We start from the raw sequence: 121,988 nt of genomic DNA, 5'->3' as shown, positions 1-121,988 counted from the left end.
TAAACAATGTAAGAAGAAGCTATGAAGAGTCAAAGTTTGACCACAAGTTAGTCTGGATATTGTCTTATTCAACTTTTTTTTTTACAAGGAGGAAAAAAGAGGTCAAAGTTTGCCTAAAGATGACACAAATACAGACTATATCAACCTAGATTATTAAATACTAATAATCCACTGATTCCATATTTAAAAAAAAAAACTACAATAGTCCCTCCCCTCTTACCCTCAGTGGATACATTCCAAGAATCTGAATGGATAGTACCAAACTCCATAAAGGTTATGTTTTTTCCTATACATCCATTCTTAAGTTTAATTTATAAATTAAACACAGTAAGGAAATAGCTGAATTGCCATCACTGCTCTTGTGCTTTGGGGCCATTTTTAGTAAAATAAAGGTTACTTGAGCACAAGCACTGCTGTACCCTGACAGTTGATCTGATAACCCAGGTGGCTACTAAGCGATTAACCAGCAGAATACCCTGGGAAAGGGGATGATTGACACCTGGGAGGGTGGAGTGGGCTGTGCAAGAATTCATTGCACCACTAAGAATGGCTGCAATTTAAAACATATGAATTATTTCCAGAATTTTCCATTTAATATATTAGGATGAAGGTTGAACACAGAAAATGAAACCTTAATAAGGCTGTGTGTGTGTGTGTGTTAGTCACTTAATTGTGTCCAACTCTTTGCAACCCCATGGACTGTATAGTCCAGTAGGCTCCTCCGTCCATGGAATTCTCCAGGCAAGAATACTGGAGTGGGTTGCCATTCCCTTCTCCAGGGGATCTTCCTAACCCAGGGATGGAACCTGGGTCTTCTGAATTGGGGGCAGATTTTTTAATGTCTGAGCCACCAGGGAAGCCCTTGGAAAGGGGCTGTATATTTACATCTCACAATTTAAATGAGAGTCTTGTGCCAAGTTAGCTTCAGTGAATATCTGAAAGGGAAAATCAGAGTGTGCCTCCCAGCCCTTCTGGCAGACAAGGGTGTCTTGAAGACCAGGAAGTCATGGGAATCACTAAGGATCTGATAGGTGAAGAAAGAGGGGTGAATGCCGGCATCCTGACGAAGAGAAAAGGGCAGGCACTCTCTTCCCCTGCTGGAGGGAAGGCGCTCTTAGCAGCTTGCAGCCGCCTCCTCTATGTGGCAGACCTGGACAATGCTGATTCCCTCCCTAAACCAAAAGCCCAGTACAGATAAAGAAGCCAACCCTCCTCTGGGGTGCTCTGGTCCCATTTAATCCCAAGAGATTATAAACTAACAATTTATTCTGAGTTTTGGGTGGTACAAATTTTTTTTTAATTAAAAAAAAAAAATTATCTAATTTTTGGCTGTACCGAGTCTTCATTGCTGCCGGCAGGCTTTCTCTAATTTCGGCGAGGGGGGGCTACTCTAGTTGCAGTATCCAGGCTTCTCATTGCAGTGGCTTCTCGTTGCAGAGCACAGACTCTAGGGTGTGCAGGCTCAGTAGTTGCAACACACAGCCTGAGTTGTCCCACAGCTTGTGAAATCCTCCTGGAGCAGGATTTTGCTGCACTGGCAGGCGGATTCGTAACCACCAGACCACCGGGGAAGTCTGATGGTACCAACTGAAATAAGCTTTGGCCGTATCAGTTGAAGGTATGAGCAATCTGAACACCTAAGCTTCAGGATGAATTTTAGTTGCTGTGGTGGCTCAAGACTGTAAAGAATTCATTGGCAGTGCAGGAGCCACAGGAGACGTGGGTTTGATCCCTGGGTTGGGAAGATCCCCTGGAGCAAGGAATGGCAATCCACTCCAGTATTTTTGCCTGGGAAATCCCATGGACAGCCCTGGCAGGCTACAGTCCATGGGGTTGCAAAGAGTCAGACAGGATTGAGTAACTGACACTTCCTCCACACTCTAGCCCTTATTAACACCACTGGGTCTATTACTTTTCCTACTCTTGGAGAAAATAAATGATTCATTCAACAGATGTTGCTAAAAAATAGATTTGTAGGAACTGTAGGATTTTATTTTACCATAGGAAATATGGCCTTAATGGGAAGAAAGCATTCCATTAAAATGTATTTATCAATTATCCTTCAATTAAGCTGAGAAATAAATTAACAAGGTAGCTTGGATAATAACAGAAAAATGGAGTCTAGGGTGGACCTCAAGCCTTGTTAAAGTCACAGAACCAGTCACTATTCTTGTTTGTTAACTTTACCTTGCCAGAAACGGAAGGGCTGAGACGTCCAAAATGAATGCTTCAGTTTCAAAATGTCAGACCTCAGTCACACATTTCAGGGAAAATACCAAATTGCTGTGTTTAAAGAGATAAAAGCGCTTAGAAGGATAGTTGCAGAGGATGGTATGTACATGGTACCTCGTGAAATTTGGCTGGGAATTGTGATGGGGGAGGGGAAGCCCTCTCTTACTAATCCACTAGGAATTAATTTTAAGATAAAGTATGAGAACAGGGAGTACCGTTTCTCGTAATGCAATTTAACTTGTTCTTCAGGTTGACTGCATTTTTATGACAATCTTGGCTTTATTCCTCCATTTTGGTCCAGAACAAGTTATTGCTATACATCGCTTGCAGGTAAGGAAGATGTAGGCCTAGAAATCTTTAAGCAGATAAAAAAATTATTGAGCTTGAGATACTGATTGATGAAACTTCCTCTTCTAGAACTAGCTCCCAAAACACAATTGGAAGACTATCACTCAACTGTTAACTCTCTAAATAAAACTGTTAGCTCTCTAAATAAAATAAAAGTTAAACCGAGAATCTATAGTATCAAAAAACAAAAAAAAAAATGGACCAGGGTAAAATGATGTTCTATGATTTCATTCTCCTCAGACAAATCAAAATGTTTTTAACATAAAAAGTAGCTATGAATTTTTGACTCAAACTTGTGCTAGTCTGGAAAATAGTCAAACCTGCCCTGCCTAAATTCCCTGATTGTTGGGAAGATCGCTCCTCATGGAGAAGGCATTACATACTGAACGGCTGAGCATGCGGAGGCAAGATCCTGTATTGGTTGTCCGGGTGCTCCAGGTTGAAAGTAACTCCTCCCAGCCGTCCTGTCAGACACACGTGCTGTGTTGCCAGTTAAAGAAATTGAGGCCCAAAGAAGTTAACCAACTTTTCTGAGGTTGCCCAGTCAGGATTCAAAACCCCCTGTAGCTCAACTCTTACCTTCCCAAATGTGCAAACATTTTCATGGACTAGAATCGACTGGATGGGGCGGGTGTTGTCAGGAGAGGGGTGGGTATCTGGAAGGGAAAACTTTTTCACCTGTTAACCTATTCATGCGGCTATTGAGGAGATGAACTTAAATCTGATTTATTGCCTTTACCACAGTGCTTCTAAAACTTCAGCACATCAGAATCTTCTGGAGGGCTTCATAAAACAGACTGTAGAGTATCTGATGTTGAAGCTCCAACACTTTGGCTACCCTATGTGAAGAGCCGACTCATGGGAAAAGACTGATGCTGGGAAAGATCGAAGGCAAAAGGAGAAGGGAGCAGAAGAGGATGAGATGATTAGATAGCATCACCTGCTCAGTGGACATGAATTTGAGCAGACTTGGGGAGATAGTGGAGGACAGAGGAGCCTGGCTGCAGTCCACGGGGTTGCAAAGAGTCGGACACGACTTAGCGACGGAAAATCAGCAACAACAAAGAGTGTTTGATTCAGTTGGTTCAGAGTAGGGCCCAAGAATGTAAACGTTGAACAGGTTCCCAAAAGAGGATGATGGTGATGACGCTAGTAGCAAAATTTGGAGAACCCCACAGGAGGAGACGGGGACGACCGAGGATGCGCTGGATGGGTGGCATTCAGTGGACATGAGTTTGAGCAAATTCCAGAAGATAGGGAAGGACAGGGAAGCTTGGCATGCTGCAGCCCATGGGGTCGCAAAGAGTCGGACACAGCTGAGCGCCTAAGCACAGCACAGGATTAATCTAGGCACGCTACAGTCATGGGGTTGCAGAGTCGGACACAACTTAGCAACTGCACAAGATTTGTTCTAAACCTCTCTGTTCTCATTCTGAATGCCTCTATAATCTCTGAGCACAGAAAAGAATGCAGTCAAAGTAATTAAACCCCTTAACTAGTTTTTTGAGGAGGCCACCTAGACAATCTTCCTTACTCTAAGAGAAGCAAAGATCTGGATGGGGAAACAAATGGTGGTCATTACAGAGTCCAGGTCTCCCCATCCAGGGCCTTTCTGCTACCATCTATCTGCCTAGGAGACCCTTCCTTGCTGTTAGCCATTTAAATTTATTTCTATAATTTTTTTTTTTATTAGCAGAAGACAAAAGAATCCTTTTATCTTTCCATTTAGATGAAGATGCCCGGAAACAGACAAAGGTCTGAAGGTAGTCAGCCAGAAAGAACTGGGCGCCAGGAGGATGCACGGTCTAGGGAGCGCTGGGAGAGACCTTGCTGGCTTGGCCTCCTTCCAGCCAGAGCCCCTCCCCCAAAGTGCATGCCCCCCACACCTCCACCCTAGGGAGAGGTGCTAGCAGACCGCAAAACTGAGAAAGCAAGAGGGAGAGGAGGAAAGATAAGAAATGCAGATGATGCACAAAAAGAACATGTCTGAAAAAGATGTTTATGGTATTAATATTTCAGAAACCGCAAAGTCATTGTTCTGAATCTATCAAAATACAACTCTCCTCAGGTTGCTTATGGAGGGCAGTTTTATTAAAACTTCTAATTACTGATGTTAATGTACTATGGTGCATTTTGCTTTCTAGTTTATCAAGCACCTTGCGAAGCACCCAGTCATACATTTGGAAACTGCTGAGAAAGGGTAAACCTCATCTTTCTTTGCCACCAAAGTCTGTGCATGAGATTTTTAAGCAATGTCGTAGGTCATTTTCTCCCCTCTGTTCCTTCCAGGGCATAGAGAGGATAGAAGAGCCGTTTGATGTCTGTCTTTTTCTAAGACCCATATATCCAGCTACTGATCCTGCATTTTCCCCTGGGAAGCTCATAGGACTCTCAAATTGAATGTTTTCCAAATGAATATCATTGCCCACCTCTATGTCATGTCTGACTCTTTGAGACCCCATGGACTGTAGCTCACCAGGCTCCTCTGTCCACGGGATCTTCCAGGCAAGAATACTGGACTGGGTTGCCATTTCCTTCTCCAGGGAATCTTCCGGACCCAGGGATCTCCCGTATCGTAGGCAGATTCTTTACCATTTGAGCCACCAGCTCATGTACCCATGTCGGTTCCTGACTCCACATCAGGTTGGCAATGCAGAAACTTCTTTTTGTTTTTTTTCAAGGCTTGTCATTTTATTTGGGGAAGGGATTGAAGGGTTTCTGTTTTTGTGTGGGTTTTTTGTTGTTGTTGTTTGGTTTTGGTTTTTAGTCATGCTGCACAACTTGCAGGATCTTAGTTCCCCAATCAGGGACTGAACCTCAGCCACCGCAGTGAAAGCGCCAAGTCCTAACCACTGGACCCCAGGGAATTCCCCAGAAAACTTCATTCTTCACGCCATGCTATTCCCACAACAGTTAATCAGGTATCGTGTCCTGTTAAGTCCATCTCTTAACCATCTCTTGATTTCCCCCATACCTCTCCAAGCCAAAGTGTCATTATTTTAATATATGCCCATAATGGAACCCACTCCAGTATTCTTGCCTGGGAAATCCCACGGACAGAGGAGCCTGATGTGCTGCAGTCCATGGGTTCATAAAGAGCCGGACACAACTTACTGACTAAACAACAATTATCTCTTGCTCGCTGGTGATGATGGTGGTGGTGATGATAGCTATTACTATAGTAACATGTTAGCTAGTCCCCTCCTAACCTCTGGTCTTTAATTCTCCAGTAGCAATTCTTTAAAAGCATTGGTATTTTAGGTGGAAACTTCCTTGTTTAAGAAGGGCTGTCCTGGGCCTTGCAGGATCACAAGTATCTTTGGTCCCAATTCATTAACACCTTAACCATTAACCACACCCCTATGACCCTAACCAAAACTCGACAGGGGAGTGGGGCAGAATCCCAACACTGCCTTGGGAATCATAGGAGAGCATCTCTTCTCTGTTAAACTGGTAACATTTTAGTTTAAATCCCACTCTTTAAAATGGTCCACTGGCCAACACCGCCGTACCCTTTCCATAAAGCCTTTACAAGGAACCCTGTGTCCAGGTTTCAAGTCCTAAAGACAACCCCATCTGCTTTTCCCGGATTTAGGAGAGCTTCTGAGGCTAACAAGTGTAATTAGGATCAAACACAACGTGGTTTTTAAGTTAGCCTAATGTAAAGTATTCTCCTTGTGCTTGTTAATTATACCAGGTTATTTGGGAGTTTTAGAACAAAGAAGAAAAAGCAGAGGGGTGAGTTAGTGCTAGGACTTAGCAAACCATATCCTGTTGTTGGAAAATAACATACTGAGTCCTAATTTCGTCACTTAGGAAATATTATTCCAACTCTGGTCTCGAAATATGACTACTATCTATAGGCAAGTTTCTCTTAAGGTTGGATGTAATACTACTCTTGTGTTTAAATTTTTCATGTCAACAAGAAATAGGAGAATATGCAAAAAGTCACGAGATTGCTTTGGATACTGTACAGATGGGGGCTTCCCTGGTAGCTCAGCGGGTAAAGAATCCACCTGCAGGAGACTCAGGTTTGATCCCTGGGTTGGGAAGATCCCCTGGAGGAGGGCATGGCAACCCACTCCTGTATTCTTGCCGGAGAATCCCATGGACAGAGGAGCCTGGCGGGCTATGGTCCATGCGGTTGCAAAGAGTCAAACATGACTGAATCAACTTGGTATGCACTGTACAGATGCCTGCAACATTTAAACATCAAAAAGGGGGGGAGTTTATTTCTAAGCTGTGACAGCAGTTTAAAAAGTCATGATTATATTATTTTCACTACAATGCCATCTCTAAGTCCTGGTCACCTTAGCTACAATCTGTGTTATCACATAAGGACTGGTGATCTATATCTCAATTTTCTAATTTATAAAAAGAGAGACAAGTCATTTACCTAATTCCAGTGATATACCATAGGTTGGAGATGGTAAGGAACTTGGTGGTGAGGAGGAACTTGCATTTGTACCAAAATTGTGCCAGGCTGCCCAGCAGATTCGTCTCTAGAATCACATTAGAAGTACAGTCATGTGACACTGGTCACGTTCAGGTGCCAACCTCTTATTTCCTGGGAATCCTTGCACTGTACCCATTTCCTTTCTTGCTGTCGGATAAGGGTTTTCTTTTTTTTTTTTTTTTGGATGAGGGTTTTCTAACTCTGGTTCTGGTTCCTGGTTGGGATTTCAGAGTGTGGCTATCCAAAAACTGCATAAAACTGTGCTCATTTGTGGAGTTGGAGGTCAGCCAGAGGCTTAAGGAGAGTCTAATCAAAGGGGTCCCTAACCCGAAAAGCTTAAAGAATCACCGAAGAGATTTCTGTGCACTCATACAGTCCCAGGAAGCTTTGTGGACAGTGTCGCAAGGGATGATTAAGTATAGTTAAAAGTAGAAGTGAAACGTGTGATGAATCTCATGATGGTAAAGAGCAATCAAAATTGAATTAAGGTGAAATTACAGAAAGAAAATCCATGGTATTTAATTAGGTTGCATTTTATTTAGATAAATGAAAAATCTGCATCCCCCCCAAACAGAAGTAAGAATCAAATATTGTCTCAGATTAAAGGAAAACTGCTAAGCTTGAAGCTTACAACTGAGAGCTAAAATTTCCAGCCCTTCAATATCTCAAAGGAAAATATCGGAACAAAGTTATCTGTGTGGCAGAGAGAGGCAACTCGGGTGTACCATTAGCAAAAGAACCTGAGGGGGAACATTTTATATTCCTCAATTATAAGAAATGGCAAGAGTGTACAAGTCTTGCATTCCTTTCTATTGTACATGGCTCCATAGTAATGCAAAAATTAGCAAAGTTTAGGCACTTGCTCCAACTTCTGCAGTTTGCATTTGATGCTTAAGGACCTCACAACAGCAGCTTTAAACTTATAAAATTATAATACAGAATTGTATGTCATGCTACTGTTAATGGCATTGCTCCTGTTAATACAACAATGATGCTTAATGGACACAGGTACAGAGCTTGAACGGGAGTAACCCAGGGCACATCAAAAGAGCACAGTCACCAAGCAACTGCCACTGAAAAACCAACTCTGATGGCTAGAATGACCCGGCCAAGGCCAAACACCAGTAGGATGAAGTGGCAGGATGGAATTTCAATCCCCCAAAAATGACTACCATAAACTACACAAATCTTAAACCTGTTCAAGACAGGACAAACCTTCTTCCTGCCATAGAAAGGAAGCCAGTCACTAATTAGAAGTCAAATGAACTCCTTAAAAACTGCTGTCATCTCCAAATTTCAGTTGATCTTCAGAAATTGACACCAGCGTTTCAGCGTGTTTTTAAGTCTCAAGTTGGCAAAAGAAAGATCTTTAGATCAGAGGGTGTTTTTTAATTTGGAGATTTTAAAGTTTAGTAATTAAGCACAAGTGGCTATTAAATGTGCAAATAACTCCTAAAAGGATATTAATGTTCTCCAAGTGCAAGGCCATACATATGCTCTTAGCATGAGGAGTATTTCTAATATGGCCAATTTTTTTTTTTTTATTGTAATCAGATTTGTTGGTTTATGAGAAACTACTTTCCAGTTTTAACAGCCAACTGTCTTTTGGCTAAAAAAAAAAAAGACTATTCTAGTTTTGCTTAAGTGTTATGCTTTAAAATAATTTAATCGGCAGTTGAAATTTAAGTTCTCAAACTGGAGTACTGAGTTTAAGTAAAATTTAATTAGTGTATACATCAGACCGGTTCTCTACCCATGAAAAAGTGGAAACTCTCCAGTAGATAGCAGACGGTTGTGTGTGTGTGGCAATTGTCTGACAGAATCTTGTATATTAGCATGAAGTGGAAATCATTTTGACACTTTAAGAATTTTTTTCCAAGATCACCTGTTAGGCAAGGCATTCGTACTGCTAAGCCTTCTTAAAATGTCTTTCTAGAGGCATTTGTCATTAACACGTATTAACAAAGAGAATTAACTTTTCAGGAAGCACCACCAGATGGTAGCATTGTTTCAGGACCTTCCACCTGAAAAGCTCCCAGTTTATTTCAGTGGAGGCCTCTCTGACCTTGACTTGCCCTAATCTGAAACTGACGTAAAGCAGTGACCGGGTAGTGACTACCTTAGAAAGTTCTAGCTTCTCTGCTTTTCGGATGCAATAAACATAGGACCCAGGCTTCCTATGATCTAAGAAATCCAGCAAATCTAAGTGAAGCAAATGTTTTATTGAAATCAGTTGTCAAATCACAATTTATCCAAATGAACATAATGCTACATTGTTCTTAAAAGAGTGGGCACAAATATGGCACAGATTAACAATCCAGCATCTATCAAAATACCATTTGTAAAGAACCTGACTTATTTCGTGCTGTGTGTGAATGGGGGTCCAGCATGTAAGGTCGACTCAAAAACAGTCAATTCTTTTCTTGATAACGTGAAAACATTTCACTACTTTGCCTCAAAATGAAAGCACACGCACCCGTCCAAACAACCGTAACAATCAGGAGAAAAGACTCCAACTTAATCTGCTCCTGAAAAAAACTTCCTTCTAACCTCCACCCGGGGGCTAGGAAGAAAAATTTCCCAGTAACAATGGGACATTCTGTATGTCTCCCCCCTACCCCCGCCAAAAAAAAAAAAAAAAAGCCTTTTATTTTTAGCATACTATGCATAATAGGAAAGTGACCTATTTTAGAGTGATATTGAACAGGGAATCTAATCCTTAGTGAATTTTAAAAGAGGTGGAGCTTCTGATCAGGAATGTTATTTCTAGAGAGCTGTTTTTCAAAGGCTGTAACTGAGGCAGCAGAAAGCTTCCCGAGACTTCACCGTGGCCGCATGCCCCGTCGTATAATGTGTGATACAAAAGGAATTGCACTATGCTGTAATTTCCTTAGACATTAAGAAAAAAAATATATACAATAGATACAGAAGGAGGGTTACTTGAAACATACATATAAATACATAAAGAATGATACTCCAGTTTGAGAAGCAGAACCAAGAATTGCCAACTCCAGTTCTGGGCTAAGAATTGAGGACCGTGAATCAGAAACATTATATGGTACCGAGGGAAAATGTCAGTGTGGTCTTGACAAGAGGAAATGTTATCCGGCTATAGCTCCCGATGAAGCCTCAGGATTGTCAGGGGTTCTCGGGAAATGAGAGCAGTTGACATGTCTGTTCTTCGGTTTCCAAAGTTCTGAAAGACTGGTCTCGTCAGCAGCATTCAATTTCTTCCCCTACTGGTCTTCACATTCTGGTCTTGCAAGTACACAAGTGTAACTGTGGAAGGAAGTCAGAATCAAAAGTAAATGAAACCTGCTTTTCCTCTCTCATCTCTGCAGTAGCACTAAGAGTTGTAAGAGGGAGATGCGGCCAATGGGAACCCTAGTGAGAACCATAGGTTGAACCCCGTAAGAAAGAAACATGGTGAGGGGGTCCATAATAGAATGTCCTTTGTTACTGAGTGGGCCAAAAAGTTTGTTTGGATTTTTTCCTAAGATGTTCCAGAAAAACCCAAACGAACTTTCTGGCCAACCCATATTCAAACAGAATAGTTAGGCTCTCATATACACTGTAAATGTTCTTAGAAAGCAGTCATACTAGGGGGTAAAATGAAGTCACTACTCTTAGGACACCAGTAAGACTGACGAGTATGTCAATGAGAAAAAGGAAACTAACCTGGGTCTCCTAGTCTGACTGATGGTTATTTCCCCAGATGTAGGTTCGGGGTAAAATCCTAATTATTTGAACTCATAACAAATCGGCCACCTGAATGTGGGGGGTGGGGGGGGGAGCGGGTGAAGGGGGAAATTATTTTTTTTAAAAAATGAAGTTACTTACCTGATGTTTTAAGATTCCGTGGGTTCAGGTTTCGCCAGATCTCTCTCTTGGCTCTGCGTCTCCTCCTGTGTTTGTGTTTTCATCTCTTTTTCCAACTCGCTCTGCACTTCTCCCTCCTGGCTGTCTCCCTTCTCTTTCAGTTTGGGTCCATTTGTATCTGGGGACTCTTTGGTCGAGCCTCCCGAGGCCTCAGCATCCTCCGGGGTTGAGGTTTGGTTTCCAGGGTCACCAGCAGCATCACCTTTTTCATCTTCTCGGGATTCAAATGGTGACTTCTTTCTTTCTCCAAACCCGGCACTGCCGTCATCTTGCAGCACAGACTCTGTTTCAGGGATTTCTCTCTTTTTCTGGGATGGGAGAGCTACCTCTTCAAGCTGCTGGTCGTTTACCCTGGAACCTTCTATGCTAGTGGCCGCCACCTCCTCTGAAGCTTCATTCGCATCTTTGGAAATGCTGAGATGCGCATGTTCCCCGGTGCTCAGTGGGGGCTCCTCTTTGGCTTCTATGGCTTGTGTTTCATCCACCGGGCAGGCCTGAGGTTCGCTTTCTTCTTTCTCTGTTTTCTGCCCAGCTTCCTGGCTGTCGGCTTCTGCCAGTTGAGCCTGCGTCTGGACATCGGTGGCCGTTTCTTCCGTACTCCCCAAACGGTCAACGGCTGTCTGAATCACGCTCTGTACAAGTCTGCAGCTCTCCTTCTGAAGTTTCGAAATCTCACTTTCCACCTTGCCGTCTTCCTCTCCTGTGATGCTCTCTCTGCCTTCCTGACCATCAGCCTGCTCACCGTCTCCACCCAACTCCCGTTTCTGTGATGTGGTTTCATCTCCTTCCAGGTCAGCGCTGATGCCTTTTCCAGGCGTAATAGATACTATCGCTGGTATTGATTCTGCTTGAGACTCAGTCCCTGTGGATGCCGCATCTTCTTCCCCAGGCTGGGCAGGAAAATCTTTGTCTTTTTCTGAGGACTCTTCTTCTGGTACTAGATGTGCTTCTGCAGATTTCAAAGCTTCAGCTGTTTCCACAATCTTGATCGCTTCTCCTAAGACCTTCTCCTCCACGGCTGCAGCTATCAGAGCTAACGCTGCCTCAGAGCTTTGAACTGGGATTTCTGTGCATGCCTCTTCCTCAGAAGCCAGCAGGGGAGAACTTCCTTCAAAACTGATGACCTCCTTTTCCCCGTCGATGATGGTGACATTCACTGTCTGAACCAGTTGCTTACTGAGCTCTTCACAAACGGCCACAGCTGGTTCGTGCTCAAGTTTCTCTTCATTCCCTTCGGTTGCCTCCACTTCCACTGTCTCCCTTTTCCCTTCAACTACCATCTCTTTCTCTGCTGGGGTTGGAAGAGACTTAGCAGGACTGTGGAGTTCTAGATTACCATTCTCTTGAAATTCACCTTTCTTAGTAACGTCCTCCTCAAGGACAACTTCAGTTATTTTTTTCTCAGTTATTTCTGTATCGGTAGACACAGCAAGTCCTTCCACGGATGGTTCTTCTTTGGCTTCCTCGTCAGAGCACTGGCCAGTCTCTTGAATCACCTCAGTCTTTGAAACGATGGCTACAGTCTCCACTGTTCCTTCCTCTTCATCCGTGTGTTCTAGACCCTCTGCCATCTTTGAAGACCTTTCGTCCTGCAACTGAAAATCAGAAGATGCTGCAGGCAGCTCTTTCAGTGCAGGAAGTGCCTCACCTTCGGGGACCTGGGACTGAGTGCCGGCTGGAACCTCACCATCTTCACGGTCATCCATGCTCTTGTCTGGCTGGCTTAGAGTTGAAGCATCAAGATCTGCTACTGGGGTGCTTCCATTGGTCTCACTGTCTGTGAGGGTTTCCGCTGAGTCAGGAGCAACAGCCAGCTCTGGGGCAGTCTCTCCTACCCCAGTTCCGGTTTCAGCCAGACAAGTGCTCACCAACTCCCTGGCCTCTGCACTCTCTGTGCCTGGAGGAACTTCTTCCAAGCTTTCCACGGTGGCCTCAGCAACCACCTTCTCCTGTGTCAAAGTCTCAGTTTCAGTATCTTGGACAAGCCCTTTGGATGCTTCGTCCATCACTTCCTTCAGATCGAGGGCCTGAGAACCCTCCTCAGCCTCTTCCACTTTCTCCAGTATTTTGGTGTGTCCTTTCTGGGTTGTCTGGATGGCGTCGTCTGGCAGCTGTGACTTTTCTCTAACTTTTTCTGCAACGGCCTGCAGCACCTCCTGGGTCCTCCTCGCCCGGTCCTCCGCGTCAGGCACGCCGCCCTCCACCTCTTGCACTGGTGTCGCTTCCTCGGTGGTGTCTGGAGAGTCGGTTAACTGAGAGACAGCCGAAACCATGTCGGCGGTCTCCTCCGCACCAGAGGCCTCTGTGGTTTCGGCGGCTGTCACGGCTTCCGAGGTTAATTCCACCTCGCCGGCCATCGTGTCATCACCAGCTTCCTGGCCCTCTGGCAGCTCTTTGGTAACGATGGGGGTTTCCTCCGCGATGATTTCTCTTTCAAGCACCTCCTCGCTTGGTGGTGTGGCTTCGTCTTCGGCTTGTTCCAGAGGTTCCGTCACCAACGCTGAGATCCAGGAGGGCGCCCTTTCTTCAATGTTGGTAATGGCCCTTGTCCCGTCCACGACAGCCACCGACACGGTGTGAACCAGACTCTTGCTGAGCTCCTCTGACACATCGACATCCACCTGCTTCTGCTCGGGCCCCTCCTGGCTCTTGGGGGCTTGCTGGGCTTCGGTTTTCTCTCTTTCCACCGCATCATATTCAGAGAGAGGGACCACGGCTGGGATGTCCGCATCTTCCTCGTTGGCCTCCGCTGGCCCCGCCTCTTCGACGGCGGCTGGTTCCTGCTTCCCATCTGGCCGTTTCTTCCTTCGCCCGGGAATAAACTTCCGGATGGAAACCCAGGACTCTTCTTTCCCCGGCTCAGCCTCTGAGGCTGCATGTTCTGCGCCAGGCCCAGCTACAGAGTCTTCGCTTCTCTCTTCCAGTTTTGACTTTGATTTTTTTCTTGAGGTAACCAGTCTTTTAAAGGTTTCCCAAGTGGAGACGCCCTCCCCTTCGGACGGGCTGCCAGCCGGCTCGGGTGAGGAGCTTCCTGGCGGTTGCTCGTGGTCCTGGGAACTGGCAGCGGCCGCCTCTGGGCCCGGCTCCTTGTCCCTCCCAGCTTCCTCTGCTCTCTGGCTTTCCCCTCCGAGGGGTCTTGGTCCCCCTTCGTCGTCGGAAGAGGATGCTTTCCTGGCTCTCTTCTTGGATGACCCCACGCAAATCAGGGCTTCCCAGGACACGGAGGTGTCGACCTTGCGCTTGGGCTCCTCGGGCTTCGGCTCCTCTCCGTTCCCTTTGGCCTCTTCCTGAACTTCGGAGGCCGCGCTCTCCGTGGAGGACAGGGTGGCGCTTTTGACTTTGTCCGCCTCGTCCTCCTTATCGCTTTCAGAGAGCCTTCGCACGCGTTTCTTGGGCGTCACCATCTTTTTGAAAGATGCCCAGGGGGTAACACCACCTTCCCTCTTCTTCTCCCCGTCGGAAGTGATCCCTTCCTCCGCCTCCCCATCCTGGCCCGGGGCCTCGGCCACCCCTTTCTCCAGACAGGTGATCTCCTCGGGCTCTTCTGGAGATGAAGCTGAGCTCTCGCCGCCCTTCGGTTCGTCTGGACTGTCGGGAGAATCCACGGAGGCTGGGGGCTGCTCCCCGGACTCCTCGTCGCCGCCTCGTTTTCCTTTCTGCTTCTTTCCAGACAGCTTTTTCAAGCCGGAGCTCGTGAACAGTTTCTTTAAAGGGCTCCCCTGCACCTTAATTCTCTCCTGCGAGGACAGCATTTCGGCCTCCCTCACGGTGCCCTCGGGGGGCGTGGACGGCGATTTTGCGTCCCCGCTAAGCTCGGTTGCCTGGGAGTGGTCCCCGCTCAGGGCGCCCGCGTCTTCCTCCGTCTTCAGCATCTCGGCCGACTCGGCTTCCGGAAGGTCGGCGCTCGTCTCGGTCGACTTTTCCGGTGGCGAGAGCGCCGCTGTTTCTTCCGCTTCTGCTTCCGGCTCTTCCTGGTCCTTCTCCACAGTGCTAACGTGGACTTCGGCGACAATCTCTACCTTTTCGTCAAACACCTCGGTTGCTAACGGAGCTGGTCTCTCTTCGGGAGGTGCCTGCGCTTGGTCTTCAGGGGGCAGCTCCACTTTTTCATACTCGGCCGACAGCCTGGCCTCCTGGGTGCTCTCGGGGGCCTCCTGGGCGGGCGGCTGCTCGCCGGGCTCTTCGGTCTTTTCGTTTTCTTCAGCTTTTTCGGGCTCCTGTTCTTTTTTCTTCTCCGAAGCCTCCAGCTCCTCCTCCCTGGGCTTCCTGAAGCTGGTCTTTTTGCGCCAGCCGGCCCAGCCTTGAGTGAAGAATTTTCTGAAGGGCGAGGCAGTTTCGCTGGCCACGGGACTAGTCGGGGAATCTGCAGGTTTGGGGGGTTCTTTCTCTTGTTTCTCTTCTCCTTCATCTTTGCCTTCCTCAGCTGCTTGACCAGACTCGGCCTGAAGGGAGATTTCCGTGCAGCTCTGCTCGCGTCCGGGGGCCTCCTCGGGTTTCTCGGTGGACTGTTTCAGTTCACCGTCTTTGGGTGTCGCGCCCCCAGTCTCGCGGTTGGGCTCTGGGTGGTCACCAGCCCCGTCAGACTCTCCTGCCCCTTCACCTTCATCCTTTTTGACGGTGAGGAGCTGCACGCTGTCAGACTTCTCGGTCTTATCCTTTTTCACGGTGAATTTGAAGCCGACAAACTTGAACACCTTCTTAAATCCCACGTCGTTACCCTGGGGCTCAGGGGATTGCATCAGCTCATCCACGCTGCTTTCCGAGGCAGGGATGGGTTCCATCATCTCAGGCATTTCCTCCTTCCCCTCCTTCGTGATGTCTTGAACCACCGCTGAGTTAGCAGCCATCTCTTTGTCTGAGTCCCTTTCACTCACATCTTCAGACTCTCTTTGTCCAACTGTTAACAGAAAGAGGGGGTGGTGGGGAAGAAAAAGACAGACATGATTATAATTCAAAAAAATTAAATATTTAAAAACCATGACCAGTGCATACTGTAACAGTCGAGCAATTCCAAGATTCAGGATCGGGTAATGGTCTTACCAGCATCTGTAAATTTCAACAGATTATGCAGCTTTCAAATGATCTTTAAAAAATTCAGGTTCAAAGGTACTACTCTGCTGTTTCTGTTCCTTTTAGAGAGAAAGTTAACATTCAACTAGCAAAAAAAAAATTAGTTATAGGTAAGTGGCCACAGCATCACTGAGGGTCCTGAGCTGCAACAAAAGATGGTGCATGACCTAAAGAAGACCTTGCATGCTGCAACTAAGACCCAGCACAGTCAAATAAATAACTAAAGAATGTTTTTTTAAAAAGACAAGAGTTGGGGGGAACATTTTTACAGACGAAGTTTGAAACCAAAGCAAGGAAATTATTTGATTGGCTATAGCTTAAGTGGTTGCCTTATTTGGGAATGCCCAGTTGGCTGTTTGTCAACAGACTTAGGAAAAAAATCACATTTACTAACACTATTCTAATAACTCATTCAGTCAAGGATCAAAAGGTGCTAAAATTTTGGGGTGAAAGGTTGTCAGCACACCTGCAGTTTTAGAGTATCAACACACAGGTGACTTCATTTCAAAAGGAACAACTTCCTTTACAATGGAGAAATCTTCCAGCCACTGCCGTAACTACGCCATCAGAATTAACATCCCCAATAACAGGACAAAACTGTCATCATGCTTCCCAATATGAGACACTGAGAAGACCAGTAAATCACCCACATAATACTGACAGAAATGTTTAACAGAACTGAATCGTGTGGAAGCAGTCAGACAACAGCCCACGATGAAGAACATCCTATAAAATAACCAGCCTGGACTGAAACATCAATGTTGCAAAAGATAAAAATCAAACATAAATACAAATGGATTGCCTACAAATCACTTTCAAATAGTTTAAGGAGAGAGAATGAGGGGGTACGGAGAAGAGGAGAGAGAGAAGTAAAGAGCATGAGATAAAACATCAGTGAATGGTGAACTAGGTCACGTGTACAGAGGTGCTTATTCTATTTTTTCTGTAGGTTTATATTTTAAAACTTGTTGTGGGTTAAAGAAGCTAGTCGATGCGATTTAATAAAGGGTAGGATGTGCTAAATCTAAAAAATTAAGAAACCTAACAACCAGAGATGCCAGGCGTGGACCTCAGTTGGATATTTGTTAGAGCAAGTCAGCTCAGTGACATTTTTGGATCTTCTTGGGAGAATGATTTGAGATTAGAGGCGACCCATTTTTACCAAAATGAAAGGGTAGAAATTTTGACTGAAAAGAAAAACAGGCTACCAAATGTCTATATACCACGATCTCGTTTTGGTTTAAAAACTCTATCCATCTCTCTCTCACACACACACACACCATCCACATATGACTTCTGGATGATGAGAATGTAATATACTTTAGCTTTACCTGTCTGAATTTGTAAAATTTTCTACTTAGTATTGCTTTCTGTTTGCTTTTCTACTTAGTATTACTTTATTTGGGGGGTGGGGTGGAGCTCTAAAACCACTGCAGATGGTGACTGCAGCCATGAAATTAAAAGACGCTTACTCCTTGGAAGAAAAGCTATGACCAACCTAGACAGCATATTAAAAAGCAGAGACATTACTTTGCCAACAAAAGTCTGTCTAGTCAAAGCTATGGTTTTTCCAGTAGTCATGTATGGATGTGAGAATTGGACTATAAAGAAAGCCGAGCACCGAAGAACTGATGCTTTTGAACTGTGGTGTTGGAGAAGACTCTTGAGAGGCCTTTGGACTGCAAGGAGATCCAACCAGTGCATCCTAAAGGAAATCAGTCCTGAATATTCATTGGAAGGACTGATGCTAAAGCTGCAGCTCCAATACTTGAGCCACCTGAGGCAAAGTTTTCCAATGAGTCAGTTAAATCATTGGAAAAGACCCTGATACTGGGAAAGATTGAAGGCAGGAGGAGATGGTTGGGTGGCATCACCAACTCGATGGACATCAGTTTGAGCAAGCACCAGGAGTTGGTGATGGACGGGGAGGCCTGGAGTGCTGCAGTCCGTGGGGTCGCAGAGTCAGACACGACTGAGTGACTGAACTGGACTGAACTGATTGCTTTATGTAGTAAATAAAAAGGTCAGTTAAAATTGACACACAGAAAGGTCCCAATAATGTTGTAACAAAATACATGGCCAGTTTAGATACCAGTGTTTAGAACATAGCAGTAAGTATTTGAAATATAGAAATTCTTTGGAAATACAGAAACTATCTGCATCTCCAAATTCCTCATCAAATTTACATCATCTTATTTCTCCAGGAAAATAATTTTATTCTTTGTGTGAAATATTACAAGCCTATGTCTACAAATTTCCATCGGACTATTATTGGGTTTGATTTTGAAAGTGAAGCCAAGAAAGTTCAGTGGAAAACTGTCCAAAGAACCACCCAAGTAAAGACCAGAGTCCTGTTTGAACACGCTTTATACTGTGCTATACGTGCTATATACACCCTAGCAGCTTCCTGAGTTGCTCAGCTGGTGAAGAATCTGCCTGCAGTGCAGGAGACCTGGGTTTGATCCCTGGGTTGGGAAGATCCCCTGGGAAGAAAGTGCCAACCCACTCTAGTATTCTTGCCTGGAAAATTCCATAGACAGAGGAGCCTGGTGGGCTACAGTCCATGGGGTTGCAAAGAGTGGGACAGGACTTTGTGACTAAGCACACATACCCGCACACACCTTACCCTAAAGTTCTTTTCCCCTTGCTTTTTCTTTTCTAACATGACCAGGTTTTTTGGATAGTCGCAGATAAAACCCGTGATCATCTGGGCTGCTGCTTCTTCTGAGAGGAAGGAGAGATACCGAGGAGGTGCTCTAGCCCTAACCACGCACGACAGGGGTGGGTGGGGCCTTGTGACAGTCCCTCGGTTGTCTGTAAGAGTTTTGAGAATCAGGCAATTCTCATTTTTTCTAATTGATATCAGTCAGCATCTAAAGTAGCATTATAAAATAAAAATAAAACCAAACTGAACATCTTATCAATTAAAATAATTTTTTTTTTTCTTTTTTTGCTGCACCACGCAGGCAGGATCTCAGTTCCCCAACCAGGTACTGAACCTAGGCCAAGGCAATGAAAGCCTGGATCCCAACCTCTAGGCCACCAGGGAACTCCCCAAACTGAACATTTTAGATAGACATTTTAGGAAGACAAAGGAATTTGATTAATTTCAAGTGCTCTTCTTAAAGGGTACTTTTTCCTTTTAAGAAACAAATCCTAAAAAAAAAAAAAGAAACAAATCCTAAACTCTAGTTAATGACATGCATGCTTGAAGTGTTTAGGAGTGAAGCATACTGGTGCCTGCAACTTACTTTGAAATGCATAAAAAAGAAGATGCGGGTTTCCCTGGGGCTCAGGGGTAAAGAATCCGCAGGCCAGTGCAGGAGACACAGGTTTGATCCCTGGTTTGGGAACAGCCCACAGGCCACGGAGCAACCAAGCCCGTGTGCCTAAACTATTGAGTCTGTGCTCTAGAGCCTGGGAACTGCAACTGTGGAGCCCTGGAACCTCAACAACTGAAGCTGGTGCCCTGGAGCCCATACTCCATAACAAAAGAAGCCGCCACAACGAGATGCCCATGCACCGCAACTAGAGAGTAGCCCCACTTGCTGCAACTAAAGAAAAGCCCATGCATCAAAGACCCAAAAAATAAATAAATAAAATTATTAAAAACAAAAAGTAGGATGGATTCATGAATGGATGGAGGGATGGATAGTTGGAGAACTGTGTCATTAGGCAAGAAGAGAAATGTTAATTATAGACACTAAATAAATATACATATGTAATAGTCACATTTCTTTCAACTCTTTCAATACCTTAAAATTTTTTCGTAAATAAATTTGGGGGGGAAGCTCCCTGGGTGATAAAAAATCACTTTGAAATACACATTTGTGACCAACTCTAGAATTTATAAACTATAAAAGAAAAATTACAGCCCACATTAAACATTGAGGCAAATATCCCAAGAGAGAGAAAAATCCAGACATATGTGACAGATTGTCCAGCATACCCAACCCTGACATTCTTTTAAGTCAGAATCTTCTGGGAACACTCTCTCCCCATTATTTTTTTAAAAGTATGTATAATTTTCTGAAATAAGAAGAAAATGCTCTTAAGTTTTCATTTGTTCCTGTTGTAAACCAGCTGTTAAGTCTAAAAATTCTTGACATTAAGTGGATTTCCATGAACTACTATACAAATTTTCCCAATTATAAAAGCATACTCACGAGAACTTTCTGCAAACGCTTTGAATGCAACACAAGAGATGTGACCTTCTTTTTTTAAAAGGTGGATGATATCACTGGGAATATACTGGAGGAAAAAGTCAAACCCCAATAATAAACTCCATTCTACCATAATTTTACTAGTAACACACGCACATATAACTTTCCTGCCAGCAAGAGTGAGGTAAAAATACTTATTAAGTAACCTCTCCAGAAACCATTAAAAAATGCAGAGACACTCTGCTAACAAAGGGGGAGATAGCAGGTGTTATACATATCATTTCTGCCCTACTTCCCTATTCCGTGCTTCTAATCTGCATTTCAATTTGAAACACCTCTTATAAAACTCTTGGATGACTGGAATGTTTACAGTCAAAACTTGGGGAGACAAATAATAATAGCGGCCAACTGGCAGAACAAAATCGCTACTGAAGGTTCTGTTATAGCCTAGCAATATTCACATGTTCTTGTTAGAGTGATATATGGCTGAACCCATTAAAAAAGAAGAGTATTTAGGATCACAGGAAAACTTTTAAAAACCCTAACTGGTCTGCAGTCTCTTTTGACCTAAGTGATCCTAGGAACTACTATTGTCAGAACAATCTTCCAGATTGGGCAGGACCCCTGCGGACCCAGATGGCACCTCTGTGCTTTGTGCAGGAGGCTGGACAAACCCAACTGCACTTGTCTTCCTCACCAGCCGGACCTGTATAGTCCTTACAGAGAGGCCCCTTCCCGAAACTACCCCTTCTTTGATCACATCAGGCAGGTAAGGTTTCAAAATTCCCTAAGGACTCCAGGACCTATAGGATAATCTTAACTACCCAGCCTGCCAGCCAAGTCTGCTTCAATTATGTTCTAATACATAAACCAACTTAAAAAAATTTTTATTGGATACATGTATGTATATAACTGCTTTGCTTTACTGTACATCTGAAACTAACACAACATTGTAAATCAACTATATTCCAGTAAAAAATAAGCCAACTTTGATCTCAAGCTTGCCATTCAGAGGTCTGGAACCAGACGCAAACCATGTGCAACCACGTGGCTGCCCACTCAACTGGGAGTGAAACCTAGATCCATTTTCACAAGCTCCCTTGGTATTTCGTGGCCATCACTCCACGTGCGACAGCCCAAGTGGCAAGGCCCCCTCCGTCCTGTTCAGCAACCCCAGGTTTGCTCAGCTGCCTCCGGGCTCTCCAGTGGAGGCAACTTGTGATATTTTTTTTGGGGGGGGGAGGCCTGTATCATCAGAGAAGGCAATGGCACCCCACTCCAGTACTCTTGCCTGGAAAATCCCATGGATGGAGGAGCCTGGTAGGCTGCAGTCCATGGGGTCACTAAGAGTTGGACTGAGCGACTTCACTTTCACTTTTCACTTTCATGCATTGGAGAAGGAAATGGCAACCCACTCCAGCGTTCTTGCCTGGAGAATCCCAGGGACAGGGGAGCCTGGTGGGCTGCCGTCTATGGGGTCGCACAGAGTCGGTCACAACCGAAGCGACTTAGCAGCAGCAGCAGCCTGTATCCTATTCTACCTCGCCTCCCGCCCACCTCCAGGACAAAGACCTTTCCAGGGGACCCCACGCCGCACAATCTTTACCCCAACCTTGACCACCATTTCTTCTGTCTTTGTCTTCCCGGAGGTGCCCCTTTCTGGCAAGAAGCCACCTGCATGCAGCCTGGGGCCTCCCTCACGCTGCGGGTGTTTTTCACTCTCCAATTTAGATGCTGGCTGTGGGTTTGGGCGCCTGTTCCACAGGCCCCAAGGGAAGCCCTGCCCCTCGGGGGCCTCGGCAAACCCAATGGAGCGGAGAAGACGGTTCTGCAGCCCTGAGCATGCAGGCATCCTGGGGTGTCCCTTCCTCACACCACCCCCTCCACCACCACCACTGCGCGCTCCAACCAACACGTCGCCGGGCGCTCCACGCGATCCCGCCTGCCCGACGCCGGGAGAACCGCCACTGGGGACGGGGGGCGCGCGCTACTCACAGCAGAGGCTGCTCCACCAGGGCATGGCGCGCCGCCGGCCGGCAGGGACAGCCCGACAGAGGCCCCGGAGGCCCAGCCGTCTGCCCCCGGCTGCCCCATCGCTGGATGGAGACTGGCGGCCGACCCCGGGCCGCGCCGCTGACGAGGGCGCCCCCTGGGGGCCGCCTCGCGCGTCACAGAGGGCGCAGCCTCCTCGCAAGCCTGCGAGGGGCCCTGACCATCAATCACCCACACCCGGGGTCCCTCCTCCAAGCAAAGAACACTCAAAACAAACTCAAGCACACACACCGAAAATCCGACAGATCTCCCCGGCCAGAGGCGCCCAAACCTCACTGCTGCTGCACTCCTGAACCGCCCCTCTCTCTTATCCATACTATATGCCTTCCAGTAGTTGATACAAAACCCACACTGCCTAACAGAGGCCCGGGGCGTGGCAGACATCCCTGCATGGGTTGGTTTGGTGGTTCAGTTCAGTCACTCAATCGTGTCCGACTCTTCGCAGCCCCATGGACCACAGCATGCCAGGCCTCCCTGTCCATCACCAACTCCCGGACTTTACTCAAACTCATGTCCATTGAGTCGGTGATGCCATCCAGCCATCTCATCCTCTGTCGTCCCCTTCTCCTCCTGCCCCCAATTCCTCCCAGCATCAGGGTCTTTTCCAACGAGTCAGCTCTTCGTATCAGGTGGCCAAAGGATTGGAGTTTCAGCTGCAGCATCAATCCTTCCAATGAACACCCAGGACTGATCTTTAGGATGGACTGGTTGGATCTCCTTGCAGTCCAAGGGACTCTCAAGAGTCTTCTCCAACACCACAGTTCAAAAGCATCAATTCTTTGGCGCTCAGCTTTCTTTATAGTCCAACTCTCACATCCATACATGACTACTGGAAAAAGCATAGCCTTGACCAGATGGACCTTTGTTGGCAAAGTAATGTCTCTGCTTTGGTGCTAAGTGCTTTAATTTCCTGAGTATTAAAATAAAAAATGAGGACTTCGCACAGGTTCCCATTACCAAGCTATCATTTCCAATCATAGAGCCTTAGAGCTGAAAGGTAGAGGTCACCTGGTCCCTCCAACTGGTTTTGTTTGTTCAGTGGCTAAGCTGTGTCCAACTCAGTGACCCCATGGACTACAGCACGCCAGGCTTCCCTGTCCTTCACTATCTCCCCGAGTTTGCTCAAATTCATGTCCACTGAGTTGGTGATGCTATCTAACCATCTCATCCTCTCTGCCCCCTTCTCCTCCTGCCCTCAATCCTTCCCATGCTTTGGCCACCTGATGTGAAGAGCTGACTCACTGGAAAAGACCAGCTGGTTTACAGGGGAATAAACTGACTTCAAAAATGGTTGTGGGAAATGCAAAATGGTACAGCCACTTTGGAAGACAGTGGGACAATGTCTTGCAAAATTAAACATGCTCTTACCATTTGATCCAGCAATCCTGCTTCTTGGTTTTTAGCCAAATATCCTTGGTATGTACTCATACCCACATTTGGTATGAGTTGCAACCATGTTCATACAAGAACCTGCTGGTGGGCGTTTCGAGCAGCTTTATTCCTAACTGCAAAAACTTGGAAGCAACCAAGATGTTCTTCATTAAGTAAATGGATAAATAAGCTGGTATATCCAGGCAGTAAAATATTATTCAGCATTAACGATGAGCTAGCAAATGAAGACATGGAGGAAACTTAATAAGTGCATATGACTAAGTGAAAGAAGCCAATCTGAAAAGGCTACACACTGTATAATTCCAACTCTATGACATTCTGGGAGAGGCCGATTTGTGGAGACAAGAAAAAGATCGGTGCTGCCAGAGGTGGGGAGGAGGGAGGGGTGAACAGGCAGAGCACAAAGGACTTTTTTAGGACAGCAAAACTATTCTGCATGATACTCCAATGGTCGGTCAGTCAGTTCAGTTCAGTTCAGTCGCTCAGTCGTGACCGACTCTTTGTGACCCCATGAATCACAGCACGCCAGGCCTCCCTGTCCATCACCAACTCCCGGAGTTTACTCAAACTCATGCCCATTGAGTCGGTGATGCCATCCAGCCATCTCATCCTCTGTCGTCCCCTTCTCCTCCTGCCCCCAATCCCTCCCAGCATCAGGGTCTTTTCCAATGAGTCAACTCTTTGCATGAGGTGGCCAAAGTATTGGAGTTTCAGCTTCAGCATCAGTCCTTCCAATGGTAGATGCATTTTATTATATATTTGTTCAAACCCACAGAATGGACACACCAAGAGAGAACCCTAATGTAAACAAAGGACCCTGGGTGGTGATGATGCCAAGCAGGCCAAGGATGGTAACAAATGTCCCACTCTGGTGAGGGACGTTGATAACGGGAGAGACTGCCTGGATGGGGGATGAGAAGTGTATAGATACTCTCTGTACTTTCCACTTATCACTGCTGTGAACCTAAAACTGCTCTAAGAAATAAAGTCCATTTCTTACAAAGTATTAAATAAAGTTTGTCTCTCTCTCTTTTTTTTTTTTTTTTCAGTTTTGGCATGAAAACTCAGTTTCAGCATGTGGGATCGAGTTCCCTGACCAAGGATCAAACCCCGGTCCCCAGCATTGGGAACATGGAGTCTTAGCCACTGGACCACTAGGGAGGTCCCCAGAGTTTGTATTTTTATTTATTTATTTAGTCTTTTCAAAAGAAAAATAAACCCCATGAACTTTCAAAGCATTAAAATTCTTATTCTCCATATGTCATTTGTAAGTGTTATAATTTATAGATGCCACTTATGATAAGAAAAAGTATTTAGACATGCCAACATCTAAAGAAACTACTGCTGTATGTCTGACGTGGACAGCAGTTCAAATTCTATTTCAGAATAATAAGCAGTTTTTTTCATGGTTATGGTCATGGTTTAAAAAAGAAAGAACACATATATCCTACTGACTCTTCTAACATAGATAATGGTTCAAAAGTTCACCTGAGCACACCTATAACTTATGTCATCTTGTACATCAACTCTACTTAAAAAAAAAAAAAATTTAAAGATCACCTAACCATCATTTTGTCACTTTGTCAAGGTAAAGACCAGATAAAGGAAGAATCAGTGGGTGCTAAATGGAGGGGTGGGGTGGGGAGAGTTAGACAGGATATTTGGATAATAGCTGGAAGGGTGGAGAAATCGGACAACTTAACATCAACCTATGAGGGACAGGTGGACACTGTCTACAAACCCTGAGGGCAACACAATGTCACCTGTGGCGAAGGATGCACAACCTAAATGCAGGTAAGATAAAACAAACACAAAATGAGGAGGGTGGTAGAAACGGGAGGAGAACTACATGCTTCAAACATGTCAATATCCAAAAGACAAAGGTTACACAAATGTTCCAGATTAAAAGAGGCTAAAGAGATTATGACATAATACCTGAGGCTGGATCTTGTAATGTAAGAGGAGAATGCCAAAGGGGACATTATTAAATAACTGACAAGATTGGAAAAGAATGGCAGACTACATAAAAGTCTTGTGACAATGCAAATATCTTGATAACAGTATTATGCTTACTACAGGAAATATCTCTATTCTTAGGAAATACACACTGAAGCATTTAGGAGTGAATGATCCTGATGTGTGTAACTTACCCTCAGATGGTTCAGAAAGCTTCACATCTCATGCCTACATAAGACATGACAGGAACCTGGATGCTGCTTTTTAAAAAATATTTATCTGGCTGCTCTGGGTCTTAGTTGCAGCATGTGGGATCCTTAGTTGTGGCATGTGGGATCTAGTTCCCTGACTAGGGATCGAACCTGGGTCACCTGCATTGGGAGCTAGGAGTCTTAACCACTGGAATACCAGGTAAGTCCTTGTATGCTGTTTTTTTTGTTTGTTTGTTTGCTAGGTCTTCATTGCTGCAAAAACCTTTCTCTAGTTGCTGTGAGGGCTTCTCTCTGTGGTTCTCTTGTTTCAGAGCACAGGCTCTAGGGCGTGCAAACTTCAGGAGTTGTGGCTCCCAGGCCCTAGAGCACAGGCTCAATAGTTATGGCTTGCAGCCTGAGTTGCTCCAAGGCAGGTGAGATCCTCCTGGATCAGGGATCGAACTCTGTCTCCTACATTCGCAGGTGGATTCTTTACCATTGAGCCAGGGAAGCAGCTGTATGCATTTTTTTTTTTTTTAAATTTTGTTTTCCAACATAGACCAACAGAGTCAATAATGAAGCAAATGAGACAAAATGTTAAGGGGTAAATTTAGGTAAAAGGTACATGATGTGCCCTGAGCTATTTTTAATTTTGTTACTTTCTCTAAGTTTAAAGTTGTTTTAAACCATCAGAAGAACAAACAAGTGCAGATGACCAATAAAAATAGAACAACAAAAATGGAGAGGGTAATGATTCACACTCTGGCTCCTTGCCTCACACGATATACCATAATACAAATTTTTATCAATGACTAAGTAACAGCCAAATTCTTCTCCCATCCCTCAAAGAAGAGACAGAATTCAGGTACAAAGGATGGAGAGCAAAGACCAGAAGTTCTGGAGACAGACTGGTGTTTGCATTTCAGCTGCACTGGATCCTTGGGCACAATTCTTGAAGTTTCTCTTCTGTGTCCTCACCTATAACATGGGTGCCCTCAGCCATTCCCTTCAAAGGCTAGTTAGGAGGGTAAAACACTCAGTTGGCTGTCTATAATAAAAACAAAACAAAAACCATTAGAATGGCTTTTTTTTTTTCTGCTTGACTGTTTCCCTCAGAAGTTTTAATTACTTTTTACCAATTCCAACAGTCATCTATATAAATTGTTGAAGATGTAAAAATACAGAAAATTGGGAATACATCCATAAAGACAATGTCCAGCAGTTAAGTGTTTAAAGTGTTAGTCGCTCAGTCTTTGCAACACCACAGACTGAAGCCCGCCAGGCTCCCGAGTCCATGGAATTCTCCAGGTGGGAATACTGGAGTGGGTTGCCATTCCCTTCTCCAGGGAATCTTCCTGACCAGGGATCGAACCCGGGTCTTCCACATTGCAGACAGATTCTTTACCACCAGGGAATGATGGCTCATTATCTGAGCTACGAGGGAATGTCCAGTGATAATCGCTATTAATATCTGTATCTTCTGGATAAATTATTTAATAGTCTTCAAATGGTTGCATAATTTATTTTTACGTCTCCTTGTTTTTAGACAATTTCCGTTGGTTCCATTTTTCCTTACTGCACTCATGTGTATAAAATCATTGTCCAACCCCAGGAAGGAGCTTTTGAACAGAAGAGGGCAGTCGTGAGCAGCAGAACCGGTAGCCTTGAGACACTCCTAGACTTTCAGGACCACAAGATGCTATGGAAATATGTAAAGTTTAGCTGCTCTTTCAAGTTCTGCGAAGTCGAATGCCACATCACATCTGTTTTTATCTCTTTGACTTCCGACACAAAGACTTCGAGGGGGAAAACGGGCATTCTGAGTTAACTCCCTACCTGTTCTTTTTATTTGCACCATGAAAAGATCTAGATCCTTCTACCCCATTTTGGACCAAGTGAAGGATCATATGTGACCGAGCCTTTCTTTCTGTGTGGACCTCCCTTCCCCACCCTCCCCGCTTTCCCAGTCTCCAACTCCACACAATATCCAGCAGCATGACCTCACATTTCCCAGGTTCAGGCTGAAGCTGGAGGCTGGGAGACGCAGACGTCCCGCCCTCCTTCCAGTTTGTCATGAGCAGAAAGCTCCTCAAAGGCGTTTCTGTGAGAAACACTTCTAGTCTGCATGCAGGTTCTGAGTGAGTTAAAGACCTTAGCTTGGTCAGCAAACCAGGTGGCTGTTACACACATAAAAGAATAGCCCCAAAATGTGGGGTGGCAGAGAGGAGGGACCAGGCCGGCAGGTTTGCTCTTGGGACTCCGGGAAGCTGGTGAGTGCCAGGAGGCAAACTGTGATGGAGGCAGGGCTGGGGGTGGGGGGTGGCGGCTTCCAAGAAAGACCCAGTGTCCACCTATTTGGACACAGCATGGCAGAATCTACTCACAACCACACTAACGAGCATTTCATTTCAACACAATTCCTTCCCACCCCAATAATACATTCAATGACTTCAAAATCTCCTCTGCTCTAATTTTTTTGAATTTATTTTTTGGTTGCACTGGGTCTTCCTTGCTGGACATTGGCTTTCTCTGGATGCAGAGCCCGGCTTCAGTAGTCGTGGCTCTGGGGCTTAGCTGCTCCATAGCACATGGGATCTTTCTGGATCGGGGATCGAAGCCGTTTCCCCTGCATTGGCAGGCAGATCCTTAACCACTAGACCACCAGGGAAGTCCTCCTCTGCTCTAACTTGACATCAGCTCCCTACGGAATTACAGTCTGCCTTAGATTTGTCCAATGGGAAAGGAAGAGGAAAATAAAAAAAGCTTGATTATCTAAGCACCATTGATTTGGAAATGTACTTTCTTGGTATCCAAAAAGTCCTTCCACAGGATAACTGGTTTTAGGCTGAGCCTTTCTAATACAATGCATAACTGTCCCTCCTTCGGAACACTGAATTATCCAGCCATTTTGCAGAATGCTGCTATTAATACTGCAAGTCTCTTGAATGCCCATAAAGTCCAAACAAGGCACTCACATATTTGGTGATGCTACGGTTCACCTAGAAACTCTACATTCTCACTGGGCATCAAAGATGGTCAAAAGGTTGGGAAAAGGAGTTGGTCTGAGTGTCATCGGGGAAGGGCTCTGGGAGGCAGGACCGGGAGATACTTTCATCTTCATGGGGTCCTGCTCATCACTGGTCCCACCCCGGTCACTTCAAAGGGTGAGGAAAGACTATAGTCATTGCAGGGGTCCACACACTGATCAGGAGCATGCTAAACACAGTCTTACCAGGTACATGGTGTGGGTCAACATGTTTTCCACTAAAGCCATTTGGGGAAGCAACATCATTCAAGTCTTGATTCTTAAGTAAACATCAGCATAAAAATAAACTATTTCTATTCTTTTTTTCTGGGAGAAGATTCTAGTCATATGCCTTTATGAGACAGTGTCAATATGCTGGAAACATTACTTGGAAAAGAAAAAGATGATTTAAAAAATGATGTAGAAAGTGCTTTAACTCACTTGACAATGTTAGTCGCTCAGTCATGTCTGACTCATTGCGACCCCATAGACTGTAGCTCACTAGGCTCCTCCTCTGTCCATGGGATTCTCCAGGCAAGAACACTCGAGTGGGTTGCCATTTCCTTCTCCAGGGGAGCTTCCCAACCCAGGGATCGAACCTGGGTATTCTGCATTGCAGGCACATTCTTTACCATCTGAGACACCTCTGCATATGACCTAGGAGAAGCTTCCTTAGGGTGAATGTATAGCTTTATAGACGCAGGAAGGATAAAGGGAGGTCCCAGGTGAAGTGATAGTACAGTTTCTGAAGCTGTCTTGTCAGAACAAAGACTCTGAGTAAGCTTTTTGTTTGTTGCTATGTTTTTCTAAGACGAATGAAAGATCTCCTTAAAGAAAACAGTGTGGAAAGTGAAATGGAAAAGAAAAGAGACAGCTGGTAGTATATCCTTCTGCCACTACATTTTAATTTTTAAAAGTATAAACTAGCCTCAGTTACTACTTTATAGGATAATACTTCAAATCTGTGACAATAATAATCTGAGATGCTGAATATTTTGAACAACAAACCCTTCCAAGGCTTAGAAGAAAAGGCGATTGAACATTAGTGAAGTGAAATAAATTTGAAAATATATGAACAGTTGTATCTTTAGTAATGTCAAAAGAAACCCAAATTTTTGAAAGCATTTCCTGGATAGAAATTCAGCTTTGGCAGAGAATTGTCAAAGCTTTTCCTATTTTGGTGTCATCTTCTACCAAATTGTGTTTATCTGCTGATAAATATCCAGTCAATCCCAATTTATAAAATCACTCACAAGAGGTCTATGATGAGTATGAACAAACATACATTTTCCTTGTGAAATATAATCCCCCACCTCCCCAAGACTCAAAGGGTCCTTGATTCCAAAAGGTTTAAAGATCCAGTTCTCCTGCCTTGATCCCCACACAGACACCTCCCCACCCCAATCTCCACAAAATGCAAGAACCAGTTGTGAGTCCCAAATCTGCAGGATCGACTTTCTTTCCTTACTCTTCCAAATACTCAGTGATTAAGTGATGAAAATATGACTTATTTTCTTTTACTTCAGAGGTTTAAAAGAAATAAAAAGCTTTTAAGGAATATGTCATATTATAGATTACAAAATGTTAATGTTTTTATCCAAACTTAACTACGTTTGTCAAAGGAAAAGTGCATCTCGAATACAGTTATAACATCGATTTTTTTTTTCTTTTTTTTGGGGTTTAGTATAACCAGCTCTGTTCAGTCCCTGCGCACTTCAGGACTGCTTGCTGTGACATCTGGAACTGGTTAGCTTTCCCCCACGATTTGTAGCATTGTCCTGGAATTTCTCCAGGAATTCTCCACATTCTAAATCCATCCCTTATATCTTACACACCAAACCAACTCCCCTCGTTCTAATGCTCATCAACCACAGAAGCCTCCAAGAGATGTGTAACTGGGTTTAAAACTCAGCAAAGGCCAGTACAGGAGCATACAGGCCTGGATACTGACATCCCCTGGTCCGTTTTACATCTGAGCTGGCGTGTGAAATTGTGCGCACCGCAAAACCAGTGTCAGCATCCTTTACGAGAAGAAGAGGTCCTTTAAAAATGACTCCACAGCTGTGCTTCTTAGTAGCTGGGAACACCAAGAGAAAATGATTTTTCATGATAAAAAGGGGATTATTAGGTAACCACCTTTTGCAGGATTATTGTGGGAAATAATGATCATAGCCACTAGAGTGGGTACTTGGTACAAGGCAGTTACCCAGCCAGAGTTGTAATTAATTTCATGCGTCACAAGTCCCTTGGCAGAGAGAAGCAGCCGTGTGTGTGGGGGAGGAGAGGTATTTTTTTAATCCTATAAAATGATTTGCATAAATATATGCATTATCAGTAATCTAGAACTGGCATGATATTGGAGGAGTCATCCCACTCTAGAGATCAAGAATATTGTTGCCCTAATTCCTCATGATATTCTTCATTTAGTCTCAATAATGTGTGTGAGTTAGGGAAAGCAGGAAAGATATTTTCCTAATTCAAAACAGTCCTTTTTTCTTTTTTTGCTACCATATCACCGATATATGGGTGGAAAGAAGATACCTCTTTCATCATCGTCATGTTCAATTACTTATTTTCTAGTATTTGTTTTTAAATTTCATTTTCTTGGTCATGCCACATGGCAAGTGGGATCTTAGTTCCTTGACTGGGACTCGAACCCATGCCCCTTCTTTGGGAGCACGGAGTGTTAACCACTTGACCCCCAGGGAGGTCTCTTTTCTACTTTTTTAAACTAAGGCCACTGCTAACACAATGTGAGAGAAAGACTTCAGGAAAGGCAATAGCATGTGATGTGAAAAATCCATCATCTCCTGCTTCAAAGTTTGTTGTATTCATTTCAGGCGGGTGTGTGCACGAGGTCTGGGGAGAGGACAATAATGGTCAGTGTTAGGTGACAGCTTTGCCCTCCCTTACAAAATGAAAACTCATTCCTAAGCTGTTCTACAAAAACGTCGTCAAACCTGCCCAATTCCTATTAAAAATGTCATCAATCTTGCCCAATTCCTATTAATTGTGAAATTGAAATACATTCTCACGTTAAGGCCATCTCACTAAAGAAGCCGAGAGTAACTTTCTCCTACATGATTTAAATGAGCAATGCCTAAACGACAAGAAACCTCTGGATAGTCCATCAATCCTGAATGCTAATTTTAAAAGTACATTGCTTTTCAAGATTCTAACCAGCTATTTAAAGAATATTGATTGTAAATCTTCCTCAGTAGAATAATTTGCAGAGGGGAAAAAAAAAAGACAGGGGGCTTCCCTGGTGGCTCGGTGACAAAGAATCTGCCTGCCAATGTAGGAGACATGGGTTCCATCCCTGATCTGGGAAGATCCCACAGGCCAAGGAGCAACTAAGCCTGTGTGCCGCAACTATTGAGTCTGTGCTCTAGAGCCCAGGACCCGCACAAAAAGAGAAGCTACCGAACCGAAAAGTCCGCACACCGCAACCAGAGACTAGCCCCTACTCGCCCCAACTAGAGAAAATCCAAGCCATCACAGCAAGGAAGACCCAGCACTGCCAAAAATAGATAAATAAATAAATAAAATATTTTTAAGAAGACAGCTAAAATTCCTTTTCAATTTTCACTTCTACTATAAAATGGTTATTTGTTTTGATTAAAGCTTTGGAGTTTAAGATTTTCTGCATACTTTGTTTTAACCAGGAAAAAGTACCATATTTTGTCACATCCTTCATATCAACATTGTAATAAAAGTAAAACTCAGGAAGCAATCAACCCTGCTACCTAAAGTTACTCTAAAAATTAGACAGATTTCCAACATTTAGCATTCCATTAGGATTATCTGAACCAATTTTTAAAAGCCCCCTCAAGCATCACCCACTCCAGGATTCTTGCCTGGAGAATTCCATGGACAGAGGAGTCTGGTGGGCTACAGTCCATGGGTCACAAAGAGTTGGACACAAGTGAGTGACTTTCACTTCACAAGCATCCCAAGCTGGTGGCGAACTCAATTTTTGCTAACAAGGACATTTCTTCCCCACAGGAAACTCAGCATGTGATAAACTCATCAAATAGTGAATATGATAAAGATGGTACTATACATAAAAAGCACCCAGAAAAAGTCATGACCATAGAAACCCCACCTCCAGCTGTGACACCCCACAAACTGCTCTCCCAGGCAGCCCTACCCAGGGTTGAGCATTTTTATGTCTCATTCACAGAAAAGTTAATGATCTGGGAAGAAAATGAATTCTGTGTTTTTTATTTTCAAATGTTGCATAGTCTAACAATTAAAAAAAATTTTTTTTAAGCATCAGGTAAATTTTCACATGAGTTAAAGAGTAGAAAGGCTAGTTTAGTTAACTCAGGGAAGGAATGTTAAGGAAATCTCAAAGTAAACAAGCTAATCTATAGGAAGTGAAAGGTATTTTTTTGTTTCACTCAACTTTCACATTCATTTCAAATTCCAGAAGAGGACAAGGCTTTGCAGAGGCAATTGCATTGAGAAAAATTTTAAGTCCTAGAAATGCTACACTGCGCTTTTAAGAAAACACATATTTGGAGAGCAATGATCTCAAATGTTTAGAGAGGAGCTGATCTTATAAACCTAAATTAGCAGATGGAGTTTAATTTTTGAAGAGAGGAGAAAAGGCAGAAAGGGGGAGGAAACAGGCAGATTCCTAAGGACCGAAGCTACAGTGTAATTGCACGAAAAGATCAAATGACAAGTTAGAGGAGTCCTGAGTACGTTCCAAAAGTTTTATATCTGTTACTTATTTGCTAGAGATGGCTATGAAATATTATCATTCACATTCACAGCCAGATTTCTAGAGAGCAAGCTTTGTCACTAATTTTATAGTAACTATGGCTTTATTGAAACCACCACATAAACCAGAGCTAACATTGTAGTCCCCTAAAGGATCCTTCATTGAAAGTTCTAATAAGCAGGTCAAAATGTCAAATACTGCAATTTCTCAACAAGAATTTACTTTTTTTTCATGACTATAGCAGGCAGTTAGGCTGTGACAATCTTACGTTCAAATTCACCCCACTCCAACATGCATCTTCTGTTTGGGTGGGGCTGTCCTTTCCCTTCACCAAGGCGAGAGGTGCAATCCCTTACACACACACACACACACAAATTCCAGGTCTCCCCTGGGGATCAGGAAGATTCCTGCATGGGCAAGAAGAAAGCGCTGGGTTTGCTTGGCCCTGCTGAGCCAAAGAGAGAATGCTCTTCGGATCAAAAAGTCAGCACAGCGAGAGAAGTAAGGGTCCATCAGGGTGCGCCGAGCCAGTTGCCCTGCACCACCCCTCACCCCCACCCCAGGCCAAGCGCAGGTTCCTCCACCTGCCACGGAGGCAGAATATAGAGCAGACCCAGCCTTCCCCTTACCTGTGATCGTGAGGACGCCCAGCATCATCGCACAGCGCACCTTGGAGCGAGAGAGCGGCGAGCCTCGACCTCCTAGGGCGCGTGGCCGGAGCCGCACGGGGTCTTGCCAGCGGCCCCCCACTGCAGCCTACGCTGGGATCAGAAAAGAGCTGGGCGCCAGGCCACCCTCGGAAGACCAGGGAAAACCAGAGATGCCGTCGGAGCTGCAGCCAGAAGCGGACTGAGGCTGCCTTTCCCCGGCTAATTATACGCGGACCCACCCACCCCTCCACCCACCCACCCATCCGGGCCGGCGGGCCGGGGGGCTGGGGGCTGGCCCGCCCGCCCTGCGCTCCGGGGACTTGGCACCGCGCTCCGAGTCATGTGTTTCGCTTTAAAGGAGAGGAACCCTCCCCGTAGCTGGCCTCTGTTCGTGGTCAGTAAGGCTCTGCCGAGACCCGGGGAGGGTTTCAGAGTTGCTGGGATGAATAAGACCAGAGTCAGCAGCATTTTATCTAAACCGTTACTTCATTCCTGGCACCGATTAACTTCTGTGGCTCAGCTTTTTAATATTACTTAAAGAAAGACATTAAATTCTACTGCCATTAAAAAAACAAAAACACTGTGTTCTGTATATCCTTATGTTTGTTTAGAGGCTGATGAGGTGCAAAAATGCTGTTCCCTTTTTAGCACCTATAATATTTTATATTTTCACCATCTGCTTCACACACGCACTGCACTGATCTGGCGTTGGCAACCCTCAGTTGTCCTGTTTCCTGAACTCTTTGAGAAGGGCTGTTACAAGGCGAACATGTGTCTTCAACACTTAATCAAGGCAACTTAAAAAAAAGAAAAAACCTAAATATTTGAGCCTTACTTTTTTTTTTTAACGGTAGAAGTTAGCTAACAGACACACAGCATGAAAATCAGTCAGAGCCAATATTTAAAACTCAGAAATTTTCAAGCAGCCTTACATTTGTAAAATCTTTTTTTTCAATGCAATTTCAGATTTATTCTGTATAAAGACACAGGGTAAGTGATAAGTTGGAGGGTTCTTACGATTTTTACACATTATTTCCCATGTTAATTTTCTGTTAGCATAGGTTCGTTTTAGGTCCCCTGGGATTTCTTTCCCTTTTTTTTTCATCCTTTTCCTCTTTATCACTTCATGCCTTGCCTGTCTAACCCCATTAGTACAGGCTCTCCCTCTAAGTAAACAAAAGACAGGTTTTACTTTTTCTTCAGACAGTGAAGATCTTGCTCATCGCTGCTCGAGGGCCAGGGAGAAAGGTGGGGCACTTGGGTGGACCAGAGTGGGCACAGAAAAAGAGGAGGGAGGAGGGGAACAGAATTATCAAGAAAAATCCAAAAAGCACAGCCAGGCAGGCAGGCATGACACGTCGTTGCTCCCTCTGGCCGCGAGGGGGCGCCACGCACCATATCAGGCCTGCAATGAGCAAGGTTAAGGCGGCACCGCTGCGGGCGATCAGACCTCGTTGAATAAACCATCTTCTGCCTCTCTCTAGATCCGACCTCCCCCTTACATTTCCGCGAACACCCAGCCTAGCCATACGTCCGCCTGGGAACAGCAGTGATGCGCCTGGTCCTGACGCCTGGGAGCTGATTCCCAGAGAGAGCCACTGAGCAGCCTCCTAACCCTTTATCTTCCCTAAAGGAGCCTTCACTTTGGTTCACAAATTGCTTCAATTACAGTCCGTCTGGTGCGTGTGAAATGTTGCTGGTGCTTATTGTCCCTCCAGAGTCCTCGTAGCCAAGGGGTCAGAGCAGCTCTGCATTCTTCTGCTCCCCGCCCCTATCTATCTATCCCCGCTACCCCCCCACCCCCAAACCTGGAGAGTCCCTTAGTTGTGCAAAATCAGGGAGAAAGCCAGCTCTGCGGGCTGCTCTGCTGGCCTCATGAAATGAGTGGTCTACATACAGGCTTCCAAAACGTGTGCACCCGCCTGGGCTCCCCGGGGAGCTGAGGTCTCAGCTGGGTCATTTCTCAGCACCAGCTGCTGGGGGCAGCAGATGGCTATCACTTGGCGCCACCTCAAGGACATTCAAACTTCTAGATGGATCTGTCGACTCTGACCTTGCTTGGTTGTGTCACCAGCTCCTCTCCTTTCTAAAACTCCAAATTTTGGGATTTCCCTGGCACTTCCACTGCAGGAGGCACGGGTTTCATCCCTGGTCAGGGAACTAAGATCCTCCGGTACCTGTGCAGTATAGCGAAACATAATTTTTTGGAATAAAAAGTCCAAATTCTAACAACAGGACAGGCATCATCTGGATGGAAGAAACATCATTGGGATGGAGAAATATCACAAATGTAAGGTCCACTTAAAACATTTCAAAAGGTAAATGTATTGCTATTCAGCTTTGGTGCTTGAACTTTTTAATTTTTTTCTTTTTATGACATTGGTGAAGACACCAACACAGTGGACTTGATAGTCTTAGAGGCAGTTTAAACCTGGAGGCCAAGCAAGAGATCATGTGGCAAGCTGTCACCCCTCTCAGCAGACAGTCCTTGTTGGATCTCCACCTCAAAGCGTAATCAAGGACAGGGCGTGTGGCACAGCTGCCCGATAAGCCTCTGTGTGTCTTGAATTTACACAGAAAAGTCATCAATCAGGATAAAAGCTGGAATAAAGATTGGACCCCAGGTAAGTGTACAATGCAGGCAACCTTCTTTGGTTATCACTTCCATTCCTTATTTGCTTCTTTTTGTTACATCAGAATTTTTAGAGGAATACATCATCACCCAAAGCAAAAAGCAAAAATGATGGGAAAACGTTTACCAATATCTTAAATAAGTGGATGGCTGGGGGGGGAATAAGTGTTTTTCCCAAACTTCCTGGTTCATTCAACAAATATTTACCAAGTTCTAGCTAAGCGTTAATTGTGCTAAGCCCCTGGGGATACAGTTGGATACTGTCCTTACCCTTGGGGACCTCAGTCTTGGGTGGTAAACACACCCAAGGGAAGAACTGGGGTCAATTCAATGTAGCCCACCTCAGGTAATGTCTGAGCTAGCCTCTGAAATGATGGGAGATTCGAGGGGGCAGCCCAACCTGAGGATGAGGAGATGCAGGCAGTCCTGCAGAGGGGCGGCATGGGGAGAGGCAGGAACGGGCCATTTAGGGAGCATTAGTGAGTTCTTTGTAGCTTTGGGGCTTCCCAGGTGTCACTAGTGGCAAAGAAACCGCCCTGCCAACACACAAGACTCGATCCCTGGGTCAGGAAGGGTTCGATCCCTGGGTCAGGAAGATCCCCTGGAGAAGGAAATGGCAACCCACTCCAGTATTCTTGCCTGCAGAATCCCATAGACAGAGGAGCCTGGTGGGCTACAGTCCATGGGGTCGCAAAGAGTCATATACAATTGATGTGCCTTCAGGCAGGCACAGGCTCAGAGTCAGCTTGGGGAAACTGGGAGCAGGAAGGGACAGAAGTGGTAACTAGAGATGAGACAAGACATATTACATTGGAGGCCAGAATATGAAGGGATCTGAATGACACGTTAAGAACCTTATAACAAATAACCCAAATTAAAAAAAAAAAAAAAAAAAGATCCGGATTCCCTGGTGGTGCTGTGGTTAAGACTCAGTTCTTTTATTGCCATGGCCTGGGTTCAATTCCTGGTCAGAGAACTAAGATCCCACTCTTGGGCCACAGCTAGAGAGCCTGCACCCCACAACTGGAAAGTCCATGCACCATGACAAAGATAATAAATAGATCTTAAAAATGATAAAGGATCTGAATGGACATTGCTCTAAGGAGGAAAACACAAAAGGAGCACATGAAAAGATGCTCAAGGTTATGAGCCATTAGGAAAATGCAAATCAAAACCACAATGAGATACCAATTCACACTCACTAGAATGGCTATAATCGAAAAGACCAACAAGATAACAAAGAAAGAAGAAACTGGACCCTCGTACATTGGTGTGCTGACATATTATTTAATTACATCGGGAACAGACAAATCTGTAAGGACAGAAAGTGGACTAGCAGTTACTCAGATCCAGAGAGCTGGAAAGAGAGGCTGCTAACAGGTATGGGGGTTCTTTGCCATGAAATGAAAATGTTCAAAAATTGACTGTGCTGTTGGTTGTTCTGTGAATGTTTCTGTGAATATACTAAAAACCAAAAACATGTATACTTTAAATGGGTCACCTGAATGATGTGTGGATGATGTGAAACTTTTTTTTTTTTTTTTTTAAGAAAAAAGAATTTCGTACGAGTTCTGGAGGCTGCAGAAAACCATGGAAGGTTTTGGAGCAGAGCTAGTGTCACACAGTTCGAACTGTGATTTAGAAAAAGTAACTGAGCAGTAACAACAACGAGAAAGATGCTCTAGAAATAAAATCAATGGAAACCATGGTGACCAAGGTGAGGAAGGAGTCAAAGTTGGCAGCACTCACATCTCTGAGATCATCCGAATGGAATGCAGCAGGTGAAGTCAAAGGTCTGGAACACCGAGGAAGACGAATCTGAGAACAGCTCTGAGAATGGACAGAGATTAGAGGCCATCAAGGAGAGAACGGCCTTGAAGCCCAAGGTGGAGAGGATTCAAAGATGGAAATAGCAGAAATAGTGGGATGCATGAGCATCACAAAGCAGTGACTCAGGATGAGAACTCAGGAAGGCTCGCAGTCCAGGGAGGCTGGACAAGTGGACAAAAAGCTGCAATCAGGACAGAGACCAAGACACCAGAGTCAGCACAGATGCGAGGTTCATTAACTTCCTCCAGGGAGGCATTTAACCTACACGTGAGAATTGGGAACTAGGGACTTGAGCGTGCATGCTAAGTCGATTCAGTCATGTCCAACTCTGCGACCCCACGGACTATAGCCCGTCAGGCTCCTCTGTCCATGGGATTCTCCAGGCAAGAACACAGGAGTGGGTTGCCATTTCCTCCTCCAGGGGATCTTCCTGACCCAGGGATTGAGCATCGGGAACTAGAGACTCGGACTCACCCCAAATCCACTCCTAACCCCCATCATCCTTCCTTCCATTTTTCTTTTTACCCCAGGCTTTACATTCAGAGGAAAATAAACCCAAACCCAGTGAGGTTGCTTTTCCTCTGGCTGCAAAGGGCAGATGAAGTCTAAAGGAGTCTCTACACACTGTTGCTCCTTTAAAATGCTTCAAAGATCATCTCGGGTTCAGTTAGAAGTTGTTGCCAACTAATAACCATGAAGAAGATGAAACTATACACTGAATTAAATGACATTGGGCAGGTTCTCCTGGGTTCAGTGTATTTTCAAGTCTTCTCTGCTCCTTTGCTACGAACACAGGCAAATACCAGCTAATTGAATTTTATGGTCCAGTTGAATTGGACATGTTTGTGTAGACATGGTTATTTTGATTCAAAATCCTCAAGACAAATAATCTGAAGACTAGTTCCTCAAAGGGACTATTGTAATACAACAGAAAAGCTAAGGGGGATTTAAAAGTCACTTAACAAGACAATTTATCAAAAAAAAAAAAAATAATAATAACCCCACACAGGCAAGGGGAAATTAAATATTAAGAAAAACTCAATCCAAATAATAAAAGTGACAAAGAAAGTTTATTTCTCCTCTTGTTGAGTTCACATGTTTTTATATTCTTTGACTTGGCAATTCTACTTTTATTAGCTATACCAAATCAAAGTATAAATTTATATATGAAAATTTTAACTGCTTGGGATGTATAATATATTTAAAGAACTTAAGTGTCCCAATACTAGGAAAATAGTTTAACTCTTCATTGGACTATCTTGCAAAACAACATGTTTGAAGCAGTTAATGACATGGAGAAATGCTTACACTGATGTAGAAAGCCACACACCTCTTTGTTCAGTATATACACTATATATTCAATACGATCCTGATTTTGCTTTCTAAAATATGTTCCCATAAGTGAGGCTGAGCAAAAAAAGAGCCCAAAAAGAAAACTATCAAAAACCAACCATAGTGGAATTATGGGCAATTTCTGTCCTGATATTTTCCTACAAATCTACAACAAGCTCCATTACTCTCACGGTTAGAAGGCAAGCACATTTGATAATCAGCTTGTGGTTGTTACGCAGAGGGGCTTTGCGCTGCCAGACCTTGAACCTTCGAGCAATACCTCTGATTGCATTAAAAATGCAAGGCAGAGACTTGGGGCTTTCCTGGTGGTCCAAAGAATTCACCTGCTGATGCAGGGGACATGGGTTCGATCCCTGGTCCAGGAAGATTCCACATGCCAAGGAGCAACTAAGCCCATGCATCTCAACTACTGAGCCCCATAGAGTAGCAACTACTGAAGCCCGTGCGCCTAGAGCCTGTGCTTCTCAACAAGAAAAGCCACTGCAACTAGAGAGTAGTCTCCGCTGGCCATAATTAGAGAAAGTCCTCTCGCAGCAACAAAGACTCTGCAGCCCCGAAATAAAATAAATAAATAAAATGCAAGGCAGTCTCAATCATGCTCTTAAACTCCCAATCATGGAATATATAAACTAGCAAGCTGAAAGCAGATTCAAGTCAAAGCGTAATCTTCTAAAAATTAGCAAATAAGCAAAAAGGTGTTTCACTACCAAATTTGGTCAGGTGTTGGCACAGGAATCAAATTCTTTCCTGAGTGCCTTGTGTTCAAATCCTTTGTTCTTCTTAAGGCTCGGAACACTCGTCGTAATTTGGTTTGGTCTAAAGAAGATTGTGAAGTCTTAAAAACGAGTTGTAGTTCTGGTTCTTCTGATAGCAGTGTAGCCAGGAGTAAGGAATTCTTCTAACTCTCTGGGCTTCAACTGCTGGGAGAATAAAGACACCACTAACACTGATGTTATTCTGAGGTGCAAGTAAAAGTTAGTCTTAGTACTACCAAGTGTATTTGAGAAACATAATAAATGTTAGCTATTATGTCTAAACTATCCATTCCCCAATGGGGTGAAAACTGGTTCATGGTTGACCTTATTCTTTTATATATGAAGCACAGGCTTCCCTGATGGCTCAGCAGATAAAGAATCTGCCTACACTGCAGGAGACCCAGAAGACGAGGGTTCAATCCTTGGGTCGGGAAGATCCCCCGGAGGATGAAATGGCAACCCACTCCAGTATTCTTTCCTGTAAAATTCCATGGACAGAGAAGCCTGGTGGGCTACAGTCCATGGGGTTGCATGGCAGAGAGCCTGAGCAGAGCACAATATATAGAGACAGACAAATAGAGGTATCCCTATTATATAAACTGGTATATAGTATACCTCTGCTATAAAAATGTTGCAGGGTGGGGGGACGAGTTATGGAAAAAAGACTTAGCTGGGCAAGGCAGTGGTGAAAAGGTTGAGAAATACTGCTTTAAATATAGTGAAGTCTCATTTTAAAAGAACCCTTTGAAAAAATACGTCTATACAAAGCAAGAATGCCCTTTATCATCCATTTCTCAGAAATGCATCCTGACAAGAGAAGCATCATCTTGCACTAACAGTAATTAACCTGAGGCTCCTCTGGATCTTTCAGAAGAGAATGAGACAATCTTTGATTTGCCTGGAAAGTCCTTCTCAAAAGGAGTGGGAGGGAGAGGCTAGCTGAAGGTTCACACTGAGAAGAGAAAACTAACAGTAATGACCTACCCAAGACCCACTGACAAACTGCAGCTGCTCATCTGAAACTGATGTGACACCAGCAAGCCACACACAAGACTTTAAATTTTCTCTTTCACTTTTCCTTCTTCCCTTCCTTCCTTTCTCTCTCCCTCCCTCCCTTTGTGTGTGTGTGTGTGTGTGTTTCCTTCTTTTTGACTGCACCACGTGGCTTGCAGGATCTTAGCTGCCCAACTAGGGATCAACCCTCACCCTTGGCAGTGAAAGCGCCAAGTCCTAACCACTGGACCACCAGGAAACTCCCAGCTTTAAATTTTCTAGTAGTCACACTAAAACGAATAATACTAAACAGTTGAGGTTCATCTTAATATATTTTATCTAACCCTGTATCTATATTTTATCTAGTCCAGTTATGCCAATATGTGCTAAAAATGAAAAATATTAGGGGAATATTTTAGATTCCTTTTCAGACTGAGTATTTCACATGAAGAACACGTCTCAAATAGGATCAGCGACATTCAAAGTGCTCAACAGCCTCATATGGCCAGAGCACAACCTCTAAATCTGTAAAAAATAACTGAAGGTCTCCACGTTGTGCTGATTTGTCTCCTAAGGACAATTCCTGCTTCCTTCAGGACAGTTCCACCCAGCTTCCATCTCCTTGCTTCCTGAACAGAAACCACCAAGCTGTCCACTCATAGAATTGCCCTCACTTCTTCAGCATGCAGTCTAGTGATGACTCCTTTGTTTTCTCAGAATCACCCGCATAAGCACAAATCCTATAATAAAGCCCTCCCACCTCCCTGTTACTGAGCCACCCATGCTGGAATCCTCCCTAAAGAAACCTAACTTGGTTTGACCACACACGAGTTCCTGGTGGCCTCTCAGTGGCAAGGAATTAAATTCCCATTGATAGATTTAATTGGTGCAGCTGTCTCTTTCACAATTTCTTAATTTGAGTTAATACATTGAAATCTATTATTTCCCCGCCAACTTTTGCTGTAATCACACACAACAATAAAGTGCTTTAAAAGGAAATAAATATATGAAATGTGAAAGTGGAAATCGCTCAGTCGTGACCAAGTCTTTGAGACCCCATGTAGCCTGCCAGGCTCCTCTGTCCCTGGAATTCTCCAGGGAAGAATACTGGAGTGGGTAGCCTTTCCCTTCTCCAGAGGATCTTCCCAACTCAGGGATCAAATCCAGGTCTTTCGCATTGCAGAAGTATTCTTTACCATTTGAGCTAGCAGGGAAGCTCATATATATATGTGCTCAAATATATATATATATATATATAATTTCACTTTATATATAATATATATATATATAAAACTTAAAAGGTCAACTAGGGATTTCCCTGGTGGTCCAGTGGTTAAGAATCTACCTGCCAATGCAAGAGACACAGCTTCAATCTCTGGTCCAGGAAGAACCCACATGCCACAAGGCAACTAAGCCTGCAAGTCACAACTACTGAGCCCATATTCTAGAGTCCATGCCCTGCAACAAGAGAACTCACCGCAGTGAGAAGCCTCAACTAGAGAAAAGTGCATGTGAAGCAACAAAGACCCAGTGCAGCCAAAAATAAATTAAAAAAAAAAAAAAAATCAACCAGAATATTTAGACTGGCTTCAAAAGTCCTTGCAAAGCAAAAATTTACACTTGCAGTAGTAATAAATTTATTTAACCTGTATTCACATGAATTACAACTTACTCTAAACACAACTTTTCTACAAATCTAGAGTGTGAGAGTTAATAAAAATATATTTTTTAAGTCAAGACAGAATCCACTGCCTAGATGAAGAATAAAGTCCAGATGACAGAATTTACTTCTGATCCTTCCAGAAAACAAAGTCCTGCTCACCAAAATTTATTGCATAAATTCCAAGGTCATGGGAATTCCCTGGCAGTCCAGTGGTGAGGACTCCACACTTTCACTGCAGACAGCCTAGGTTCTGTCTCCCTGGTTGGGAAACAAGATCCCAGAAGCTGAACAGCTTGGCCAAAAAAAAAAAAAGAAAAAAAAGAATGGAATGTTTAGAACACAAATCAGTTCTTAGAAATTAAAAATATAGTAACAAGATGAAATCTAGGGACTTCTCTGATAGTCCAGTAGCTAAGACTCTTTGCTCCCAATGCAGGGGGCCCAAGTCCCATCCCTGGTCAGGGAACTAGATCCCACATGCCACAAATAAAGATCCTGCATGCCACATTGAGTGAAGGCAGTCAGGCAGAGAAGGAGAAATGTCATATGACATCCCTTATATGTAGAATCTAAAAGGATACAAATGAACTGACTTAGAAAACAAAAAGAGACTCACAGAAAAGGAACTTCTGGTGGTGGGGGTGGGCTGGGAGAGTGGGGGAGGGTAAAGGAGGGATGGTTACAGAGTGTGAGGGGGAAAATACTTGCAGTGGAAAGAACATCAAGTTTAATTTAAAGAAATCATTTTGTGCTAAGCAAATAATTCCTCTTGCTGTCTTCCTAACATCATTCAAATGTACTTTTGCAAATTATACTCTTTCTGGAACTATTCAATAATCTAATTCTGAGGGGGGAAGAAAAAAAGATCCCTCTGGCCACAGCTAAGACCCACACGGCTAAACAAATGAAAGTATTCTTTTAAAAAAAAAAAGATGAAACCTAATCTTGAGGACAGTTTCCAAGAATAAAGAGATGCAAACTACATGGGAAAAAAAGCTTCCCTTAGAACCATTCTGGAAGTTCTAAAACCGGAAGAATAGTAATCCCCAAAAGAGAGCAAAGAAAAAAGGGGGAGGGGAAGACATAACTTCCTAAGAATGAAGTTTCTAGACTAAGAGAGGTCACATGAACCCAGCGTGTTGTGTCAATGGATTCACATGAAGATTCATCACTCAAAATCTTCACAAGACGGAGGACGAAAAGGACTCTATGAGCCAATGAGCTACCCAGGGGATTAAGATCAGAACAGCATCAGGTGCCAATGGTAATACATTTATCAACATGACAACGATAGAATCCTAGTGCGTCAGAACACAGGGCAGAAATTAACACAACGGGGGGACACTCAGGCCCAAGGCTTGATGAGCTTGAGGAAATCACTGGATTTCTGTACACCGAGCTTACAAAGGGGGGCCACGAAGCTTTTACATCATCCACTTCCACTTTATTTTTTTTTAAAGCTATGTTTTATTTATTTATTTGGCTGTACCAGATCTTAGTTGTGGCACACAGGATATTCCATCTTCCTTGAAGTACTTGAATCTTTTTTTTTAAGTTGTGGTATGGGAACTCTTGTGCTCGCTTCGGCAGCACATATGACACGCAAATTCATGAAGTGTTCCACATTTTGGGGGGCTTCCCTGGTGGCTCAGCTGGTAAAGAATCTGCCTGCAATGCGGGAGACCTGGGTTCGATCCCTGGGTTGGGAAGATCCCCTGGAGAAGGGAATGGCTAACCACTCCAGTATTCTCGCCTGGAGAATTCCATGGGCTATATATAGTCCACGGGGTCACAAAGAGTTGGACATGACTGAGACTTTCACTTTCACTTTTTCCTTCATGGGGAACTCTTAATCAAGGCATGTGGGATCTAGTTCCCTGACCAGGGATTGAACCCAGGCCCGCTGCATTGGGAGCATGGAGTCTTAGCCACTGGATTGGTCCGCCAGGGAAGTCCTGACACCCACTTTTTTACAACTAACAATGCCTGGGGTGTGGGAGTGGGGGAAATCTTCCACTTTATTTACAACAAACAATTACTTGCGGCTTCCCAGGTGGCTCAGTGGTAAAGCATCTGCTTGCCAATGCAGGAGATGCTGGTTTGATCCCTGAGTCGGAACAATCCCTTGGAGAAGGAAGTGGCAACCCACTCCAGTATTCTTGCCTGGGAAATCCCATGGACAGAGGAACCTGGCGAGCTACAGTCCACCAGGTCACAAAGAGCTGGACATAACTTAGCAACTAAATAAAAGCAACAATGACTTGAAAGGTGGGACTTCTCCTATTCGTATCTCTAACTGCTCCATCATGTAAGGCTGTCTGCTTACCATCACGTTGAGTGGAGTACCAAATGTGACGATTAACAATTTGTCACGTGTCATTTGTCATGTTTTCTTTCATTGACATGGTCTTCATGCTATCTGGCGGTAGTTCCTCTAGCAACATCCTTGATAGGGGAACTCCTTTCTATGCTTCTGTATCAATTTACTTTTCTACACCAATCAATTTTTTCAGGATTTAATCCTTGATTTAAAGCAAAATAAGTTGTTCTCATGTTTGTGAAGAGTCTGAGAAATAAACTACTCTAAAAGTGGGAATATTAAAATTAAAACCCAGTTATGCTTGGCAAGCTTCTGTCAAGGACATCCATATCTGAAATATATACATCAGCCCTGGCATTTTTCTTTGAATGTGAGGCAGCTTGTTTTCTCTGGGGATGTTCTGCCTGCAGGAGAAAAGATGAAAGACATGATAAACCTTTTCAAATACTTAGAGGGCCACGATGTGGAAAAGGGAGGTGAGTTTGTACTTTGTAGTTCCAGAAGGCAGCACTAGGAGCCGGCAGCAGCTGGAGGGGGTATATTTTCACTCCAGTGGAATAACGGGTTTCCTTTTATGGAGAAACTCCCCAAACCTTCAGAGTTTAAGCAGAAGAGCCTCCTATGTGGGAGCAGGAGCCTGGCGTAGACAGCCTCAAAGTTACTTCTCACCGAGGCTTCTGGGTCCCAAACCTGACTTTGCAGCTGTCAATCATGAAGGCAGGTGTCATGGGTTCAATCGCATACTCTCCAAATTCATAAGTTCGAGCCCTAACTTTTGTCACATGAAAATTATTTGGAGAGAAACCTTTTACAAAGATGACTAAATTAAAATGACACCGTAAGAGTGGACCCGAATGCAACTTGATTGGTGCCTTATGAGAGGGCATTAGGACACAAAGAAGATGCCCGGGATGGGCAAGACCATGAGGACACAGCGAGAAGGTGGTGTCGACAAGCCAAGGTCGAAACTAAACCTGACGGCACCTGGGTCTTGATTTCCCAGCCTCCAGAACTGTGAGGAAATAAGCGTCTGACATTTAACCCATCCATTCTGTGACATATTATTTCCGCCCCAGCAAACTAACACAGCAGGATAACTGCCTCATGCTTTGATGTCAGTTGAAACAGGTCCACGTTAAGACACATTAAAGCAACCGGTTCATTCAATTAATTCAATCTAGCATATATCAGTTTTCACCAAAATAACTAATGCATGTGTTGTTAACTGGGGGTGGGGGGTGGGGGGGCTACCTGATATCACATTGTGCAAGTGCAAGTTAGTCACCCAGTCATGTCTGACTCTTTGCAACCCCATGGACTGTAGCTCATCAGGCTCCTGTGTCCATGGAATTCTCCAGGCAAGAATTCTGGAATGGGTTGCCATTTGCTTCTCCAGGTATCACACTGAACCTACTCGTTAATTATAAAAGCAGTTCACAAACATTCAAAGTATGATGCTTAAGAACAAGGCTCAAGTGATTGGCTAAAAAGCTGTAGAACTTAAGCTCTTCTGGAGATACATACAAATATAGATCAGAGGATGAACATTCTCAAAGCATCCTTTCATATAATATAGGGACATTGTGCTTGGAACATACAATGCCAGAACCATCTGGGGGTTGCTATATTAGGTGGAACTGGGGCTGTTTTAAGAATGTCTTTGAGAAAACATCTAAAGGATTTTTATTCAATAAATGCTAAATTTAATGTTTCCATTCATGGCTTCCTCACCATTAGAAAAACCATTTATTGCCACGGTCCCTCCAAGGGAATGCCTGAATCTTGGCAGATTGTGTGGACATAGGCCATCTTACCTAGGCTCCTCCTCAACTGGGCCAGAGCATCCATCTGTACATTCATGGGTGTACAGAGCATTCGCCCTATTCATGGGTGCCCTGGAAAATTACAGCCATCTATAGGTAAATCTTAGCAGTAATTTAAGATTACCTGACAAGTCTTTGGGGGCCTTTACCAACATCTTTCACTCATCTTACTGGGCTAGAACCAGCCCCTATTACATGATTCCCATCTCCTCTCATGTAGGGGGAGAAATACATTACTTTGTGGCCACACTTAGGAAGCTCTTATCTTCCTTTCATACCTAAATAATTACATGTGGAGACTTTCCTGAATGTTTTCCCAGCTGAACTTTTTGTTCATTAAAGTAAAACTCCAGGGACTTCTCTGATGGTCCAGTGGTTTAGACCCCACGCTTCCAATGCAGGGGTCACGGGTTTGATCCCTGGTCAAAGAACTAAGATCCCATATGCTGCATGTTGTCGTTCAGTCATCCCCCCCAAAACCCACCAAACACTAAAATAAAAAAGCGAAACTTCAAATCTAGAAAATGGCTTTTAAGATCAGAAGAGCATAAAAGTGTTTTTATAAAAAGGCATAATGAAATTGCCAAGTTAGATTCCTACCTGCCCAAAGTCACCTGTGTATCTTCAGTGGCTCATCCATCATTTGGTTGTTTTAATGCCTATATTTCCAGCACTACTGACGTGACTCAGTCACAGAATTTCAGAGATGGATGAGATGTTCATTTTACAGATGGAAACTGACGCTCAATGAGATAAAGGGATGTATTCAACTCAAGGTCACAGAAAAAGACAAAGGCAGCCTGGCCCGGGTTTTACTCTCCTGCAGTGAACTGATTATAAAGGGGAGGGAAGATGTACAGAAGTCTTACTCCTTCTTTCTCCCCCTCACACCAAATTTTTCAAGTTACAATGAAAATAAAGTTTCATCGCACTGGCAGACTTAAATATACTTCAGAGGGGAAAAAAAAATCTCTATATAACTTGGTTGTTAGTTACTGAAAAATAAATCTGTGTTTCTTTAAAGATGAAAGCAATAGAGCATTTGTACCAGAAATTTGTCAATGACATAAGTCATTTCAGAGAGGCACGCTAAAAATATTGCTGCGGAGCAGAGGGCGGAATTAAAACCAGTTCCCAGAAACTGCAGACTGTAGGACTTTTGCCTAAGTTCAAGGCCTATTTCATGAGTGTTTCAAAACATTACAAAACAGGATACAGCTTGAGAAAATGTCATGCAATAATACCGTATTTGAAATACCAGAGTGTTGGAAGGGAGACCCCTCTCTTTGTCTGTCCAGCCCTCATATATGATAGCATCGCTGGGAGTTATCACTTAACTGCAGGCAGGTCAGGGTCTGGTTTCATGTTTCCAGGCAACAACACCTGGATAACCAACGGTGGGCACCTTCAGAGCCCAGCACTGAAGAGGAGCTTTGTTAGCGCTGATGCCACAAAGGAAACATGCCTTGGATACATCTAAAGAGCTCTGCATTTGAGAATGCAAGGAATGAATTGATATAAAGGGAAAATCGAACAGACCCTCCTCTCCCATATGAGTGAAAGTATAATATTGTTAACTCTAACTTGAAAACTCTGTGTTTTCACTTATCCAAGTATTTTTTTGAGGGACTTCCCTGGCAGTCCAGTGGTTATGGTTGGTTGGTCTTCCAGTGCAAGGGATGTGGGATTCGATCCCCTGCTGGGGAGAGCTAAGATCCCACATGCCTTGCAGCGAAGAAATCAAAACAGAAACAGTATTGTAACAAAGTCAATAAACAGTTCAAAAATGGCCCCCATAAAAAAAAATCTTTAAAAAATATTTTTTTGAGCACTTACTAGGCGCCAGACATTGTTCTAAGCTCAGGGGACTCAACACAGAAACATACAAATCCCATCCCCACCCCCCCACGCCAAGAAATCTCTGCTCTCCCGGCTCTTCTTTTTTTAGTGGAGGTGGGGTAAGAGACAGGCATGCTGAATGCCAGATGTTGACATCTGATGTAGAGAAAAATACAGGAAAGAGGGTAGTATCTGAGCAACAGGCACGCCTTCATCAGAATTCTAACAAGGTACCAGTCACGTCACAAACTGAAGCACAAAAGGGACTAACTCACAAGAACATTTCTTCCTGGCTAGGAAAGCGGCCTCTCACAGAAAAACAAGTATTTTGCAGGGGGAGGCGGGGTCATCTTTGAACACGGACCTGGAGCAGTGCTTGGGTACTCAGTCTCCAGATAAAGCTATTCAATGATCAAAAAGCAAAGAACAACAACTTGTAACCCAAGAATGGATTTTCTGTAAGGTGACAAGTTCCACGGGGAGGGTTGTGAGCACTTGGAAATAACGTCTGGACTTTCTATCCCCCACCAGAAGCTGGCAGGTTCAAACAGCACCATCAGAGACATGAAATTCTTCACAGTGCTGAAAAATTCAGCTTCTCGAAAACCCCCATTTTTGTTACTATATCTGTGGGGAAAATATCACGAGGTGGGAAAGTAGAACCTTGAGAAAAGTAAGGAACGCACTCTCTTAAAAGACTCCTGCTTTGGGACTTCCCTGATGGTCCCATGGCTAAGACTCCACGCTTCCATTGCAGGGAGCCCAGGTTCCATTCCTGGTCCGGGAACTGGATCCCACATGCCAAACAAAGATCAAAGATCTCACGTGCCTCCAGTAAGACCCAATGCAGACGAATAAATAAGACTTTTTGGGCTTCCCTGGTGACTCAGTGGTAAAGAATCTGCCTGCCAATCCAGAGACGAGGGTTTGATCCCTGGTCTGGGAAGATCCCGCGTGCCACGGGGCACCTAATAAGCCCGGGCATCACAGCTACTGAGTCTGTGCTCCAGAGCCCGGGAGCCGCCACCACTGAACCCACACACCCTAGAGCCTGTGCTCTGCAACCCAAGAAGTCACCACACCACCTGCGGACCCCAAGAGAGTAGCCCCCACTCACGGCAACTAGAGACAAGCCCACACAGCAACAAGCACCCAGCACAACCAAAAATAACTAAATAAGTTTAAAAAAAAAAAGGATGTTTGCTTAAAGTGACAAGATGGGGGCGGGTGGGGTTTGGGGGCTGTTTATTTTTCTTGGCAGCGAGGAGGCATTATCTAGGACCACTCCCAGGTCAGAGGGATCAGAGCTTTGTTCCATGTGCACGGTTCCTGCAGAAGCCTCCTCACCATGCTATTCAGCAGAGCAAGACCTGCTCCCCGGGGTGCTGGCTGATGGCTGGCTGACCCCAGCGGAGCAAATGGCAAGGGCAGAGCTTCCAACTGCAGCTCCATCGCTTCTGGTGTACATGCCTACACTGAGGGTACGCAAACAATATAAGGCATATGTGAGCAAAAATTCAAAACCCAAGCAGGGGATCACCAGTGTGTGTGTGTTCTTTCACACAAGCAAATCTGGCCTGGGAAAGATGGAGAAAACATAACATCCACAGGCGTTACCACGTTTCCTGTAGCTACTCTGCAGAAAGACACATCTCCAAGAACCCCAGAAACAAATGCCTTGTAAATGACACATTCAGATGGTCTCAGAGCACAGTCACGTGACTGCTCGTATGCAGCAAAGAGTCCTGGAGGCACTTTAACAAGTATGTGATTATCAAAATAAGGAGGTCTTAAATTTTCTGATTTTGCAATACTGACTTTCCTCATCTGTTTGCAAAGAAAATAATCCGATCAACGTATCAGTCAGTTCAGTCCGACTCTTGGTGACCCCATGGACTGCAGCACCCTAGGTTTCCCTGTCCATCACCAACTCCTGAGCTTGCTCAATTCATGTCCATCGAGTTGGTGATGTCATCCAACCATCTCATCCTCTGTCGTTGACTTCTACTCCTGCCCTCAATCTTTCCCAGCATCGGGATCTTTTCCAATGAGTCAGCTCTTGGCGTCAACGGATACTTGAAAAGAAAATCTAAAATTTTAATTTGTAGTAACTTGAAATTTCAAGTTGGACCCAGATCAAGACAGAATTTTTTAAAAAATCCTTCTTGTTCAGGCACTCATAGAGACTCATAGAAAACCGTATAAGCCATAGACTATAGAACAAATGACAATCTGAGTTGGGAGGGTTCTTTGTTAAAATCAGTAGAATCATGGTCTTCCCTGGTGGTCCAGCGCTTAGAATTCTGTGTTTTCACTGCAGGGGCATGGGTTCAATCCCTGGTCAGGGAACTAAGATCTCACATGCTGCCAGGTGAGGGCAAAATAAAATCAGCAGAAGAAGATTTTCCACAAAACTAAAGGCACTTGTGAAGCTCCTATGAATGCTGGGTGTGGCATGGCTAGATAGAGCTTTCTGGTTGGAAAAAAGTTGCATTTCTATATAAGCAGTTGTGATGAATGATAAATTGCCTTAAAAAGAACTCAGAAGGGACTAACTCCAAGGCTAAAGTAATTTGCTATAAATTGCTTTTTAAAAAAAATTTTAATAAATATTTATTTTCATACCTAGTTGTATATTCTCTAAAAGAAGGCCCCCAGAATTATATAATCTTCAAGCTTCCTTCAACACACACACACACACATATCTGAACCTTACTGCATAGTTTAGAAAATATTTAATAAGCAGATCCCGTTTTCTATCATTTAAAGAAAGGTTACAAGGAAACAGGATTTCATTTTCATTATGGGAAGAGGCTTGGTTCTGAATTACCGGTATTTCTGGTTTCAGAAAGCAAGCAAGCAAGTCAAAGTGGGAAAATATTGTGCATTCTGGCTATGTCTAAATATTGTCTGTCACTTTAAATCAAGACCTTTCTAGGAGAAATGCCCCTCATTTGTAGCTTTCTCCTGTCCTGTCCATTGGTCCACCTAAGGCAGGAGCAAATTCCACTGTGAGCTAATCCTCCTAGGGACCAAAATGGCTCAGATCGTTTCTTACTGAAATGGGCAAGAGCAGAAACCAAGGCACCCAAAATCCTACAGTTAACCATTACATACCAAATTATGCCTTTATTTACATTGCAGTAAGCTGATATGTAGAACACAGTCTTATCTGACTTTTTGTAACCCCGTGAACTGCAGCACGCCAGGCTTCCCTGTCCTTCACTATCTCTTGCAGTTTGCTCAAATTCATGTCCATTGAGTCAGGTGATGCTATCCAACCATCTCATCCTCTGTCGCTCCCTTCTCCTCCTGCCCTCAATTTTTCCCAGCATCAGGATCTTTTCCAATGAATCAGTAGGGACAGAATCACTTTCATTAAAAATGTTTGCTCCTTGGAAGAAAAGTTATGACCAACCTAGACAGCATATTAAAAAGTAGAGACATTACTTTGCCGACAAAGGTCCATCTAGTCAAAGCTATGGTTTTTCCAGGAGTCATGTATGGATGTGAGAGTTGGACTATAAAGAAAGCTGAGCGCTGAAAAATTGATGCTTTTGAACTGTGGTGTTGGAGAAGACTCTTGAGAGTCTCTTGGACTGCAAGGAGATCCAACCAGTCCATCCTAAAGGAGATCAGTCCTGAATATTCATTGGAAGGACTGATGTTAAAGCTGAAACTCCAGTACTTTGGCCACCTGATGCAAAGAACTGACTCATTGGAAAAGACCCTGATGCTGGGAAAGATTGAAGGTGAGACGAGAAGGGGACGACAGAGGATGAGATGGCTGGATGGCATCACTGACTCAATGGACATGAATTTGAGTAAACTCCAGGAGTTGGTGATGGACTGGGAGGCCTGGCGTGTGCTAACTGAATCACAGGGCTGAAAAGTGAAAGAAATCCCATCTGGACTAAAGGAAGATAGCCAGATGCTATCTAGTAAACATGCCACAGATTAGATAGGATTCCAGGCTACTTGGGATGTTCTGGGAACAAGGGCATCTGCTGCAGCCTCTCCCTTCTCTTATCAACACTCCACACCAGTCAGATCGAAAGCCCCCTCGGGGCGTATTGCAGTGATCTGCATTGCCGGGATACTTCCTAAACTCCCCTCAGCTTTCAGAAGAGCTCTCTGACCCAGCCCCTTTTCCCTTCTGGGTCTCCATTCTGCCCCTTGCTCAGTGGACAAGTCGGTGGACGTGTCCCGCACAGCTTGTGCTTGGGGAGCTGCTGGTCTGGGTTTAAGTCAAGACAGGACCCGTCTCATCGGGTTACTGCTAGAGGCCATTCTGCACAAAAGGCGCACCTCCAGGACCCAGGGTCCGAAAGGAAATCAACCCTGAAGGTCTGATGCTGAAGCTGAAGGTCCATTACTTTGGCTACTTGAGTGAACAGCTCACTCACAGGAAAACACCTTGATGCTGGGGAAGGCTGAGGGCAGGAGGAGAACGGGGCGAAAGAGGATGAGATACTTGGCTGGCATCACCCACTCGGTGGACAGGAGTTTGAGCAAACTCCGAGAGATATTGGAGGAGGGGAAACCTGGCATGCTGCAGTCCATAGGGTCGAGGAGTTGGACTGAACAGCTGAACTGAACTGAACTGGGACCCACAGTAAATGCCTGTGGAGTGTCAGCTATTTTATTTCCCCCCCTTGGCTGGCAGCGCTTGTCCCAACAAATCTAAACCCAACCTCCTCTCAATCCCCAGACCTCATCCCACTCCCTGATCTCAAACAAGGGTGTCATCAGAACTCTAAGCAGCTCTTGTCTCTTGCAAGATTCATTAATTACCGTGTTGCCTGGTCTTAACCTCATTTTCATCTTATGGATCCTTCCATGGACTCGCTTGTCTCCCCTGATGGGCCATTTTAGCTTTTTCCATCTTTCCTGAAGCACAGGGCACAGTGGCTTGGCTATGGAAGGCTCCAAAAAGGCTGTGGTTTGATTTGATTCAAAGGTTAACCATGGGAAGGACAGAGCGTGGGACTTTGGAATCTGAGTTGGGGCCGTTCCAATTATTTTGGTAGAGATCATTTGAAACTCTGACACTAGGCTGTGCAGATCCTCCTTGTGTGAGACTATGTATTTCTAACTTTATAGGGTGCCTGTGGTGCTAGAGAAAGATCAGAATTCCCACCAACTTCAAAAGCAGCTCCCTGCTTGCAGCAGCTCCACAGGGGCGTTAAACACAAGGAGAAACAGGTTCCACATGTTAGATGAACCTCATCTCACCGAGGCAATGGCCAGCCTCCTTTCACAAAACTTTTCCCTTCATTTGTCTTTTTCACATTACATGTACGCATCAGTTCACCATATGCCATCATTCTGTACATCCACGGCAGTTGTTAAATCATTCCTTTATGACTAAATGAAATGATGAGACAAGAAACAAGAACAGAGGAAGGTTCTTCTTCCCTTGCAAGAGCCCAACTTGTCAAGGTGCTTGATTCTGACCCTAAGGTGTGGTCCCCATCCCCTCCATGGGCTGAAATCAAACCAGTGATAATGTGGACTCACAGACTTGCTTTCCAATAACCACCCCTCTAGGATTTATGGGATAAAGGTTATAATACATGCATATATTACAGTTGGGGAAAATAGGTGTGTACCCTGAAATATGTTGTTATTGTTCAGTTGTTAAGTCGTGTCTGACTCTTTGTGACCCCATGAACTATAGCACTCCAGGCTTCCCTGTCCCTCACCATCTCCCAGAGTTTGCTCAAGTTCTTGCTCATTGAGTTGGTGATGCCATCCAACCATCTCATCCTCTGCCACCCTACTCTTTTGCCTTCAATCTTTTCCAGCATGAGGGTCTTTGCAAATGAGTTGGTTCTTCCCATCAGAGAGCCAAAGTATTGGAGCTTCAGCCTCAGACCTTCTAATGAATATTGAGGGTTGATTTCCTTTAAGATTGACTGCTTTGATCTCCTTGCTGTCCAAGGGACTCTCAGGAGTCTTCTCCAGCACCACAGCTCGAAAGTATCAATTTTTTGGCGCTCAGCCTTCTTTGTCCAACCCTCACATCCATACATGACTACTGAAAAAACCGTAGCTTTGACTATAAGGACTTTGTCTGCAAAGTGATGTCTTTGCTTTTCACTATGCTATCTAGGTTTGTCATAGCTTTCCTTCCAAGAAGCAAAAGTCGCCTTGAAATACACACTACCAGAAAGAATCCACCTGCCAGTTCAGAAAAAATGGGTGTGATCCCCAATGCGAGAAGATCCCACATGCCACAGAGCAACTAAACCCACACACCACAACTACTGAAGCCTGTGTGCCCGAGAGGCAGTGCTCAACCAACAAGAAAAACCACTGCAATGAGAAGCCCGTGCACCGCAACGAGAGAGAGGCCCTTGCTCACCAAAACTAGAGAAAAGCCCATGCAGGAACAAAGATCCAGCACAGCTGAAAATAAATAAATACAAAATATTTTAAATACATTAAGAAAATGAAAGCAATACAGACTACCAGAAAAATCTTCACAAAGGCAGTAGGCTACTCTATAGTGAGAAATACTGACTCTTAAAGCAACCAAGACCCCAGCATTTTCAACAAGAATCCAATACCAGGCAAGTGGTTGGAACAAGGCAACAATAATAAAAACAACCAAATCACGGTTTCAAGATAAGGATGCCTGAGAAAAATGAAAAAAAAAAAAAAAAAGACTTCATTTCATTATAAGCATTGCTATAACCTCCTATACCTAAATACAGGAGCTACAATGGATTGCTTTTGTTATCAGTATGATATTGACAGTGTATAATGACAGGTCACATGACAGGGCAAATTCTGCCTAGGTTGTTTTTAATTGTCCTCTGACGAGTCCTTGTTTGCCTTCCATCCCCTGGCTCTACCCAGAGCCGGGCAAGGCGACTTACCATCTGTGACAGCCACCTCCTCCTCTTGGCCATTCAGGGCTTCCTCCTGGAGGCCGAGCTTGCCTTGCTCAGCTAAGCTGTTGACGGTGGACAGCTGGCCATTCTTCTGCAGGAGCTATGGGGAAGACAAAACCATGTAAACTTGGTTTCAATCTTCATGACCAAGTTAGAAACAAAACTGTAAATTCAAAAATATAAATCATTTAGAGGAAAAATGCAGAGAAATGGAGAGTTAGTGACAATGAAGATGTAAGGTTCCCCCCCCCCCCCATTGGAATGATCCAGCTATCTTACAAAAGATACAGGGAGCTATGGGTCAGCAGATAGGGCTTTGTATCTGGGTAAAGGTACACACCATTCACACATTCATTCATTCTTCTGGAAACCACTCATAGGCATGATACACATACCCATCATTCCAGGCCTACTTGAGATTTCCCAGTGACTAAGTCAGGTGTGGTCCCAGATGCTTTGAGCTTACAAACTACTATGGAAGACAGGCATGTGTGCATGCTAAGTTGCTTTAGTCATGTCCAACTCTTTGCAACCCTATGGACTATAGCCCACCAGGCTCCTCTGTCCATGGGATTCACCAGCCAAGAATACTGGAGTGGCTTGCCATTTCCTTCTTCAGGAGATCTTCCTGACTCAGAGACGGAACCCAGGTCTCCTGCTTTGCAGGCAGAGTCTTTAACCGCTGAACCACCAGGGAAGCCCTGGAAGGCAGGGAAGGCAGACCTATGGAAGGCAGACCTCTGAAAAACATTTTTTTTTTTACTTTAAAATAATGTTTCCTTGTGATTAGATGCAGTTTATGCATATTTGGCTGGAATATACCTAAGTGACAATGTGTCCTTCTCAGAGAAGAGGGCAGACATTTAAATAAATAATTACTGAATTATAGCTATGGAAGCTATCATGTAGGAGGAATACATACAGCAAATGACGACAAACAGCAGGCCATGACCTAGGCTGGGGCAGGGGGGTCGTTTAGGCTTCTTAAAGGAAAAAAGGGAAAGCTGAGCTCTAAGATGCCAGCAAGGGGTATGTGAGCAAAAGGTAAAAGGGAGACAGAGGAGAAGGCCCTGTGGTTCAAAGGCTAGTGAACAAAGAAGAGACACCAGACATGGCTGCTCATGAGTCACTGTCCTTAAAAATATTACCAAAATGCTCGCTTGCCATCATCCGCATATGGATAGCCCATGCACCGCAATGAAGGACCCAGTGTGATGAAATGAAGATCCTGTGTGCTACAACTAACCAAATAAATAAACACATACTTTTTAAAAATAGTTTTAAGCCAAATGAAAATTGCACAGTAACCATTAGGAACCTAAGGATTTCAACAATGCTTTTTTTTCCTCATCTGCCTTATAACCAACTTGGGGGAACTCCCTGGCAGTCCAGCAGTTAGGCCTCAGCGCTTTCAGTGCCCAAGGTCCAGGTCAGGGAACTCAGATCCCATAAGTCAAGGGTCAGCCAAACAACAACTACTTAAGGAGGTGCTACTGTTCCATTTTACAGATGAGGACACTGAGGATCAAAGTGATTACAGAGGGGGAGGCTGGCTGACCACAGGTCTCACAGCTCAGCCACGGCCCAAAGGCCAGGTTCACCAGTAACTACTTCCAGGGAATTTCCAACAATAAATTTTTGGAGGACCTGTTACCATGCACAATGACAAAATGCCTTAAAGAGTATCCCATAATACCCAGACCTGATTTTTCCAAAGAAATCTCAAAGCTGGTCACTCTGTATGCATCATTTCATGCTGCTTACAGGCCAATGGAGTACCCTGGCCAAATCGCTGAGTTCTGTCAGAGTCTTGAAGGGACTGGGTCCAATTCAAGACAATCAACCCAGAAGGCTTGCACAGTGCTGAAATTGATTTCACCTGGCTGTTCCCTGCTCCCACCAAAGATGTCCTTCAACTGTGAGAGCTGCCTCCTGAAATAATATCACTGTACTTTAATGCTCTCACTACAGATGGGATCGCTGGCTTCAAAATGCCCATGCTGAGTCCATGTATTAGACAGGATGCTCAGATTACATATCCACTTAAAGTCTTCTCTTACCAAAATATGAAAGATGGGAGTTTTAAATGAAACCTAAAGACGAAAGCACGGGGGATTGGGGTGGGGGTGGGGTCTCCAGAACTCTCATCAGCAAAAACGTGAGCATTTAAGAGTATTTTAACTAAATTCCACTAGGTCCTATGCACAAGTTAAATGTAGATTTCACTAATAATGTGATTAAAAGCAGGTGGGGGGAAGCAAGAAATGCATATTATTGTGGGCTACACGGTCAACAACCAGGCTTCCCTGGTAGTTCAGATGGTAAAGAATCCACCTGCAGAGACCTGGGTTCAATCCCTGGGTTGGGTAGATTTCCTGGAGAAGGGACTGGCTACCCACTCCAGTATTCTGGCCTGGAGAATCCCATGATCAGAAGAGCAGAGCATAGCACACGGTCAACCAATGAATCAAACCTAAAAAATGTTTAAATAGACACCATGACATAGCAACCTAAGTGGGGGAATAAGAGACAGTTATTCTAATATCTCACTTTAAAGGGAAAAGAACATTGGTTACCTGTGCTCCTAGTTTAAGATCCAGAACTCTGAAGTTTAAGATAAAGTCTAGAGTTCTACAGAGTTTCTATGATTCTAAAAGATTTCTCATAATTCTTCATGAACTGTCAAATCCAAGACATCTTCAGAGGGAGCCAAATTGAGTATTTTTAAACTTGAGAGATTCTATAGGCACACATTTCATCTACTCTTAGAAATTTTACACATATATAAATGATGCACCGTAGATGATATAAAATAAAATATATCTTTGAGATCACCTGCCATCCTTCTTTATCATCAAGTGTGATAAGTAAATTGTGTGGATTTCTTATTTCCAGTGACCACAGGGCAACGGTCTCTATCTCAGAAAACCACTGATAACTTTGGTGACAATTTAAAACAGTGACAGTACCAAATCTGAGTTTTGAGCTTCTTTTATTATATGTATAGCTTGGGTCCAGCAAGGGGGGGCGTTGTCTGGCACATACAGAGCCCGAGACACACCAGCGCTCCACACAACGAAGGGACATCATTCCATCCAGCCATATTCAGACATGTTCACCACTCTGCGTTTCACTTGAGATGCTTTCTACACAACCTCATGTGCTCTTATAGATGGACAAGTCACATTTTCGCAATCCAAAATATGTATATGTAGTGTTTTTGATTTCTTTTTCTCCCATTCTCAACCAGCTAATAATTCATACTATCATGAAGGGTTCAGGCATTTCTGAGAGTTATCAGTATGTTAAAATCACCTTGAATCACAAGAAATCAAACCCATGGATCCTTACTGTTTAAGTTCCTCCTGTCTTTTCTATGAGTGTTTACAGGCACACAAGCTTTCTTTAAAAAAAAAAAAAAAAAAGGATGGCTTCCCTGGTGGCTCAGTGGATAAGAATCCGCCCACCAATGCAGGAGACACTAATTTGATCCCTGAAGCAGGAAGATCCCACTTGCCAAGGAGCAACCAGGTCCACGCGCCACAGCTATTGAGCCTGTGCTCTAGAGGCCGGAAGCCAAAACTAGTTGCAACCCACAGGATGCAACTAGTGAAGTCTGTGCGCTCTACCCCCCATGCTCCAGAACATGAGAAGCCCCTGCAATGGGAAGCCGGTAACCGAAACTAGAAAGTAGCCCCCCACTCACCGCAACTCCAGAAAAGCCAGCACAGAAATGCAGACCCAGCACAGCCAAAAACAAAGAAATAAAATTAATTTTGTTTTAATGGAGGATATATGCTTTTATAACCTGACTGTTTCATACATTGCAGGGGCATTTCTTTGTCACTGAACACACATCTGACTTGTCCTCGATCTTTCTTTTCTCTGTAACTCGAATGCGCACAGAAGACCAAGCTTTCGGTTAAACCCAAAGAAACCCCGAAAGACATACAGACACAAGTCAGTGATCCACACGATGGGAAGGGCTGGAGCCAGATGAGATGAGAAGGGTATTTAAATCAGGGAGAAAAATGGGTGGGACTGAAGTTTTCAAACTCATTCACTCTGAAACTTCCTCACATAGCTTTATCCATCCACCTAGTTCTTAATGTCTTTTGAGATGAAAACTGGACTTCAAAGGCATGCTCTTTGCACTAAAATCCAGCTAGCACCAGAAAACTTATTTTCCCACTGGATTTGTGCTTCAAAAACCGTAAACGCCTCCTTTGAGCAAATCAAAACCCTAAATGTTTTCAAGCTTATATCCCTTGAGTGGGTCAGCCAGAGTTTATTCCCGTAAAGTATTACCACATTACAACTAAACAAGCTTTGAAAGAAAAAAAAAAAAATCCCGAATGCTTCCAACAACAGTGTTTTCCTCTCATTCCTCCAAGAACAACAACTGAAAATATCAAAATGGTAGCCAAGGCATGGATTTCCCAGGCAGCTCAGTAGTAAAGAATCCGCCTGCCAACGCAGGAGACGCAGGTTTGATCCCTGGGTTGGGAAGATCCAGTAGAGTAGGAAGTGGCCGCTCACTCCAGGATTCTTGCCTGGAAAATTCCATAGACAGAGAAGCCTGGTGGGCTACAGTATATGGGGCTACTAAGAGTTGGACATAACTGAGCATCAGCATGCAAAGGCATGGCAGAACAACTACACAAAATTTCCATTTCCTTTCTTTCTCCATGGGATGGCCCACAGCTTGCCCTGAAAGCCCTGGCAGAGTACGCTGTAAGGGTGTCAAGCTCTTTAAAGAACATGTTGAACCATGAACAAGACAGATGAAACTTTGACAGCTATCAGGACACAGGAGCCTGTGAAAAACATCTCCTTCACAGGAAGGATGCTAGAGGCTCCCCGTTCTTCCTGGAAGACCAGCACAGGTGGGAGTGGCTAGAATCCTGAAGTCCACGCAGCAGAACAGGCTCTGGGCAGTACAACTGCTCCCAATAATGACAGCAAAACCCAAGGAGAACTGTTACCTGGCTGCAACCAGGAAAGAGCCAGAATCTTGTCAATATAAGGAGGACACATGCACAACGATGAAATAAAAAATAGAATCCGGAATATAATCTCATATAAATCTCATATAAATCTATGAGAATAAAAAAGATAATCCGGAAAGGAGTCTAAATACCATGACAAAACTTCTAAAGAAAACTCTTCAATGTGTTTTTTCCTTCAATTCTCATAGAAAGTGCTTGGGAAGCAAACCTTAATTTAAAAAGGTCAAACAGAAGAAAGAAAAAAAAAATCATAGAATAAAGTAGTAAATATCTTTGGAGAACAATTTGGAAACAGCTATAAAAACATTAAAGTGTGTATAACCATTGGCTCCACCATCCCATGCCAATAGATACGACTTTACATACCCGATAATTTATAAAAGCACAAAACTTTAAGAATCCATCGGTAGAGAGGAAGAGTTAAAATATAAGATATGCATGTAACAGCATTGAAAGGAATAAGGTAAATTTTAGTAGTAAATCTGCTGAAGGAGGCAGATGTCCCCAATTCAAGCAGAGAAAAGCAAGTTGCTAAAGAATGTCTGACTCCTATAAGTGTTTAAAAAACTCACTAACAGGGAAGGAGGGGGGCAGAGGAGAGGAAGAGTGTTTGTTCCAATGTTTGTATAAGCATGTTTTTTCAAGTCTTGAATAATATATTCTAAAACTTTATTAATGGCCATCTCTGTGGAATTTCTGTTGTTGTTTGGCTTTATTCTTCAGAGAGCAGTTAGGGGAACAGACATTCCCTTAACTTCAGTTTATCATTATAAAGGTGAAAATATTAATACTTTCAGGCCTAAAGTCCACAGGTTCTCAAGCTATCAGGATACTATGATCCTAGCTTTCCAGGGTTCATAAATCTTTTCAGATAATCTGAGCCAACGGACCAAACTGGCTTCACGGAGCTTCAACTCTTCTGTTTATTGTGCCTCTAAATGTGATTAGCATATTAATGACTTCAGTCAAGTCATTACACAGAAAATACTGGGGAACTCCCTGGTGGTCCAGTGGTTAAGACTCCACGCTTTCACTGCTGAGCGCGTGGGTTTGACCACTGGTCGGGGAACTAATATCCTACAAGCCACACTGAGCAGTCAGAAAATAACAACGACTCAGGCTATCAGAACAAAAAAGTTTAAGTCACCATCATGACAATACCAACCAGCCTAGGTTATGTTTATGCGAAAATTTCCCCTCTAATTTAGGTGTGATTTACTGAATGCTATCAGAATGAGGGATTTCAAAAGGTGGGCTTTTGTTTTAAAAAGTAACCATTTCTATTTTGAATGAATCTAAGCAGAAAACTTTGCAAAACCCAATTACAGGCAGAAAGTTTTGTAAAATTCAGGTCTAAACATGGTATAAATCTTTACAACAGAGGAAGGTAGAGAAGAGGGAATGGTTTAGTTAATTTAATAGAACTGGTCCAATTCTTAACACTTAAGTCTGATTCTAACACTAACAACCCTTAAGGTCACTGGAAAAACAAAAAAAGTCAGAGGATAAACAAAAAAATTATAGCTTAGAGTCAGAAACAATTTCTAAATGCCCCAAATGTGGGGGGAGGGGGGGTTACAGCATGTCTTCCAGGCATTAAAAATGGTATTAACAAAGCATATGGAATAGAGATGCATTTTATGTTGTGACATTAAACTCAAAAAGCAAACTAAATAGTTATATATTCAATATGATTACAAACATACACTAGAACATACCCCTAAATAGCCAAATATATGGTAATATCAATATTACCAAATCACATGTGCCAAATAATCACTGGGGACAAAACTATGAATTTTTTATCTCTTTTCTTTTTCTATTTTTCTGTGTTCTGTATCTAATTCTTCTGATCACTTTTACAAGTGGGTGGTAGGGAAAAAGCTTTTCCTTCACAAAGTTACTTTGTTTTAGTTTGCTTATGTTAATATGGTGGCTAGGAGACAGTTAAGAAAATTTTTGTTTTACTGTGAAGTATTTTCGTTCTAATTTCTGCCACTCACATGAATTTTCATGGGAAAAGAGAACTGCTTTAAGATAAAAACTTGACAGTGAAATCATATTTCAGGAGCCTTTTCATAGACGCTAACTCCTATTCACTCCTCAACCCTGGATGACACGGTGCTCTCAGAAGCAGAGAGGAGGGCTGGGTGCTCTGGGGCATGATGAAATACTTCAAATCTAGGATTTTATAACTGTCCCATCATTGTCATAGACCGACACTTGGTGATTCCAGGTCAGCAAACAGAAGGAGCTAGGAGGGCTAGCTAGAGGGTCACACATCTGCCATTTACCTGATCTGTGGCCTCGGGAATGTTATTTAGCCTCTCATATGCTCTTCTCTTTTTCTGTAAAATGAGATGTAAATTCATCTTCACCCACCACAGTGAGTATCTGGAACATCACCCCACACGTTAGGTTGCTAATATGTCAACTATTAATGTAAGTTCTTAGCACTTTTTGCTCTACCATTCGCTCAATAATTTCAGTCTAATAGGGATGACTTGTCCCCTACTCAATTCCCCTCTAAAATGAAAGCTCCAAGGAGATTTCCCTGGTGGTCCAGTGGTTAAGACGCTGTGCTTCCACCACGGCAGAGTGTGAGATTTATCCTTGGCTAGCGAACTAAGATCCTGCATGCCACATGGTTCAACCAAAAAACAGAATAAATAAATAAACACAGTTGGACAAAATAAGAGTGGCAAAATGTTCATTACAGTTGAAGTTGGGTAATGGGTACATGGCATTTGTTGTGATTCTCTACTTTTGTATATATTTTGAAATTTTCCAGAATTAAAAGAAAAAACTTATTTTCTTTAGTGAAGCTTCTCAGAGTTTTTTGAGGTATGGCTGATAAAATCTGTATAGTCAAGAAAACCTCAATGCCGTCAAGAAAATTAAAAAAATTTTAAACAGTAGAATGTTTCACCCCTTGGCAAGGATTTAATTTCTAATTAGCTCAAGATATACAGTAAGCGGAGTTTTCCTGGTGGCTTAGATAGTAAAGAATATCCCTACAATGTAGGAGACCTGGGGTTCGATCCCTGGGTCGGGAAGATCCCCTGAAGAAGGGAATGGCTACTCACTCCAGTATTCTTGCCTGGAAAATTCCATGGACAGAGAAGCCTGGCAGGCTACAGTCCACAGGATCACAAAGAGCTGGACACGACTGAGCAACTAACACTTTCACTTTCTTCATATAGTAAGCAGGGCTAAGGCAATTCTCAAACAGTAAGACAGATATATTTCTAGTCTATGAATTAAAAAAAAAAATACTTAAGGCATTCCATGAAAGAAAAATGAGAACTTTTAACTTTGCAAAGCTTTTCAAAGACAGAATATGAACTACTTATCAAATTTCAGAGGTACTGTCAAAACGTTGTGCCAAAAGCTCTCTCAAACCACATAATAGAGAAGAGCATGTACCCCAGGTCAGGAGTGCTTCCAGTGACCTCTAAAAATGAGACGCCCTTGTCTTCAAGAAACTAGCCTTTAGAGATCGCTTTCTGATCTGTTTTCCTCCTTGAAGGAGGCCAGACCCCCCTGTCAGTGTGGCAGTCGCCCCATTTCTTAAACTCTTGATGTCCCGAAGCCTCTCGTCTTTAAATAAAACCTCTTGTTTGTTTTAAATTTCATGCTCCTTTTTTTCCACTCATATATTCAGCAAAACCAAACCAGCATACCAAAACATCCCCTTGCTGGCTGGCAACATTGCTTTAAACATGAGTGAGTTCATTCAAAGGACCATAAGAGACCAGCATCTCATCACCATCAACCAATCAATGCGGCCCCTCCCCTCCAGCTCCACCTAATGACAACCGTGGTCCAGCGGTCTGACCCTGCACACACGAAGCCTCCATCCTGCTGGTCTTCACTTAGAAATCTGACTGAGTCCGAGGTGCCATTCAACTCCCCCAACCCACAGCCAGAAGTGAAAATATTGGCCAAAAAGCCGGATTTCACCAAGTGTGGGCCTAATTGGTTTACGTAGCCTTGTTGTACTGTTGTTTAATTTTATCCATTGCATTTAATCCAAGTGGAAAAGATTCTCAAGTTCAGGATATAAAGACTAATCTTATTTTGCTTTTGAAATTGTACTGCTCCCTATTTATGAAAAGTTTCTGGGACGTTATCAGCACCCCACAGAAGAGCCACATGGGGAAGCATGTAGACAGACACCAGTTAGAGTCTCTCTGGTCACTGCCGACCAGTCACTAATTTTCCTGTTTGTCATAGTTTTCAGTAAAATTTGTGAAGATTACTATGGCATAGTTTTAGAAGGAATAACACAGGCTCACCCCTAGATATGAGAAAAAGAATGAAAACAGGAGAGATCCGCTAATGTCACTGGCTTGCTTTTTAGCCTCCAAAGTTAAATTTCAATTCAACTGAATGTTTCTACTCTAATATTCAAATTGTTGAATGCCTTAGAAAGTAATGTATCTCACATTGTTTATTTAAATCCCAAGGGACTTGGCCACTACAGGTGAACTCATCTTATTAGGAGCGGTCTCTACAATTTAGGCCTCTAAATCTCAAAGATCAGCACGTTTCAAACTGGTATCGAAGAATATCCGTATACTAGACGTACCAATGCCTGTACGCCAGGCTTCCCTCAGAAGTGCTCTGGGTTCAGATCATCTTGGGAAACACTGACCTAGATAAAGTTAAGCAGATTTACTTAGAATCCATTGTTGTTCAGTCGCTAAGTCGTGTCCAACTCTTTGCAACCCCATGGACTGCAGCATGCCAGGCTTCCCTGTACTTTACCATCTCCCAGAGTTTGCTCAAATTCCATGTCCACTGAGTCAGTGATATCATCCAACCATCTCATCCTTCGCTGCCCTCTTCTCCTTTTGCCCTCAATCTTTCCCAGCATCAGGTCTTTAAAAGTGAGTTGCCTCTTCCCATCAAGTGGCCAGAGTGTTGGAGCTTCAGTTTCAGAATCAGTCCTTTCAATGAATATTCAGGGTTGATTTCCTTTAGGATTGACAGGTTTGATCTAAATTCTAAGTCCCCCTTGGAAGGGACTAAGAATTTGGAGACTCTTCAATGTGCATCCTGAACCTCTAAGAAAGAAATCATTATAGTATTTTCTAAAATGACTTGCCCGCAGAACCCTTTTAGAACCACATCTATTAACATCTGCCATAAGTAAAGACACCAAGATAAAACGCAATATGTTTTAACACATAACGTTTCAGTCAAATATTCCCCTACATTAAAAAGTTATAGTTGTTTTAAAAAGTATTAAAACTCCTGGGTTCTCTGGGAAAGTATGTGAAAGAAAACAAAGAGCTCTGAATCTGGGGAGATAGGAGATCAGCCATGCTGATTTCAAGCGAAGGGAATTTATAAGATCTCTGCTTGAGATGAAGAAAATAAAAAGTACCGCTAACCAATGACAGTAATTCACTGCAGGAAGATAGGCGACCACAATCATTACGTGAAATGCTACCTGGTCACGTCTGGGGCCCCCACAACATTGAGGTCTATATCATACTTAGGACAGAGAGAGATGCCTGATAAACAAAACTTAAGAAACCTATGTGGGGACTTCCAAGGTGGTCTTCCAAGTGGTTAGGACTACTGCCTGTCAATGCAAGGGGTGCCAGTTTGATCACTGGTCAGGGAGCTAAGATGCCACATGCCTCAAGGCCAAAAAAAAAACCACCCAAAAAAACAGAACATAAAAACAACAGAAGCAATATTGTAACAAATTCAATACAGACTTTAAAAACAAAAAGAAACCGGAGTGGGCAGTAAAGTCAGAGGACTGACACTACCTAACTTAATATACAACTATAGTAATCAAAAGACAGTATAGTAATCAAAAGACAGTGTAGTATTGGTGAAAGAATAGACAAACACATCATTGAAAGAGAGTAAATCACCTGGACTTCCCTGCAGGAACAGTGGATAAGAATCTGCCTGCCAATGCAGGGGACATGGGTTCTATCCTTGGTCCAGGAAGATTCCACCTGCCTCTGGACAACTAAGCCCAGATGCCACAATTACTAGCCCATGAGCCTATGCTCCATAAAAGATGCTGCCTCAGTGAGAAATCCGTGCACTGCAACAAGACCCAGCACAACCAATAATTAACTAATTAATTTTTAGAAACAAGCAAATAAAAAAAACCCCAAATGATAGAACTAGAAAAAAAACTGCTCAGAAACTGACACACAAAGATATAATTTTGATCTCTGATGATGGAGCAAAGGCAGTTTAATGGAGAAAGGAGAGTCTTTTCAACAAATAATCCTGGAAAAACTGGATAGTCGCTTGCAAGTAAAGCTGCATGGACATTCATGTATGAGTCTTTGCTTGGATACATGCGTTCATTCCTGCTGGATAAATACTTAGGGGTATTTTTCCTGGGTCATCTTGTAAGTGTATATGCAAATGGCTTAAAAACTCCTAAACTGAACAACATGGATTCACTTCAAAGTAATTATGCTGAGTGAAAAAAGCAAGAGAAATAACATGTGGCATATTCCCTTTATATACATGTCTAGAAAATCCAAACTGATCACAGTAACAAAAAGATCAAAATAACAGGAGATTACAAACAGGCATGAAGTTTGGGGGTGTACTTGATACAATCACTTTTTTTTTTTTTTTTTGGTGAGGGGCAGGTGTGCTGTGAGACAAGCAGAACCCATGCTCCCTTCATTGGAAGCAAAGAGTCTTAACCAGTGGATCACCAGGGAAGTCCTGTATGCTCACTATCTTGATCATGGTGGTGACTGGACAGATGTAGATACATATCAAAAGGTATCAAATTGCATACTTTAAATAAATGCAATTTACTGTATGTCAATCATTTCTCAATAAAGCGTTGTTTAGTCACTAAGTCGTGTCTGAATCTTTGTGACCCCGTGCACTGTAGCCTGCCCGGTTCCTCTGTCCATGGGACTCTCCAGGCAAGAATACTGGAGTGGGTTGCCATTTCCTTCTCCAGGGGATCTTCCCAACGCAGGGATTGAACCTGCATCTCTTACGTCTCCTGCATTGGCAGGCAGGTTCTTTACCACTGGTGCCAACTGGGAAGCCCAGGGATTACGTGGGAATTAAGATTGCGGCTTCTACATCTACAAGAATGAAACTAGTGCAAGGGCACCAAATGAACTAGGTGTGAGAATTGTGAGACGTGTTTCAAAACACCAATCTTGTGTTTTTAGGCTTCTCATTTTTATCGTTCTCTTCATAGTAATATTTTGCTTTTTTTGCATTTGGGTTTTGTGGAGGCAGTTGATTTGCCCAGTACATCTTGTAGGTGCAACAGCTCAGAAGGAAGAAAATAGCTTCTTTTAGACACGGGTGCTCTGTCATAACACCAGAATGTAAGCTTTGCTGGTCTGTATCCTTTGTATCCTTCGATGTCTAACTTTACACCATCTATAGTTTCATCTCCCTGGGGCCCACAGTCCAATAACCAACCCACAGATGGTAGGTGCTCACTTTTCTGTTAAAAAGGGAACTCCAGCAGGTTTTGTGGCTTCAGGAGTAAGGAACTTGTGTGGGGCTTGTTGCCTGTCCTGACACGAGAATCTTTTCAATTGTTGGACTGTTTATGCTTCGTCTTTCCCCCAAGGTGGACATTCCGATTCAGCCATGCTTTACTCAAGTAGGATGGACTGTATTGTTCCCAACATGATAGAAGTTAGATTGTATTTTCTTGGTTTAAGGTAAGTTGGGGAAAAAAGAATACATTTCTTCAAGTTTAATCCTTAGAGTTCATTTCTGTTTCTGTGAGGCTAAAAACTGACCGCGCACACACACATAATTGAGATCATTGTCAAAATTAAATAACATAATCAGTATGCAAATTTAGAAGCCATACTGCTTTCGAATTACATTGCTTAAAAAGATTGCTGATTTTTTGGAAAAAAATTCAGTTGGAGGGACTTCTCTTGTGGTCCAGTGGCTAAGCCTCCACTCTCCCAATGCAGGGGACCCAGGTTCGATCCCTGGGCAGGTAACTAGATCCCACATGCCACAACTAAGGATCCTGTATGTTGCAACAAAGACTTGGTGCAGCAAAAAAAAAAATTCAGTTAAAAATTATTGATCAGCCTGTTGCTACTTTAGTTCTAAGTCTGTGATCCATTTGACCGAAAAAGAAAAACACAGGCAACATTGCTTGTCTTATTTTCAATACAATGAACTTAATTTGCAAAGATGGCCCATCTAAGATAATGGGATTTACCCAAAAGTAAACAATGGCTATCCTACAATGTTCTACTCCACATATTTCTTAGAGAAGGAAATGGCAACCCACTCCAGTACTCTTGCCTGGAAAATTCCAGGGATGGAGGAGCCTCGTAGGCTACAGTTCATGGGGTCACAAGAATCGGACACGACTGAGCAACTTCACACTTTCTTTTCCACATATTTCTAGCACGATCACTGGAAAAGATCCAGAAAAGAAAACGTGCCAACGGTTACTCCACAAAGAGCAGAGCTTCGTTTGCTGAAGAACATCTATTGCTTCCTGGACTGAATTTTAAACTGCTTTTCCATCGATTAACTGTCTGCCTGACTCAAGTATGCTTCTTTCTCAGGCCTGCTAAGCAGGGGGCTTCCCCCACACAGAACCCCTCCTGCTGGGAGCTTTTAGGGAAGAAGGCACCCAGCAAGGAAGGAAAGGGAGGGGCCAGCTGGCGGCCCTGAGAGCTATGTTAAGCCATCCCTAGGGATGTCCAGAAACACCTCCTCCTATGTGGAAAAAAAAAAAACAACTAAAGTTTCCTGTACACCATGGCATGGATTATTTAACAAAGTTATTAAACATTTAGCTCTGATAATGGGCTTGAAGATGCCATTTTGGAGGAATCCATTTAGGGTCTGTGGTTGGTTGATAGCAGAATTAAAATGATAAATGGAAATGGGTTTCTCTGACGCGCGCGCTGAGCCCTGCACTCCCCGGAATTCAAATGGCCTGCTGCATACCAGCAGTGACGTGATCCAGTTCAGCAGCTCGGCCAGTGTTTATCAGTAAGTCTGGCTGGAGTAAAACAAGGCCTTTTCCAGGCCCGTGGATTCACAAGGCGGGTAGTGGCAGGACCCTTAACTGGAAGAATGGCTACAGAGCTCCCCTGGACCCACCCACACAGTGCAGAGCAGTAAAGGAAAAGCATGCGTTACCAGCAGACAGGTGGGGAGGAAGTCCAGATCAGCTGCTTATTGGCCTTGAGAGCTTTGAGCACATGGGCCCTCCCCTGAGCCTCGGTTTCTTCATCCTTACAACGGGGATAATACTAGGCAGAGCTGTCATTGTGTCCACACCCCAACCCACTCAGGCCAGAATCTCTGGGAATGGGACCCAGGAGCACAATACTGACCAAAGGAACCTGATCACTGGTGAATGGAGACACCAGTTTTGGGTCATTTGCAGAGACTGGAATCCAGCTCTCAAAAGGAAAACAGGGAGGGGGGGAGGGATAATTTAGGAGTTTGGGATTAGCAGATACACACTATATATTGTGTGTATACACTATACACACAATATATACACTATATATTGGCTTCCCTGGTGGCTCAGAGAGTGAAGAATCTGCCTGCAATACAGGAGACCGAAGTTCAGTCCCTGGGTTGGGACGATCCCCTGGGGAAGGAAATGGCAACCCACTCCAGTATTCTTGCCTGGGAAATCCCATGAATCCCAGAGGAGCCTGGCAGGCTACTCTACACGGGTCAAAGAGTCAGACACAAATGAGCAACTAAACCACCACCACCACCACCACTATATATAAAACAGATAAACAAGGTCCTGCGGTACAGCACAGGGAACTATATTCAATATCCTGTCATAAACCATAATGGAAAGGAATATTAAAAAGAATATGCATATGCATGTATACAACATTGTAGATCAACTACGTGTATGCATGTGTGTGAGTCACGCAGTCTTGTCTGACTCTTCGTGACCCCATGGACTGTAGCCTACCAGGCTCCTTTGTCCACGGAATTCTCCAGGCAAGAAGACTAGAGTGGGTTCCCATGTCCTCCTCCAAGGGATCTCCCCAACCCAGGGACTGAACCCAGGTCTCCCGCATTGCAGGAAGATTCTTTACCATCTGAGCCCCCAGGGAATATACTTCAATTTAAAATTACCTAATTAAATTGAAAAGAAAGAAAACAGCTCTTTAAAAACTTGGAGAGTTCTCAAATAGAAACTATGTATTAAAGAGAGATAGAACACACGCAAGAAAAACAAGGCAAACTGCAGGTAAGTTTCTAGGAAATAAGTTTCCACTCACAGGAAGGGAGTGTCCACGCTGGTAAATTGGTAGAAGGGACACAGTGGGATTAACTTTTTCGCACACAACCCACCCCCACCCCAGGCCAAGCCACGTGGCATGAGGGGTCTTAGTTCCCTGAACAAGGATGGAACCTGGGCCCCCTGCAGTGGAAGTGAGGAGTCTTAACCACTGGACTGCCAGGAAGTTCCTTGAGAGTAACTCCCAAGGAAGGGGGTGGGAAGCTCCTTGCTGAGGGGAGGAAAGGAGAGAAAAACAAGAAACTGGTGATGGTTGGAGTCAGGGCTGAGAGCAAAAGAGGAAGGTGGCGTTTGGCAATAGGTAGTGAGGAGTCCCAACTGAGCGCTCAGGTCTCAGTACCGGGGACCAACGCAGATGGCCGGAGACTGCCCTGGGGAGCACTCAACCCTAGGGACGCGATGAAGAAATAAGACATCGGGAGTGCTGCTTCTCCAGGATTTCAGCCTGAGACTCGGTGCATCCAACCCTCCTGCAGCTGTCCAGCCAATGTGGTGTTGTGGCCTCCCAGACACTGCCTGCGTCCTTGTCACCCAGACGACTCTAAGCAGGCTATCGGGGATCGGTGGAGAAGGACCATCCTAATACTAGGTCGTGTAAGCATTCCTAGGCACTAAAATAATTTTTTTCCATAAAGAAATAGTGACTCTAGACTGGTACAGTCACTATGGAGAACTGTATGGAGGTTTCGTAAAAAAAAAAAAAAAAACTAAACATATTAACACGTGATCTAACAATCCCACTCCGAGGCATATATCTGGAGAAAACTCTTAAGATACATGTCCTCCAATGTTCAAAGCAGCTCTATTTACAATAGCCAAGACATGGGAGCAACCTAGATGTCCACCAGACGAATGGATAAAGAAGATGTGGTACATATATACAATGGAATGTTGTTGTTTAGTCTCTAAGTCGAGTCTGACTCTTTTGTGACCCCATGGACTGTGGTCTGTGAAGCTTCTCTGTCCATGGGATTTCCCAGGCAAGAATACTGGTGGTGGTGGTTTAGTCACTACGTAGTGTCCGACTCTTGCGACCCCATGGACTACTGTAGCCTGTCAGGCTCCTCTGCCCATAGGATTCTCCCGGCAAGAATACTGGAGTGGGTTGCCATTTCCTTCTCCAGGGGATCTTCCCCACCCAGGGATCGAATCCTCATCCCTTGCATTGGCAGGCATTCTTTGCTGCTCAGCCACCAGGGAAGCCTGACAGTGGAATATTATTCAGCCATAAAAGAATGCAATAATGCTATTTTCAGCAAAATGAATGGACCTGGAGACTATCATACTAAGTGAAGTAACTTAGACAAATATCATATGATATCATTTGTATGTGGAAACTAAAAAAAAAAATACAAATGAACTCATTTACAAAACAGAAATAGTGTCACAGAAGACAAATTTATGGTTACCAAAGGAGAATAAATTAGGAGTTTGGGATTAACAAATACAAATTACTATATAGAAAATAGGTCAACAAGGAACTATTGTATAGCACAGGGAACTACATTCAATATCTTCTAATAACCTATGATGAAAAAGAAAAAATTTTTACATATACGTGTAACTGAATCACTTTGCTATACATGTGAAAGTAACACAATATTTCAAATTGATTACACTGCAATTTAAAAAAATTTTTAATTAAAAAAAGGAGAAAAAAAGAAAAAAAAAAAAACAGAAATAGTGACTATTCTAAGAACAGGTTGAGGCTGGTCCATACGCTTCTTCAGTCTCACAGGGAGGCTTCCAAACCATCTTGTTCATATGCCTCTTCCCAGGATGCCTTCTGGACAAATGAAATCATCCTAAAACCAAACCAAACCCAACTGATGCAGACCCTAAACACATAACCATTGTGTTACCTAAGGAGTAAAGAGTCACAACCTGGGTCACATAACCAATGTCTCTTAGGTGAAGCATCTTTCTGCCTTTGCTTTGAATGAGCTAAGAGTCAAGCCTGCTACTAAAACCTCACGAAGGAAGGTGACAGTGGGCAGCCCCAGCCTCACTTACAAAAAAACCGGCCGGGCTGCAGCATCTACACTCCCCAGCCCTCGTGCCTCCTTTCTCTAGGAAAACCTCGGCTGGCCTCGTCTGTACTAAGGAAGTCATTCTGAGAGACCAGGCTGAAACGGAGAAACGGCAGGCATCTCACTTCTTTTCTTTCTTATTTTCTCAGTGTTTAATAATTACTCAATAGAGACTGTCCAGTGGTTAAAAATCTGTCTTGCAATTCAAGGGATGCAGGTTCGATTCCTGGTCAGGAAACTAAGATCCCACATGCCTTGGGGCCAGTAAGCCTACACACTCTGGAGTCTGCATGCTGCAACTACTGAAACCCACGAGTCACAAGTAGAGTCTGTGTATCACAATGAAAGATCCCACAGGACACAACTGTGACCCCCTGCAGCCAAATAAATAAAGATTTTTTAAAAATTATTCAATAAACGTATAAGCTATGTACACTGCACGTAACACAAACTTTCTTAGGGGATCTGACGCTACACAAGGGGAAGGGGAGGACGTGGGGAGGAAGTGGGCATTGCACAGAACCTGTCCAAAGCCCTATGAAGGCCACATCAACCATGAGGTGTCAGGGAGTTTTTTGTTGGTTTCGTTGGTTTTTGCTACCACATCTTATCCTCACACTTCAGCTTCTGATACATACAGGTGGTTCGAATATTCAGTAAAATATAAGTAAACACTCTATAAAAACCATCACCTATGGAGAAGGACATGGCAATCCACTCCAGTATTCTTGCCTGGAAAATCCCATTGACAGAGAAGCCTGGCGGGCTGCAGTCCATGGGGTCGCAAAAGAGTAGGACACGACTTAGCAATTAAACCACCACCATCATGTATGTTGGGGGTAAGTGTCTAGCGCCACAGTTCCATCTGATGTGGTTCCCACTTTGAAGATGTTTCCAGCAGCTCCTTGTTTTGTGCACTTCCGTCCTCTAAAATTAAGTGGAATTAATATTGAAGGTGTAAACGTTGTAAGTATTCAATAAACCACTGTGTGTTTTTTTTAAAAAAAAAAAAAAACCATCACCTAATTAAAAATGCATTCACAGTCCAACCAATGATCATGTTGAATCTGCAGAGGAACTTAAAGCTAACCCCCTCTCTTAGCATTGCAGGTGGAGAATGTCAGCTTGAATCTCTTCAACTGAACTCAAAGAGAAGAGAAGAAAAGGTCACATGCCTAGTTTAAAAAAAAAAAAACCATCCAGAAAAACACAAGTTGAAGGGGGAAAGCACTTGGAGTAGGTACTTAATTACTACTTGAATAAGTGATCTAACACAGGTGCAATTCCCACTAAAAAAAGGAATCCGTTAGCCTAATTTATAAATCATAAGTTATCCTTGTCAAAATAGCTTTTAGAGCTGCCAGCTATTACAGAGAACATGTAATAATGTCACTAATACCTTCATTTTTTTCTGCTTTATAAGTAATACAGGGGAACACAGAATGGGCCCCATCCCTCACATAAACACACTCAAGGCATCTGATGAAGGAGGCAGGCGGTCTTCATTTGGGAGAAACTCTTTCTGTTCTCAATTCTGAGCGGGGATGGGAACAGGGAGGGGAAATTCAGGTGTATCCCAAACCCAACAACAACAAGAGCAAAATGAATTAACTATTTCAGCAGATCTCTGTACCTCTAAGTTGCAACCACCAAGCTCAGAATAGCACCTATTATTTTAGCACCTACTGTTTGAAAGTCAGTTTGAAGAACATGCTACCGTTTTTTTTTTTTTGGTTTTTTTTTAATGAAATAAAATATATTTAGCCCCACTTTGGCTGGCTCAGTCACCCCAACCACTGCGGTATCTTGGGCAGGTCAATTGCTGCAGTGCCGGTTCTTGTTTGATTTGAATCAGCTCCTATTCAGGACTCTCAGTCAAGAGAAGAAAATTACTCTGCTTTGAGACCTGGATAGAATAGACAAAGAAGAGAAAAGGGCTTGTTTCTTCCACAAGCACTTCAATAAATAAAAATGAGCATCTCAGTGGAGATGGACTGATTCTTTTAACCATCTGGCAAAAGACTTGTAAGCAAGCTAAAGGATTTACAGAAGTATAGACTTCAATTGCTGGTGAAACTCCCACCTGAGCGACTGGAGAAGGAAAGCTCCTTTGTGTTCATGTTTTGAGAATGCAAGGAACACCTTGTCTAACTAGGGGAGGGGGCCCCTCAAGAGGCAGTGGTAGCTTCTAGGAAAATGGCTCACCCACCCTGCCGTTGACCTTGAACCTTGAGAGCAAGTGAGGGAGAAACTGCTTGGCTACAGGACACAGAGCTGGGCAGACAGGTGCCAGCCTTTCCCGATGACTGTATTTGAAACGTGAACAAATTCCTTTCAACTCGATGCTGGGTTTCACCAAGTTTGCTTCTCCAGGGAAGAGGGCTGTGTCTAAACAGTGTCCAATCAGTGACCCTCTCTCAAAATTGCCTTCATTGTTTCTAAATTACAGCCTACAAAAGATGATCGTATTATACATGCGAATGATCACAAGCCCATTGCTTTTTTGGGATTAAATGCTAACTTCCATGAAACAATTTGTGTTATATCAAGCATACAAAAATTGTCTTGGAAACTGGAAAATATATTTGATGTTCTTCATCATATCGACTGTCCAAACAATTTCCCCTTCCCCTGACAACTCACCCAAAAGGTAAACTATAATACTATGAATATTTTTCTGTTTTCTATACATAATCTGCTCTCCCCTTTTGCAGGAAACTATTATTTTTTCCCCTGAAAAAGAGTAGTCTGTGACTGAAGAGGTTGCTGTACAAAAAAGAACTTTTGATTGTCTTAATACTCATTCATCTCTAACTTCTGCATCATGCTTCGTTTTAAAAAAAAATCTTCTTTTCATCTTTTCCATAAACTCTCCATTAAGGATTGGAAGCTCTCCAGTAATCAGTAGTTTTGAAAATGATGCACACAGAAAATGAATAGTTTTCTCTGACGGGTATAACCACCTCCCGGGGAGGAAAAATAGTTCAATAGCAAACAATAATGTGAGTCACTGCCAAGACAGGAAAATATTACTTGGTATCCATTCAAATTATAATGGGGAAAACCGCTTTGAGAGTGCAGTTTTTCTATCAATTAGATTAACAAATATTCTATAAAACTGTCTCTAGTTATAGCCTCTTGGGGAATAGGGGACAAAATTCTGCTCTAGTATGTTTTTATGATGGAATAGTCTTACTTGAACTCAAAAGACTCCCTACTCCATTGCTTCATAAATTGTTGTTCACAGTAAGTATTCTTAAAGTCACAGACTCTCATAACTTAAGACCACTACACACACCTCTTCCATTGCAGTCTCTTGACTGACCTTCCAAGTTCACGCTCCAAAGTCATTGTATGAGTCTGTTCTAGCTGCTGTAACAAAATACCACAGACGGCATGTTTTAAATAACAGAAATCTGGGAATTCTGTGGTCATCCAGCAGTTCAGACTCCGCTTCTTCTGTGAGGGGTCGGGGTTCAAACCCTGGTCAGGGAACTAACATCCCACAAGTGGCATGGCTTGGCCAAAACAAAAACAGAAAATTACTTTTTTGTGCTTCTGGAGGCTGGGAAGTCTGAGATCAAGGTCCTAGGGAATTTGGCTTCTGATGAGGGCCTGCTTCTCAGCTTGTAGATGGACGCCGTCTCACCTTGCACTCACATGGCAGAGAGAGAGCACCCCCTGGTGTCTCATAAGGACACAAATCCTTTCAGGCCCTGCTCCATGACGTCCTTTAACCTTAATGCTTCTTCTCCAGTCAGTCAGTTAGTTCAGTCACTCAGTCGTGTCCGACTCTTTGCGACCCCATGAACCGCAGCACACCAGGCCTCCCTGTCCATCACCAACTCCCGGAGTTTACTCAAACTCATGTCCATCGAGTCGGTGATGCCATCCAGCCATCTCATCCTCTGTCGCCCCCTTCTCCTCCTGCCCCCAATCCCTCCCAGCATCAGGGTCTTTTCCAATGAGTCAACTCTTCGCATGAGGTGGCTAAAGTACTGGAGTTTCAGCTTCAGCATCAGTCCTTCCAATGAACACTCAGGACTGATCTCCTTTAGAATGGACTGGTTGGATTCCCTTGAAGTCCAAGGGACTCTCAAGAGTCTTCCAACACCACAGTTCAAAAGTATCAGTTCTTCGGGGCTCAGCTTTCTTCAGAGTCCAACTCTCACATCCATACATGACTACTGAAAAAACCATAGCCTTGACTAGATGGACCTTTGTTGGCAAAGTAATGTCTCTACTTTTTAATATGCTGTCTAGGTTGGTCATAACTTTCCTTCCAAGGAGTAAGTGTCTTTTAATTTCATGGCTGCAGTCACCACCTGCAGTGATTTTGGAGCCCCCAAAAATAAAGTCTGACAATGCTTCCACTGTTTCCCCATCTATTTCCCATGAAGTGATGGGACCAGATGCTATGATCTTAGTATTCTGAATGTTGAGCTTTAAGCCAACTTTTTCACTCTCCTCTTTCACGTTCATCAAGAGGCTTTTCAGTTCCTCTTCTCCAGTACTTCTCTCCAAATACAGTCACAGTGGGGGCCAGGGCTTCAACACATGAATTTGAGAGGGACTCAACATGGCTCAGATGGTAAAGCGTCTGCCTGTAATGCGGGAGACCTGGGTTCATTCCCTGGGTTGGGAAGAGCCCCTGGAGAAGGAAATGGCAACCCACTCCAGTACTCTTGCCTGGGAAATTCCATGGACTGAGGATCCTGATAGGCTACAGTCCATTGGGTCGCAAAGAGTCGGACAGGACTGAGCGACTTCACTTTCAGTTTTCTATTTGTCCACGGCATGAAGTAATCACTACAAGGGACCACAGGGAGGTTTCTGGGGCACTGGGAATGGTCTACAAACTGACGTGGGAGCTCTTTGCATGCTCCTTCTGTAAGAGGCCTCAGGCTATACACTTTAAGGTTTGTAGGCTTCACTGGATATAAGTGGACCACAAGCAGACCAACCTAAAAAACCCTCAAAACCTCAATCTGGCTGCCCAGTGAACAATGGAATGAAGGAGGCCAAAAACGGAGGCAGGGAGGCTGCGGCTGCCTCCAACGCAGAGCTGGAGCAGGCAGGAGAACAGGGGGCAGGAAGGAGCAACCTGAAATCACGGACATGAAGCTAACAGGACCTGCCAAAGGATAAAGAAGGCCTCCCAGATCTGAGGCTGGGTTATGTCAGTGAGGGTTCCTCGTTCATTACTTAGAACCCTGAGCTTTCCGTCTTTACACTGAATTTCTCTCTCCCGCTCCCTCTCTCTTACACACACATTCTCTGAGCCAGAATGTCTACTGCTGATGAGAGACCTTAGCTGCATGGCTCCTTAATCTCTAGCTGATGGCTCTTTCCTCATGGGCAGAAAGAGGATTTACAAGTTTACTTGCACAAGCTGCCTAGGATGGTGTCTGAAAAACAGTAGGCACTCAATTAGCTATTAGTATTACAAAAAAAAAATCACCATTTTTGTTACCCTTTCCCTCTATTTTGCTAGCCGACTGTTTGATCACGTCTTTTCTTGACACTATTCCTCTCTAGGACAGGAGTTAACATTCCAGGTACAAGAGCCTAGGTACTTGGAGATCATCTTGGGTTCTTCTGCTCCTCGTTTGTCCCCACGTTAATATTCCATCAAGTACCATCATTCCTTATGTCTTCAGTACTGTCTACACCCATCTTTTTTTTTGGGGGGGTTGCATTTCTTGGCATGTGGGATCTTAGTAGTGCCCTGACCAGGGACCAAACCCACAGCCACTACAATGGAAGCACACAGTCCTCATCACTGGACCACCAGGGAAGTCTCTGTACCCATTCCTTGATTTCTACCCTAGTTCAGGCATCAACGTTTCACTGAACCAACATTTGATTTACTGCAATATCCTAAGAGCTGATCTCCCTGATAATGCTATTTCTCTAACTCAACCTGCCATGCCAGGCTCTTTTACTTCCTAACTGTAATTCCTCGTCATCTACTACTACACGAGGCCCAGGCTCCTTAACTAGAAGCCTCCACGTTCCCATGATCTCCCATAGCCCTGTTCCTTAAAGGCTCAGTCCTGAGCTAATCAGGAAGAAATTCTCAGCGTTCTTCACCAGTCACCTCTGCAATTTTACACAATGCAGGCTACGCTGTAGGAAGCTTCGGGGCCAAATTAAGATAAAAAATCTAAACTCTAGGAGGGTGGGGACACGCCCAACACCTTACATATAATATGCTTTAGGTAAATAATCACTGAATTCAAGTGTGACTAGCTTGAACAGAAACTGGAGATAGATAGCAGGAAACAGATCAAGTCAACAGACAGAGGCAAAAGGGAAAAGCAATTACATCAGAGTGATACTGCAACAGGAGGGAAGGGGGCAGGCACAAACTTTAAAAGAATGGCATCGCCAAGGACACAGCAGAAACTGATTAGAATCAAATAGGTCCAAGATGACAGATAAGTAGACTTCCACTAGACCTTGAGCCTCAAAATCACTGCAGATGGTGACTGCAGCCATGAGCTTAAAAGATCCTTGCTCCCTGGAAGGAAAGTTATGACAAACCTAGACAGTGTATTAAAAAGGCAGAGACATTACATGGCCAACAAAGGTGCATATAGTCAAGGCTATGGTTTTTCCAGTAGTCATAAACAGATATGAGAGTTGGACTACAGAGAAGGCTGAGCACTGAAGAATTGATGCTTTCGAATTGTGGTGCTGGAAAAGACTCTTGAGAGTCCCTTGGACAGCAAGGAATCAAACCAGTCAATCCTAAAGGAAATCAACGCTGAATATTTATTTGAAGGACTGATGCCGTAGCTCCAATACTTTGGCCACCTGAAGTGAAGAGCCAGGTCATTGGAAAAGACCTTGATGCTGGGAAAGAACGAGGGCAGCAGGCAAAGCGGGCAACAGAGGACGAGATGGTTGGATCACCGACTCGACGGACACGAGTTTGAGCAAACTCCAGAAGATGGCTGAAGGACAGGGAAGCCTGGCGTGCTGCAGTCTGCGAGGTTGCAAGGAGTCAGACACAACCTAGCAAATGAACAACAACTAAACACCAACAACCTATGCTCATTGTTAACACATTAGCAAGCTAAGTGACACACCCACCAGCACCATGACAATTCTGAGCCCCACCACCAAATATCAAAAAGCGGACAGTGGCCCAATTCCTGGAAATCCCCACCCCTAAGCCTATGAAATTAGCCAGCCTATAACTAACCACGTCATATTTCAGGGCCACTCTTGCCTTCTGAGACGGCACGATCTCATGTCTGCAGAGTGTTTCCCTCTAAAGAAATCCACGTCTTACCTATCACTCTGTCTCTCATTGAATTCTTTCTGCAATGAGACATCAAGAACCTGAGTTTCGTTAAGTCCTGAAACCAGGTGTATGATCTCAGCTAAAAGACCATGGGTTCCAGTCCCAGTCTGCGTTACACGGTTTCAATACCACCATTAGGGCTTCCCTGGTGGCTCAGTGGTAGAGTAATCTGCGTGGCAATGCAGGAGACCCAGGTTCAATTCCCGGGTGGGGAAGATCTCCTGGAGAAGGAAATGGCAACCCACTCTAGTATTCTTCCCTGGAAATCACATGGACAGAGGAGCCTGACCAAAGAGCTTCTCCCTTTGGAGAGTCTGTTCTGGCCCTCTTCTAACCATTCTCCTCATACAGGAACCACTTCTGAGCTGGGTGACCTTAGCTCAGCTGCTTCACCGGTCAGCCTGCGCCTCAGTTTCCTCATCTGTAAAATGGATCTAGTAATACCTAACATGAAAAGGCCGTTGAAAGAATTACATGAGTTCATATTTGCAAAGTGCCTGAGAAAACCCCCGAGACTCTGTGTGTTTGTTAAAGAAACAAAATGTAAGCAGAGAAAAGGAGCCATAGGAAATTGTGTCCCAACCTCACTAAGAACACGTTACCCACAAAATCCAAGATTTAAAACTCTATGGTTTCATCAGGATACATGGGTAAAGTCAGGCTTCTGGGCTTGGCTTGGAAACCCAATCCCTCCATGTAGGAAACTTCTAAGGGAAACCACTTCCAACAACTCAACTCGCTAAAAAAAAAAAAAAAAGCAGAAAAAGCTGTTTGCTGAGGGACTGCCCACAGATATGGTGACTTCTGAAGCATATTAGAAAGACCCCAATAGATAAAATGGGCAAAGCATGCTTTTCCTAACATGAAACTAAAGCAGAAATCAACACACAGGAATATATTCATCTGCTCTAATAAAGTAAAAGAATACAAAAACCAAAGCAAACTTAAGATACCATCCCTCACCTGTCAAAGTAAACTAGCGGTATCAGTGATGCAGCAATAAAATCTGAACACGTAATTTGTTCCCAGGGGCACCAAAATTAGCATAATTTATGAAAACACACCCTTAACCAGTAATTTGTAGAGGAAGACTCACAAGTTAAGCCACTTATCTGGAGTAAGTGGCAGACTGAGGATTCAAATCTGTATCTTGATGACAAAACACTTGTTGTTTTTACTAGTCCGGTGAAACCTGGAAGTTTACCCTCAGGAAATGAGAGGAAAAGGTCACAGAAACAAAGACACTCCCTGCAGAATGGAGATCAGTGTGTTCACTGGCATTAAAAAGAATGACTTAGTTAATTGCAATGTATTTTTTTTTAATGACATAGAAACACAGGCATTCCATAAGTGAAAGCAAAACGGAAGTGCTTCAAGCTAACTGCAGCTCAATAAAAATCCATATGCTTATGAATCACAAATTATGGATTAAACATATTGAATTAAATACATGTGCATTTAAAATTAATATGTCAAAGTAGAGAATGTTCTGAGTATTTTGTTAAGTATCTTGTATTACAATACTTTTAAGAAGGAGGGAGACATAGAGTACAATTATGAAGCCTTAGAGCTTGATGTGTTCATCTTCAGCTTACAGCTACTGTCCTCATCTCTTTCTCTATTTCAACTTTTTTTTTTAAGATAACATTTTTGTAAGATATTACCAAGTAACACAATCTCTTAAAACAATAACATGTCTTCCCAAGAGTTAGAATAAGGTTCTGGCTGTGGGTCCTCTATACCACAGAAGCGTGCAGGCTGTAAGACACTCAGGGTTTGTTGTTCTCAAGTTCAAATCCACTACAACTGCTTAGAAATTTCTTCAAGACTTTTAGAACATAAGAATGAGGTTGTTTGGATGAAGGGACCCTTTTAAACTCAAGGTTCCAAGAATAAATTATGAACTAGACATTATCCTTTAATCACTGCAATACTAACAACATTGTTATAGAGAAAAAAGCGATCTCCAACACAAATGTGTTCACAGAACGAACCTTTCCCAATCCTGGAGTCCAACTCGATTTATGACCTTCTTTGAAATCAAAAACAGCACTTAGATTCTCCCTTATTGTGAGTCTATCCAGTCATACATGGCCAACTCAAAGATTTCCTGCCATGTAGAAATTAACACAACACTAACTCATGAACTTTTCAAATGCTATTTGAAGTGACAGGTTTTCATCATTGTAGATTTCAAATAAAATATGAAAGGGAAGAGGAACAGTGTTGACTACCCCCCTTTCATAGTAGTAAGAAAGAAGAGATGCTTCTCCTCTACTAGAAGCACACACACAGACACACACCCCTATTAGTTATTCCCTAAGGATCTGAAAGGGAAGGCTTAACATGTCTCATATATTCCAGTGATTAATGCTTTATTTAATTTTAGGAACAAACACCACTGCCAGGTGAACCAATACGGTTGAAGAACAAATTCTTACAAAATTCTCACATTACTCCTAAAATCTGTTCCTATATATATACTTATTAGCATTTAAAATGTCTTTTATCTCAGTTCAAAAAGAACAGAAGCAAAACACTAAAAAGAAATAGGATTTATAGCTCTGTTAAAATACAGTTTGTACTAAAGAAAATAGTTAAACAGGAGGCAACAGTATACTTGCAGGTTAAGCCTGCTCGTTTTAATCAGGAAACAGGTTATTTTTAAGACCTAAGAGTTAAATTCATTCAATAAACACCTACTGAGTTCTATTATTTATCAAGCATCAGATTCTGAGCTAAAGAAATGTTAACGGAGAATTTTTTCAAAGTATTTCAATTTACAAAGTTCTCTTGTAAGCCGACAGATGCTTAGAAATTACAAGGGTCTTCTTTCCATTCATTATGCATTTGAAAAACTCTATCTCAAGAGGAGCAGATGCAGAAAATGAGCTTTATCTGTCTGGGTGTGGTTATATTAGAAGGATTCCACTAGCAAAGAAAAAAAATCCAGGCTTTCTCTTAAATTAGGAACAACCATAGTGCTAAGGGAAGCCCTCCAGTCTATATAACATTTGTAAGTGACAAATGGTTTCTGCAGCCCCATCGATTGATTAATAACTGTTCAGACATTTGCTCCGATGGAAATCTGGAGCCGCAGTGCGCAGAACCCACCTTGAAGCAGCTGCAGAAGTAATGATCCCTAGGAAAGGATGGATGCATTTTCTTCCGTTATCTTCCAGATTCTGTAAGTCGCTGTAATTGTTTTTAGGTTAGCTTGTTTTTCTTGTTCACTAAATGACCTCGAGCAAGATTTGTTTAAAATGGCCTAAGTCGAGCATGCGCCTGTAGAAGCGCACACAAGAGGAATACCACCTCCAAACCACCAAGAAAAAGGTGGTCCTTTCATATCAATCCCTAAAGGGTAGTCTTTCAAAGGACAGGTCCCCTTGTATTCTTACTAACTAGATAAATCAACAGAACCCTATGTAAACCCTTCATAAAAGACAGGATTATGATCAAACATAATCAGCAACTTCCTAGGGGGGAAAGGGAAAATAAACCATAAGTAAATAAAACAAGTTCCTCCAAATCTTCGGATCTCCGGGTGTACTGTGCTCCAGGAGCCACTCCCAAGCTTCCCTTTGTGTGATGCACCGGGAGCTGTGTCCACAGGGAGAGAGGTTGCAAGGGATGGGAGGCAGGTTCAGAGCTGGAGGGAACCCTATCTCTCCAGCTGCCGGGATCGCTGATAAAGCTAACCATCCTTTTATCAGCCATCCTCTCTCAGTGCCACCAACGCTCTAAGCAAAACCAGAAACACGCAATCCAAGGCTTTGGCATCTATGAAAATGTCTCCAACACCTTCAGACCTGAAGCAAATACTTGCAGGAAGAAATCTACATTTTCAATTCCTTCCTGGCTCCCCTAGCAAGACTTTGCAACAAGGACTAACCACCAGAACACCATGCTATTAAAATGAAAATTTATGCTGTAGCTTTGATACATTTAAATTCTGTGCAAGACTTTTAAAAAGTGTCCTGGGAACACCGGAAGATTAAAAAAAACACAAGATTCTGTTCTACACTGAAAATTGTTTCTACCTTAGGAGATTCTGTTCTACACTGAAAATTGTTTCTACCCTAGTGGCATTTGTACACAAAATTTCACTCTGATCAATCTGACAATCCTTAGACCAAGAAAAATAGTCAAGAGTATCATCAATTAATAATTATGGTCATAAGAATAGAAACAGCCCTTCTGCAATCCCACATTGGAGTGAAACATACTAACGCACAATTTACAGACAGATAACAAAATGCAGGTGGTCTTTTTGAGACAGATGGCAGGAAAATAATTCTTTAAAATCTTACTCCTTCCAGTGATAGTCATAGTATAAGATTTCTTATTGTTAACATTCAAAGTACTAAATCAATATAAAATGTATAAAGTATTCTGATTTAAAAAAAGAAAAATATTGTTACTGATTCTTCAAATGTCTTCTTTAACAAAAATATGAGCCTTGGAAATGTGACTCTTATAATGGAGTTATGCGGTTTGGGTAACAACTTGTGGGAGGGTAGATTCATTTTGCAAAAATCTAGTTTTCAACAAGGGTTTCCTAGGTGGCGCTGCTGCTAAGTCACGTCAGTCGTGTCCGACTCTGTGCGACCCCATAGACGGCAGCCCACCAGGCTCCCCCGTCCCTGGGATTCTCCAGGCAAGAACACTAGAGTGGGTTGCCATTTCCTTCTCCAGTGCATGAAAGTGAAAAGTGAAAGTGAAGTCGCTCAGTCGTGTCCAACTCTTGCCAACCCCATGGACTGCAGCCTACCAGGCTCCTCCATCCATGGGATTTTCCAGGCAAGAGTACTGGAGCTACAGCTAAAGAATCTGCCTCCAAAGAGTCAGACACGACTGGGCATCTGAGCAGTGTTCAGCAGGTCTTTCCCTTTTCTGGATGAAAATGTACATGCAATCTTCAAGAGGGAAGACGATGTTTTAAGTACTCTTGCTGCCAAGCTCAAAATGGCCATCAGGGTGGCTCCATGAGCACCACAGGTTGACCACTTAAGGGTCAAACAGGTTTATGAGAACTAGCTTAGGATTTTTACCTCTATTTTCATCCATTGTCTCTATGAACCTGAATTTATGTGTGTGCGTTTTTAATGCTTTTGAAGTTAGAAACTGTAAAAAATTGTGAAATGGCAACAAGTCACAGCATTCTTTTTCTCTTTTTTTTTTCAAGAATATACAAAAGAGATAATGGTTGTGTTAACTTGGAATTTTCACCTTTCCCCCCGGCTGCTACTTTTCACTTTCTACAATTTATAATCTCTATATGTATAATGTGTAAAGACCCTTATTGGTCAAGGAACTTTTTTGTTATAAATTAACAACTTCTTCCAGGAAAAAGAAAAAAAAAAAAGAAGAGCATTTCTGACAAAATATTTCTAACTCACCTTAATGAAATTAAGAGTCATTACTTCAGTCAACCGCTTTGCTCCCCTCCCACCACCACTTACACACAGATAATCATCAGGAACTAAGGGTAACCACCACCTTGATCCCATTCTCAAATGAGATCGAACCAGTCTAAACAATATTATCTAACCATTCTCTTGTTCTGTTAAATGTCCCTACCAAGAAGAGTCTGATTGGGCCCACTAGATGTCTCTTTCCTTGAGGTAAGTTTAAAATAAAAATTGGAAAGATGCTCATAACATTATTGTTAGAAAAATTCTTTTCTGGCCACGCCACACAGCTTGCAGGATCTCAGTTCCCTGACCAGGGATTAAACTCAGGCCACAGCAGTGGAATCACCGATTCCTAACCACTAGACCTCCAGGGAACACCCCACCCCCCAAAGTTTTTCTTTTAGCTTTAAGGGGAAAACAAAGGGAGAGAAGAGGGTGAAAAGGAAAAGCTCTTTTCTACAGAGGAATGCCAGATGGAGAAATGCAGAAAAAACGACGCATGAGAACCTTACCATTTTGCAACCCCTCCAAGGTGATTCAGGCAAAGATCATCAACGGATTCTAAAACATTGTTTGGGAACAGAATAATCAGGATCAGACTCTCACATTATCCCACAGAAGAGTCAGACCTTCCTCATGAAGAGATCTGGTGGCACCTCTCAATCAAACCATCGAAATCAGCATCTCCCCGGAGTTGTATGACTCCAGGTGTGATGTAACAGTCAGTACTCAACATCACCTAGGTATATTCTTGTTAAGAATGTTCAGCCTGAACTTCCCTGGTGGTACAGTGGATAAGAGTCCACCTGCCAATACAGGGGAGACGGATTTGATCCCTGGTCAGGAGGATTCCACATGCCGCTGCAGAGCAACTAAGCTCGTGGGCCACAGCCACCAAGGGGGCAAGTTTGAGAGTCCACGCTCTGCAACGAGAGAAGCCACAGCAAAGAGAAGGCCACACACTCAGAGGCAACTCAGAGTCGTCCCCATGCAACAGCAAAGACCAAGTGCAAGGCTGTTGATCTAGAATCTAATCACAGAAAAACTAACCTGATGAATCCACGATGCAAGAAACCAGCCTGGACTCATCATGAAAATAAATCACTCAGAAAACAAGGCAAGAGAAGCATTTCACTTCAAGAGACTAAAAGAAACATGTGCTGTGCTTGGTACGCTTAGCAGCTCAGCCGTGTCTGAGTCTTTGCGACCCCATGGACTGTAGCCCACCAGGCTCCTCTGTCCATGGGGATTCTCCAGGGAAGAATCCTGGAGTGGGTGGCCATGCCCTCCTCCAACCCAAGGAGCGAACCCAGATCTCCAGCACTGCAGACAGATTCTTTATTGTCTGAGTCACACGGGAGCCCATAACTGAATGCAATTTGGGACCTTTGATTAGATCTTGGATCCAATTTTTTTAAACACAGGTATAAAACAAAAAATAGCATAAGTTTGAATCCGGACTCTATCTGAGATGATATCACCAATTTTATGTTAAATTTCTGAAGTGTGATAATGATACTGTGGTTAAGCAGAAGAATGCAAGAATTTATTCTTAGGAGAAGTGCTAAAGTCTTTAGAAGCATTTTGATGTCTAAACAAGTTCAACACATACACACACATACACACACAAACATATATACACATACAAGATACAAACAAAAGAAGGAAAGCAAATCTGGCAAATGGTGATGACTGGTGAATTTTACAGAAGCTGCTTCTGTGTATTTGGTGAGAAACATATTTAACCAACAGAAATTCTCACCACCTCCTCACCATGGAAACATTTCATTATTCCAGCAACTCCCCCATCTAGACACAGTATTTCTTATCTATTAAGTCAGGACTGTAAGAGTCATTTTTCAGAAGCCAGAAGAGCACATGCTTTAATTGCTATGGGTGTACAATGCGGACTGTTTCCTTGCAACCCTGCGCTATTTGTCATACAAACATTCACTTCAGAAGGCATCTTTAATTTTTAGCTTTACTTGGCTTTTCTAAGAATACCAGATATTTAGTTTGCTTAAAAAAAAAGGAGGGGGGGAATCAATATCACTGGCCATCAGGGAAATGCAAACCAAAACCACAATGACATACCACTTCACACGCACAATGATGATTACAATCAGAGGGCAGTTAACAAGTGTTGGGGACATGGAAAAACTGGAACCCTCTTATACTGCTCGTGGGAAAGGAAAAACTGTCTTGGAAAACAGTCTGCTTGTTCCTCAAAAGATTAAACATAGAGTTAACACGTGTGTGTGTGTGCTAAGTCATTTCAGTCGTGTCCGACTCTTTGTGACCCCATGGACTGTAGCCCACCAGGCTCCTCTGTCCATGGGATCCTCCAGGCAAGAATACTCCATGGCAAGTGGGTTGCTATGCCTTCCTCTAGGGCATCTTCCCAACCCAGAGATTGAACCCACGTCTCCTACATTGACAGGTGGATTCTTTACTGCTGAGTCACCAGAGAAGCCCTAAAATATGGGATCTATCCATATAGTACAATATTATTTGGCAATTAGAATTTTGCAAACATTATAATAAGTGAAAAGGGTCAGACACAAAAGGCCACATACTCTATGATTCCATTTGTATGACATGTCCAGAATAGGAAAATCTTTAGAGATAGCAAGGAGATGAGTGGTTACCAGGGACCGCGGGGAAGAAAATGGGGAATGATTGCTAATGGGTATGAGGTTTCTTGAGGGGGTCAAAATGTTCTAAAATTGACTGTTTTGATGATAAGTGTACGCAACTCAGTGAATGTATTCGTTTGGCCAAAAAGTATGAACTTTCTGGCCAACCCAATACAAAAAACCACTAAATTGTACACTTTAAATGATAAATTGTAGGGTATGTGAATTGTATCTTAATAAATTCTTCCAGAAATTGAGATTGGGAAATAACTCAGAGGGTAAGGTACCCATGGATATTTTCCTGGGGTAAACATATCTGTTCATTTCCTGTTAATCACAAATAAGATCTACACTGTTTCTTGAGCAGTAAAAGTCATGACAAATCAGATTTAAGTGGTGTTGGTTCCTGAAGGAAATAAAATACATCCTTTAAATTACATAGGCCTCCCCAGATGTTTTGGCCACTTCTTATGATAGAAATCAGCTCCTTTTCCACTAAATTTGGAGGGGAAGACTGAATAGAATAACAAATGAGTCTCAAGTGCTATTGAAAGATATTCTTTACTAAATTTTAAAAATTTAGAAAGGATATATATAAAACTTAAAAAAAAACTCTTAAAACTCAGGTGACATTTTGGTACTATCATCCATCTTTGAACGGGTTGACTGACAGGTTATAGCTGTCTTAAAAAAGACGGTGAAACCTAAATGCCACGTGTAGCTTCTATATTCATATGTCTGCAGAAATCTTTTCACTTAAGATGGAACATTTTTTATCTTGACCATGAGATTTAGTCATTAGATAGTAAGTGTTTTCCATACCTCTTGGTATGGAAAGCATTGGGGCTTCCCCTGTGGCTTAGATGGTGAAGAATCTGCCTGCAATGCACGAGGATCCAGGTTCAATCCCTGGGTTGGGAAGATCCCCTGGAGAAGGGAATGGCAACCCACTCCAGTGTTCTTGCCTGGAGAATTCCATGGACAGAGGAGCCTGACAGTCCACAGTCATGGGGTCATAGACAGTCAGATACGACTGAGCAACTAACACATACCTAGTATTGGGGACAGTTTCCTTCCCGCATTCTTATTACAATAAACCTTGATATGCTCCAAATTCCAATTTTTTTTCTGTAATATTAAGACAGAAAGTGTTACAGAAGACTCTTGAGAGTCCCTTGGACTGCAAGGAGATCAAACCAGTCCATCCTAAAGGAAATCAACCCTGAGTATTCATTGCAAGGACTGATGCTGAAGCGCCAATACTTTGGCCACCTGTTGTGAAGAACTGACTCATTTGAAAAGACCCTGATGCTGGGAAAGATTGAAGGTAGGAGAAGGGGACGAGATGGCTGGATGGCATCAAAAACTCAAAAAACATGAGTCTGAGCAAGCTCTGGGAGTTGGTAAAGGACAGGGAAGCCTAGTGTGCTGCAGTTCATGGGGTCGTAAAGAGTCCGACACAACTGAGCAACTGAACAACAAGAAGAATATTAAAACAGGGGTGTGAAAGTTGGTCAAATATCCTGCAAATTATAAATACAGGTCTGTTTTCCAAAACTGAAAGTTTCCATATAATGTAGTATTTGATTAGGTGTCATATCTTCTCTTGTAAAAAAAAAAAAAAAAAAAAGATCAATATTGCCAGATTCACACTAAATTTAGTTAGATATATACAGCTGCCAAATTTTTATTTTTGTTTTAAATACGTGAATTTGAGAACATGTTCCATTGGTTGTTTTTTTTTTTTTTGATAGTCCTCAAATCAGGGGTTGAATCTGTGTCTCCTGCTTTGGGGGCTTGGAGTCTTACCCATTGGATTGCCGGGAAGTCCCTCCCATTGCTTTAATAGTTACTACCAGCTTGTCCCACACGAAGGTTCCTGGATCTCACTTAGAAGGAAAAAAAATATATATATAAGGTGAGGGTCTTGTGCAGGGGGTGGCTAAGTGGCTTCTGTCAGGCAGAAAGGTGATGCCCAGTGAGTGTGGATAGGAATCAGAGCATTGCTCTCTCCATCAGCAATACCTAAAGGTGCGAAGAATGGGTGCTTCCCTACCGGCAATGGAAAAAACTGCTAGCCTGGAGACCTTGCCTTTGAACCATCTCCACAGCCACTAAAAAGAAACCACACCCTGCACCTTCCCTGGAACCTCTCACTCTCCATTTCTGCCATTATCCCTGGTATTTTTGCCTGTGAAAAAGCCTCATTAATTTAACGCTGATACATTTCACCTCAATCTGCCTGCAATGCAGGAGACCCCAGTTCATTTCCAGGGTTGGGAAGATCTGCGGGAGAAGGGATAGGCTACCCACTCCAGTATTCTTGGGTTTCCCTGGCGGCTCAGCTGGTAAAGAATCCGCCTGCAATGCGGGAGACCTGGGTTCGATCCCTGGGTTGGGAAGATCCCTTGGAGAAGGGCATGGCCACCCACTGTAGTATTCTTGCCTGGAGAATCTCCGTGGACAGAGGAGCCTGGCAGGCTACAGTCAAAGAGTCGGACACAACTGAGCGACTAAGCATAGCACATTTCATCTCGCCAACCTGTGAGAACAGCTACGTGTCTTTCCCCGGTTGCATTCTAGACATTTGAGTGAGTGAAAGTCGCTCAGTCATGTCTGACTCTTTGTGACCCCATTGACTATACGGTCCGTGGAATTCTCCAGGCCAGAATACTGGAGAGAAGCCTTTCTCTTCTCCAGGGGATCTTCCCAAACCAGGGATCGAACCCAGGTCTCCCGCATTGCAGGCGGATTCTTTACCAGCTGAGCCAAAAGGGAAGCCCCATTTTAGACATTTAATAGGCCCCAATAACAGGAATCGAAAATGGTATACAGTGGCTACAGACACAAAATCAGTCCCTTTGTTCTACAAATCTATCACTTACTTTCCAAAATGAAGTGCACAGGAAACGAAGCTGGCACTCTGAACACTACTCTTCTCCAAATAACCCAACTCCAAAGCCCACCTTCTCTGTTCACCAGGGTTTTGTGGGATCTGCTGTGGTAACTTTCTCTCAAGGACCTGAAAATGTTCATGAGTCTTTTAAGGACCAAAATCTACACTTCTGATTTTAATGCAGCAATATCTGGACTCTGGGGACTATTTTTAAAGTCTTTATTGAATTTGTGCAATAATCCAAATGGACACTGACCAGTGCAAACTAACACTATTTCTATTAATACAGTGTGGAGTACATTTGGTATGAGCCACCTGCTCTCATTTTATATTAGAGCTAACAAAAAATAAATTAAATCTCTAGTGTTTTACTTCCTTTCTGTTTTTAAACTAATTCTCTTTCATCCTAAATTCCCTCCCATGTTGACCTAGAAGTTTCTCAATAAGCTTAAAAAGGGAAAATATTAAAGAAAGTTTTTAAAAGCTGAAATGATCTTGAGGCTCCCTTGGTCGTCCAGGGGTTAAGACTTCGCCTTCCAATGCAGGGGGTGCAGGTGAGTTAAGGTCAGAAAAACAAACACAGAATAGAAACAATATTGTAACAAATTCAGAAATTCAGCAAAGACTTTAAAAAATGATCCACAATTTAAAAAATCTTCAAATTAAAAAGAAGCTGAAATGATCTAAAACAGTCATCCTAACACCTCTTCATTTTCTTGTGCTCCCTTCAATGTTTAGCCACATACAAACACTTGTATTAAACAAGGTTCTGCATATTTTCCACATTTCGAAACCATAACCGTTTTCCCAAGTTGCTACAAATTTTCTTGTGTTCTTTGGAGACAAAGGATCAGGTGCACCTACCACACACAATTCACTTAACCTGTCTTTCAAAACCTCAAACAAGACAGGATAAACATTTGTAACACATTTTAGGGAACACAAGTTTACCTTCCTTTGTATTATTTTTATTTGCTGAATTTCCAGAACCAGGGGCACTGGAACAAAGGATGTGAACACTCACACGCTTCCATGTGTTGCCAGACTGTTGTCTCTCTATATATATTTTTAGCACAGGAATGGACTTTAAAGCATCTCATCAGGGTGTTTTTCTTCTTTTCTATCAGAGGCCCTCCTCACTCCCTGTCCTTCCATAGATCCCGTGCCCTCCGGTCTCTACTGGGAGCCATGCGTCTGTCTGCTCCAGGGCACTGAGTTAATCTGGCTCTCCTCTTTATCCCCAGACGCTGTCACCACACCTGCATTTGAAAAAAGACGTCATCCAGCATTTGCTTTCTAGTCTAACTCTTTTAGCTTCAGTCAGTTTGAGACATCTGCCTTCACTTCTGATGCAATGTGCTAAAATAGCAGGCAACCCTTACCAGGAGGATCAATCAATTATGTTCATTCAACTGTTTGCATGACTAGACCACATTTACAAGGAGAGGGGCTGAATGACTTAGTTTTGTCAAATCTCTCGTGAAATCCAGAACCACCATCCATCTCCCCCAAAATCTTATAGTTTAGGAACCTGAACAACAATAAAAGACCAAGAAAGGAAGAAAAAAGAACGGAAAAAGAAATTTGATTATTAGATTTATTTTTAAGTGAACCCAAGCTGACCCCTAACGATCACCAATTTTTTCTCACACAACTGTTGAGCAATCCATTCTAGGCCAGGAATAATCACCATTATCTGTGGTTCCTATGATAAGGGAGACTGACTGAGGGGGACGAATGGGTAAGGAGAAAGAATGGCTTTTATATAGCTATGCATACACTAGAAGATTTTTAACAAACACTATTATTCTTTTAAAGACACCACTTAATTATTTTTAAAATTCTTTTTAGGTTTTACATTTACACCTGTGATCCATTTTTTTAAAATTTATTTAATTTTAACTGGAGGATAATTGCTTTACAATATATGATCCATTTTGAGTTAGTTTCTATATATGGTGCAAGGTATGATCAGGTGTTATTGATGGGTTTTTTTGCACAGAAGTATTCAAATTTTCTTGCACCATTTGTTGTTCTGTATCTTGTGTCATATGGGGTCCTAGTTCTCTGACCAGGGCTCAAACTCATGCCCCTGCATTAGAAGGTGGAGTCTTAACCACTGGACCACCAGGGAAATCTCCTGAACTGTACACTTTAAATGGGTAAATGTATATTAGGTGAATTATATATTAATAAAAACTGGTGCAGAAAGAAAAGAATGCTTTCATTTACTTGTATACATTTAACTTTGTCCTTAAAACATAAGCTTTTACTACAGATTCTATTTACTATACTCAAATTGAGTCTATATCATCCAAATAAATGAGATTTTTGAATTGGAATTAACTTTTTTTTTTACCAGAAATATTACATGCATATTTATATTATATAAAAATCTATCTTTAACATGCATTTGTGATTCCTGCTATCTTGATGAAGAATTTGTTGGCAAAAGAACCACCTAGAATTTTGCGTTAAATACACAGCTTATTTCATGATGTTGGCAAGCAGAAGTAGTTAACTGCTTTAAATGTATGTTATAAAACTAATAGGCTCTGTCTATTGTCCTTAAGGCCTGACGGCCATTCATTTAAGTCTCCTTGCAAGACTACTCCTGGCTCGAGCTTCCTTCTTGGCGCCCTTAAGCTGTTGGGCCATCCTCCAAGCTCAGGTTCTCTGTTCTCTTCCTCTCTGTCACCCAGTCCTTTCTGTCTCCCACTAGCTTTTCTCCCAGAACAGTCTCCTGTCCACCTGTCCTAAGTTGGAGACTGTATGGACCATCCAGGAAGACATCAGGGCAGATACAGAGTTGACACAGCTGGGCTCAGCTTGAAGGGATAAAAGACAATGAACTAGTGGTGTCCCTGGCAGAGAGATAATTTCAGGATTCAACAGCATGTAGATGTAATGGAAGCCAAGATGCTGCATATCTCCCAAGAGCTCGTGGAGCAAAAGTGACTGAAGAAATATCAACAGGAGTTTAGTCTGTGTTGAACAGATGCACCAATGACCAGCCTTGCGTAGATATAGCTAAAAAAGATCCGAGTTACAGAAAGCCCCGGAAGTAAGGGGTGACTCTAGTTCAGGAAAGGGAAAGTGAAAGTGAGGTCACTAAGTCGTGTCCAACTCTTTGAGACCCCGTGGACTGTAGCCCACCAGGCTCCTCGGTCCATGGGATTCTCCAGGCAAGAGTACTGGAGTGGGTTTCTCCTGCCATTAAGTGATCCAAACTCTCAGAGAATCACCGTGTGAGTCAAAGAGAAAATTTAAGAGAAGACTCTGGAGAAAGTCATATGAATACATTTTTCACCTATAAAGAGGAAATCTAAAGCTGAACAACTTCAATGAATAAACTTTTATATTCAGGCAAAGAAAATGGGTTTAGATTCTGAAGAATAAGGAAACCAAGACCCAAAAAACTTGCTAAAGCCTTAGACCTGAAGTTGTGAAAGGTCTTTTCAGCTTAAAAAAAGAAAAACAAAAAATTGTGGAAGAGGCTGAGGTCACCCTGTGGGATGTTTCCACTTGAGAAACACTCCTGATAAAGGCTGGCTTCGGGCTTCCCTGGTGGTTCAGTGATAAAGAATCTTCCTGCCAATGGAGGAGACAAGACTTTGATCCTTGCTCTGGAGATCCCACATGCCTTGGAGCAACTAAGCCCTTACGCCACAACTACTAAGCCTGCGCTCCAGAGCCTGGGAACCGCAACTTCTGAGCCGCAATTACTGAAGCCCGAGGGCCCTAGAGCCCATGCTCTGCAACAAGAGAAGCCACCGCAATGAGAAGCACCGCAACTGGAGAAAAGTCCTCACAGCAACAGAGGTCCAGCGCAGCCAAAAATAAATAATAAATAAAATCACTAAAAATAAAAAAGAATGGCTCCAACTGATAGAAATTATAAAACGCTTTAGGGATTTTTCTCTTTTTTGGAGGTAGGGAGAGGAAACGGAAAACAAAGAATTTCTAAACTTTATTTAATTCATACCAGATACTTGCTTGTTGAAAATGCCAATAAATCAAATGATTCAACTTTTTAAGTCAACTGGATATGTTTCTGCTTCAGATAGAATTCCCAAAATAAAAACCAACCTAAGAATGAAATAAGTGTATAGCCCAAACTATGTTTCTATACAAATATGATCAAGATGCCACAGTTTGCATTTATCTTAAGATGCCCACAGTGGTAGAAAGTTGACTTCAGTTATGGAGACATTTCTTGGAGGCCACGTTATTGCAGTTCATGCAAAAATATTTAAAATCAAACAAAGGCAATGAAAAGAGCTTCCTTGTATTGCTACATTCATTGACTGAGTGAAAGAAAACTACATGAAAGAGCAAAAGAAAGCAGCTAACTGTTGGTTTTTATCTTTTCTAACCTCAAGATGCAACGTGAGGAATAAATGATAATAAATACCTAGGTGTGTAGTGGGGCAAAGAGGAAAAGTCTGGAAGGGCAGATACACCTATAGGTAGAACCGCCCCCCCCCCCACCCTGATCACAGAATTCCAGGTATTTCTACCATCTAATGGTATCTATAAAGCGGTCACACACAGAGGAAAATGGCTAGGAGCAGGAAGACTAGTCTGAAGACTGATGTTGCATTCTATTGCACGTGCCTGTGCTTAGTCTTAGTTGTGTTCGACTCTTAGCGACCCCATGGACTGTAGCCCATGAGGCTCCCCTGTCCATGCGGATTCTCCAGGCAAGAATACTAGAGTGGGTTGCCATGCCCTCCTCCAGGGGATCTTCCCAACCCAGAAATCAAACCCAGGTCTCCTGCATAGCAGGCAGATTCTATACCATCTGAGCCACCAGGGAAGCTGACAAAGGTCTGAGGAAGCAGCTCTAGAACCAGCGGGACTTCATGATGGCCTGCATGCTCCGCTGTTGCTGTTTAGTCGCTCAGTCATGCCCGACTCTTTGTGGCCCCACAGACTGTAGCCCGCCAGGCTCCTCTGTCCATGGGATTTCCCAGGCAAGAACACTGGAGAGGGTTGCCACTTCCTTCTCCAGGGGATCTTCCCCACCCAGGGACTGAGCCTCCTAGGAAGCCCCCAATGGCCTAGATACTAGCAAATGAAAGGCAAGAGCCAGTAAGACAGTGACACCATTCACCATTCTATAAGATGCTGAAGGCATTACAGAGAGTTCCCTTATGGGAAGAAGAGGCAGGCAAAGGGGACAGAAGAAAACACTGTTTTTGAGGTGAACTTGTCCAACACATAGATGCATGTGGTGGATATAATTGGGTGTTAAAACCCTGGAAGAGGGGGGGTGGGGGGGTAGTGGAAAAAAAAAAAACCCTGGAAGAGGACAGTATCCCAGCAGGACAAAGCCCTGACCTGGATGGACAAATTAGCCAGCGGATGTTCCTTAGGGAGGATATAGAACAGGGTTTACATGGGTACAGTAGGACAGACAGATGATGTGCTGGGAGGTCAGGATGACCGAGCAAAATGGGAAGGGAGAAGATGGTGGTTGTAGGTGCCTGGCATTCAGTTGCACCCAAATGGAAGAGAAAAATGAGGGGAGATGATTCTTTAGGTCGTGACTTGCCTCCAACCCCAAGGAGCTCTTACAGTCTGGCATCAGTTATCTTCCCATCCGGAGGGAATGGGAAGAATGAGGACAGGCTTTGAAATAACTGGATGGCCCACAAAGATAAATCATTTGCCATTTACTTGACAGCAGATAGAGTGATATATTCTAAAACAATACCTAGAGAGGCAGAAAGTCCCGGGATCTGAGGAGGGTCTAATGTATCAGGAGCTGTCTCCTCCTCAGCATCACAGCCAGGTTCACATCACAGTGGTTTCATTCCCACCAGCCCCACCCCAAGGAGCTGATGAAACCAGGAGAAGACCTCAAGAGTCAGTGAATCGTGGGGCTTCCCTGGTGGTCCAGTGGCTAAGACACTGCACTCCCAGTGTGCGGAGCCTGGGTTCGATCCCCGATGAGGGAAACTAGATCCCGCATGCTGCAAATAAGACCCAGAACAGCCAAATATATAATCTTTTTTTTTTAAGAGTTAGTGAATCAAAAGTTTCATAAATATTTACTTTGTTGGCACCCTTTTAAAGTGGGAATGATACCACTTACCTCATAGAAGTTATGACTGAACAATAAGATAGGAAAAAGGATGGACAACAGCCCTCCAAAACCATCTGACACCTAATAGTACTTAAGCCCAACAAATGTCAGTGAGCTGACAGTGAGAAAAGGGACTGTATTTTTTTTTTATTTCTACATATGCCTGATCCTTAAGGTTTAGGCCTTAGTTAATCCCCTACAGTTTTCACCCTTGTAATCAACCCAGAAACACGCAGTCAAATAACTGTGGGAAGGGCCCTTGAACATGGGCAGAGGACACAGAACTGACAGTCAGGCTCCCCTTTCACTCACAGGACATTCACGTTTTGTGTGAGCATAAGCACAAAAAGTCACACTGAAGTAGGGGCCACTGCGTGGGGATAGTAACAATATTTATATGTGAACTAATTTTTAAAATAAGTTCAGTATTAGTAAAGGTTTACTAAGAAGCAGGAATCATCATTTTATGCCTAGATTGAGTTGCTCCCACTTAAATGGCCTGAAGCAATCTTACAAGAATATTGATTTTTAGGTTTTCCAAAGGAGCAACTTCCTTAAAAATTTAGCTTCGTTACACTCCCAGGATGCTGTTATTTGCTTTGATTTGCTTTGATCAGACTCAAGGAAAAAATAAATCACAGTGCGTCTCAGCTTCTTATCCGAAGCCGAAATAAGCCAGCTTGGTCAGCTCATAGCAAAGGAATCAGAGGCTTCGGGGATTTTTTCCCTCTTCATGACCATAAAAAGCAACAAGCGGGTGACATTTCCCTTTACTCTTATTTGCCAGAAGAAGAATTTGCAGCTCCATTCAAGAAGGCTCTGTTTTGACCTTCGCCTGATCTTCGTTCAAGTTCACATACAGTTACAATACCTCCAGTATTCACTGCAGGCGCTGGAGAGGGTTTGAGGAACACAATAATTTACAGCATTTAACTCCACAGTAGTCCAATTGTCTCTGGCCCCAGAAAATACGGTTAAGAGAGAGTTTTAGGACATAATGTCACTTGTGCTAGGATGTTCAGCTCTATGGGTAAATTAATTAAGTGCCACAGAAACGGAGTCAATGGTTATTGGACTCACCACACATTGAAAATAAAAACTAAATCTAATATGCAAACTATCTAGATTATTTGAAAAATGAAGAGAACCCAAAGTATATTCAATTTCCAAATTTTCAATGATCCTGCTGTTGCTCAATTTTCTACTTCTTTCTCTTTCCCTGCCACTCCCACCAAATACATCAGGAATTCTCGACATAACTTATTAAGGATATAAAAATATGAACTATTTCATCTTAGGATAATCTGAGGCATTTCCCAAATCATGTACATTTAAAGGCTGGGATATATCCCTTATTTTCATTTTAATCAGTGTAAGAAATCTCTCTACATTTAGTTCATTTAAACATTGCATATAAAAGGCAATCATTTTTATATGAATGAAATGAAAATCCATGCTGCTTGCTCCCCTTGCCCAAAAGAGAACAAAATTCCTTAATATCTCAGAATTATTCTCTAGGTCTCAGATTTGAAATAAAGTTAAGTCCTCACCTCCATCCTAACAAATGGAGATGTAGATCTCAATTAATTACGGGTTTCACACTGCCAATTTCAATTAATGCAGAAGTCACACACTGGTATTCAAATTCTCCAAGGCAGAGCCACAAGATACCTCTCTTGGCTTCTCACAATCACTGTTTTCTAATTGTGTCTTCACTAGCCTGGCATTTCCCAGTTGCATTTGGGTAAAGATGCATATTATATGTCCCCTTTGGGAGAGGCGTAATTAATAATAACATATTAAAGTTTCTGCAAAAGTCCTGTAGTTAAAAAATGAAATCTTTTTGATGTGGACCATTTTAAAGTCTTTACTGAATTTGTTACAGTATTGCTTCTGTTTTATTTTTTGTTTTCAGGGTCACATGGCATGTGGGATCTTTGATCCTTGGTTCAAGGATCAAACCCCCATGCCCTCTGCATTGGAAGGTGAAGTCTTAACCACTGAACCACCAGGGAAGTCCTCCAAAAAGAAATCTTTAACCCAATTTCTCCTAGACTATTTTTCACTCAGTATTTCTTCTAAGATGGTGAGGTTCTCTCTTGCCCCCTTATTTTATTACTTTTATTACTTAAAAATTATTTATTTCCTTGCCTCCTTCTCCTAAGCATCTTCATTCTTCAGCAATTCACCATAAATTCCCTTTCCTCTTAGTTTGATCACTATGAAAAATTACCATAAACTGAGTGGCCAAGATGATAAACATTTATTTCTCAGAGTTCTGGAAGCTGGAAATCCAAGATTGAAGTGCAGGCTGATTTCGCTCTCACAAGAGTTCTCTACCTGCTTTGTAGAGGGTACCATTTGAGGGTGGGGAGGGATGTAAGCGCTCTGGTGTCTCTCTCTTTTTTTTGTGTGTGTCTCTTTTAAAAGGGCACTAATTCTTAATGAGGGTTCCACCGTCATGACCTAATTACCTCCCGAAGACTCCATCTCCTAACACTATCACACTGGGGATTAGGGTTTCAACATATGAATTTCTAGGGGCACACTCAGTCCATAGCTTCCTCTGTGCCACCTTTCTTGGTACCCTAGTATGTGTGCTCTCTCGCCTTTGAGCCCTGTCATATTAGTGCCTCTTTGTCTGGCACTCAGCTACAATTCACGGCAAGAAGTGGTTCCCACAAATTTAAGTCCACAAGAGACTGTGGGCGCTATGGCCACACATAGGGGATCAGCGGGTCCCCACTGTCCTTAATCTTGGTGGCAAAGACAGATCCCCAGCTCACTTAAAAGGTACTCCAATCTTCCTAAATATACTTACACATCGTCTGCCTATTCACTCTTTTTTTGTTTCATCTGGCTGTATGGAATTTATTTATTTGTTTCTTTACTTAAAACATTTTTAAAATATGCAAAATAAATATTTGGTTATTTATTTTGCATCTTTAAAACATTTAAATGCAAAATAATTTTTGCATTATTTATTTTGCACTTTCAAAACATTTTTACTCCAGGATTGTGCAATTAAGAAAAAACACTTATCACTTCTGTGATTTTCTTTTTCTTTTTCTTTTTTTTACTTCTGTGATTTTCTGGTCGCTCATATATAGCCCTGTGAAAGTCGCTCAGTCATGTCCTACTCTTTGCAACACCATGACTGTAGCCCACCAGGCTCTTCTGTCCACGAGAGTCTCCAGGCAAGAATACTGGAGTGGATAGTTGTTCCCTTCTCCAAGGGCTCTTCCCAACCCAGGGATTGAATCCAGGTCTCCCACCTTGCAGGTGAATTCTTTACTGTCTGAGCCCATCTATAGCCCTAGCTCTTTATTTTTGGTGTTGGGAGAGCACACGCATATGGGGAATCTGTTACTTTTAGTCCAGCCCTTCTAGAGACTAACGAGTTAATTTAGTCATCTAATTTGCCTAAGACTAAAGAACCCTGAGTAAGAAATGAGCAGGGATCCAGTGATCACAGGGACTGCTTGAGAAATTTTCTCTGACAAATGTAATGCTTTAAACCATGACCTACTTCCCTGAATACTTCAGCATTCTTTGAATTCCTCTCTGTCCTGGAGGACTGTTTATCAGGCACAGTTCCAGAAGTGACTTGAAACCTCTGTCACTGTTTAAATTCTAGATAACATTGTGGGTGCTCTTAGCTCCATTTAGGACAAAAACCTTTTGAGCACTTTGAAAGACCTTAGTGTGTCTTTAATAGCAAAAATTAATAACAAAAGAACAATCAACCTGCATTTTAATCAAAGCAAAACAAATTTCCTATATTGTAAGCAAAACAGACAGATCTAACACTGCCATCAAACTGAATTTAAAGGAAACAAACTCCTGAAGGTTAAAAAAAAAAAAAATCAGTTAAAAAAAACAAATTAATTTGAGTTTTGCCCTCCTGACTGTCAAGTATTTTTTGTTTAAATTTCATATACTAAAAAAATAAATAAATTTCATATAATAGCTTTTGTCAGGATTGGAGGAAAAAAACCTTAATAATCAGGACTGATTTAGTAAAGTTTACTGGTAACATTTTCCACTGCTTTTCAGTAACTGACTTCATATAAAACAGAGCAGAACAAGAACAAAAATTTCCATTCAGATATTTAGATTAACACTACAGGAGTCAGGAACTCATGTCTAAATATTGGTTAGATGTGTCTCTGAAATAATTAAGAAAAATTCATCATAGAAAAACTGTCTAATCCTTAGTAGTTTCTTGTAGATTGCAATCCTTTCTCCATCCCCTCATTTCCACCCGAGTTGGTATAGCAGTACATATTCATTGCAAATTTAACCACATCTAAGGCTGAACTTTGCATAGCATTCAGGATTACAGGTGTGGAATAAGACTGCTTTACATACATACCCAAGTGAAGGATAATTTCAAACAAATGTTCCTTAAGAAGCATTATACAAGCAGTTTGTTACCATAGTGAAAAAGTAGCACCCAGAACCGAAAATGCAAAAAAATAAAAAAAGGCTAAGCACCATAACATACACCAACATTGTTTTATGTTTTGTTATTGCTTTATGCATCACAGCAATATGTATTTCAAAGAGCAAGTAAAACTATCAAGGATGTAATGAAACGTCGTCAATAAGGATGGTCAATGTCAGGAGTAAGGACAGAAAATTGATCACGAGGCAGACAAAACCCAGAGCCTTATGTAATGGCTCGATTCAATAAGAAATCATATGCTCAGACATGAAGAAAAATAGCAAACCATAAATCGTCCTCCAAACGACACACCAGAGGGCATACACTGGAGGTGGAAAAAATTGCGAAGAAGAAATGTCTTCTTTGAAAGTGAAGATAAACATTCCCCAAGCCACCTAGATTCTTTGCCTACAAATGGAAGAGATGCTAGTCAACCATCAGCCTCTTTCGTTTTTACATGGACCCAGATGCGGGGACAAACTAGTCACTGTCGCCTGATGAAGCAGGGACCCAATGGCTATTCGACCCAATGCCATCTGTTTTATCGAGTCTTCCCTTTGATTATCATTCACTGGTTCCACCTTCTCCCCAGCCACCACTCTCAGCTCCTCTGGTGCCATCAGCTCTTATCCTGTGATATTAACCTTCCCTGGGGGCTCCCCACTCCGCCAACCTGGATTGCTCACAGTGCCTGTGATCTGGGCTGACGCAGGTCACTCCTCAGAGACACGCTATTGATCTCACGGATGCTCTCTGTCATTTTCCTAGACTCTGATGCAAACTTCTTCTTTACATTAAAAAGGGGGGGGGGGCTATAACTGTCAAGTGACACTCTCTCTTCTAAAGATACACCTGGTGTAAGTCGCTGTTTGGCATGGTTGGCTATAGCAATAGACAATGGAAACCGACATCAGGAGGGGAATTCCTTGTCTACTGGAGAAACTGGAGCGCTCCATATTCCAAGCCTTGAAGTCTCAGCTGTTTTTGGCTGCCCCTGTGCTCAGCCTACACTTTGCACCCATCCCATCGCTCGGGTTAATATCTGCCCCCCATGCTCCTAGGGGCGTCCTCTCTGCTGAGTGTGAAAGGGTCTGCCTCTTTGCTTTCTTTTTCTCAGAAGCCTCCACTCGGACGGCTCTCTGCAGCCTGTGCGGCTCTTACCATAATTGCCTGCAATTCTATGGTCATCTTCCCATTATCCTCTTACAAACATTCAGCTCCTTCATATGCCCTGTGCCTTCCGGCCTCCTGACTAATATGGCCTTTATCTGCTTGTGACACTTGGCAAAATCGCCTTTTCTTTGTACATCAGCTATCCAGACAATTCACTAAACAGACACGTACCAACTAAAGGCAGTTCTTCCATTGCCTGCCCAACTTATTTAAATCTTTGTTATTGAATCTTTCCTCTAAAGCTGGAGTCCCCAAACTCTGGGCCCCGGACGGGTATCTGCTGTCAGATCAGCGATGGCATTAGATTAAAAATAAAGCACACACTAAATGTAATGTACTCGAATCACCCCAAACCATCCCCATTCCCCACCCCTGGTCCGTGGAAAAACTGTCTTCCACGAAACCAGTCCCTGATGCCAAGGAGGTTGGGGACCCCATACCTCACCTAGATCATGAGGTGCTCAAGGATAAGGCTGTGTTCTTTACCTCCTGAAGCATCTAGAACCAGGGCCTTTCATAGCGTAAATCATTAGGAAATACCCAAATGATTATTTTTAATGAATAACATTATTATATACCAAGAAAACAAATTCACTTCTGAAGACAACACAGGCTCCCCACTTTTTAGTATTTATGTATATATTCTCTGGTGGCTCAGACAGTAAAGAATCTGCCTGCAATGCGGGAGACCTGGGTTCGATCCCTGGGTTGGGAAAATCCCCGTGAGAAGGGAACGGCAACCCACTCCAGTATTCTTTCCTGGGAAATCCCAAGGACAGAGGAGCCTGGCAAGCTACCTACCATGAGGTCACAAAGAGTTGGACACAACTGACCAACTAACACTTTCCTTTTCACTAAACTTACCATAGCCATGAGACCAGGGCAAGCCCTAACGGTGCCTGAAGATGTGGAATGTAAAAATATTTCAAACCACGGATCTGCCATTAGAATCGATTAGATTTTTAGCCACTCTCTTAATGCTTTTAACTCTGTATACAAATAAACAGAGTACGAAAAACTTTAAAGTAAAAGAAAATCAATAAACATATATGTGAATACGGAAACTTGAGACTATTTAATCAATGGCACTGGAACAACAGTGACCAGTATGGAAAATGAATTTAGACTTCTTCCTCTAGACAGAAAATAATCCATTTTAATGGGTCGAAGAGACGAATACATGAAAGGGAGCGCTTTGACCTTTTTTTAAGCACCAAGCTCTTGGATTCCTCTCTTCTTCGTATCCCCAGTTCCAGGAATCCAGGAGCCAGTAGAGAAATGTTAATGAAATCAAGACAGAAAAGCAACTATGTGGTGCAGAAAGCCAGACAGCCCTCTTCTGGGCTCCTCCTCAACACTTGGTTAGGTGTTAAGATCTCTTCACCCGACATTCGGACCAGCCAAAGGCCATAAATGAAGCCCACGCTGCTGCTGCTGCTAAGTCGCTTCAGTTGTGTCTGACTCTGCGCAACCCCATAGACGGCCCATCAACTCAAGTGATGTTTCCAATATGATAAATGAGGGACGACGGTTAAAAGGCATCAGGTGGGAACAAAAAAGTGAATGTTGACAAGTAGATCCTGGCTCAGAGAAAAGAAAGGAACATTTGATTCCATACTAGGGCTTCCCTGGTGGCTCAGAGGTTAAAGCGCCTGCCTGCAATGCAGGAGACCTGGGTTCAATCCCTGGGTCGGGAAGATTCCCTGGAGAAAGAAATGGCAACCGACTCCAGTATTCTTGCCTGGAGAATCCCATGGACGGAGGAGCCTGGTGGGCTACAGTCCATGGGGTCGCAGAGTCCACCATGCCTGAGCGACTTCACTTTCATTTACCCTGAAGAGTACATTTCATTAAGAACAATACTATTCATACTAGCAGCACGTCTGGTTTCAAGACAGCAGAATAAAGGAGTGAAACTATGTTGGGGAGAGGTTTCCCTTTATTTTCTCCCCCTTACTCTTCTGAAACCCTCTCTGCCACCCACAGGAGCACCAACATCGCTCAGGGTATGCTGCCGTCCCCTCTGCAGGGCCTCCCTCAGCTCCGACACCCCGTAACCCGCTTCCTCCAGACAACGGTGACCACCCCAGACAAATCAGGACCCCGGATAAGCATCAAGGTTACAGAATCTCAGATGCTGGAATGGCCTGGGATTCTGATAGAATAATCTAGAAGGGGGGCGGGTGGGGTCTTTAAAAAGCTCCCCAGGTGATTCAACTGCACAGCCAGGTTTGGGAACCACAGAAAATGTAATCTCTCTGGACGTCCACAATTTGCATGCCTGCATATAAGAAACAGCAGATGGGCCACTGATTTATAGTAATCTCCTCTTCCTAAAATTTGGCTTCTCTCATTTACACAACATCATGAAGAAACTGCAGGAAGACAAAAACCTTTGATCTTGAATGAATACTAGCATTAAGAGAAGCCTAAGTGTCCGGGAAAGACGCTGTAGTTTCCAGTGCTTTGAACACCTACGTTTTTCTGGGAAAACATATTTATTCCAGTTAACAGAGCCAGGCTGTCATTTGTTATGAGAACTGAGAACGGCGCCCAGGGGAGGGGACTACTGTTTTCCCAGGAAGTGAATTTCTACTGCCCACAATTCCTGATTCCAACATTTCATGGATCAGATGTATGAAGAAATTTCTGGCAACTGGATGATTTTAGATTGTTCCCAGAGGAGACATTTTTAAATTGATAGCTAAAGAAGTAGGTCATTGCAAAGTCGATCCAAGCAAATAAAATTAAAGCCAGTTTACTAATTTGGGAAGGAAAGGGAACAATACCTCAGCCTTGTTTTTATTCTAAGCTTGTTATTTCCCAATTCTGATTAATTTCTGGGAGGGGAAAGTCTTTTAAAACTATGTTCCCAGGTGGCTCAGTGGTAAAGAATCCGTGTGCCAATGCAGGAGATGCAGGTTCAATCCCTGGGTCACGAAGATCCCCTGGAGGAGGAAATCGCAATCCATTCTAGTATTCCGGCTTGGAAAATCCTATGGGTGGAGGAGCCTCGTGGGCCACAGTTCCTGGGGCCGCAGAGAGTCAGACACGACTAAGTAACTGAGAACTCAACAGGTAAACAAATTATAGCCTATAATGTTCTGAAAGCCAGTCCAGCTCCTGATGAAGTGCTGACCAGAAGAAACGCATATGATCAATACATCTAACAGGGCACTCAACTTCATAACTAAAAATGCATTGAGGGAATCCAAGGTGCCAACTGAGGTACAGATTGGCAAATACTAGAAAATCTGCTATCCACTGAGGCAAAGGCATGGGAAAGAAAGTGTCGATCTGCACAGAGTAGGAATGCAAAGTGGCTGAATCTCTTTGGAAAGTAAATTTAGCAAGGATTATCAAAATTTTAAATGCATAGAAATCCTATGATCCAGCAACCCTACTTTCAGAAATCTCTCCAAGAGATACATTTGCACACGTACAAAGACGTCTGAACTAGGATAGTCCCTGTGCCAATTTTGTATAACAAGACTAGGAAAATCTAAATACGTACACAGGGGATTGGTTAAATCATTGTGGTATTTCAATCCATAAATGAGAAATTCATGTAGCCAATAAGAACGAAGGGAGATCTTTATATCCTGATATGAAAAGACAGCCAAACCCTAAAGTTGCAGAATTTATGTGTTAGGATCTCATTTGTTAAAAGGAAAAGACAGCGCTATTCTTATTCATATACTTGCACAGGCATAAAGGTTTTAGAAGAATATGCAAGAAACAACCAACATTTATTTCAAACTGTTGTTAACAGTGAATACTTCAGGGGTGGGAGGAATAGGATACTTTCCTTTTTTATCATCCTCTACAAATTATAAGTTCTCAACCATTAACATTTTTAGAAAAACAAACATTAAGTGAATCTTGTTTGCAATGACTTTAAATAAAAATCATTTTAGGGACTTCCCTGGTGAACCAGTAGCTAAGACTTTGGCTCCCAACGCAGAGGTTACCGGCTCAATCCCTGATCAGGGAACTAGAACCCACAAGCTGAAACTAACAAGCGTTTGCACGCGGCAGCTAGGAAAAAAAAGTTCCTCTGTTCTGAAATGAAGATGGAAGATTCTGAGTGCCACAACTAAGGCATAGCGCAGCCAAATAAATAAATAAATTATTTTAATAAGAGTAAGCAAGTGCTTTTGATCATCTTTTAATAAAGACTTTATGATTCAAGAATGATGCTGTCAGGCCTACAGTCAGATTTAAATAAGTAAACTTAATTATTCATAATAAGAAATATAAATGTATATATAACTGAAATTATATTTAGCTGAAATTATTACAGATTAATATCTTCACCTTAATCCTTTTATTAGATGTACTAACAGGTAGGATCACAGGTATAAATCCCTACTCTTACATTCTTTAATAAGGTACTAACTTGCAGGAAAATGGCCCAAAATCTAAACAGACAAGACAAATAATTATAATTATAGATTTTAAAATAGTTTATTGAAAATAAGCTTTCATATTCATAAGATATAATGCATCTCCCTCCCAAACCCAGCTTTTTTCATATTTTCTGTTAAATTATTTTAAAAAGAAACTTCTCCTAAATTATAATTTTATAAGGTATGAGAGAACTAAGAATTAGCTTCAAGGACATTTAGTTTTACAGTTTTCATGCGCTAAAAGTACCGATGTATTTTTCTCACATCGCTAAGTGCTGTAAGTTCTAATTCCTCACTTCTTGAATGACTATAACCTAAAGAATTACTATTTAGCTGATTTTCCTTTCGTTGGTATTCTGTAACACTGAACAGGTGTTAAAAATGATAAAGAAAATGAAATCATTTCATAATGCCTTTTAAAACAGAACATTTTTTTCCATTTTATCAATTATCCTATAAGATACCAAACTGGAATCATCCTTTTAATGTAGTCTAAAGTGATCCTGACACAGAGATTAGTGGACACACAGTGAATTCAGAGAGGATGCACATCTGGAGGCTGTCCTTAGCCCAGGGAAGTATTTCAAGTGGAAATCTCTGCTGATCTGACACATCTAAGAGCCTAAAAGCCTATAATGGATTCAAGGGACGGCAACGCAGCCCCCACCAGCTCTCAGACCTAAATGACCATCCTCACACCCACAACTCCAATCTCCAGACTGGGTTCTAATCAGCAAGTAGCACCTCTTATGATCTGAGGGAAATTCATACGAACACAGGCAGCCACACCCAGAAAACATCACTCTGTTAACATATAATTCTCTTGAAATCTTAAATTCTGGCCGTTTCCATGTAAAACCAATAAGATAATCACATGACAGCCATCTCTAGTCCCATCTCTAGTAAACACGGGGCAAGTGGGACAGAGCACATACCCTAGGCTGGGACGGGAATTAGGAAATCCAACTGGCTGACTCAATTGTCTGTTTAATGCACAAAAGGTAGCGACATCCTTAACTCTATTCCTCAGGACAATAGATTCTTCTATTTGCATACATCTGTTTGAGTCACAGCTTTTGCAGCCAAATGGAACCGCAGCTTGAGACACTGACAAGGGTCTCTGTCTCCCCACCTGCCAGGGTGGTAGGCCTTACACTGTTGAACTGAGAACTGTTTCATTTCCAGCTCTAAGTTCACTAAACAGAAGAGACAGAAAGGTTAATTTAGAGGATTGTGATTGTCCAGATTTAGCCTGGAGCTTGGCTCCAGAAATCAAGATGTGTCAGAGAACAGGAAGTTCGTCGTCATTGGCCAACCCCACCCAGTGCTGCTACCTGAATGAAAGCAGGCAACTGATGAATAACATTAGGCTTTGTTTACCACCGGTGTTCAGGTGGTCTAATCTTCCTGTACCCTGCAGAGATCAAAATGGCAAACTCTCAAAATTTAACCCGGAAAATCAAGCCATTTTGCTTCACAATTAACATATAAAGATTGTAAAAGATTGACTGGAAGATAAGACTCCTTCCATTTCCATTAAAATACATCACAGATAAAATCAGGATTTGTCTCAGTGCATCTAAATGTTAGGCTTGGGTAATCAAGTTTTACCAGTGGGGGAGAAAAAAATCTGCTAATAGCCTTTAATTAATGATCAGCATTCTGCTAGAGAGAGGGGGATATATTACTCTAAACCTCCCCAGATGTCCACAGACCCAATCAAAAAAGCTCAAGATGTAATTCATCACTAATTCAATGTATGAAGTGGTCTCATTTGAGTCACTTGCATTTATCATGCATTTGTCTACTTGAGATTAAAGGCACTTTGAAATGCAATGGTAAACAAGCCATTCTAAAGAAAAAGAAAGCTGAATTCCCAAATCTTAGTTTTCTGCTAGATATTCACCTGGTCTGAGAATAACCAGACATTGACTGAGTCACTATCTGATAAGTGAGACAGATCATAATGATAAAGTCAAAGAAAAAGTAGACGGCTGTTTATCTGTTATACCCCAATACAAAATTAAAAGTTTAAAAAAGAAAGCAGATGGACCACGGTATTCCCCAACTTGACTGTCTCCAATCAAAATCAAGGTGCCAGGATCATCCTACATGCCAGCCACACACTCCATACAAGGAGCATCACCTGTTATGAGCAAACCCAGGTACGGTCCCTGCCTTTGTGGATCATTCGCAGCAGCCAGAACACTTACTCATCAAGTCACAAACCCACAGCCATGGAAACTGCGGGCAAGAAAGGTTCATGGTGCTATGGGAATCCAGAATGGCAGATGAAATTACTCAGAGGTCCGAAATTAGGGTTGAACAGGGTGAAGAAAGGAGACAAAAGCTACATGCTGAATCATTCTTAATTAGAGCGTCCTTTTGAAAAGACATAGGTCTTCAAAACTTGAGTAATACATTTTGCTAGTCACAATGAAAAACTACACGTTTTCTAACATGTACATGTAAGTGTATTGATTTGTCTCCAAATTGATAACTGGGCAGTCTGCCAGAAAGTTCAATGATATTCAGGATGTCATTTAAGTAATTTTTGAAAGGAGGTCATCTCACTGTTTCAAGATGGTTGTGACTAGGAAAGAGGAAGAAGGATGATGTTATGGAAGGAAGATAAAGAGAACGGAAAGGAAGCAATATTTTAAACGAATACACAGAAGTTTATTGGGAAGAGAATAAGTACCATATCTTAGTGTGAACTGTTACTAAGACCTGAAGGGCTGGTAAAAGCCAAAGGAAAAAATGTTCCCCAACTGCAAGCTTTTAGCAATTATGCCTTACAATTACTTTCATTACTGGACTCTAAATACTGGTTATGCAGCCATTTTGACAGTAGTTGACATCAAAAAGTGAGATACAATAAATATTAAAGCATAACTGAGGCACTTCCCTGGTGGTCCAGTGAAGTCTGGACACTGAGCTCCCAATGAGGGGGCCTGGGTTTGATCCCTGGTCAGAAACTAGATCCCACATGCTGCAGTTAAGATATGATGCAGCCAAATAAATACATATATACATAAAACTGAGACCTCAAAAGGATAGATTTCTTGAGCATATCTTAGAGAATCTAGGCATTCCAGGCACAGTAGCTACTTGCAAGCATCTACAGCTCTAGGGACCATGGGTTTTACAAGGAGGTATGTTAATGACTAGAGGTAATCTAGTTAAAAGCAGTCTCTCCATCCAAGCTAGACTACCACAGCTAAAAGGTCAAGGCGATGAGGTCATAATTCTGTGATTTTTACCTAGATTTCAGGGTTTTTTTTTCCCCTTACACTGTAAGTATCTATACTTTCTGAGATAACTCTTAAAGGTCCTCAAGTACTCTGTATATTCTTAAATTTGACACGTTTCTTTTTTCTTTTTAAGTATTAAGTATGGTTACCCACATCTTCCCATAAAAGTATAACAAAACGGGTGGGGCGAAGCCTGGCTAATGAACATACATGCTGGAAAACAGATCTAAAAAACAACGATCTAGACAAGTCACAATCTTGGCGGCTGCAGTTGCCAAGAATAAATATTGCAGCCTCGAAGACCTAAGACTATAAAATGCAAAATGTCTAGGACGTTCAGCACTGCCTCCATAGACCGGAATAGACAGGGACTACTCCCTTACGCCTTCGACTGCATCCTTTGAGAACTTCTAACTACTCCGGTATTTGTTTATCCCACTGAGTCCAGCGAACTGAGCGAAAAGGAGGACGCCGCCGTGTTTGCGAACCCTGTCATTCCTTTTGGAAATGCCGCGTCGGCTCAGGTTTTCTTTGGCGGAGAGTGAGCTACACCCCAGGCTTTCTCTGCATCGGGAAGGCGGTGTTGTCTGCTTCAGCCGCCTGCCGCAGGAGGGCTGGGTACCAAACCCGGTCGCTCCAGACACAGCCGGTAGCAAGGGCAGTGCGCTGCGGGGAACCCACGGGTGGCGGAGTCGCCAGGCTGCAACACGCGTCACGGCCCAACAGCTGACTTTCCGCGTGGGGGGACGGGGTGGGGGGCTCGACACGTCTGGCTGGGGGTCAGGGCTCCGCAGACACCCCCCCACCCCCACCCCCGCCACAGGCAGCTCGCCGGTGTCGGGCTGGGTCGCTCCACCGGAAGAGCGTGGAGAAAGGCTCAGTTAGCGGCCGGCAGCGGGCGAATTTTATTACTGCGGATGGCGCAGTCGCCTCCCCTGGAGACCCACGACAAAGATGCAAGCCCCCCTTGCCGCGCTCGCGGATCCTTTGGTCCCGCCCCGGCGCTAAAACCCTGAAAAGCCTAGAAAGAGGGATTGAGGCTCGCGAGTTTGTAGATGGGCTGGACCGGCCGGGAAGTTACTGCTGGCGGAGATCGAGGAGACCTCCCCCCTCCCCTTCGCCCCAAAGACCCGCGCCGTCCCGCCCCACCCTCCCCTCCTCCTCCGGGCAGGTGGCCCGGAGCGCGCCTACCTTGGTGGCGGGGTCCGCAGGGGCGATGGCCGGGTCCCCCGGCGTGCCGGGCGCCGCCTCCGCCGCAGAGCCGCCGCCGCCGCTGGGCTCGGGCTCGGCGGGCGTCGCGCTCCCCGCCTCCGGCTGCTCCGGGCTCCGCTGCTCGGTGGAGCTCCCGGCGCCCATGGCTCGTCTGCGGTTCTCCGGTGGCTAGCCGGTCGGTGAACGCCTTCCCCAAATCGCAGGGACGCGGAGAAGAGCCAGAAGCCGTGCACTAGCAAAGTCCCAAGAGCGCCTCAGTCTCCCGCCGTGCTCCTCCGAACCCGCCCAGACTGCGAATGAAGGAGACGCGCTCGCGGCAAACTCCTTAAAAGAAAAAAAAAAAAAGCCACCTCTTTGCCTCCTCCTCCTCCCCCTTGTTTTTCCCTCGCTTCATCACATGAGCGCAGCCCCAGACACGCCTTGCAGCAGCATCTCCCCCCAGGCTGCTAGGACCCGACGAGCAGCCGGAGCCTTGGCGAGCCGCCCACCTCGACCCCCAGGGCGCCTCCCATTCCTATATCAGGACGGGAGCTAGGGGTCCACCCAGGGATGCCTCCCCGAAAGTGAGGGGAGAACGAGAAAAGGGAGCCCCCCCCCCCCAGGGGAGATCGGAGTCGCTGGTGGGGTGGGGGCGGTATTAAATGATGGATGACCTGAGGCAAGGCTTCTGCTGCAGCCCACTCTCAGCTCGCCCAGATGCGAACCTAGATCCCCGTTTTCCTTCCTTCGGAGCGCTTGCCTCTAAACGTGCGTTCCTGCCTCCTCGCCGGGAGCCGGAGAAAGGCAAGCGCTCCTGGGCTCCGCCGGAGTCTGACCATATTAGGGCACCTCACGTGGCAGGAACAGGGAACCAAGAGGTTAATGCAATCAGACCACGGATGAGGTGGGCCAGGCGGCCCCACGCTCTCCTATCACCCAGAACAAGTGATATCAGGCGATGCCATCGGCAGCACCGCTCCCCTCCTTCCCCGGGGAAATTGGGGAAGTGAGACTGTTACTGGAAATGTGCCTGTCCTTAAGAGCATGATGCTGGGGTCCAGGCCACCTCTCGCTAGCGGACGGCTGAAACAGGATCATTTGCCGTCAGTGTTTCTCCATAGATAAAGGCTTTCCATAATAACAGCCTCAGGGCCTTGCATTCTGTCCCTTCCTACTCCTGAAAAGAAGGCTTGTATGAATATAGCAGGCAGTCGGTATATATTTGAACTAAATGAAAATGTTAACGGAATCACCCGGGAAGTAAGCATGAAGGCAGTGGGGCTGGAAAAAAAAAAAAAAAAAAACCAGTTTTAACCCGCAACTAAGCGCCTCGGTTTTCACAGAATCTCATTACAAATGAAGAAACTTGTGGAATATTGCCCCTAATACTAGATACATATCCAGATTTGGGACTCAGTGGTAGGAGAATTGATGTAAACAGCAGTTGGGCACCAGGATATCTGTGCCTAATTAATTACGTGTAGTAAAATGGCCTGGGGAACCATATTATCCAACATACGATTTTTCTAAATTTATCATTTTATCTGAAAGGAGTACACAGCGGCCACTTTCTCTGGAATATGTCATTTAAGAAGCAGTCTATTTCCAAAATGGTTGGTTTTCCAAATTTTTAAGCATTTCACCCATTTTGACTTAAATTTTGAATTATTGAGGAAACATTTGAGTACTTACTATGTACCAGACATTGTGAGTGTACTGTGTGTGTACAATCACATTTCATCCTTAGAGAAGTACTACAGTGTAGATCCTATTATTCTCAGGTTACCAATATAGTGAGAGAAAGTAGGCCCAGAAAGGTTAAATCAGGCCCTCAAAGTTTCACAGCTGGTAGTTGGAAGAGCAGATTCCTTCTTTTGGACCACTCCCCAACAGGTTACTCCCCTTCTGTGGGAAGCTTCAAACGTGCTCTCTCTTCTTCTCAGGGATGTCGGTGAAAAGTGCATTTAGACCTCACCTAGGATGTTAAGAAGGGAAAATGCTGTTAAAACCTATTTGAGAATGATTAATGTCAGCACATATGAAAATGTATCATTAGGTAGTACAAATACTATCAAAACTTTCTATTCTGTGAGATTATATTTATTCGGTTCCTGGGAAAATCTTGAAGCTTTTCACATCTCAGTCTTTGAATTTTCAGAAGAGATTGCAAGGTCAAAGATTTCAAGCCAGCAACCCACATGCAAAGTAAGACCCTGCCAGTGGCTGATTAGACTAGCAATTGTTTGCTTTGTGTTTATTTTTCAGGCTGTGAAATGCTCAGATTCTTATTTTTTAATTGCAAAATCTTACTTAAGAAATGTGCATGTTCTAGTACTTCCTGTTCTGCCTGAAACAGCACCATGATAAGGAGGTATTAAGAATAATGGACTCCTTTGTAGATTCACACAAACACACATTAAGTTGTTGATGTTCAGTTGCTCAGTCGTGTCCACCTCCTTGTGACCCCATGGACTGCAGCACGCCAGGCTTCCCTGTCCTTCACTGTCTCCCGGAGCTTGCTCAAACTCATGTCTATTAAGTTGGTGATGCCATCTAACTATCTCATCCTCTGCTGTCCCCTTCTCCTCTTGCCCTCAACCTTTCCCAGCGTCAAGATCTTTTCCAGTGAGTCAGCTCTTCACATCAGGTGGTCAAACTGTTAGAGCTTCAGACTAACACACACATTAAGTTCCTTTGGTTTTAAGACTGAGCAAAGAATCCTTTCCATTTTACTCACAGACTGGGGAATTACTCTTTGTTATTTTTTTAGATGCTTCATTAATTTTATTTTTTGATTTCTTCATCAGTTTTGAAAAAATGTTATTGAAATGTAATAAAAATTTTATTTACAAGTTGATTTACAATGTTGTGTTAGTTTTGGGTGTACAGCAAAGTAATTCATTGATTCTTTTCCATTGTAGGTTATTATACTGAATTTAGTTCCCTGTGCTATATAGTAGGTTCTAGTTGGCTATCTATTTTGTACATAGTAGTGTGCATTTGCTCTTTGCTATTTTTGTAAAGAAGAGTGGTTATGTTATGTATTATCCCCAGCAATGGGATGTTCCAACCTATTGGACATGCTACTTGGTGCTTCAAAACAGTATTCAAATCTTATTCACTCCTCACTCTTTCAACACGTATTTAGCGAGTGCCCATTATATGCCTAGCACAGAATTACTGTGCTTCTCACTCAAGACTCCAAGTCAAGCCACCAAGGTTTTCTTTTCCAGAGTTTTGCAGACACCTTCAGAATTACTGGCATCAGCGGCAGCCGTGGAGAGGCAGGCAGCTGGTCTCTAGTTTTCACTAGAGTCCAAGGCTGTCAGTTACCTCGATATCTCGTTTTCTCACCAGCAACCCTTTCTCCTCCAAACAGCAGGCCGCAGGTGTCCCTGCACATCTCCTCCCACGGGAGCAGTTGGTGGTAGTCGTTTCCCTGAGAGAGTTCATAAAAACAGTTTGAGATTTCTCAAAAACAAATACATGTTGCCATTACAGCAGGCTGAACTTGTATGCCTGTCTCATGCTTACTTCTCCAGAAAGACAGGTCACGCAAGATTTGCCAATAAAAGTTAGAGTCGTAGCTGGGCATCTTATGCGTACACAGTTCACAAATGTTAACATTAACTATAGCCCCTTGAAAGCACAATAATTACTAGGGTGTTTAAAATGGAATTTAAAACCAACATTCTAACCAACAGATCATTTTCTCCATACAAAACCTTCAGATAATTTCACATAACACTAGCACCTCTTCTCCCCTGAAACTACCACTTATGACTTATTTTCCTTAAATAAAGTCTATTTTTTCTGAAGCAATTACTTACATCAAGATTCCTAAGTCATCTAAGAGCCCAATTCCTACTCTCCTGCATTTGTTGATTATTAAGTAGAAAACTAGAAAAGTTAATAATTTTATTCAATTCATGAGTAGCTAATAAACCAACACTCATGTAGAAACTACAGAAAAAGTTCAACATACAGATTAAGCTTAAAGGTCAGGGGAGTTCCCTGGTGGTCCAGGGGGTTAGGACTCCACACTCTCACTCCCCAGGTGACACAGCATGGCACCCCCTGCTAAGGGCCAACTTCCTGTAGGTATACATTATGTATATAGACAACTGTTATTATTCTAACTTTTAAGGAATATATTGCTTTGGGGTTAAGTATTAAGCCAGCTATTCATATATCTGTTTCATTTGAAAGTGAAAATCGCTCAGTCATGTCCTACTCTTTGCAACCCCATGGACTATATTAGTCCATGGAATTCTCCAGGCCAGAATATTGGAGTGGGTAGCCTTTCCCTTCTCCAGGGGATCTTCCCAATCCAGGGATTGAACCCAGGTCTCCCGCATTACGGGCAGATTCTTTACCAGCTGAGCCACAAGGGAAGCCCAAGAATACTTGAGTGGGTAGCCTATTCCTTCTCCAGCAGATCTTCCTGACCCAGGGATTGAACCGGGGTCTCCTGCATTGCAGGCGGATTCTTTACCAACTGAGCTATCAGAGAAGTCCCTGTTTCATTTACCAAGATTTAAAATTGACCAAGATTTAAAACTGACTTAAATCAAGATTACTCTAAAGTAACAAAGGGAGGGAACCATGAGATGAGGCTTGCTGGGGGCATTGTTTGAGGGCGCGGTTAGTTCTTTCATTCATATCATTTATATATACATGTACCCCACCCCCGGGGGGCTTTGCAGGTGGTGCTAGTGGTAAAGATCCTGCCTGCCAGTGTCAGAGACATAAGAGACACAGGTTCGATCCCTGGGTCTGGAAGATCTGGAAGAGGGCACGGCAACCCACTCCAGTATTCTTGCCAGGAGAATCCTGTGGACAGAGTAGCCTGGTGGGCTATAGCCCATAGGGTCTCACAGGGTCGGACACGACTGAAATGACAGCAAGAACGGACATTTCCTCCCCCCTGGTCACCAGCCACTGTGGAAAACTTTATAGAAGCAATTATTTACAGAGAACTAGTTTAACATAGCTCCCACCACTTTGCTCAAGATGTGTCTAACTATAAATGAATAAATAAATGAATATAATTGAAAAGCAGTCCCCAATAAACCAATATAGCTTTGGTTTCTCAGTTTTCTTGAACTGGGCAGCTCTTCACTCACCATGAAGTGACTAGAACCCAGATATAGTAAATGATTTCCCCAATACGAAGAGAGAATTTCTCAGGACACATTTATGGAGGGTACCTGAAGGCATCTGGAAAGTTTCTTCACTCCAGGGAAGATCAAACGTTAGTCTATCACTTGTGTACGACTCTTTGAGACCCCATGGACTATAGCACACCAGACTCCTCTGTCCATGGGATTCTCCAGGCAAGAATACTGGAGTGGGTAACCATTCCCTCCTCCAGGGGATCTTCCTAACCTAGGGATCGAACCCAGGTCTCCTGCATTGCAGGCAGATTCTTTACTGTTTGAGCCGCCAGAGAATCAACATTAAAAAATGTATTTTGATCTATTAATTCAATAAACTCGTACTGAGTTAAGTGCCAGGCAAAATGCTTGGGACTTTTTAAAGCTGGAAGCTGGTTTAAGTCAACACCGTTTACTCGAAAAGACACTACAGAGACATGCATTGCAAATAACTGACAGATTTTTATGTTCCTCTATTAACATAAATCTCTGTAAATATTTAATATTAGCCTGTTATACTTTGTCTTTGACATTAAAAGATACTTCAACTATTTTTTGGTGATTAAGAACCCAGTGTAAAAAACAAGAATTACTAAAATTGTGTACAAGAGAGGTTGACTATTTTATCCCATTTTATGGAGCTCCCATCCTAATCTTGGTCCATATTTCAGATTCTGTATTCTCGGGAACTGATCTCTATTCTATAAGCTGCCTTAAAAAAAAAAATAACTTCTTGTCACTCCTACAAATGCCTTATGTATACAAGGGGTAGTTGTGATAAATCAGAATAAAAGATAGAAAATCAATAGTGAAACTAGACACACTTCTTCCTTCTCTCCAGTTCATCAGGTGCATAATTAATTACATTAAAAAATTCTAAAATCTGCATCTGCTTATGCTACCAAATCAATGGAAACTTTGAAAAATGGAACAATCACTTGGATATATTGTTTTGAATGTTATGCTCTTGGAAATTCTTTTTTTTTTTTTTAAGGTTTATTTATTTATGGCTTTGCTGGGTCTTCTTTCCTTTGTGGGCTTTTCTTTAGTGGCGGTGATTTTAATTTTTGATTGATTGATTTATAATTTTTCCAATTTTATTTAGATTTAATTGACATAGAACACTGTGTAAGTTTAAGATGTACAGCATGATTTGAATTATATGCATCATGAAATGATTGCCACAGTAACTTTAGTTAAATTCCATCATCTCATATAGACACAGAATTTTAAAAGAACAAACAAAAAATATTTTTCCATGTTATGGGAACTCTCAGGATTTACTGCTTTAACTTTCATATATAACATACAACAGTATTAACTACATACCCCATTTGATCATACTGTATGATTCTTTTAATATATTGTTGAATTCAGATTGCTCATATATTTGTTGAGCATTTTTGCATCATGTTCATCAGTGATACTGGCCTACAATTTTCCTTTTTTTGTAATATCTTTGTCTACTTTTGGTATCAGGGTGATGCTGGCCTCATGAAATGAGTTCAGATGTATTTCTCCCTCTAATTTTTTTGGGAATAGTTTGCTTTTTTTAATTGGAGTATAGTTGACTAACAGATGATTTTTATTTTAAAAAGATCTTTTTTTTTTTTTTGGCTTATATGACTCCTAAGTATTCAATAGCAAATATTCTTTCCTCCCATTGAAGTCTAGATAATAACAATTAAATTGGCATTTGAATCTGAACTAGAGGAAGGCAGTTTTATTCCATATTCAATAAATCTATGTTCACTTTGCATATTTTTCCTGGTTCATATCCTTATTCTAGTCTGAGTAGTTGAAAGATTTAGAAAAAAATTGATTTATTATCTTTACATAATAGCTGTTAGTTCAGCTAGGAGTGATGCATTTTTGGCCATAATTCCAAATCTACATATGATTGCAGTAATTTGTCAATTTAGAGGGAAACATATTATGGAAAGTGTAGTCATATGCCTTAAATGTTGTTTTGTATTAATAACAATGGGAAATGACTTATTAAAGAGTATGTATTACCTGTTTATATCCATGACCCAGATCAAGGTGTGTGTGTGAAATTGTAAAAATTATGACATTTGCAAAAGCAATATTAATTTCATACTTTTTGCTATTGATACTATTTTTTGTGTTTATTAGATTTTTGAAATAACTTATAAAACTGTATTTACAATAACATCTCAACTTTGAAAGAATAAAAGTTGACTATATATGTTAATGTATGTGGATATGCCTAATAAGAAGACTAGAATATTATAATAATTCTTTCTGGATGATGGAATTTAAAATGACTTTTTTCCCCTTCATTATGGCTGCCTGTTTCTTTTCCCAAATTTTCTACACTGAACATGTGTTACTCTTGCCAACAGAATAAAAAGAATGATAGAAAATTTTAAATTATCCAAGGAAGAGTAAAACCTGAAAGATATAATTTCACATAGTAGATTATGACAACCCAGTATACTGCATTCACAGTACTGAGTGATAATTATAGTAATATAGTGTTTTGTAAAGAAATAAACAAAAGAAGAGACTTTAACCATTGACATTGCTGCATACTGGAATAACCTGGGACTTTAAGCAAATTCTAATACCTAACCCCAGGGATTCTGATTTAATTGGCCCAGGGTGCTGCATAGGTATTGGTGGGGGGATGGGGGTGTGGAGGGGGGTGGGGGGGGCGTGAAAAGCTTCCCAGGTGATCCTAATGTGTATGTAGCCAGAGGTTGAGAACGACTACTTTAGGACCTTGAAATTGAACTGGTTTTCTTGATTTCACCTGGCTTCCTGATGGGAATTAATAGTCAAGTGTAATAAGCAAGGATATGGGAAAAAAGCAATTTCCATTCAGCACAATTTTTTTTAGTGATATTACGAGACGGAAAGTCTATGTTTTAGAACCATCGTAATTATATATATTCAGTCTAATTCTTCCAAGAAAATCAATCCACTTGGAAGGGATCCCAATATAGGGTTTCATGGCATAATGAATTTTGTTTTACAGTGGGAATATCTTATAGTGAGACTGTATTTTTAAAAATCATGCCAAAGAAGATGGTTATTTCAGTATATAGTTATAGATAAATATAAAATCATCTATATTCAATTATATACTACTTATCGTATTCCTAGGCAGAAAACTATTAGGTTATGAAATGTTGAATATTTGCTCTTAAATACAGAATTTAACCACTATAGAAAAATATTTGATCAGCCAAAACCCACATGCCTTCAAGTCATGAAAATAATCAGTGTGAACTGATAAGCATCTTAACTAGGAATAAATTGAAGAAAGGCAGATAAGTTCAGCTAACTTTTTTTTTTTAATTCTTTTAAGTTGACTTGCTAAATGCTTTTAAAATAAATGTAAAATAATTTTATAAAAATTTCAATAAGCCCATACAAATATAAACCACTGAGTTTTTACAAAGGTTCAAAAGCAATTCAATTGAGGGAAATGGTCTTTTTTTTTTTTTTTGCAAATAGTCTTTAACAAACAATGCTAGAACGACTGGACCTCCATAGGCTAAAAACTAACCTTGACCTAAAGCTCACATCTTATTTTTAAAAAATTAACTCAAAAGGGATCAGAAACTTAAATGTAAAACATGAGACTGTAATACTTTTAGGAAAAAAATGAAAACATAGGAGAAAATCCTAGGGATTTAGGCCTAGGCAAAAAGCATCATCTGTAAGAGGAAAAACTGCTTCTTCAAAATTAAAAGCTTTAGAGACTGAAAAGATAAGCTACAGATTGGAAGAAAATATTTGCAAATCACAGATCCAATAAAGAATTAGTATTTAGATGTATGAAGGTAACTGACTTAAGATGGTTCGAGTTATAATTTTTGGACTTTATGGAGCATGAAGGTGATACTCATTCAGTAGAAATTGTAGTTCGAATTTTGATCTTTTCCTAGGTTAGTGATATGTAGTACCTGCCTCTTGTGATACTGGGCAGCGACAGGAAGCCACAGTTCCCAGCACATTTAAGGTGAGTTAGACCAAGTACTGAAGAATTGATGCTTTTGAATTGTGGTGCTGGAGAAGACTCTTTAGAGTCCCTTGGACTGCAGAAAGATCAAACCAGTCAATCCTAAAGGAAACCAATCCTGAATATTCATTGGAAGGACTGTTGAAGCTGAAGCTCCAAAACTTTGGCTACCTGATGCAAAGAGCTGACTCATTGGAAAAGATCCTAATGCTGAGAAAGATTGAAGGCAGAAGGAGAAGGGGACAGCAGAGGATGAGATGGTTAGATAGTATCACCGACTCAAAGAACATGAATTTGAGCAAATTTCCAGAAATAGTGGAGCCTGGTATGTTACAGTCCATGGGGTTGCAATGAGTCAGACACAACTTAGCAACTGAACAACAAGATAAAACTATGTTCTAAAGTTTAAGTGTATTAAATGAATTTTGACTTATGATATTT

General features: G+C 42.8%; 1 protein-coding gene across 2 annotated transcripts; it reads right to left on the bottom strand.

Moving 5' to 3' along the window:
• Positions 1-7,553: 7,553 nt before the first annotated feature.
• Positions 7,554-113,215, bottom strand: AKAP12 (A-kinase anchoring protein 12). Of its 2 annotated transcripts, XM_043457111.1 has the most exons (5): positions 113,075-113,215; positions 112,401-112,745; positions 56,236-56,350; positions 10,877-15,812; positions 7,554-10,315 (listed from the first exon to the last, which is right to left on the bottom strand). In XM_043457111.1, exons 2-4 carry the CDS (start codon positions 112,563-112,565, stop codon positions 10,885-10,887), a joined length of 5,208 nt encoding a protein of 1,735 aa, XP_043313046.1. In that variant the 5' UTR covers positions 112,566-112,745; positions 113,075-113,215; the 3' UTR covers positions 7,554-10,315; positions 10,877-10,884. The 2 variants fall into 2 exon arrangements, with proteins under 2 accessions (XP_043313046.1, XP_043313047.1); XM_043457112.1 differs by lacking the exons at positions 56,236-56,350; positions 112,401-112,745; positions 113,075-113,215 and adding an exon at positions 34,123-34,500.
• Positions 113,216-121,988: the final 8,773 nt, after the last annotated feature.

The sequence above is a fragment of the Cervus canadensis genome, chromosome 33, assembly GCF_019320065.1.
Source record: "Cervus canadensis isolate Bull #8, Minnesota chromosome 33, ASM1932006v1, whole genome shotgun sequence".
Lineage (NCBI taxonomy): Eukaryota > Metazoa > Chordata > Mammalia > Artiodactyla > Cervidae > Cervus > Cervus canadensis.
The sequence above is the reverse complement of the archived record's forward strand: the minus strand, read 5'-3'. Positions and strand labels throughout refer to the sequence as shown.

Excerpts from the sequence above, each read along its gene's own strand:
- AKAP12 (XM_043457111.1), bottom strand. The coding sequence starts at position 112,565 with ATGGGCGCCGGGAGCTCCACCGAGCAGCGGAGCCCGGAGCAGCCGGAG. Across the intron at positions 56,351-112,400 it reads CTGCGGACCCCGCCACCAAG|CTCCTGCAGAAGAATGGCCA; the intron begins GTAGGCGCGCTC and ends TCTTCCCCATAG. Across the intron at positions 15,813-56,235 it reads GGAGGTGGCTGTCACAGATG|TTGGACAAAGAGAGTCTGAA; the intron begins GTAAGTCGCCTT and ends TTCTGTTAACAG.